Here is a 144,179-nt window from a genome sequence, read left to right as displayed (position 1 = left end):
GTACACTATTTCATTGAAATATTTTAAAATAATTCATCTACTATTATGAAAATAATTCATCTACTATTATGAAAATAATTCATCTACTCCTTCTGTCTCTGTTGGTGGGTCTCTCCAGATATGTTGATGGGCAAACACCAGGTGTCTTCAGGGGATCCATAGTTGTCTGGGTTTGGGAAGCCAAGCTGTGCTGGATTTTTTTTTTTCTTTCTTTCATTTCTACCTCTTGGAACCTAGAAGTGTTTCGGGAGATGCTCCTTGGGTTCGGTGATTTTCTGGGTTGGTTTGCCCTGGGGCTTCCCCCCTCTGTTTTCCGAGGAGCAACAGTGAGGTCATTGTGGCTGGTGGCTGCCTGCGTTCAGCTCTGGATGAGGGGCTTTGAACTGTGGTTTCTTGCTTCTGCTTCTCCCATGGTGATGTTTTATGTTTTAGTTTTTAAACCAATCCCCAAACCTGGATCTTGTACCAGTAAGACTTTAAAGAGGCGCGGTTTTGTGCATTTCTCACCTGTCAATGTCTGAAGCCGCCCTGTGGGGCTTTTAGAGCCTGAGGTTGTGGGGCTCCACATTATGCAGACTCTTTTATTTCTATTCATGACCCCCCTCCCTTCCTCCCCGCCTCTGTATTGTGAGCAGCCGTTCAGAGTCTCCTTCCGCCCCAAGCCTGTCTGGGAGAAGGGAAGAATTCTGAAGCTACAACAGCCATCTTTTAAAACTCAGAAGAAAAGGAAATTTGGAGCAATTTACTCAATAAAACAGAGCAAATTGTTCTTGAAAGGATTAGCTTACCTCAGCGCCTGGACCCAATCCTCCCGTCAACATCCCAGCCCAGGGAACCATCTGCAGGAATCCCCAAAGACACTGTGCAGTTTCTTGTTTGCAGAAGCTAAGAGGATAAAAGAAGCGTCCATTTTTCCCTCTCTCCCCTTCCTGTCTGAGTTTACTAATGCCTAGAACTGGACTTCACAAGTCCAGTTCCGTTTTTCTGTGACACACTAGGATGGCCGTGTTCCTGATGATTTATTGCATATTTTATAAAGAACTAGAAAAGAAGAGTTCAAAAGCTCCCAATACAAAGAAATGGAAAATGTTTAAAAAGGGGAAATGTTAATTACCCTGATTTGATCGTTATACATTTTATATATGTGAATTATCACACAGTACCCCAAAATATGTACAACTATGACTAAGAAAGTTTCACATGGCTTAAGGAAAGATTTTCCCTCCCTAAGTTCCTCATTCACTTGACACCTTTAGTCCTTAGTGGTAATGGTAGCCACGTTTCCCTTTTTTACTTAAGGAGATTAGAATATCCCATTTAATGTGGTTCCTGTGTAGAAATATTTTATTATCTCATTTTTTCCTGATCCCAAATTGATATGCACTAGAATGTTCCCATTTAGGTAGCCAGAGAAAACAGAAAGTGGTTCAAACGATGAGTATCAAAGTCAGTCGCATACTCTAAAATCAAGGTGGGTTGGGTCTGTTTCCGGAAGAAAAATGTCACGGACGGTCAGGCAGGAACGTCATGTGGAATCTGGAAATGCTCTTGTCTCTTTAGCCTCTTGGTGTGCCAAGATTCTGGCTCTTGTCTTTTAGGTTCATAAAGGAGACAGTGGGTCCTGGTTAGTTTAGTCCTAAAATCCCACCCCCATATCTTTTTTCCCCTGAACCTACTAATTTTTTGAAACATTGTGGTTGTGATCCTCGGTCCCTAGCTGAAGTCAGATAGAATCATGTCACTCAATTCCCCCAGAATCAAAGGATCTCTGAAAGGTACTGTCTCCCATGAGTGCCGCCACGTTTATAAGATGCTAAGGAACCTCAACATTTTGGGAATGGCCAGGGTGCTGTGTGGTTTCAAGTTTGAGAGTGGGCATCTAGAAATACGTTATTTTGAAGAGAATCTTTATGGAACAGTTTTTTAAAAATTCAGTTATTTCCCAACTCTTTTTTTTTGGCATTTTTTTTATTGGTTGTTCACAACATTACAAAGCTCTTGACATATCATATTTCATACATTAGATTGAAGTGGGTTATGAACCCCCAATTTTACCCCAAATGCAGATTGCAGAATCACGTCGATTACACATCCACAATATTACAATATTACATAATGTAATTGTTGTATTCTGCTACCTTTCCTATCCCCTACTGTAAGGGTCCGGCGAAGTGTCGGAGAAAGAGACCACACGAGACTAGCTTCATGCAATGGCAAGGGGGACTTATTAGGGATCCGTTCCAGCGCGCTGGGGCTCCGTGCTCACTCAAGAAGGGAGAGCAGCCCAAAGCCCAGAGCAGAGGTCAAGCAGAGCTTAAGTACACTTTTTGGAGAGGGCGGGGGGCTTTGCATACATCAGAACAAATCATCATGAGGCGGGGTAAAATTGAACAACAATTCTGATACATGATTAGTCCATTCATTGGCGGGAACAGTTTGGGCAGGGGTGATTGGTCACTTCTAAACGGGGTACACATTTAAACTGATTGGTTCTGGGGCCTATATGCTTACGTGCCATGCTACCTGGAGCCCTTAGCTATTAAACAACCAGGGAATCAATGGAGATATTTACTGGGCAGTTCCAGCATTGTCCTAACAACTTTACAGAGATTACAGGTTCCGGGGATCGCAGAGGAATTGTAACAATAGACTTTTACCTTTTAGCCCAGGCCTTGTAATCTAGAAGCTTTACAATGCCCGGTCTTTTACACTTTAACTCAGACTTTTGCAGCTTAGAATCAGCTTAGAAATTTTACCTTTACACTACTATCCCCCCTCCCCTCCCCTCCCATCTTCTCTCTCTACCTCATCTACTATAATTCATTTCTCTCCTTGTTTATTTTCCCATTCCCCTCACAACCTCTTATATGTAATTTTGTATAGCAATGAGGGTCTCCCTTCATTTCCATGTAATTTCCCTTTTCTCTCCCTTTCCCTTCCATCTCATGTCTCTGTTTAATGTTAATCTTTTCTTCCTGCTCTTCCTCCCTGCTCTGTTCATAGTTGCTCTCATTATATCAAAGAAGACATTTGGTATTTGTTTTTTAGGGATTGGCTAGCTTCACTAAGCATAATCTGCTCTAGTGCCATCCATTTCCCTGCAAATTCTATGATTTTGTCATTTTTTTATTGCTGCATAGTACTCCATTGTGTATAGATGCCACATTTTTTTTATCCATTCATCTATTGAAGGGCATCTGGGTTGGTTCCACAGTCTAGCTATTGTGAATTGTGCTGCTAGGAACATCGATGTGGCAGTATCCCTGTAGCATGCTCTTTTAAGGTCTTCAGGGAATAGTCCGAGAAGGGCAATAGCAGGGTCAAATGGTGGTTCCATTCCCAGCTTTCCCAGGAATCTCCAAACTGCTTTCCAAATTGGCCACACCAATTTGTAGTCCCACCAGCAATGTACAAGTGTACCCTTTTCTCCACATCCTCTCCAGCACTTGTTGTTGTTTGACTTCATAGTGGCTGCCAATCTTACTGGAGTGAGATGGTATCTTAGGGTGGTTTTGATGTGCATTTCTCTGACTGCTAGAGATGGTGAGCATTTTTTCATGTACTTGTTGATTGATTGTATATCCTCCTCTGAGAAGTGTCTGTTCAGGTCCTTGGCCCATTTGTTGATTGGGTTATTTGTTATCTTATTGTCTAATTTTTTGAGTTCTTTGTATACTCTGGATATTAGGGCTCTATCTGAAGTGTGAGGAGTAAAAATTTGTTCCCAGGATGTAGGCTCCCTATTTACCTCTCTTATTGTTTCTCTTGCTGAGAAAAAAACTTTTTAGTTTAAGTAAGTCCCATTTGTTGATTCTTGTTATTAACTCTTGTGCTATGGGTGTCCTATTAAGGAATTTGGAGCCCGACCCCACAATATGTAGATCGGAGCCAACTTTTTCTTCTATCAGACGCAGAGTCTCTGATTTGATATCAAGCTCCTTGATCCATTTTGAGTTAACTTTTGTGTATGGCGAGAGAAAGAGATTCAGTTACATTTTGTTGCAAATGGATTTCCAGTTTTCCCAACACCATTTGTTGAAGATGCTATCCTTCCTCCATTGCATGCTTTTAGCCCCTTTATCAAATATAAGATAGTTGTAACTTTGTGGATTAGTCTCTGTGTCCTCTATTCTATACCATTGGTCCACCCGCCTGTTTTGGTACCAGTACCATGATGTTTTTGTCACTATTGCTCTGTAATATAGTTTGAAATCTGGTATCGCTATACCGCCTGATTCACACTTCCTGCTTAGAATTGCTTTTGCTATTCTGGGTCTTTTATTCTTCCATATGAATTTCATGATTGCTTTATCTATTTCTACAAGGAATGCCGTTGGGATTTTGATTGGCATTGCATTAAACCTATAGAGAACTTTTGGTAATATCGCCATTTTGATGATGTTAGTTCTGCCTATCCATGAACAGGGTATATTTTTCCATCTTCTAAGATCTTCTTCTACTTCTCTCTTTAGGGTTCTGTAGTTTTCATTGTATAAATCTTTCACCTCTTTTGTTAGGTTGATTCCCAAGTATTTTATTTTTTTTGAGGATATTCTGAATGGAGTGTTTTTCCTCATTTCTGTTTCAGAAGTTTTGTCGCTGATATACAGAAATGCCTTTGATTTATGCGTGTTGATTTTATATCCTGCCAATTTGCTGAATTCATTTATTAGTTCTAGTAGTTTCTTTGTAGACCCTTTTGGGTCTTCTAGGTATAGAATCATGTCATCTGCAAATAGTGATATTTTAAGTTCTTCTTTTCCTATTTTTATGCCTTTAATTTCTTTCGTCTGTCTAATTGCTCTGGTCAGTGTTTCGAGAACTATATTGAATAGAAGTGGTGATAGAGGGCATCCCTGTCTTGTTCCAGATTTTAGAGGGAATGCCTTTAACTTTTGTCCATTCAGAATGATGCTAGCCTGAGGCTTAGCATAGATTCCTTTTACAATGTCAAGATAAGTTCCTGTTATCCCTAGTTCCCTAGTTTTTCTAATGTTTTGAACATAAAGGGATGCTGTACTTTGTAGAATGCTTTCTCTGCGTCTATCGAGATGATCATATGGTTCTTATCTTTAAGTCTATTGATGTGGTGAATAACATTTATTGATTTCCGTATATTGAACCATCCTTGCATTCCAGGGATGAATCCTACTTGATCATGGTGCACAATTTTTTTGATGTGTTTTTGTATTCGATTTGCCAGAATTTTATTGAGGATTTTTGCATCTAGGTTCATTAGAGATATTGGTCTGTAGTTTTCTTTCTTTGAGGTGTCTTTGTCTGGTTTCGGAATCAGGGTGATGTTGGCCTCATAGAATGAATTTGGAAGAGCTCCCTCTTTTTCTATTTCCTGAAATAACTTGAAAAGTATGGGTATTAATTCTTCTTTAAAGGTTTTGTAAAACTCCGCTGTATACCCATCCGGTCCTGGGCTTTTCTTGGTTGGTAGTCTTTTGATGACTTCTTCAATTTCATCCATTGATATTGGTCTGTTCAAATTGTGTGTATCCTCCTGACTCAGTCTGGGCAAATCATATGACTTAAGAAATTTATCGATGTCTTCACTATCTTCTATTTTATTGGAATATAGGTTTTCAAAATAATTTCGAATTGTCTTCTGTATTTCTGTAGCATCTGTTGTGATATTGCCTTTTTCATCCCGTATGTTAGTAATTTGAGTTCTCTCTCTTCTTCTCTTCGTTAGCATGGCTAAAGGTCTGTCAATATTATTTATTTTTTCGAAGAACCAACTTTTAGTTTTGTTAATTTTTTCAATAGTTTCTTTTGTTTCAATTTCATTGATTTCTGCTCTGATTTTAATTATTTCTTGCCTTCTGCTACATTTGCTGTTGTTTTGCTCTTCCTTTTCTAGGGCTTTGAGATGAAGTGTGAGCTCATTTATTTGTTGGTTTTTTCTTTTTTTGAGGAATGACCACCAGGCGATGAATTTTCCTCTTAAAACTGCTTTCATTGTGTCCCATAGATTCCGATATGTTGTGTCTGTATTTTCATTTACCTCTAAGAATTTTTTGATTTCCTCCTTTATGTCTTCTGTAACCCATTGATCATTCAGTAACATATTGTTCATTTTGCATGTGATGTAGGATTTTTCCTTCCTTCTTTTATCATTGATTTCCAGTTTCATTCCATTATGATCAGATAAAATGCATGGTATTATCTCCACCCCTTTATATTTACTGAGGGTTGCCCTATGGCATAATATATGGTCTATTTTTGAGAAGGATCCATGTGCTGCTGAGAAAAAAGTATATCCATTTGATGATGGTTGGTATATTCTATATATGTCAGTTGAGTCTAGGTTATTGATTGTGATATTGAGTTCTATAGTTTCTTTATTCAACTTTTGTTTGGAGGATCTGTCCAATGGTGAGAGAGGTGTGTTGAAGTCACCCATAATTATTGTGTTGTGGTCTATTTGATTCTTGAACTTGAGGAGAATTTGTTTTATGAATGTCGCAGCACCATTATTTGGTGCATAAATATTGATAATTTTTATGTCTTGTTAGTGAATGGTTCCTTTTTGAGTATATAATGTCCTTCTTTATCCCTTTTGGTTAACTTAGTCTTGAAGTCGATTTTATTCGATATGAGGATGGCCACCCCTGCTTGCTTACGAGGACCGTGTGCATGGTATATTTTTTCCCATCCTTTCACCTTCAGCCTGTGTATATCTTTTCCAATCAGATGTGTCTCCTGGAGGCAGCATATTGTTGGATTTGTTTTTTTAATCCATGATACCAGCCTATGTCGCTTTATTGGAGAGTTTAAGCCATTAACATTCAGAGTTACTATTGATATATTGTTTGTACTTCCATCCATGTTTGATTATTTATCCTTTTTTTAACAAATTTAGTTTGTTTCTCCATGATTATCTTTCCCCTCGCCCTCTGTCTTTACCGAGGCACTTCCTACTGATGGTTTTGGTTATTGTTTTTCATTTCTTCCTCGTGTAGTGTTTTGCTCAAAATGCTTTGCAATGCTGGTTTTCTGGCTGCAAATTCTTTTAACTTTTGTTTATCATGAAAGATTTTTATTTCATTGTCATACCTGAAGCTTAATTTTGCTGGATACAGAATTCTTGGTTGGCATCCATTGTCTTTCGGTGTTTGAAATACATTGTTCCATGACCTTCTTGCTTTCAGTGTCTGTGATGAAAAATCCGTTGTTAACCTTATTGGTTTACCCCTGAATGTAATCTGTCTCCTTTCTCTTGTAGCTTTTAATATTTTCTCTTTGTTCTGTATATTGGATATCTTCATAACAATGTGTCTTGGCGTTGGTCTACTGTGATTTTGTGTGCTCGGTGTCCTGTATGCATCTTCAATTTGTATATCTGTTTCCTTTTTTATTTCTGGAAAGTTTTCTGTAATTATTTCATTCAGCAGGTTACTCATTCCCTTGGTTTGAATCTCTGTACCTTCTTCTATCCCGATGACTCGTAAGTTTGGTTTTTTAATGTTATCCCATAACTCTTGGATGTTTTTCTCGTGATTTTTTACCAGCCTTTCTGAGTTGGCTAGACTCTTTTCAAGATGATATATTTTGTCTTCATTATCTGACGTTCTGGCTTCTACTTGCTCCACTCTGTTAGTGATACTCTCAATTGAGTTTTTAATTTGGTTTATAGTTTCCTTCATTTCTAGAATTATTGTTTGATTATTTTTTATAATCTCTATCTCCTGATAAAGATGCTTAACTTCTTCTTTTATCTGTTTATGTAATTCATTCTCAATGTGTTCTTTTGCTGCTTGAATTTGCTGTCTTGTATCCTCTTTAAGGTTCCATTCCATCTGTCTAAGGTGTTCCTTGAGTTCTTTATATGACCATTTTTCTGATGACTCTAAGTCCTCCTGAATATTTAGGCTGTCCTGCATTGTTTGTACTCTTTTCTTCCTTGCTTTTTCAAGCTGCTCATGTTACTTCTTGTTCTGTTTGACTGCTGAGTTACTGTTTACTCCTATAAATTTATTTGATGCTTGGGAGGAAAGGTATTAGAAGGGAAGGGAAGAAGTCACTAAAGAGAATGAGAGTAAGCAGGTAGAATTCAAGGAAGGGGGATAAGATAATTGAAAAGAAATGAAAAGACAAAAGAAGAAAAAAATAGGAAATAAAAAAAGAAAAAAAATTTTAAAAATAATAAAAAAAATTAAAATTAAAATTAGAAGAAAAAATTTTTTTAAAAAAATTGTAAAAAAAAATTAAAAAAACAACAAGAAAGAAAAATGAAAATGAAAGAAAAACCCAAATCAAAAAAAAAGAGAGAGAAAAGAAAAAAAGAAAAAAAGAAAAAAAAAGAGAAAAAAAAAACTAATAAATGCAGTCTTAGAGTTTGATTAACTTCTCTTCCAGTAGGTGGCGCTGTGCCCACCAGTCCAAGTTTCTCCTGTCAATACGCGGGAACCAATCACTGTGCAGCAGCTCCTCCCACACTGGGCGAGTCTCCAATCCTGAGTGCCAAGGGCCTCCTCTTGTGTCTAGTCACTTCCCACTTTTCCTCTAGCCAGGCCCCTCTCACGGGTGTCTGCTCACCACAATACTGGCTACACGCCAGGTCTGCTGCTCCCGGGAGCCCTGTTCTCATGAACGACTGGGCACCCTCTTCCAGTTTGCCATTCCCTCAGACCCTAAGTTTGTAGAGCTTGGGCCTGAGAATCCTCAGCGAATTTTACTTGCCCTCTGGTAGCCACGCCCCCGGTAGCTGGTGCAAGAGACCTCAGCTGTCAGCCTTGGTGGGAGCAGTAGTTCTGAGCCGCGGGTCCTGTGCCACCTCTGATTCCCTCGGGCTGGCTATCGCGCTCACAGGAGAGCTGGGAGGGGCCCTTACGGGAGAGCTGGGAGGGGCCCTTATGGGAGAGCTGGGAGGGGCCCTTAAGGTTTCCCCGATGTGTGGAGAGGAAAGGCTAGGGGATTACACACACCTGTAGCCGCAGGTTTCAATGAAGTTATCTCCTCCGCCGCAGTCTGATGACGTCAGTTCTCTGCCATGGTGGTGTCTCTTGCAAATGGCGACAGTTCGTTTCCCTTTGCCGGGCAACCAATGCAACAGGTGGGTCCTTACTGTCTCTCCCAAGCCCCGTTTCAAACCTGTGGCCACTACCTATGAAGGCTCGGTAGGTATGCATTTACCTCCGTAGGATGAGAAGGGCTGACCAGTTGTTTCAGCCGGATGGATTAGTGCTGAGTCACAGCTGTTTGTCTGCGGGAAGCAGGCGAACGGGAGCTTGAATTCAGCCGATCTGGGCTCAGTGTTCTGAGAGGCCCAGACTGTTCGCCCCAGATCCACGTCAGCTCAGCATTGCCTAGTGATCCTGAGCAAACAGATTTAGGTTATTTACGACTCCCTATGCCTGCACAGCTGAAGAGGTCAGGGACTCGATCTCTCTGCGCCCACCGCCATATTGGAATCTCTATTTCCCTACTCTTTTTAAACCCTGCTTCTTACCTCACTTCCAAAGACAAATGCTTATCTTGTATTCTAAATTCATCGATAGCAGAAAGTCGATAGAAGGTGTGTGCACGCTCCCATCTGGGCTGTACTTGATGATGTTAATGGAGGGCTTCCCAGAGGTCTGTGTGTTGCAGGATGCACTAAGCTCCTCACCAGCAGGAACCACAGCCCTTACTTGGTTGGCATAATAGGTGTCTCCGTTCCAAACCCAAAGGCCCTTAATAGTATTAGATTAGGATGAAATACTCTGACATCAGCTTCGCAGTTGAATGAAGTCAGGCCAGAAGTCTTCCAGAGAACCCCGAGGCGTGTTTGGAGAGAGACTGCTTATCAGGCATAATCGATTCAAGTCACATCTGTCTTGGAAGCAATAAATCCTGCTTAGGAGAATGTCAAAGGCAAACGCATTGCTGTGCTATGAAATTCCGCCTCTGAGGATTATAAAACAGTGCACACCGCGCAAACACATCTCCCAAGCATAATGGGGGTGCCAGAGATGATCGGCAGGCCCGACGATCGGCCTGGAGAAGGGAGTCGCGAAGGCAGCCTCTCAAGTGGGCAGCCCAGAAGGCCTGGGGTCATCTATTCGTTCCCTAAAGATCCCCTTGATGTTTCGAGCGTGGGAGTCCCCAGTGAGGCAGGGCACCTCTTCTGGTTTGAACCCACCTCTGGTCTTCAGGCTCCCTCATATTCATTGAAGGCATTCAGATGGCATTTGAAACCCGATCTTGTGGCTTTTATTCCTGAGAGCGACACCGACACCCAAAATGCCGACTCAGCTTCATAAGCGATTAGATTCATGACACTGGCGAGGCCGTTCTTTCTGGTGGAGATTAATTCTTTGACTCGTGCCGTGTGACTCTGCTAAGAGGGGTTGATTGCAGGAAATTAAATCTCCTATTGGCAGTTCTCTCCCTCGTCCCCCCAAAGACCTCGGATCATTATTTATTAAGCAAATGCTAGAAAGAACAGGAAGGTGGCTTGTTTGCAGCAGAGCCCCCCCCCACCCCACACACACACCCCTTGAATGCTGAGAACGGAAGGGCAGGGAACTTTCCGTGAACCTTGGAGGCTCCTTCCGCTGGCCACAGGACGGAGACTGGTCAAGTAAGGGCCCGGGTTTTATTGATCCATGGCCACGGCCAGGTGACTGCCCTGCCTAGAACTAGGCTTGGGCTGGGGCTTGAAGTGGGGGGTCCTGTTGAGAGGCCGAGTCCCAGGCACACCCCTCTGGGAATGAAGTGAGAAAAGCTTTAGAAATAAAAGTGACCACAGCGGTGACATCTCTGGGCAAGTCAGGGCTCAAGATGGGCGTCGAAGCTGAGGCAGGAAGCAAGGGAGCCTGTGATGGCTCCTCCCCACCCTGTTCTGCCCCCTCTTCTCCTTCCTGTTTGATTCCCTTCCCCTCCCCTTCTCTCTTCTCAACTGTATTTTTCCTTCTCATTTGTGTTGAAAGCTCATTTGCCAAAGCCCCGTGTTTCATGTTTCTCTCACCAAGACAGAGCCACCCGCAGCCACAGGAGGCAGGAGGGGAGGTGACCCGACCGGGGAGGGAGCCGGGACCCTGCCAGGATCTGGGATGGGTGTGGATTGGGTGGCTTCATTTTCTTCTCTCTCTCTCTCTCTCTCTTTTTTCCCCAATGGCCTAGCAGACTCCCTGTGGGTTGTGATTCCTGATTGCTGTCGGGTGAAATCAGACTGAGCTGATATAAGTAGATGAGTTATTGGAGCCGTCTGGAGGCTCCCTCTGGACTGGCCTCAGGGGGCTCAGACTAGAGGATGCCTCAGGTCAGGTTCCTGCCAAATAGCGAGGGAGGGCCAGCTCCTCTCGTCTCGGTCACTGTCACCTGCCTGGAGGAGGACAGGTTGGGAGAGGCGCCCGTCACCCAGACTCTCCTGGTACTGGACTTCCCCTCCCTCAGCCCTTTCTGAAGTCAGTGCCCTGGTCCAGGGGGCACTGCTGCTAATGCAGCCACCGGGCTCTTCTAGCCACTGCGGCTTCGTGGCCACGCCCGGGAATGGGACCATGTGGACAGGCCTAGAGGACATCCAACCTTCATGTGGCAGAAACAGAGTCACCTGAAGAAGGCACCTGTCCTAGGGAGCTCTCCGATGCTGGCTGAGGGGCAAGGAGCCCTTCAAATGGGTTTTCTTGTTACCTTCTGAGATGGGACACCATCAGGGAGAAAGGACCAGAACCAAGTCCTAGGCTGTGGCCAGCGGAGAAGAATGTTAGAACAGGAGCCAACAGGCGGCTCTGTCCTCCCAAGAAAAGAACCCTGGGCTATTGTGAAGTCCACTCACCCCAGGGGATTTCCACCTCTTAAAGGTCATAGGAGAAAGAAAGACCCAAGTCGAAGCTGAAGAATTTAGTTTGCCTCACTAAAAGGCCCGAGGGTAAGCTGATTATTCTAAAGAGTCTCAGCTCACCCCAGGCGTGCCCCCTTCTTGCTCACGATGCCCTGGGCGTCTGTTTGGAGAAGCCACGTGTATTTTCTACCTTCCGATGCCGATCTCTGAGGTCTGCAGGCCTGACGTTTGCAGGGTCTGATGTGACTCTGGCAGTGCACTTCCCATTCTGCCACAGTGATCTCGATCTTTTAAAGCTATTTAAATAAATAAATAAATAAATAAAACTCAGCCTGTAGGCCACGCGGGCTTAGACGCAACCCCATCAGACACAGAGCGCTTCTATAATCACCTTCCTGCTCAGAAGAAATGGAAGGTGACGTGTAATCGTAACGTGGTTCTCTGCGAAGCTCGTGTCTGGGGACTTTTTTTTTTTTTTATTAATAGAGAAACGTAGTCTCTTCTGAGACCTCCGGCACTTTTGTGAAATCCATAAGGTAGAAATTAGGGAAATGCAAAGTCACTTTCAATGTTTATTGTGCAAATATACAGGTGTAGGTGGAAATGAGACTCGGGGGGAAAAGGATGAACTCTTGTCTTCTTGTGTTCTGAAGGAGGAGGGAGTCTTAGGTTGGGAACCTTTGGAACCAAGAAGCCCACCAAACTGGTGTAGCTGCCATGGAACTGGACAGTACTAAGAGGCTACGTGGTGATCATTCTCACACCATATAGGCGGGTTTTTTGTTGGTTTGTTTTGGTACCAGGAGTGGAACCCAGGGGTGCTTAACCCCTGAGCCACACCCCCAGCCCTTTTTACTTTTTACATTTTGAGATAGGGTCTTGGTAAGTTGCTTATGGCCTCACTTGGTTGCTGAGGCTGGCTCTGAATCTGCAATCCTCCTGCCTCAGCCTCCCAAACTGCTGGAATCACAAGCCAATCAGATTTTATGCAGCATTTTTAGATAAGTGATTTTTTATATTAAGTGCTTATTTTAATGATATGCATTTAAATGATAACCAAATAGAATTTATGCTGATACAATAGCTGATGGACCCTGTAACAGTAAAGGGGCTCTGACATAGTAACAAAATCACGGATGGAAGGTTGGGGTGGGGATTCAGCTAGGGCTCTTTGGTTGTCAGCCACAGAGACCAGCTCTGGTTACTAAGTAGGGAGAAGTTTTAATGGAAACATATAGAATGTCTTTTAGAAAAAGTGGAGGGACCCTACCTCAGGCAAATGGGAAACAGGAAAGCCTTGGAGATCTAGGGGTCCAGGGCTCAAGAGCAGCTGCTGCAGAGTGCTGTGATCGGGGTGGATTGGCCCCACCCATGTTCTATCTATATGCCATTTTGATCAAGATTCACATTCCTGGAAGTCTCCAAATGGCCCATCTTAGGTCTTTGAGCCCTCCTCCTCCTTGGGCCTGGGCAGCGTGTGAAAGTATCATGACCGCAAGAAGGAGAAGCAGATTCAGGGCAGATACCGCTGTCGAAGGAGGCAATAAAAAGTCTACCTTGCATCCTGCATGCATGGATGTCATGATGTGCCTAACATTCAGCTTGGCTCTGCACTCAGCTGTAGAGAAAGAACATTACATCACATACGTCCAGGGGTCATGTTAACCTAATTGTGTTACTATCACAAAATATCTGATACTGGGTAATGTATAAAGGAAAAAAAAAAAAGGTTTTTTTGGTTCACAGTTCCGGTGACTAGAAAATCCAGACAGCATGGTGCTGGTGTCTGGCTGGCCCACAATATGGCAGAAGGGGGAAACTGGAGAAGGGGTCAGGCACGTGGTCTAACTTTATAACAATCTGTTCTCAGGGCAACTGATCCATACCTGTGAGGCTGACCCTGTCCTGTGGGACAGCACTAATTCCTTTAGGAAGGTGGAGCCCCTGGGACCAGACTCCCCTTCCAGGAGGCCCCACCCCTTGAACTTTCCACTTCCTCAGGATCATCATAGCGGGGACCAAGCTCTGGCACAGGGACCTCTGGGACACTCACCTGAACCACAGCAGAGCTCGGGATGTAGTGGGGCACGCAGACATGGTCACACTCCATGGTAAATATTGATGAAGACCTGTACAGGGGCCGACAGAGCCTGGAAAAAGACCTAGTGATATTTGCAGATCACTTTCCTATTTATAAAGTGCTTTTCTCAGGATTCTCTCATTGTTTTCCCCCTCTCAGCAATGAGAGGGACAGGAGGTTGGGTATTATTATCTCTATATTGAAAACCAGGTGTCAAGTTTTACCAGAACAGCCCTTTCTCGGTTGTTCTATAAGGAAGCAGGCCTAATTGATTTCCTACCTATAGGTGGTGCCCCTCAGAACATCTGCTTCCTGAAAGGTTATTAAATAGAGAAGGAGTAGGTCATTCTGGGAAAAGAAGATTAAAAACTGGCTTCAAACATAGAATGCCTCACATAACTCTAGATGTTTCGATGATTTTAATGAAGATGCCATACATTCCTAAAGCTAAACTCGACCCTCTCAGATTCCTGGTAGATTGGAGGTTCCAAAAATGCTGCTTTAAGAAAACTTTAAATAGGGACATAAAAATCATTGCAGCTCCTCCCCCAAGTCCCCGTGTCCTCCTGATGTCCGTTCATGTTAGCAAACATTTCGCTGGCTCAATAACACAACTCCCACCGTCACCCTTTAGGTGAGTGGTTCTCAACTAAGAGGAAGGAAGAGAAATTCTGTTCCTTCTGCTCCAGGGGACTCTTGTCCATGTCTGGAGATAGTTTTCCTTGTCCTGCCTGGTAGTTGGGACATAGGATAGTGGTGCTACTGGTATCTGGTGGATAGAGGCCAAGGTTACCGCTAAACTACCCACAGTGCGCAGGGCTGACTCAGCCCCAAAGGTCAGCTGGGTCAGGGTTGAGAAACCTGGCTTTAGATCCAAGGCTGATATTTTAACTTTCTATGGAAACCTTCCAGCTGTAGAATCCCTATCTCGGAAGCCCTCCTGTCCGTCCTAATGGATTTTCAAGGTACTTCTCAGTTCTCCATCCACTCGTCTTCTTCTTTGTTCATTGAGCATCTACTGTGTGCCAGGGCACTGTATTAAGTTGTGGAGAAACAACTACAAAAACAAAAGAAGTGACCCTTGCTCTTAAGTGGTGTAGGGAGGGGACATTGATATAAATAAGAAGAAAACAACAATGAGTTTCAACAGGCGTCTTAAAGACGTGTTAGAACCTAATTTAGGTTAATGTTCAAAGACATTCTGATCAATGAAGTGGAGATGTGAGAAGTAAGCCTGTGTGTGTGTGTGTGTGTGTGTGTGTGTGTGTAGCAGAGAGAGAGCTCCTCTCGTGCTTTATTGCATGAATTTGTACTTTAATTTAGTTGTGTGTGTTTAGTATTACCCCATGAGGTAACTAAAAATAGATCCCTGGAGATGTTGCAAAAGGTCTATGCAAATTATTTATTCTGAAAATTTACATTTAATTTAGGGAATATAAAAATCCCAACGGGTCCCTCAGGAGCAGAACATCTTTTAATCCTTTGTTGATATCCACGGAGGGACCTGGATCTCGATTCTTGTTGGAAGGACTTGGACGTGTGGATTCACCCCCCTGGGGGTGGGGGGGGGAGAACTGCTGCAGACTTTGGAGTCAGACGGATGCTCGGGAAATGAGGGGAGTACAGAGCTATTGGGGGCAGGAAAATGAAGAGGTGAGGGCTGCAGTCACCTCGCTGAAGAGCCGCCTTGCCATCAGCCCCCATTTGAGCACCTACAGACCAGGAGCTTCACAGAGCAGGCTCTCCTGCCCTGGCTGCGTGTCCTCAGGAAACGCAGATTAATGTTAAGCTGAGTAATTAGCAACATAATAAAGATAATTTCATTGCCATAATGGAATCCAGACTTTTTTTTTAAGTGTGGTTATTTGGTATTATTTTTGTGCTGTGGCTTCCATCTGCAGTCAGATAATAGAGAGCTCAATGTCTGCCATATGATTTTAATCCTAAAATAACTTACATTTAGAACACTAATTCTTATACCGAGCTCTTGGGGCCTCCCATTCATTCACATTAAACCCAAACAGTCCCTGCAGAGAAGCCAGGTAAATTGAGGCATGGAGTCGCTAAGTGTTAGCCCTCACATCAGACGTGAGGTCTGGGAGTGGAGCCAGCCCATCTCCCTGGTGCCAATTCAAGCCAGCACTACATGTTCCTTCACTCTCTTGTCTCTGAATAAATCACACTTAAAAGCAGTTTTATAGTGAGATGGTGAAGTTGGATATTTTAAGTGCACTTATTCCTGTGGAACTTGAAGCAAAGTCACTCACTTAGGTCAACTTAGTAGCCCAGATACTTACTTTCAGTATGGATGCTCATGGATTGGATTACTGATCTGAGCCTAATCTCTCTTTTATTTATTTTTTCCTTCCCCAAAAGTATAAAAGAAAAACAAAAGACTCATGGTACAATGGACCATGAAAATCAAGACATGGATTTGTATCGGTTACCTACTGCTGCATAACAAACTACCCCAGAACCTAGTGTTACTTCTTATAAGTCTATGGATGGACCAGGAAAACCTGCTTAATGGGGTCAGGTTTGGCTGATCTTGACTGATTTCAATCATTCATTTGTGGATTATGGCCTGACTGGTCAAGGTAGGCTCAGCTACAGCCATTTACTTCTTCTATACCTCATGCCCCTCTAATAGGCGAACTTTGGATATTTTCATAGTGGGGATGGGGGTCCACACACAAAAAATGTGAACAAAGCTATCCGATTTACAACCTTTTTTTATATCCAGTCTATTTTTGTCCCATCCACCAAAGAAAGTCAGGTCACCAAGCCCAGAGGCAGTATGAGGAGGCAACTCGGAAGCAAGTAGATACAGGGAGGTGTGAACCGGGGGGTCACTAGTGTAACAGATCAACCTCACACTCAGAGCACACCTTCAGAAGTGTCCTAGGATCCCTGTTGTGGTGTGGCGGGTCCCCCAGAGTCTCAGGTGTGGGATTCTTGGTTCCCAGTGGGGCAGTGTGAGGTGGTGAGATGGGTAATAAGTGAGGCCTAGTTGGAGGTCATTGGGAGCAAGTGCACTCTATGAGCAAGACTGCCCCCTCCTGGCCGCCCTGTGATCTCTCCCTCTCCCAAGTACCCTCACCAATGCCATCCACCATGATGGGATGCAGCCAGGTGGGGGGGGGGAGGGGCGGGGCTTGCCAGCGTCAGTACCAAGCTACGGAGACCTTGAGCCTCCAAAACGGAGAGCTCAATAAATCTCTTTTTAAAATGTATCACCCTCAGGAATTTAATATATCAACCGGGAATTTTTATATAGTAATAGAAACAAAACAAATACAAAATTTCTTAACCATTTTTGATCTGTTGGAAATGGGAATCCAAAATGTGCCAATTAGCAAGTTTCCCACACACTGTCTTTTGGAAATCCTGCTCTCCTTGGCTTGTTTAGGATCTGTGAGTTGTGCCCTTCAGCCCCATAGACGTGCACAGAGGACAGATCATGTTTGAACAGCTGGAGGATGTATTTTAAGAGGGCTCCACGTCAAGTCTGAACAGGATGATTGCCAAAAAAGCTACTGACCAAGTGTGAGAAGCCTGGGCCGTTAAAAGACCCATCGATCCAGCTGGTGGGCAGAGCCAGGTGCATGGTTAATTTGTTTGACAAATACTTCCTGAGCTTATAGCAACCGCCTGAAAGTCATGATGATAAAGATTGCAGAGCGTTATGGTTTGGATAGGAGGTGTCCCCCAAAAGCTCATGTGGGAGGCAAGGCAAGAATTTTCACAGCTGAAATGAATAGATTGTGAGAGCTGGAACCTAATTAGTGGATTAATCCTCTGACACAGGTTAACTGGGTATTTTTAACTATAGACAGGTAGGGTGTGGCCGGAGGAGGCAGGTCACAGGGAACCTGCCTTTGGGTTTACATTTTGTCCCTGGTGAGCAGAGCTCGCTCTCTCTCTCTCTCTCTCTCTCTCTCTCTCTCTCTCTCTCTCTCTCTGATTCCTTGATGCCATGTCCTGAGCTGCTTCCCTTCCCATGTCCTTCCGCCATGATATTCTGCCACACCTTGGGCCCCAGAGCAATGGAGTCGCTTATTCGTGGACTAAGACCTCTGAATCCATGAGCCAAAATTGTTCCTCGACATTGTTGTCGTCAGGTCTTTTGGTCTCAGCAACAAAAATCTGACTGAAACCCAGGGAGATGTGAAAACTAGATCTAGTGAAGGAGGATTGAGGATTTTGTGCCAGATACCCTGCTGAGGATGTTACCTCCATTACCTCGTTTGACCAGTGACTATGAGGCGCATGGTATTGTCCCTGTTTTACAGATGAGGAAACCGAGGCCCAGATATGAAACTTACCCAAGGTCACATATCTAGTGAGTGGCTGCGCTAGTTTGGTTGCCAAAGTGACTATAATTCTATACTTTCTCCCTTTGCCAGAGGACTTTGAAGCCTTTTTCATTAATAGATCGGATCTATTTCCCCAACCCTTAAATCTGAGCCGGTCTGTGATTTGCTTGGGCCAAAAGAATATGGTGAAAAGGGTGGATCAGTCCAGAGCCTAGACCTCAAAACGCCTTGCCCACTTCTGCGTTCTGGAAACCTTGCCACTGCTTTGAGAATAGGCCTGGTCCAGCTGGCTGGAGGAGGAGAGATCACCGGGAGCAGATCCCCAGTCTCTCCTAGGCCAGCCGGTGGCAAGCTGGCCTACTGAAGTGGTCGTGAATGGGAAAGCCCGGTGGAAGTCGGAGCAGCAGAGTGTCAAAACCACCATCCCCTTATAGACTCATAAGAATTAACCAATGGTGGTTGTTTTAGACCATCACATTTTAAGGAGTATCTTATTACACAGTGATTGTTAACCATGTAGCGCTGGTCTTGGAAATCAGGTCTCACTTAAAACTCAGCCCTCTAACTGGAAGGGGGCCTGGGGAGGAGGTCTAGGTGTGTTCTCCGGGGAAAGAGAGAATGGATTTGGGGATGCCATCTTCTGGTTTCACATGGGTCCAGCCTGAGAACCGCAGTCGTGGATGGAGGAGCGCGTGACACATCCAAGCAAAAAGAGGACGTGGTTATTTTGGGGCATCTTAACGATGGCTCTGGAGAAGAGTGAAGGGTTCAGACTGAAGACAGGGGAGAGTGTGTCTTGGTAAGAGATGGGAGAGCAGTGAGCTATGACGCAGGGTGATCTAATTAGGTGGGAAGGTGTGTTTTCAGGGAGCATTTGGGAAGTGGGGCTACCCTTATGTGAAACTTGAAGATCAAAGTGAGGGTCAGGACTAGGACCAGTCTCAGATTTGGGTCACTGGGATAATTGGAGCCCCTGAGAAGGAAACAGAAAGGCAGCGGCAGACTTGAGGGAGAATGAAGGGTGTGGTTGAGGCCTGTGATGGCGGAGGCGTCCATGCGCCATCTTGGTGCGTTGACTAGGAGACAGTCATGCATCCGTCTGCACCAACAGGCCTGGGTGTCACTGATATGTGTGTCCTAGAGACTGGAGTCACACATTTCCATCACAGTTCTGAGGAGCAGACAACAGAACCCACTCGAACTGAAATAGAAGGGACGTTCTTTTTTTGCAAAAGAGATTTTGATAGTTTACAGAACCCTCAGGAGCCTGTGACAACTAGGTGTAGGAGCTACAGAGCCAGGAACAAGAGTAGCCAGGAGGAACCAGCCAACTGCCCCCACAACACTGTTAGCAGAAACCGCAGAGCTCCTGGGTCACACAGCACAGGCCTGTGACACTGAGCCGGGGACACCAGACCCCTCCAGAGCTGTCCTGAAGAAGCTCAGGCCTCTGCCTCCAGGAAGGAGCCGATCTCCTCTCTCACTGTGGCTGTTCTTGGCCACCCGTACCTTTCCCAGGCAGGTCACAGGGCACTCCCTTTGCTGCAAGGGAGTCTGGGAGATGTAGTTTCCACTGTCCATTTCCTATAGTTCAGGGAGGAGGGCCGTAGAAGGGTGAATGTGTGTGGAGTGAGCAATTTGTGGTCTCCCCAACATAGAAATACAGGAAACCACGCAGGGAAATTAACAGAAGAAATTCTTCAGAGGAGGCAGCGAAACCCCACCTCTCCTTAGGCTAGATGGAGTTGGGTTTCCGTCACTTGGAACCTGAGCAAATGCCATCTTGTGCATGATTTCGTCCTGTCACCACGACCATGTGTGCCTTTACATGATTATCCCCAGGGCCAGACGAGGGCTCCACCTGAGCAGAACTATCTAGACACTCAGAATTAAGCTTCAGGAGCCTACTGGCTCATAGACACGACCCCGACTTCTAATGGTTCAGATTTTATAATTTTGTGATAGTGGGCGAGCACCCCCAGACAGCCACTGTGCGCATCAATTTCAGCACAGTATTCAGTAAATTGCATGACACAATCAACACTTCATCATAAAAGAGGTTTGTGCTACATAATTTCACCCACCTATAGGCTTTGGATATGCTCTCCGCACATCCAACGTGGGGTAGGCTGAGCTACAATGTTCAGTGGGTTAGATACATTCAATGCATTAGGGGATTATGTTATTTTTGATTGACTATGGGTTTATGGAGATGTGATCCCATCATAAATTGAGGAGCATATGTCCTCTTATGCAGTCATGCACAGGGCTTGAATTCAAAGAAGACCAGGGTAAAGCTACAATCATTTTAAATCATAGCCTACTAAGAAATGTTGGCACATACAAAGAGAGGTGGCACAAGGACTTTTTATTCCTGTGCCTGGAACAGCGCACATTTATTATTCTGGAAGCACAATCTGTACACTGGTGTTCCTAAGTGGTATGTATCACACATGAGTGTATGTGATAACTTTTGAATGTGTTTTGAAATTTGAATCCAGGTTTGCAGAACCTTTGAAACACCTGTATAAAACCCCAGTCATGCAAATAAGATTTGGGTGCCCTGCACTGTTATCTACTCCAGCTTCATCCAAAGGGACCAACTTCTTTGTTATGTGTTAAATTGTGTCCCCCTCAAAGACACGTTGAAGCCCTCATCCTCAGAACCTGGGAATGTGAGCTTATTTGGATATAGGGTCTTTACACAGACAATGGAGTTAACATGAGGTCATTAGAGTAGACTCTAATCCAACATGACTGTTGTTCTTTTTCTAGAAAAAATATTTTATTAGTTGTCGATGGACCTTTATTTACTTATTTGTGGTGCTGAGAATTGAACCCAGTGCCTCATAATGCCAGGCAAGTGCTCTGCCACTGAGCCCCAGCCCCAGCCTGACTGTTGTTCTTATATAAAGGGGAAATGTGGAGACAGTAACAAACCTGCACAGCGGGAAGGCTATGTGAAGACACGGTGGGAGGACACCACGTCAAGACAGATGATCGAGATGGTGCATCTGTAAGACAAGGAGCACCTGGGGCTACCGGAAGTAAGAGAGAGACCAGAGCACCTTCTCACCTAGAGTCTTCAGAAGGGACCAACCCTGATGCCATCCTGAGTGTGGATTTTCTGCCTTCAGGACTGTGATCCTCTAAATTGTCACTGCTATTACCTTTCTCCGTATTTTGAAACAGGAGTCATAGGAAACTGGTATATCTATGCTGATAATGACAAACTAGAAAAGAATGTGGTGTGATGACTAGACCAGGTACAACCCGGTTCAGTAATACGTATTTCTTTCTTTCTCCCTTTCTTTTTTCTTAGTTTAATGGAATTTAAACAATTGCTGCTGGAGGCCAACAGGCATGTTGCCTTGATCTCTCAGGGTAACATCCTGGGATGCTGGAACCTACAGTTTGCATTTCATCAGCAGAAGTTAAGGGTTCCTTGAGAGTCCAGGAGTGACCTTGTAGGTGGCCATGTTTTAGCAGCGTTTGCTGGAGGTGGTGGCATGTCTGTCTCTGATGCTCCTACCGACATCGTGCATGATTTGTTGGTTCCCTCGGGCTGGTTCTCTGTGTGATGGGAAGTTGTCACCTGGCTGTTGCTTTCTTCTCATCCTCATTACGGCCTCCGCTCTGACATCCTTCCAACTCTGCCTCAAAGGGGAGCAGGTCCTCTCTCATCTGGGAAGGATTCCAGATGCATATTATCAGAATGGAGGAGCACTTGACATTTCAGATCGTCATTAGGGCTTCTTAATCAGTCGCAGCCAAACCTTGGTACTTTAATGGGCCTGCGGGGGCAAACAAACAAGTGGATGGAGATTCGGCAAGGCTTGCTGGCAGCTGTTGCCTTGTGCAGCTCACAGTGCTACCCTCTGGGGCCGGGCCAAGTCTCCCGGGGTCCAGCCTTTGGCTCACTGTGGCAAATCTGGTTGTCATCCTTCCTCTGCTATGTCCTGCCTTTGGAGGTCTTGTGGAATGAATCAAATCCTTCTCCCAGGACGATTCTGCTTCCCCAGACTGCCACTCCTTCTCTGTTGGGTCCCTGACTTACTCTCTGTTTTGTGGGTACAACCCGCTCAGTCAGGCTTGCCCACGCCACATCCTTTTCTGGGTCCCCACCCCCAGACCCATGTGTGGGAATGTGATTTTGCATTTTTGCAAGGGGCAGGCTCAGGGGAGGTGTGGGTCTTTCCCGAGGGTTTGGCCTGCCCACTGTGCAGTGCCCTCTCTTTGTAGTTCTGCGGAGCAGTGTGAAGAATTACCTGGAGAGAGAAGCATACGTGCCCAGGATAGCAGTGGGCATCCATCCCAGCGGCTGAGGGGAAGGGACAGGAGGGGCCAGTACCCAGGGGGATAACCTGGAGTGCTCTGTGCAGTATGAAAGTCCACTGAGGATAGAGACTTGGGGTTGGTAACGCTCCACCTGTTCAGGGGCTGCCCTCTTGTCCTACCCTGGGAGAACCTGCCGATCTTGTGCCAACCCCTCTTCAGACTTTGTTGGAGTATCTGACTTCAGTTCTTATTTTTTTAATTCACACGGGCACCACTAAACCCTCAGCTCAGCTGGCTGGAAGTTATTGATCAATGGGGTCAGCCTCTGGGGAGAGGATCAATATGTAGAATATTCCTCGAAAAACAACCTAATATAGAAGAAAAATCATTCTACAGGCACATCTGAATTTAGCTTTTGATTAATGAAGTGATTCTATTCATTGATAAGGCTGGTCCTCATTGATGCGTGTATTGACAGGTTTACTCTTCCAGAGCCGGGTGAGTGGACAGAGGTGTCCTTTGTCCCTCCACACTCTCCTCTCTGGTCTGGGGACCTTCCACACCTGATTTTAACCCTGTGTTGTTGATACTTCCTCCTCTAACCCCAGGTCCTCCTTGGAATCCAGTCCCAGAATCCCAGAGAGGGATGGGGGAAAGAGACAGAAGGGGCTGTCCAGAGTGGCCACTGAACTGGGCCGTCTCGGGTCTGTGGAGGGACTCGTAGTCAGTCCTGCCAGCCGTTCTCTACCCAACACTACCCTTCCTTATCCTGCTGGGAACAGCACTAGTGAAATGTGGGGAAGCCAGGGCCACGGTGGCACCCACACCACAGCTTTGTGTCACGGGCACCACAGAGGGCAGGGGCTGGTGTTAATGTGCTGGGGAGCTTTCCTTGGGTGACGAATGTCCTATGTAGTCTTGTTTTCTTGCTATTTTGAAGCTTATCTCTTGCTCACAACAGTGAAAAAATGGGAATCCCAATTTAAAAAGTTGGTAGTATTTGATTGGGTAAATGAATTTTGACTCATCCCTAGAATGGAATATTCTAGAGCCATTAAACACAATTAGGTAGATCTATGCTTATTGACATGAAAACCTGTCTGTGTTAAATCGGTAAATAAAAAGTAAAAAAAAAAAATGCCTAGAAGAAATTACACAGAGATATTAACAGAAGTGATCTATGAGCAGGGAGATAATAGATTTTATTTTCTTCCTTCTTTTTGTTCTCTGAATTTCTGCAGTGAACATGTATTACTTTTATGACGAGTAGGGGAAAGCTTTTCACAACATGGAAAAATTCAAAAAGCAGGCTTCGGAGAAAAATATTTCGCGCTAATATTTATTTTTTTTATGGCACTTTACCCTGGCCTTCTAAGAGGACAGAGGATTAAGAATAAGCCCCATTTATCTTTGTATATGCATATGTACGTCATAATATAGTCTTTGCAATATATTTGTGACACACATATACAAATGCAAAACCCAGACTATTAGAGTAAATAATATGGCACAAAATTCACAAAGTGCATGCTCACGTATAATTTCTGTGCACATGTACTGTAGCCTGTCCTGTGCTCAGTGGATTTTTCACAGTCCTTTCCCAATACTTAATGCACATCCTATTTGGAAAATCAGTTCATATTCTAATCCTCCCTGTTCTGGAAGGGAATGGCCATCGATGACCTTGGTTCCTCTGTTTTAAAAAGAGACATTATTGGAAGACAAAGTTCACGTCTGGCTCACCCCACCCAGGATGGTGGGGCTCCTGGCAGCATCATTAGTGGACCCTCAGTGTGTCCCCGGCACACCTGTGCTGCTTCATTTGATTGGTGCATGGCCTCCCCCAGCTCAGTCTGTCCTGGGGGCAGGGGGCGTGTTGGGTTAGATACTGAAGGAGGAGCAAGAGGCCCGCAGAGCTCTGCCTTTGCATCTTGGCTGATAATCCATTCTTGCTCCCAAATGCCTGCGGTAGACTTTCCCTTTCAGCCATATTGTCTTTGTTTCTAGGTAAATCTCTCGTCTTCTTCCCTTCCTTTCTCCTTCCCTCTCCCTCTCTCCAACTCGATTTCCAAGTCTCTTTTCCTCTCTCTCTTCAGGGAGTTGATGGGTCACCTTTTGGATGACATTAGTAGTTGGGAACCTCCAGGGAGCCGTTGATAGAGCCAGCTCTGGAGTTGCAGGGGCCTTGGAAAGTCCCAGTGTCACAGACAGGATGGCCTGCTGGCATCCACGGGCCTGGCCGTACTTCCGCAGGTCAGGCAGCTCCCCCCAAATCAGCAGCTACCCTGCCAGCCTGGCCTGTCCTGAAAGCGGCCTCTGGACAGACAAGGCCCCCAAAGAAGACGGTCCCAGAGTTCGCTCCCTTGGACACCAGCTCGTGTGGTCTAAGAAAGCCCAGGGGAGCCTCCTTGTGCCTTTATTCTTCTTTTGCCCTATCGAGTGATTTTATTTCCACCAACATGGAGTGCTCCTTCAGTGCCGGGCTCCGTTCCAGTCACTGTAATTGGTCTGATCCTCTTAACAACACAGTATTCACGTTTTTCCAAAATTAAAATAGAGAGAGGTCAGCAAAGCCCAGGAGCGAATCCTGGAGGCCAGAGGAGAGGCACAGTGTTGCCTGAGGAGCCCCTTTATCTCACCTGCACGTGACGTCCCCGCCCCTTTGGCCTGGCTGGAACTGGGGGGACGTGGGTGCCCTCTGCCGCAGCGACCTTGCCGTCACCCTGTTTCCAGGAGTTTTTCCTGAAAATGTGTGACTTGTCCCACCCAGCATGCCGTGGGGAGCGGGGAGCCCCTGGTGACAGGCTTGTTCAGAGGGACGTTTCTCCCCTCTTGCTGAGGAGCTCTGTGGCACCCCAGCCATGGGGGCCCCGTGCAGTGAAGGCTGCTGGGGCTGGTCTGGGAGACAGCTCGGGTCTGCTACAAACACTCATCTGCCAGGGCACTTTTGAAAATGTTCTGAGGCCAGTGTTTGGGTCTGCAAGATGGGAAAGCCACTGTTTTAGCTCAAGAGAGTTCTGAAGGAGAGAGCTAATCTGTGAAGGACACTCCTTGCAGTGTGCCAGTCACTGGGCTGAGTACTTGCAATAACCATGTGAAGATAAAAAAAATCACAATCATAATGGGAACATATTTTATAAAATTAGGTGTTTTGCAAATAGAAGAGTTTATGATATAAACATGTTGCAGTACACTAAAAGACAAAATAACAGTTGGCCTATAACAGACACATGTTAAGTGGTTGTGGGCTGCTTCCCAAAAAAAAGATAGTAAACAGAGGAATTGAATGCTATATAATGCACAAAACACTTCTTCTTGGTAGATTATAGTACAAGAGGAAGTTTCTGCACCTAGTAGGAGCTCAAGAAGTACTTTGTGAGAAGGGGATAATTGAGAACTGCTTTTGTTCTTCGCTACACTACGTCAGAAGACCTTGTCCAAGTGAGTGTATATTTAGGACTGAAGTTTCCGTCCCCCCCACCGTGACCCTGCAATTATCTGTCTTCATTTACTTTATCCTTTTCCTTGAGTCTTATTTGAATTCACTTCTAGAATCAGTTTGGGATGGTTAAGAACATGTTTACAAGATTCAGAAATGAAGGTATTTCGAGCAGAAGAATGAGATGGGAACTTTAGGCCAAAGCAGAGATCCATGTTCCTGGGTTGAACAGAGGAGTAATTGACTCGAGTCCAGGGCCTCTGGAAAGATGGGCTTCACTAAAACCAAAACGCTGTCCTATAACCCCATAAACGTAGGTTCAATTCGATATGCACTGAAGTAATTTTAGAAACTGTCATTCCATTTCAGAGGTGAACGCTGCTCCGTGTGGTATGAATTCTCCATTAAGATGATGTGGTGGGGAGAAGGAAGGGATCGTTTGGAGCAATCAATTTATTTTAGTGTCCCAAATGTTCATAGCAACAGGAGCAAAAACGTGGTTGCAGCTGCCATTGTGGTCAGCCTCCTGTCACAGAGGAAAACGGATGGCCTCTCCTTAGCCACCAACCTGCACTGTCTCCATGACAGAGGATCCATCAATTTTCTCCAGAGAGCAGAGGAGAAGCCACATTTGGTTGGGTTGAAAATTAAACTTTTAATAGAAAACTAAAGAAAGAAGCTATGCTCATTTATATTATGGGTTGTTGCCTTTGAAGAAGGAGGAAGGTCAAGAATGGGATCGAGGAGGTGAGACCAGGTGAGACATTCTTTGGAAACGATCCTTGTGAAACATTTGCATGTTTTATTAAACTCGAAGTCTCTTTGACATTCCTCCCTGGCTTCCTCTTTATACTCCCAAACAATCACCAGAAACTACTTCCAGACTTTATTCTTTCTTCTCACAAGTGAGTAACACACCTTTGATCCATACCTTGTCTAGGATGTGTCGGGATTTATGTGTCATTCTTGTCCTCTGGAAAAGAAATCCAGTACCAGGGAAATGGACAGAGCAGGTGACCACTCCTTCCAAGAACATTCCAATTATATGGCTCTTAACCTACTAATGTCTTCACTTTAAAATAGAAAACAGGACTATTAAATAGCCTATTAAATATCAGGCAAGATCATTTGATTTCTTTTTCTTGTTCCATCAAAAGAAACAAAAATTTGTCTTGTTTTCCTTTAATCTTCCCCTTTGTCTGCTGTACCCTATTTCTGTATATGAAAAAAAACCTCAAACAAACAATGAGTATCCTAGTCATGTGGCCTTAGAATTATTGAAAAGTGATAAATGTGAAGCTTGGTTCAACTTTGGAAATTAAAGCATGCTCATTTACACATATAGAATTAATCCCATCATTACAGACTTAGCAAAGCTTGAGCTAATTGTTGCCAAGGCATGCAAAGTAGCAAGTTTAGGACATTTTTAAGCTGCCACAGCTCATGTGATGAATAAAACCCAGTTGGAAACGTATAAGAGCACAATTTTATGAGCTTATTGAAGACCCACAGAATGGAGAAGAGGGAGGGTATCAGGAGATGCTAACTGCTGTAACAACTAAACCCCAAGATCTCAACAACATGAAGGATATGTGCTGACTTCCTGCAGCCATGAAGTCCAAAAGAGGCATTTCTGATTTCTCAGAAGTCCAGTCACGGTGTGGCCCTCTATATGGCCACTGAGGGACCACCCTGCAGTCAGCCAGTAGGTAGAGAGGAGGCTGAGGACTCAATGTGGGGGATTTGTTTGAACCGTGCCTGAGCACTTGTCACTCATAATGACATGTAATTGATCAGTAATTAATGACATGAAAACCGCACGGGAGCTTGGAAAACAGGCCGGCTGTGTTCTGGAGAGCAGGAAGAAATGGGTTTGCTCGTCAGCTAGCTTCATCCCTGGCACAGGAAGCAAAGTTCTTGAGGCATAGGGATGGGAAATCAGAGTTTGAAAGAGGATCCAAGAGTTGGCTCAAGCTGTCAAGAGGAAACGAGAAGGTTACCTGTGTCATGCACAAATGTGTGGCCACGCCCACGGAACCCAGCCCCAGCCAGCATCTGTATTCTTTCTGAACAAATCTCCCACTTATTTCAAAGCTTTTTTAATGGAAGCGATACACTGTGGTGGGGAAGCAGGATTTCCTCTCTAGCCAACATTGCTTCAACACATTATCCTACCGGGAAATCTGCCTCAACCTAAAGTGCCACCCAAGGTGACGCGGCCACCACTCTGTGGGCCGTACACATTCATTGCTAGAGTTAATGAATCTATTCAGTGGAATGCCCAGAGAACCGAGTTTCTCTTCAACTCCATTTCCATTTCTCCAGCAAGGTAACTAAATAAAAGGATATTTAGAAACTATTAACAGCTAATACGTTATCCTGCCTACTCTAGTCCACGGGTCAGTGTTGTTATTTCTTTTCTTGTTTGAAAAGCGCGTACCTGCAGGCAGTGCAGTCACATTTACATTTTTAGTCAATAACGGGAGATGAGGTGGTTGTAGTTCTCCTGCTTGGAATTCATTGCGATAACTTCACCGTCCGGGTAGAGGCAAGAAAATCCGGGGGAAACTGGACTAATCCCAAGTGGACTACTTGGGGATTTGCTGCAGGCCCCTCTCTCTGAACCTAATGATAACCACTGTAGAGTCTGCAGTGACTGGGCAGCCTCTTCTTCATCTTAGCAAGAGCAGGCGTGCTTGAGATCTTTTTAAAAGTGCAGGATCTTTTAGTTTTTATAACTATTAAATTCAGAATTTTTAATTTCTTTCACATAAATAATTTTGAATGCTCCCTAAAGGCCTTTGTGTTAAAGGCCTGGTGCCCCAGGGAGGCGGTAGGACCGTGAAGATGTGGGAGGTTCTTAGCTCATGGCAAGGGTGCTCTTGAAGGGGATTGTGGAATCCCTGGCCCAAAGCAATGGGGCCACTTTCTTATGGTCTGAAACCTGGAAATATATGAACCCAAATAAGTCTTTTCTCTTTATAAGTTGATTATCTCAGGCATTTTATTATGGTCACGGAAAACTGATTAACACATATAATAGGTGCTATCCTTTTCTAAGTGAAATTTTAGTCACATAATAGGCCATCGTATGACTATGCTAGTCTTCAATAAACCATTCCCTTATAGCTGGACACTAGGTTGTTCTTATTGCTCTAAATAACATTCTGATAAATGTCATAAGAAGTACATCTTTGTATGCAATTCTAGATCTTTCCTTACCATAAATCACCTGATATTAGGAGGTCAAAGGGAATGAACACTTCTAAAGGATTTCATTGCTAATTGCTGACTGACACTACATTGAACACATTTGCTTTGCGGATGGTGCTTGTGAATGTCCCCTGTAAACCCAAGCATCATGTTTTTAAACCTTTGCCATCATGACCAAATATCAACAATTGATATAAAGACAGGCTCCATCCTACACCTGTCTAAGGCTCTTGAGTTAAAGGCTTTGTTGCCAGTCTTTTGTGCCATTGGGAGGTGGTGGGACCTTTAAGAGATGAGGCCCAAGAGGACAAAGTTAAGTCATTGGGCCAGGGCCCTTGAAGGGGGTATTGGGGGCCCTTGAAGAGGGTATCGGGCCCTTCCTCTTCCTCTTTGCTTGATGGCCACCATGAGGTGAGCAGTTTGCTTGGCTAAATTCTTGCCCTGATGAACTCAAAGCAATGGGCCGTGGACTGAGACCTCCCCATGAGTCAGAATAACCCTTCTCTCTTGTAAGTGTTATTACCTCAAGTGTTTTCTTACAGTGACAGAAGTTGATGGACGTCCTACCCTCACCCTCTTACATCCTGTCTGTATTTCAAATTTTGATATTTCATACATTGTGGATTTTTTTTTTGCATTTGTCTTGATTTTTAAAATTATTTTGCATCACAATGGTTTTGATCTTGATTTTCTGAGATTTTGTGCCTGAGGTGTCTCTTTCATCTCATCCTAATCCTGTCCCTGCTGATTGGGGACATTCTAGACATTCTGGAATCCTGGTGATTTGGAGCATTCTAGAATGCCCAGCAACATCCTAATAACTGAAAAAATCCACTGTAGTGCCCAGATTACGAAGCTGATGAAAGATCAAGGGCCATCAAGTACTAGAGGGCCACCGAGGCCTGCTGTGGGGTGGCTAGTTTACTCTAAATGGCTGAAAGTGGACGGGCCAAGGGGGGGCACATGCTGGCTGATGGCTGATAATGGAGGTATCAGAGCTGGCTTTGAAGCTTTAGCAAGAAGCCATTCTGCCCTCCTGATGCAGACGTTCTGCCAAGATTCCTCCCGAGACCCCCATTCCCCTCCCATCAGTTAAAAACATCGTTTACTGGAGCATGTGCCCTATTAGTTTCGGCTTTGATCTTTCTGAGTCTAATCACAGACTCTAAGAGCTGTTTCTGCTGATTTTTCACTAAAGCAAACAAGGATTATTTCCTGTATCCACAATGATACTTCTCCGTCTCTGGCATGGAGGGCACAGAGACTAATGGCCAGTGAGAGGTGGTAACTGGGTACAGGACACCTAGAAACCAAGAGCTCACTTGAATGATGGGGGTGTCTCTCATACCCACGGTTGTCAGGGCTGTAAAAAAGTAACTCTTACAAAATTATCAGTTAAGGTGATTTTCACAACACTAAATAGTAACTCCTGCTCCTTGACTCATTCATTCTGAATTGACAGAACACGTGTTCTGGGCCAGGATCTTTGGCTTTTAGAAAGGGACCGTCAAAACAACTGCTGGGGGCTGCCCTCTTAGAGTTGACAGTGGGGTGGGAGGGGGGGGAATAGATGAACAAAATCATCCCCCTGTGATTCGGAGGGTGGTGAGCTTTGGCCCCAGGTAAAATTTGGAATGTCTGGCTCTCTGCACACTGAGCGCTGTCTGTTCATCCTCAGAATAATGTAGCGAAGTGGGTGTGATTTTCTGTATTTAACTGACGGGAACGTAAGGAATGGTGAGGACCAACAGCCTGCCCAGGGGCTCTGGGGTGGGTTAAAATAGAGATGGGGTCACAACCCAGGGCCAAACCAAACCCACCATCTTGTCTTTCCCTCCTTCATCTCTTAGAAACGCCATCCACCCCATGGTCCCATCCACCCCTGGGGTTCTAAAGCTCCACAAGTGGCATCCCTGCCCCCTTATCTTCATTTGGGAACTGTGATGAGCATGGATCACAGGGGAACTGAACCCGGGGTGCCCTTTGGGTGCAGCTCTCTGGCTTTGCTACATGGATGAAATGTTGGATGACACTCCCCGGCCCCTCATCACCACCCCCTCTAGAACATGAGGCAGGACAACCAAGGGGGACTGGGATCCATGGGGCACCAGTATCCCTGCCTCCAGCCAGCCCAGCCCACGAGGGAAGAAGAGGGGGCCCACCTGGAATACCTACAGACTTCTCTAGATCGGCCCTGCCCAGTGAGGAGCAGGAGCCAGGACCGCTGGCTGTCCCTCCCTGGTTAGGTGACAGGCTCACTGTTCCTCGGTTCAGCGGGAAAGAAGCTGGCCCTAGAGGCCCGGAGGTCCCTTCCCTAGAAATACAAGGACTGGAGATTTTTTTTTTCCAGAAAACCCTATTTCCCTCCATCCCTTTCTATAAGTTGCGTTGCCTTCTGAGCAATTATGACTTTTGGAAGTGTCTGCCTGCCCTTCACACCAGCTTCTGAAATCCAACCATATTTTCTTTTAGAGAGATAAGGACGATAATAAATGAAGGCATAAGCCTCTGTTTAAATGGACAGATGATTACTGTAGATAACTGTGTAACCCTAATGTATTTCTTACTAGGAATTTCTTATCTACAGAACTAGAACCAAGTTCCAATTTTGTAGACAGGTGGATATCAAGATAACGGCTTGCGTATCTCGAGCTGGTAACTAGAATTATTTGTATAGCTGCTGATACTGGTTATGAATATGCATGGGGTCATGAATACCCCTGCACAGGAAGCCTATGCAGAGATGCTGAGTTGTCAGTAATGACCACCTGGACACCAGGAGAGGCCAATTCTATTGATAGCCACCCAGGGCTTCCCTTCCAAATGAGCTGTCACCGTTTATGGAGTCTTTAAAAAAAAAAAATTGGTGTTTTTGTCAACGTTTTTCACCACCAAAAGACCTGATGAGAACAACGTAGAAGAGGAAAAGTCTGTTGAGGTTCATGGTTTCAGAGGCTCAGTCCAGGGTCAGCTGACTCTGCAGCCCTTGTCCTGGGCTGAAGCAGAACATGATGGCGGAATGGTGTGACTGAGGAAAAGCAGGTCAGCACTGGCAACCAGGAAACAGAGCCACCTCTGCTCACCAAGGACAAAATATGAACCCCAAGACACTCCCCAGGGACCCACCTCCTCCAGCCACACCCTACCTGCCCGCAGTTACCGCCCACGAATCCATATCAGTGGATGAATCCACTGATTGGGTCACAACTCACATAATGTAACCATTTCACTGAATGTTCTTGTGCCATCTCACCCATGAACTTGGGGACACCCCGTATCTAAGCCATAGCGATGAGATTCTTACCTCTGCTCCTACCAATCATCTGCTTCAATATCCCATTAGGGCACATCATGTCGCCTCTGGGAAATCCTACTGTACACACACGGGAGAATGAGACTGAAAAGCCACTTGTCATCTTGGGATGATTCTAAAAGTCCTTCTGACCTCACAGGCAGAGGCTTTGGGGGACACACGGGGGTTCCCAGCTGGCACTTTGAGAACCCCTGTTGTGTGACTGTCTATCGCAAAAGTCCCTTTACTGAATGTCCTTGTACATCCAAGTGAGGAGAATTCTTTAAAATTGAGTCACACATGTTGAACACTTTATCAAATATTCAAATCATTATTTGTGATTTTCATTTCCAGGTCGGGGAACACATCAGACAATAAACCCATGGCTGGGAACTAGAGTCAGTGACGCTCTGGGGTTGACTTCTGTGAGTCTGAGAGATGATGATTGAAGGGGAAGGGGTTTCGCCCACTGCTGAAGTATGAGTAGCCTGAAATCGGCCACAGAAGGAGCATCCACACAGGGACATTGGCAAATGCTCGGAATCAGGGCTATCTATTTGTCACACAGTGGATTTGTCTTGGATTTATCTTGTTTTGCTTTTATTGTTTTAATCTGAAGTAGGCCAGCTCCATACTTCCACAGCCCCCTCACCCTGTGTCCCTTGGGACCTAACCCCCAGCCTGGTTCCCACATTCCCACAGTCGCCTCTGCCCCAGGCCTGGACCTCGGTCATCCCCGTTCATCCTCCTGCTGTGGAGATGGGAAGGCCTCTTCTGACAGGTCCGTGGCTTGCTCCCCTGGGGATGCTGTAGGATCTGCCTGCCACTCGTGTCTTGGTGAAGTAGCTTAAGAACAGAGTCCCTCATTTGGTGACTCCAAAGCCGCCCAGGGCCTGGCACGGGTTATGCAGATGCTTGACGTTACCTGCTGCTAGCATGTGCTATTATTTGGAAATTAACGAGGGCTCCGTGTTTTGGGGGCATGGCGGGGAGCTGTGATTCATGACCTCGCTTCTCACCATCTGTTCCCCGGATTCAAGGTGCCGCTCTTCACAGCCTTAGAATGTGAGAGAAATGATGTCAAATGATCACAAATTTCCTTTAAAGTTTCATTTTAAAGAAAAACAACAGAAAGCTTTTAAAGAAGACAATTAGCTCCTTTTTTTTTTTTTTTGGAGGTCAATATACCAACAGATTACAAATCAGGAGGAAAAAGGCAAAAATGCAGTTTTTGTTTGGTTTTGTTTTTAATTAAGACCCCAATAGTGACTCTTTTAGAGTGGAATGGAAAGTGACACCAGCTTTGAGATGCATTTGATCAATTTTGCAGTATCGCTGCCCCCAGAGGGGAAATGAGAGCAGGTGGGGCAGCCAGAGGAAAGTCTTTGACAGATGCCAGCACCAGCCCAAGGCGGGAAATCTTACTGTTGCTAGCTTCCCGCCTCCAGAAATGAAGCAAATTATATTTGCCCGTCCCATCTAGTAGAAAATTTAACAAATCTTGTTCTTAGGGGCTTTGCAAAAACCCGTGCTCCTCCGAGCCAATTCTCGGGCCCATATCCCTGGATTTTATGTAATGCAAATAAATGAAAATCCAGTTTTATGCATGAAGTTAAAAGAAGATACTGATGACTTGCTTTATACCAGGGCTTTTACAGGATTTCTTCAAGTAATAAACGCCTATAATAAATTCGAAATGACATCTGGTGTTCAGAAATTAAACGCATACCCCACTCTCCAGGGTCGTCTATTTTAGGCAGTAGAATGCATACCTGTATCTGGCAACCTGTCCTTGGGAAGATTTTCTTACATGTACATTTTCTGTATTGACTTAAAGGCTATTTTAGCAGACCATTTCTTAAGTAGATAGAGAAAGTCAAAACCCTCGTGTCTTCTTTTCTTTTAGGAACATAGGTGCGCAAAGTGGAGTTTGTCAAACTCCTTGATTTCTGACTCCATGTCATTGCTGGTGCACTTGGGTTCCTTCCTCATACTACTGTGGTCTCTTGGCCTTCAGTTCTCTTCTGCCTAAATAGGAACGTGGTCCTACCTCAGGGCCTTTGCACTTACTGTTCCCTCTGCCTGTAACACTGTTTCTTTAATGTTGCAGTTTACGTCCACCTTCATTCAGATTTGAGCTTAATTGTCATCCCTCGGCAGTCTTCTTTGGCTTTGTTATCTGGAAGGCAGTCCCCCCATCCCTCACCTCACTCTGGATTTATTTATTTTTTTCTTCTGAGTGTCTGTTATTACTGACATGATAATATAGTGTATCTACTTACTTATTCATCATCTGTCTCCCTCAGTTCAAGGTCATATCATCCTAGAAGGGACTGTGTTGGTTTTGTATACCGCTTTACCCAGCCAGCACTGGAAGTGTCTGACACAGAATATGGTCAATAAATACTTGTTGAATTCATGAGTCAGCAAATCCCCAAGCAGCTCCACAGGCTCAGCAACAATCCCAATCATATCCCTCTATTCCTTCCAGGAACTACTTATGAGGCATGAATAATAAGGATCCAGACACATGATTTCCCCCACAAATATGGGTTTTTTTAAAACCAGCTTTCTCAATCCCTTCACCGAAGCACACACACACACACACAAAATAGCAGAACTGATAAGCACAAGCACGAGAACCCTGTGATAAGAACTAGACATGCAGAGTTGAATAAGATAAAGTCCCTCTCCTTAACCACCCTCAGGTGGGACAGGATAAAGACAGCTCGGGTCATGTGTTAAGTTGGCTGACGCTGGAAAAGCTCAATCAGGCAAAGAGAAAATTTAAAATACCTCGAGGCAACGGTTAGGTGCATGGGAAGAGAGATGGGCCTGCATTCCTCTCACCAAGTCACCTCTCCTGTTTCTAATGAAGCTTGGAGGAATGTGGACGTGAGGCATTCCTGAGAAAGGCAGCTTCTAGTGTTGGAAGCGATGAAATAGACCAAGTCTGGATTTGGAGTGACACAGCCCTTCAGAAAGATTATCCAAAGAATTCTTTGTGTTCGACACCGATTCATTAGGACAATATAAGGTGGAGAGAATTCGAGCTCTGCCACTGTTGCTGGGTGGGTTTCCTTTCAAGGTTGTGTCAGCAGATGACCCAAAATATGATACTGCAGGATTGACTCTGCCAAAGTGAGAATATCGTTGGTCACCCAATTCCTCCTGGGTGGACAGGCTTGGTAGGAATCTGTGAAGGACCTCTCGCTCTGTGCCTTGATACTACCATTCCTTAAGAATTTCCACTTATTCTAGCCAGTGTCTTCTGATGTTCTGACGCCACAGCTTAGTAGTATCCCGTCGGAGGGCATCTTTACTATTTCATTCTAAGTTACATTTAATTGGTTCTTTTCGGCTAAGGTTTTCTTCTGAAGATAAGGAAAACCGCGGCAGGTAAAGTGCTTTTCTTTATAAGGATATTATCATTTCTACCTCTCAGATAAGGAAACTGAGATGAGCTTACGAAGGCCACACAGACCATCAATAAGTGGCTGAGCCTGATGTGAACTTGATGGGCTCCCACCTGTGCCTGTGAAGTCATCCTGACTCCCTCAAGACGTGTAGCACCCCAGAACCAGAGAGAAGCCAGGGCAGGTAGTTTCAGCTTCCTCTCATTAAAGAGATGTCCACCCAACTTCTACACGGAAACGTCTGTTAGTGAATTTCTTTTATTTTTCCACCCAAAACATACCATATATTTCAATCCGATTACTCTATCGATGACTTACACTTGTGTAAATATCCTGAAATATTGTGTCAGTGGCAGCAGAGTCTTTGAATCTCCTGAATTCGCCCCCAAAAATAGAGCACAGAGATCGCAAAGCCCAAGCATATGAGCATCACCAACAAATGAAGCCAAGTGTTGATTGGTGTGGGGGGACCTTCAGCAGTAACAGGGAGCTTCGTGGTGTCAGCAGTGGTTTAGCAGGAAGAAGCCAAGAGAAGAAACAAGACGGTGACGTATCTGAGTCCCCAAAGTGGCCACCAGGGGATCACTGGACAGAGCACAAACTGGGAGAGGTTGGGAGTCCACCACTGGTCTGACCTAAAGGAGCCGGGAGAGTCTGGGCTCCTCGGACTCCTAAGACTTCCTTCCAGGTCAGCCACTCACCAAGAACAAGTGGCCAAGAGCAGAACCCAACGAAGGCTCAGCTAAGGGTGGGAGAAGGGCACTGTGGTGACAGACCCCAGAGAACCAGCTGCCATATGCCATGACAGCTATATGGAAAGGGAAGAGGCTGTTCAAAGACTAAAGTTAGAAAGTGACTACAACTGTCCTGGACAACCCCTTGTAAAAGCTCATGTTGCAGAAAAAGCACAACAGGGAAGAATCAAGGTTGCATTGGCTTGAGTGTTTGTCCCTCCAAAACTCACGTGGCGATTTTGTTAATTTAAGCGCCATTGTAGCAGTATCAGTGGTGAGACCTCTAGAGGCTCTGTATGCGGGTGGGACCGAGGCCATTGTAAGAGGGGGAGTTGGGCTTTCTTCCTCTGTCTTTCTTTGTCTTCCACCAGGTGATGGCTTCTTCCCTGGTAGGATGGGCAAGAAGTCCCCAGCCAGATGCTGCAGCTTGAAGGTGGGTTTCTCAGTCTCTGAATTGAGAGCTGATAGGGTTCTGTTCATTTTAAATTCTGAATTAGCCTGTGTTACCCTGAGACAGCAGCACAAAATGTCAACATGGACTAGGTCAAGAGTAAAATCCCCTACAAAGTTACTACCGAACTATAAAGAGGAAAATAACCCCACACACAGCGAAGGAATACTAGAAAGAGACGGGCTCACCCCCTTCAAATAATGTGATTTACATCCTGCCATTTCTAACAAACTTAGACACATTAAAAAAAAATGATGTAAGATGCTAAAGAAGACACACAAATCAGAATTAGCGAGACTCATAAATAAGGTCATATTTCTCAGGCAAGTTTAAAAAAAAAAACAAAAGGAGAAAGTTTTAAAGAGGATTTTAGAGGACAAATTCAGAAGACAAAGAAGATCCAATGTACGTATAACAACGGGTTCCAAAGAAGAAAATCCCAACAAGGGAACAAAAGAAATATTGCGACCTGCAATTAAAAACATCTTCAAGAAGAATTTTTGAAATTCTATATTCAAATGTAGACCCTATACCTGAGAAAACCATAATCACCAGTACTGTGATTAAAAATTCATAAAAGTATTGAATTTTCTAAAAAAAAAAATGAAAACGTTAGGCATCCAGCAAGAATACCAAATCAGGTCTAGAGAGAAAACCAAGCTCCCACCGGATCTTGTTCCAACTGTGCTTGATGTTAGAACGAAATGGAATAACATGTTTAAGATACTTAAGGAAAGCAATGTGAGCTAAGATTTCTACATCCCTCTAAATTGGCACCAAGTAAAAGCCCTGGGCCAGCTGTGCAGTCATCTCAGTGACTTGGTGAACGCTTTTCCCACGAGTTTTTACGGAGAAAATTCCAATCATCCCAAAATAACTAGAAACCCATTAACATATGGTTTGATAATAAGCACTAAAAATATATTTTCTGGTGCAACTAAAACCACATCGAGAGTCAGAAAGGAAAAAGGATAGTGTGTGATGTCTATACGCTCTTACCATGTAGATACGTGAAAACTGGTAAAAATGTAAAAAACAAGACATATCAGATGTAAAAAGACAGGCTTCAAGCACCGTATTTATGGTAGAGGAATGGCTGTATTTAACCAGGATGATTTCAGACACAATGTGAGCTAAGGCACGTGGACAGGGAGGTGATGAGAATTCGAGTTCTCCAGTCCCTGGCGTCCTGAAGACTGAGCCTTCTAGATACAGGGGGAAGCGGATGTGTCAGGCAGAGGAGGGTAGCAGAAACCCTGTGGCACAGAGCTCGCATTAGAAGGATCTTCTACCTCCTGAGCTCCTACTGCTGTGTCCTGAAAAGGCTTAGAAACAAGAAGCAACCCAGCAGCCATGACCTCACGAGGGCCAGATGGTGGCCTTGAAATGCTGTTTTCCATTGAAAGAAGCCAGAGAGAGTCTTGGGAAAATGGAAGATGCTGGTTGAGGTAGAACAGGTGCAAGATGAGCCTAGGAACTTGTCTCCTGCTAGTTGACAAGTACCACAAACAACCAAAAAAAAAAAAAAAAAAAAAAACCAGACACAGAAACCAACTTGAAGAAGTTCCCACTCTACAAAGTTTGGACAGTATGTGTTCAAAAAAGATAATATTCAGTGGGTTGAAGCTCAAGAACTATGCTTAAAATCATGAATTCATAAGGACGTACAAAACTAATTGGTTATCCCTGGAGAACAATAAAGAACCACTCATTATAAAAACTGGTAAGTAATGGGGGCCAAAAGTCACTTACTGTGCCTTTCTTAGATGGACAATAATGCTCTGATAGCTAAATAGTAGATGAGTTTCTCTTTATAGAAATGTTTTTAAAATAAGTTAAGGAAAAATGAGTGAATTTGAATGTTACTGATTGACTACTCCAGTGAAGGAGCGCCTCTAGGCATCTCTCATCATGGCTGCTAACGAGGGCTGCGGGGGAGGGATGGGGAGAGGGCCGCCATATGTCACATGGCTCCCGATAGAAGAACATGGCACCATCTATGTTGTTGTTTTGCCAAAAATTAAGTCTGATGATCCATCCAGTAGATCTGTAAAGATGCAACCAGCAAAGTCCAGATATTGGGACACTTTATAGGATAACTTATTTTCCTAACAAGGAACATGAAAAGATTTTGGATTAATAGGGACGTATGGGAACAACAGGCAAACTAAAGAGCTGAGGGACACGTAGTCAGGTTAGGAAGCCACAGAGGACAGCCCAGAAGGGATTGCCATCAAGGTCAGGACCGAGTTTGCTTTGAAGGAGATTTTTGGTTAGGATGGGCCTAGAGGGGGCTTATGAGATGACTGGCAAATTCCTATTTCTTGACCTCAGTCTCGGTTATAAAGTGTTGGCCTTATAGTAGTAGATTCAGCTAAGAATTTATTTTTTGAATCTTTAGTATCTGGTTTGTTTTATAATGAAGGTTTTTTTAAAAAAAATCAATATAATTGACTTTTTAATTCATTTCTCCCGTTGTACAGGTAGAACTGTAAACAAGTAGGTTTTGATTCATTGATTCCACAAATATTTCTGACGCTTTGAACGACGGACTCTTTGGGTAGGCATGGGGGGGGGCACTCCTCCCGGGCGAGGAATTACACTAGAAAGCAAAAGGTGGTGGGTGCTTCATAAACAGAACAGCAGCCGAGCACAGAGGAATGGGAGGGATTTTTTTTTTCTTACAGGGAGATTAGCCAAAAACCTGCCAGGGCAGGGGTAGCTGGCAATGATTTTCTCCCATTCTGTAGGGTCCCTCCTTCCTGGTCCTAACTGTGTCCTTTGCTGGGCAGGGGCTTTTTAATTAGTGCTGCCCCACCTATAGATTCTTGGTTCCATCTCATTAGGAAGTCAAATCCTGCCCCAGGGTGTTGGAGCGTTGCCTCTGTGGTCTTCTAAGAGTTTCACCGTTTCTGGTTTAATGTGTAGGTCTTGGATCCACTTTGAGTTGATTTGGGGGCAGGATGAGAGAGAGAGGGGTTTAGTTTCATTCTTCTACATAAGAGTACCCAGTTTTTCCAGCACAATTTGATAAAAAGGCTGTCTTTCTCCAAGGTCTGTACTGGACACCTTTGTGAAGGGTCACATGACTATTTATGGGGATTTAGCTCTTCCTTCTAGTCTGTTCCATTGCTGTTTTTAATGCCAATATCGTGCCGTTTTTTGATTAATGACCGGAATATATAAAGAATTCAAAAACTTAACACCAGTTACTAGGGAGGTGGCTCAGAGTTAGAGAGAGAGCTTGCCTAGCAGGCACAAGCTCCAGAGTTCAATCCTCACCACTACTAAAAACAAAAACAAACAAAAAAAACTCCAACAACACAAAAAAAAATCACCCCCAAATTAACCCACTCAAAAAACAGGCAAATAGATACTTATCAAGTAAAAAAATACAAGTAGTCAACAAATATATGAAAAAGCATTTAACATCTGTTTTAGTCAACTTCTCCCCTGCTATGAGCAAATGGTCTGACAAGAACAATAAGAGGAGGAGAAGTTTATTTGGGGGCTGATCGTTTCAGAGGTCTTAGTTCAATGGGGGCGGGGGGTAACTCCAGAGCTCTGAGCCAGAGGTGAAGAAAAACGGAAGGGCATGGCACAGGAAAGAAGCTCAGGACATCACACCAGGAAGGGGACAGAGGGACAGACAGACAGACAGACTAAGACTGACTCTCCTCTCAATGGACAATATATATACCCCACTGGCACACTACCAATGACCTGCCTCCTGCAGCCAATCCTACCTGCTTACAGTCACCATCAGTTAATCCCATCAGGGGATTAATGCACTCATTGGGTTAAGACTCTCATAACCCAATCATTTCACCTCTAAACCTTCTTGCACAGTCTCACCCATGAGCTTTTGGGAGACACCTCACACCAACCCACAACAACATCTTTAGCAATCAAAGAGACGCATATCAAAGCGACCCTAGGATTTCATTCCCCTGCGGTTAGAATGTCAAATCATTAAGAATAAAAATAACAGCAATTGCTATAGGATGTGGGGGAGGGGAAAGGCACACTTATACATGGTTGGTGTAACTGCAAAAAATTAGTACAACCACTTTGGAAATCAGTCCGGAGAGTCCTTAAAAGTCTAGGAATAGAACCACCACATGACCCAGTGTCCTACTTCTGGGTATTTATCCACAAGATACAAAATCAGCAGATGACAGTGGTAAATGCATACCAATGTCCGTAGCAGCCCAATCCCAATACCTAAGTATGGAACCAGCCCAGGTACCCATCAATAAAGAAAATGTGTGTGTATGTGTGTGTGGGGGGAGGGGAGGGTATACACACACACACACACACACACACACACACACAAAATGGAGTTCTACTGAGCCATAAAGAAGAATGAAATTTTGTCATTTGGTGGAAAATGGATGCACCTGGAGACCATCCTGCTAAATGAAATATACCAGACTCAGAAAGTCAAGGGTAGAATATCTTATCTCACATGCAGAAGCTAAAGAGAAAAAAAAATAAAGAGATAAAAACAGAGAGGTCTTGTAAAAATAGAAGGGAGAGTGGCAGAGCAGAAGCCGGGACCCAACGGTGAGGGAAGTGGAGAGGGAAGGGGAAGAGCAGGAACGGAACTGGCCCAGTCATCCTGGGAACACGTAAAACACATTGCGAGGCGCGCCACCTTCCTACCCAGCTGTAATGTCTCACTTAAAAGTAAACTCAGAACGGAAGGAAGAGCAAGGGCACAGGACCCTGTGTCATACGCATTTATGAATATGTCAAAAAGAACCCCGCGATCGTTTGTGACTGTAATGCACCAAACAATGCTTAAACCCCCATCAGGGCAACGGCGTTTTAGCTGGATCTTCTAAGATGAAGAAAAATCCATCTATCCATGAGAGGAATATTGACCACCCATGGCCTCACCACTACTCGCTCTAACCCTAGTGGTCACTATCATCTCTTAGTGACCCTCGTCCCCCATAAACTCGGCCCACTTCACCATTATTTGAGTCCAGCCTTCCGGAAGCTCTGCTCATTTTCCTCTGCACGGTCAGGCTACCTGCCCCCTCCTGCCCTCCGCTGTCCCTTGGTGCCCTTTGGTTGACCTCTGTGGTCAGGCCTTCTGCCTCTCTCTGCTCCCTTATGTGGTGTCACCTCCCACTCTAGGCCGGTAACGCCATGGTGTCTACCCGACTCTCTCTGTGGGAGCCCCGTCCGTGCGTCTCTGACTTGCTGCTCCTCATTTCTTTCTGGATGCCCATCTGTCACAGGCCCAAACTCAACCCATTTTCTTCCCTGAACCCAATCCTTCTCCTGATTGGGCCACTTTGATTCGGGGCTTCCTCCTCCTCCTCGCTGCCCTGGGGTGTGGTTATTTTCCCAGACTTGAGCAACCTTTGCTCCATGTCGAGATGGACTTCTGTTCTCTCTGGATCTTCCCTGGGCTCCAGGCTTTAAATGGACATGATCCAAACCCAAGGAGCAGGTGCCCCGTGGTGGCTCCATTGGCCAGGGCCACCCTGCTCTCCACGGACCTCGCCTTGTCTGCATCTCACTTGCCAACAGACTCTCAGGCTGCAGACGGATACAAGTCCTTTATCCCACTAGCGTAGGTGGTGAGTGTTAGAGTGAATGTGGCCTCCAACACTGTCCAACTAGGCTTACCAGGAACCGAGTCCAAATGCTGCTCCTGTGGTGGCAGGGGCTTCTAGCCCTCTGCCACACCCACCCTCTGAGCTGCTCCTCCTGACCATACTTCTACTTGTCAGGTTGTGTTTTTTTTTTTCCCACTGAAGAAATGGCCTTAATTTGCATTGATTTTAAGAGGAAAAATGATTTATTACAGGCAGAGAGAGCATCCGCTGTTCATGCCCGGAGGTAAATGTCTAGGTTGACGCGGTCTCACCCATTCATCCATCCATTTATTCATTCAACAAGCATTGCTGAAAGCAGACTTTGGTGCTGGAACCTGTCAATCAGATGAGGACTGTGGTTCCTGTCCCCCAAGGAATGGACTGTCCAGGCGGAGGTGAAACTATGGCTGTCTTCTTGATTCCTGTCGATGGGTGGCTGTGGTCGCTCAACCATCCATCCTTCCATCCATCATCCATTTTCTTTACAGTCTCTCCCTCTCCCTTACCACACCCTTTGAAGATGCTTCTCTCAGTTTCAGACTCATTGCTGGAACTTTGCAACTACATTCAAAGACAGGTATTGATTGAGTTCCCGACACAATACAGGTGCTGTGCCAGACGCTGGGAACACAGTAGTCAACCGATACCCCGCGGAGCCTCGGCTAGCATCACCCACGTTTCCACACTGTCCTGCCTTCTGCAGATTCAAGTTCTGGAATCACAATGACTGTGATCATGATTGGTCTACAATCATTTTAGTTTTCTTCTTTTCTTTTCTTCTTCTTTTTTTTTTTTTTTTCCTGCAGAGATAGAGTCGCTGCCAAGAAGGAAAATAGTAAGTTTCATCAAAACTCTTCTTAAAAACAGGAGTTTGGAGTGCGGTTTCTATGGGGAAATCACGGCACAGCTTGCCAGCTAGGATGATTTTTCTGGCTAGACCCAGTCCCAATGCTGGTCAACATCGTCACAAGAGCGTTGTCAACAATGCCGTTACACAAACAAGGCAGCAATCAACTGTCGCTGAATGCCGTATAATTTCTCTACCTTTAAAGAGCTGTAGAAAAGGGGGGTGGGGCGAGGAGAAGATAAGAGGGAATTTTTTAAGCACTGTGGATAATCAAGAGCCGCTTTTTAAAAGTACCTCTTAAATATACGCTCATGTCCCCTAAATCTGTCAGGATAAAACATCTCATTTTAGTTGATGTATGACAAGGAAGCAATCATCATTAATCAGAATGACACATTTCCATTTACTCTGTGGAAGAGAAGATAGAGGAAGGTCATGAATAAGAAAACAAAGCGCCTGGCGATTCGTGATGTTGGGGTTTCTTTTGGAATTCATTTCCTCGGGAAGTTCATGATCCATCGTTTTCTGCTCTCTGCATCATTCGTCCAAATTGCCAGAAGTCCTTGTCGGTGAAGATGGAAATATTTTGTCTTCTCTCCTGGGTAGACAAATAGGTTAATTTGTTCTGGATACTGACAAATTTGGGTCTTCGGAGTATAAAATCTTAGAAGTTCTGGCTCTGGGTAACTTTTCAGGGGTACCAATTCTGTCTTCTGTGGTTTGGAGGTGAGGTGTCCCCCGAAAGCTCACAGGTGAGACAATGCAAGAAAGTTTGGAGGAGAAATGATTGGGTTGTAGCCTCAGCCTAATCAGTGAATCAGTCCCTGCTGGGATTAACTGAAGAGGTGGGGTGTGGCTGGACAGGGTGGGAATTGGGGCGTGGCTTCGGGTATATATTTGTATCTGGAGAGTGGAGTCTCTCTGCTTCCTGATGTGAGCTGCTTCCACTGCCACACTCTCCCGCCATGATGGTCAGCCTCACCTTGAGCCCCAAGGAATGGAGCTGTCCTTTTAGGGACTAAGACCTCTGAAACCTTGAGCCCCCAAATAAACTTTCCTCCTTACAGTTGGTCTGGTCAGATCCTCTAGGCACAGCAGCGAAAAAGCTGTCTAAAACACTCTGGGAGATAAGATGGTGCTGGGGAATCGAAGGTCCCGGCTATTCCCCGCCAAACTGGGAGGAAAACAGGGCCAGAAGTCTAGTCCTTCATTTTTTTTTTCTTTTTTTTTTTTTTTTAAAGAGAGAGTGAGAGAGGAGAGAGAGAGAGAGAGAATTTTTAATATTTATTTTTTAGTTCTCGGTGGACACAACATCTTTTGTTGGTATGTGGTGCTGAGGATCGAACCCGGGCCGCACGCATGCCAGGCGAGCGCGCTACCGCTTGAGCCACATCCCCAGCCCAAGTCTAGTCCTTCATTAGAAGCAGAATTCACAAACCTGTTTCTATTCGTCCCTTTCTGTCTTATGTTAGAACCTGGAACTATCTAGACGTCTGGCAACAGCTAGGAGGTGGTTAGAGCTCTGGATATCACTTTCTAAGGCAGCTCATGTTCCTGCTTTTGGTCTGTGGCTGGAGTGGAGGGAGTGTTTGTAAACCACAGCTCAAGTCTAGCTTCAGGGCCATTAGATCTGAATTATGCCCAAGTCATGGTGGAAGCTTCCAGAAGTCAGTGCCATACTCCATTTGCACCAGAGAATATCATCAGTGGGTTGAGATAGTCCCTATCCCCAAAACTAAAATATAATTTGTGAATACATGAGGACTTTTGACATTCAGAAATGCAACACAAATCTCTCCAGGGGAACGTAAGGCAATTTGTTCTGAAATTCAACCATGACGCTCTTCCACGGATAGGTTTGATCTTTGAGTCTACAAAGGTCACGATGCTTCTGTGGATGTTTTGAATCTGCAAATATCACGATGCCTAGTTATCCCAGGAGACTCTCGTGACTTAGTATTTAGTTGGTCCAAAGCCCTTTTTTTTTATATCGTCATTATTATCATCATTTCAACTGGAGAATCTAAAATAAAGAATCATTAAGCTATGGTTAGAGAGTAACTGTCGGTTTATAAAGAGACTGCGCGGTCCTCTAGGGCTGAGGGATGGTGCCCGAGGAAAGGCAGACATGGAAGGTGATTGCACCCCGGCTGGGGTTCAGGCCTCTTTGCAGCAGGTGTATTGTAGCCATTGAGTGGTGGAGGAATTTTCTGGGTTTCCAAGGACAGATCTGGTCTACAGACACAAGACAAGCAAAAAACCAACCCTCGGGGACACAGAACACCTGTCATCTTATAATCTAACAAAAACAAATATGGCAGCCTGGAATGGTTGCTTAGCAGCAGCATATTGTATTGAATATGCTTCCTTTCCTAAGCTTTGCAAAAATCAAACCGGAGCAGGCTTTTTTTTTTTTTTCCTGGCATAAGCTGTGCGCTCAGTGCCAAGGCCTGAGGAACTCATGTGCTGGCTATTTTGGGTCTGTGCAAAGCCAAGCTTCACAAACCCTGTCATCAGCAAGCCACTTGAGAGAGACCTCACTTGGTACTACTTGATACTGGCTTGCTCGTGACAGGCACTTCCTGCCCTCGCTCCTTTTGGTGTGGGAGATCGTTGGAACCTATCATTATAATTTTCCTTTTGTGGATTTCTCTCCCTTGGGTTCTTTGGTCAATCAATCAATCTCTCTCATTCTTTTTCCTTCCTAAGGGGGAAAAAAAAACCCAAAATGTGAATGTTCTCCCAAATTTCTATTCTTTTTTTTTCCAAACAGTAGGCCAAATTTGACAGGAAATCCTGCTTCAATTACTTTTAAACTTCCTTGTGCTGATTTTTAGATAATATAAGAAACTTGACCATGAAACTGGCTCAAAGGGAAAAAAACCTGGATTAGTTAAGATTGTCTGCACATGAGGGAAATCTCTTCGATTTGCCTTCAGGGCCCAAAAGGCAGAGGCAGATGTATCAAGTGTCTAATGGGACGTGAGAGAAAGGGACTGCTGAGCCTTGGTCAGGCACTAAAACCAAGAACTCAAAGGCACCAGGGCCATCTATCTGTCTCTTCTGTGTGCTTCTTGGAAAATGGCTTATTATTCTTCTCCTGAAGAAAAGATGCCTCAGTCCCACAGTGTTTGAATATATATTCAAGGCACACACACACACACACACACACACACACACACACACACACACACGCGCACACACACACACACACACACACACATATTTTAAGCTCATATAATCTGCCCAGACTGCATTAAAATCTTGTTGACTTTGCAGTTCCAGTTTTAAATGCACTCAAGAAAGAGCCTCAATGGTTCAGCTTAGTCATTTGTCCCCCTGGGTGCAATCTGCGAGGGCCAGAGGGCCAGGGTCCTGTGTGTTACAGAGAAGGCAGTGGGGAGCCCACATCAATGAGCAGAGAACATAATCAACATGAGCTTGGAAGAACCTCCAAGAACGTCTTCAGCAAACTCTGGGGGAATGCCTTGTGTCATTTGAGTCTGTGACAGTTGGAGCCCAGGGAACGGGCCTTTGTGCAGTAAGACCTACAACCTTCTTGTGGTTTAGAAAGTCTAATTTAAAAAAAAATATATATATGCAGTTATGTCACTTGACAATGGGGACATGTTCTGAGACATTCATCATTGGGTGACTTTGTCATTGTGTGGACAGCCTAGAGTGCACTTCCGCAGACCTGGGTGACGGAGGTTGATCACTCCCTGTGGCCTCCAGATGCCCCCAAGAGACCCTGTGAACACGACCTGTCAGTGGCTGCTGCTGGCATAACACAGCTTCTGCCACACAGCGAACATTTTACGACTAGAAGGAGGACTTTCTAAAATAATGTTGACGATTGTGAAGTAAGTACATAAACCAGGAACACTTGTTCATTTTGATCAAATGTGATGTACTGCACATAATTGCAGAGCCGAGAGTGTTTACCTAACATCGCCACAAATGCACGTGCACCGTGAGCACCGCCGTGGCACAGGCAAGAGGAGTTGTTTTTAGCCCTGCTGCACTCTGACGGGGCTGTCCATTGTTGACTGAAATGTGGCCGTGGAGTGCGAGACCACGCCACCATGGGGAGATTTTTAATGACTCCAGAGGTGAACGGCAGTCAAAACCGAATTTCTACTCTGCAGGGTTTTGATGTAAAATTCAAAAGGCATCTTTGTGCAGCACCCGGGATGTGTACAGTAAATAAAGATGGAAGCTGCCGGGCACCCATCCCAGGGTGAGCACAAACCTGGGATGGAAGGAAAGAAGGCAGACCAAAGCGGAGAAGGAAGAGCAGGGCTAAGAGGAGCCAGAAGAAATGTTGGTTGGGTTTTCAGGCTTAGACCAAAGCTAACACCAAAAGAAAATAAAAAACCTTGGGATGCTACAAGAAGCCCGGGGAAGCATTGCTTGGCCTTTGATGGTCATACCGAACAAGAAGGGGGAAAGGAAGAGTCTGCCTGCCTCTCGGCTCAGAGCATGCCCCAGGCCTGAGAAACCCACCCTTCTGTCAAGGAGAGAGCGTTGCCCATGGAGGTCAAGTTTCTTGGATTCCAAGAACCTATGAACTAAGAAAAAATAGCAGTGAGGTGGGGATGTCACAGGATGCCCCAGAAATCTCATGGGACTGGAGGAGCAGAAACCAAGAACTGCCAAACCTCAGGAGAACCAGAAAGATGCTGACCAACCCTGGTCTAGGGCGGGAGAAGCATGCCTGGCACAGTGGCCTTCGCCTACGGGTTCACCTCTTCTGTTTTATAACACATAGTTGACAACATTCCTTCTGCTACCTTAAGATGAACTGTGTAGCTAACATGGCCTACCCAAACCCTTTACTTCACAATAAGATTAATGTAGTGCCCTAACTAAAATATAAAGGAGGACTACGAGGAGAGTGGTGTGTCTTAAACTGAAAGTAAGATGTAGTTTGAAATAGATGTTGGATATAGAGGATGGAGATAGAGCTCAGTGGTAGAGTGCTTACCTAGTATGTGTAAGACCCTGGCTTCAATTACCAGCAATCACCCTCCCCTGCCAAAAAAAAAAAAAAAGCTCAGACAGAAGAATTAGTAAAATATTTATGCCCAAATACCATATTCAAGGTTGAATCACCGTAAATATGGCAACTTCAAATGTAGACTGATAAATTCTGATTGTATTGGCAATGTGATATCCCAAAATGGCGAATCTTCTAGTTATCTGTTTCTGGGTCACAACCAACAACAAGAGGCCCCAAATTGTCATTTAAGTGTGCTTACAAATCCTGTGGTTTAGGAATTCAGAAGGAATGTGGTGAGAATGGCTTGTGCCTGTTCTGTGCTTTTGGGGCCTCAGCCGGGTTGACTCCCATGGCTGGCTCTGGAGCAGGGAAGGCTAAAGAATTCACTTCCAAGATGGCGCCCCTTCATTCACCTGGCCCCTGGGCCAGGAACTTAGACTTGACTGCTTCCCTGTGGCCTTATGGGATGGTGGTCTCAAGGGGTTCAGACTTTTCTCACAAGGAGTCAAGGTGTAAAGGTCAAGTGTCTCAGCATGGCCACCTACGACTTACCTTCAGAAAATCACATGGTGTCCTTTGTGTGAAACCAGTCATCTGGGGTGGGAGGCAGGGAGGTTCTGAGTATATAGGTCCCACCTCTTGAGCAAAAGAATGTCAAAGAATTTGCACCCATGTCTGAAACCACCTCAGTGGCTGGCTCTTGGCAAATTTCCAATGAAAACTAAGGTCTTTATTTGAATCACACAGTATTTGCATATCTAGAAAATTTACTGCATATTCAAACCTAGTAAACTTTGTTACATTCATATGCAATGTGAAGTTGCCCAACAGGATTTTTTTTTTTAAAGTTGTGTGGGATACAGAATGGCTTTGTGTATAATACATCTGTGCATTACAGAATGCTTCATGTCCCTTGGTCTGTGCCCACTAAATGCCAGTGCCTCCCCGACCCTTGTCATTGATCTCTCTCTCCTGTAGACCAGATCCCTTTGCTTACTCTGCATATTGCTTATAGATGAAAATAGCATCTGCAAACTGGAATCTATGAACCTTTCACCTGTCCTTCCCTCTCCATTGGGTTTGACAGTTACAGTGATAAGGATGGTGATTGATGACAGTGATACTGATTTTGGTGATATTGGTGATGATGATAATGTTGGTCCTTGTGACGATGATACTGATACTGTGGTGATGATATTGACATTGGTGACGATGATGTTGATATTGGTGGTAGTAATGATGATTTTTGACATTGGTGATGGTGACAATGTTGATACTGGTGACAATAGGAATAATGATGATGCGGCTGTCATAACCGAGTGCTTCCCAAACCTGAGGTCTAGATGGCTTAAATCACCTATGCAAGATCACACCCCCAGCCCTACTTTGTATTTTATTAGAGACAGGGTCTCGCCGAGTTGCATAGTGCCTCGCCATTGCTGAGGCTCTTCTTGGGTTTTCTTTTTAAACAAAAAAATTTATAATAGAAGTGCTTTTTAGGCACATAATGTATCCTGCTTTAACATAGCTTATCTGTACTACAAAAGCATGTTTATGAAAGCCTTTGAGTGCTTCTTGGAAATATAACAACATTTTTAGAAAGAAGTGTTATTGAGGTGTTATTCTCTGAATTTAAAAAGTCTGAACGTGACATATTTTGTACCCACATACCATATTTTATACAAAAATATGGTCAGATTGGTGGGACGAAATGCAAAAGATGAACAGATGTAAAGAAAATTCATGTTCTTGTTTGCTTTCGGATCATTAATCTGTGGGAAACAGTGTCTCTCGTGCTTTATTTTTTCCTGAATACTATTATCATAGAAAGTAGCAAAATCTGATTTGTCTGCGGGCCGTCTGCTGGCAGCCTTAAACTCAGGATGGCAGTCGTTTGGACCATTTCAGGGCCCCGATCCTTGAGAGGCATTAAGTACTTGGGGAACAGCCCCAGTTTCTGGGTTTCTTGCTCTGGGGAAGCTGCTGTCATTATTGTAAAATCATCCACATGAAAAGATGTTGAAAAATGGTGTCCAAGAAGCATTGGCTTCTCCTGGGTGAGAAGATCTTCATGGCCATCTGGTCTACCTGCCTGCCTCCTACAGCTGGGTGGAGGCAGCCCCTCGAAGACACAGACTCTGTTCTTCCTCTTGACCCACATTATCCAGCAGACCCTTCCACAATGGTGGAAATATCTGACATCTGCTCTGTCCGGCACAGTAGCCACTAGTGTCATGTGGCTATTGGTGTGACTGAAGAGCTGATATTTACAAAACTAATTACACTTGAAATAAGCCATACCACATACTGCACACCGTCTAAGAGCCAGGCAAGGTGTGTTGGATGGGGTTAGCCGTAATATTTTATCTTATTACTTCATTCAACCTTTACAACATTCTTTTCCTTAAGGGATGGGTACCAGGGATTGATCTCAGGGCACTCAGCCACGAAGCCATATCCCCAGCCCTCTTTTGTATTTTATTTAGAGACAGGGTCTCCTTGGTTGCCTAGCACCTCGCTTTTGCTGAGGCTGGCTTTGAACTCACAATCCTCTTGCCTCAGCCTCCAGAGCCACTGGGATTACAGGCGTGCACCACTGTGCCTGGCGCTCATAACATTCTTATGAGGGCCGTCTTTCTTATTCTCCACTTGTTTTTGTTTGCAGATGAGAAAAATGTGGATTAGAAAGATTAAGGACCACAGCTTGCTCTTGGCAGAGGAAAGCTTTGAACTTGGGACTAAATCCAACACCTACATATAGTGTTTCACATTCATTTTTATTGTTACTTTAACTATTTTATTGGTGTTTTGTAATGTACATGATAGCGTGATTCATTAGGCCATGCTCCCGTCATTTGATCAATCTCATTCCAGGCAGCCCACCTGCCCCTCCCCGTTCCTTCCCGCAACTGCTGGCTCTACTGATTTCCCTTCTATTATTGTTACTGTTATTTTAATTACTGCATTACATACATAGAATCCTATATATGAATTTAATGTAATCATATATGTGAGTAAACCAAATTAGAATTTTATGCATATGATTAGGTTAAAATCAGAAATATATATATATATATATATATGAATTATTATGGTATATTTGTAAATGGGCATAGCATTATTTGGTAGATTTCATTCCCAAGTATTACTCCATCCCTTCCCTCCTCCATCCCTCTCAATCTGCTCCCTATACTCTATTAGTATTAGTCTTCCTTTGATTTTTGTGAGATCTCCCCACACTTTCTTATTCCTTCTTTCTCTCTTTCTCCCTCCCTTTCCCTCTCCTCCTCTAGCTTCCACATATGAGAGAAAAGACCCTTGGCTCTCTGAGTCTGGCTTACTTCACTTAGCGGGATGCTCTACAGTTCCATCCATTTACCCGCAAATGACATAATTTTATTTTTCTTTATGGCTCAGTACAACCCATTTTGTGTGTATACTACACTTTCTTTGTCCATTGGTCTGTTGATGGACACTTAGGCTGGTTCCATACTTGGCTATTGTGAAATGCGCTACTATAAATATCGTAAGTGTGTATCACTATAGTATGCTGAGTTTCAATCATTTGGATAAATACCAAGACATGGGATAGCTGGGTCATATGTTGGTTCCATTCCTAGTCTTTAGAGGAATCTCCATACTGGTTGTACTTTAGAGGATTTCCAAAGTGGTTGTAGTAATTTGCAATCTGACCAGTAATTATTATTTATATCCTTGATGATTTCCATTCTAAATGGAGTGAGATGTAATCTCAGTGGAGTTTTGCTTTGCATCTCCCTGATTGCTAAGGAGGTGCATCTTTTGCCCATTTATTGATTTGGTTTATTAGTTTTTCTTTTCTTTTCATGTTAAGTTTTTTTAGTTCCTTATATAGTCTAGATATCACTCCTCTATTGGAAGGGCAGCTGGCAAAGATTTTCTCCCATTCTGCAGGCTCTCTCTTCATGCTCTTAACTGTTTCCTGTGTTGTGCAGAAGCTTTTTAATTTGATGCTATTTCACTTATTGATTATTGGTTTTATTTCTTGACCTTTGGGAACCTCATTAAGGAAGTCAGTGCCTGCATCAATACGTTGGAGTGTTGCTTCTGTTTTCTTCTAACAGTTTCGGTGTTTCTGGTCTAGTTTGTAGGTCTTTGATCCACTTTGAGTTGATTTTTGAGCAGGGTCAGAGGAATCTAGTTTCATTCCGCATATGGATTTCCAGTTTTCCCAGCACCATTTGTTGAAAAGGCTGTCAGTTCTCCAAAGTGTGTCTCTGGCACCTTTGTAAGAGACCCGATGGCTGTGTCTACGTGGATCAGTCTCTGAGTCTTATAGTATATTTCATTGTCTTTATGCCAATCCCATGCTGCTTTTCTTTCTAGAGCTCTGTAGTATAATTTAAGACCAAGTATTGTGATACCTTCAGCCTGGCTCTTATTACTCAGGATTGCTTTGGCTACTCTGGGTCTTTTATTCTTCATAATGAACTTTGGGACTCTAATTCTGTGAAGAATGTAATTGGCATTTTGATGGGGATTGCATTGAATCAGTAGATTCTTTTAGTTATGTGGCTATTTTGACAATATTAATTCTGCATATCCAAGAACGTGGGGTGGGGGCCTTTCCATCTTCTAAGGTCTTCTTTAATTTCTTTCTTCAGTGTATTATAATAGTCATTGTAGAGGTCTTTCACCTCCTTAGTTAGATTCATTCCCAAGATTTGATTTTATTTTTAAGGCTCTGGTGAATGGAACAGTTTTCTTGATTTCTTTCTCAGAAGATCCATTTTTAGAGTAGAGGAAAGCAATTGATTTTTTTGTGTGTGTTGTTTCACATCTTGCAACGTTGCTGAATTTGTTTATCAAATCTAGAAATCTTCTGGTGAAGTTTTTCTGGGAGTCTTCTAAGTATAGGATCATGTCATCAGCAAACAGAAATAGTTCAACCTCTTTCCTTTCCCTATTTCTATCTCTTTAATTTCCTCCTCTTGCCTGATTGCTCTGACTAGAGACTCGAGAACTGTATTGAATTGGAGTGGTAAGAGTGGGCATCCTGTTCTGTTTTCCTCTGTTCAACATGATGTTGACTTTGGGTTTTATATAGTTTTATTATGTTGAGATAAGTTCCTTCTATCCCTATTTTCTTAAGTGTTTTTAACATGAATGGGTGCTAGATTTTGTCAAAGATTTTTTTTCTGCATCAATTGAGCTGATCCCGTGATTTTTGTCCTTACTGAAGTTCACTTATTGACTCATGTATATTGAGCCAAACTTCAAGTGGGAGGAATCCAACCTGATCATGGTCTACAATCTTCTAATGTGTTTATGATTTAAGAAAGACATCCTTAATATGATATGAAGGATTTTTGCATCTGTGTTCATCAGGGATATTAGTGCATAGTTCTCTTTACTTAATGTGTCTTTATTTGGTTTGGATATTAGGGAGATATTGGCTTCATAGAGTGAATTTGGGAGATTTCCTTCACTTTCTATTTCACAGAATAATTTGAGGAGGACTGTTACTATCTCGTCCTTCAACGTCTGGTAGAACTTGTCTAAGAAGCCACTTGGTCCTAGGCTTCTCTTTTGTTGGAAGGCTTTTTATTACTTCTTTAATCTCATTGCTTGATGTTGGTCTTTTTTTTTTATTCCTTGGTTCAATTTGGGTAGCTTATGTGTCCAGGAATTTGTCAGTATCTTCTAGATTTTCCAATTTTTTTTGGAGTATTAAGTTTTCAGACTGTTCCTAATGATCCTCTGGATTTCACAAGTGTCTGTGGTTATAATTCCTTTTTCCTCTCTAATTTTGTTTATTTGGGTCTTCTCTCCCTTTCTTTTGTTTAGTTTGGCTAAGGATTTGTCAATCTTGTTTTAACTTTTTAGAGAACCAACTCCTTGTTACATTGGTTCTTTGCATTCTCGATTTCATTAAACTCTAATCTTAATTATTTTCTATCTTCTACAGGTTTTGGGACGAGTTTTTTTGTGTATCTTAAATAGATACTGGAAACTTTGTATTTCCTTCCAACCAGAGGTTTAGAAGGCCCTGCTTAAAGAATGGCCAATGGCTTCTTACTGGAAAGTTCTCTCCCCTTGTATAACTTCCCTATAAGATTATAGCTCTGCCCCACAGGGAGACTCTCAACATTGAACTTGTGAGTTTCTAAATTGTCTACCATCCCCCTTGGCAGCCCCATTTTTCTAGTAAGTAGGTTATAAAAATGATTTGTGTCCTCTACGATGTGCTAGAAAACATTGCATCTGCATTTAATGTAGCTACAAGAGAGTCTAGTTCAGTGTTAGAATCGCCGATGATGGTCTCAGAGAGGTGTAAGGTCTCTGGTGGGCATTAAGTAGCTTCGGACAGGTTACCACATCCTATAATTGGAGGGTGATACAAGTTCCTTCTTTCTGAGCATCAACGAATGAATGCGTTTGAGGTACTTAGCATGGTGCTTTTATACAGCAAGTGCTTAATAAAAATTAGAGGCCATAATTATTACAGTAGTTCCCTCTTATCCACAGGGACTATGTCCATTCCAAGGCATTCTCTGGACACCTAACCCACAGACAGTAATGAATCCTATATATACTGTGCTTTCTTTTTTATATATACATACCTATGATAAAGTTGCTTCTATAACTTAGGTACAGTAAGAAATCAACAACAGCAATAATAAAATGGATCAATCACAACAATATACAGAAATGAAAGTTAGCAGAAAACTTACGAAATAAATGGTTCATTTCTGGAATTTTCCATTTAGTAGTTTTAGGCTGTGATTTTCCTTGGGTAACTGAAACTGTGAAACGCAGAACCACAGGTAAGGGGTCCTGCTGTATTCCTGTATGCCCACTTCAGCTCATGCCCACGGGGCTCATTGTCAATGTTTCACCTGATTCTTACAGTAAGGAAAACAGACAATGACGATAAAGCCACGTAGACTCAGAGATCAAAGCTAATGAGATGAATGTTGTCAAGTGACTTTTCCTCTCTCCTGAGATATCAATGCAACTAAAGGAGTCCCTGAATAGCTGGTCTGTACATAGTAGGAAAAAAAAAACCCGAGACCTTGCTCTCTTCCCCTCCCTTGGTGATGGGCAACATATAGAAAGAAGAGGAGACTCGGAGGTCTTCCCACAAGGCTATCTCAGTTCTCTTGAGTATTTCTGCCACAATTTCTTCCTTGATTTTCCCCTATTTATCACTACTATTTTATTCACAGTTCCTATAACTTTAAGAAAATGCGGGGCATTTAAAAAAATTTACCATCAGCTGCAGTAGCCCCCTCCCCCGGAGGAGCTTCTTACCTGCAAAAGGCCTTGGGGACTGTCCTCAGGTCAGGGGGTCTGAGCTGGTGCTGGGACCACACTGCTCAGCAAGAAGGAGCAAGCTGTGGAGACGTAGCACCTGCTATACCAGGAGGATGAAGATTTAAGGAAACTTGCAGAGAATGAACAAACTTGGTGTCAAAAAGGAACAACTCCACTGAGGTATTGGGTTATCTTATTTTGGGTTCCTTCAGAAGGCACTGATAGAAAATGGTTTGATCCTGGGGGCAGCCCGGGACATGCATCTGCCAACCATGGGGGTTCAGAAGTCAATGAGCACGTGACTTTCAGAGGAGATGTGCCTGGGGTACAAGGAGTGCCACAGACCGAGACACAAGACCGCATTCAGGTTAGCAGCATGGCGTGTTGCCAACCACTGGGGTCCCTCTGGTGATCTGTCCTGGAGATCTGAGAGCTGAGAGCCCGTGGAGCCGGGGGCAGTGCTGCCCAGAGGGTTCATCTTCCAACAGGTGTGCCTCCCAGTGCCCACGAGAGATCTCAACGGAAGGACAAAGAGATGGTGACGTGTGAATCTGTGCAGCAAGTATCTAGAATAACACAGAAGCTGAGAAGGAAGAGCCAGGGAGATGCAGAGTGGAACCGCAGGAAGGGCAGAGGGAATAAGGACACGGCACTTTCAATCGAGCAGGGTCCAGATCACAGAGTGAACCAGTCCCTGCGTGATCCTGAAATTATATGCAGAGAGATTATCTACCAGATGAACTTGGACAGCCATTGAAGGACTAGACTGATTATGAAGCTTTACTAGAAATTATTCCCCACGTTAAAGCCTGTCGCAGCTTAGGAAAAGTCTGCCACAGCCAATCACCTGGTGTGTAAATCACATGGTGTGAAAATTTACGTGAAATGTCCAAGACAGAGAGTTCCCTAGAGACTGAAAATTGACGAGTGCTTGTCAGGGGATTGGGGAGAGGGGCATGGGGAGTGACTACTAATATAGTTAAGGAGTTTCTTTGGGGGTTGATAAAAATATTCTAAAATCTGATACTGTTGATGGTTTGCAAACTCTGTGAATACATTCTTGAAAAACATGAGCCAACCCAGTTGGAAGCGATGTGCATATTCTTAACACATTGATGCACTGCACAAAGCTCTCTCAATCTATCTCTGAAAGACATACAATATAATCATGATTTAAAAAAAAAAATAAAAGACAACTGACTTTACCAATTTCTCAGTTGTAAGAAGACTCCAGGTGACAAAACAATAATATCACAGGCAAATGTGACAACCTTTGGGGGAATAAAGAACTTTTATAAAAGATCATAGAGGAAAGGATGAAACTTTTTCTAATATTTGAAGTATTTAGATTTTTCTATCATTTGGATGGTGTTGCTTGATTTTGGAATGCCCACAGGCACCCAGTGGCATGGGGAAACGGAGAGCCCAATTTCGGGGTCACATTGTGTTCTCCAACACTACTTCTCTGCCCCTTCATAGTCTCATGTAAAGTGACAAGAATGACACTTGGTTGTGATTCTCATTGACTGCTTTGATGACTTTGGTGAATGGCAAAGTGTCCATGCAGAGTGCCCGCATATGGTTGGTATCTAGGACCAGGAGCTCCTTCATCCGTCTTCCAGCAGGTGGAATAGCAGACCCAGCCTGGTGAACTCTCACCTCCCAAGGTTCTGCATTCTCCATAGACCACCCAGAGGCAGGGACCTCTGTCTAGCAGCCTTCTTCTTCTTTTTTTTTTTCCTAAAGAGAGAGTGAGAGAGAGGGGGACAGAGAGCTAGAGAGAGAGAGAATTTTTTAATATTTATTTATTTTTTCTTAGTTCTCGGCGGACACAACATCTTTGTCGGTATGTGGTGCTGAGGATTGAACCCGGGCCGCGCGCATGCCAGGCGAGCGTGCTACCGCTTGAGCCACATCCCCAGCCCAAGCAGCCTTCTTAATTACGCAAATGCAGCAAAATGTACCCAACCTGCATCCATTTAAAATGACTGGTTAGAAAGCCTTTGCTGAGTGTCTTGTAAGCAGAGGCCCTCGCTGTTAGTTCTGCCCAAAGAGAGCACAGATCCAAGACATGGTGCCTGACATTAAGGGTCTTGAAAAGCACACACAGCTGAAGGGTGTTTGAGAAAATTCCAAAGCAAGTTTCAAATTGAACCGGAAAATCTGGACGGGGCATGGGATAGTTGAGGGTGATGGTAGATGGTACACAGAAAGTAGAATTAAAAACAACTTTGGGATAAATCCTCCAGGACCAAATGAAATGTAAGCTAAATCTGTGATAGACATGAATTGAGGACACCAAAGGAGAGCTGTCCAAAAAAAAAAAAAAAAAAATGACCTGTGATAATTATTGGCAAAGCAGGTTGGCATGTGTTTCAAGAGGTTTTAAAATATGCATACACTTGGAATCTAGGATTCCCCTGCTACTGATCTGTTCTGTGGAAGCCATCCTCAAACAGGGAAGGCTCTGCTGCTGGTGGAGTTAGAAAGTGGTGCAGTCACTTTGGAAAGTAGTTTGGCAAAATGCTAACATTCTTCAAAACGTTAAAAAGCTAGTGGCATGACCCAGCAGGTCCCAACAGAGATAAATATACCCGAGAGAACTGAAAGCATATATCTACAGACAAACGTGGGCAACTATGCTCAGAGCATTACTAGTAAAGAGTCACAAGGTGGAAGCATAAAAATGATCATTGACTTGATAAGTAACTAAAATTTGATGTATCCATGCAATGAAATATTATTCAACCATGAAAAGGAATAAAGTACCTTGTCACAAAGGAACTTTGAAACTATCATGCCAAGTAAAAGAAGCCATTTATATGAAATGTCCAAGATAGATAAATCCATAGAGAAAGAAAGTAGATTAGTGGTTGTCAAGGGATGGGGGAGGGGCCCATGGGGGATGACTCTCGTGTGTTAGTGGTTTCTTGAGGGTTAGCAAAACATTTCTAATATTTGATAACTGCCGCAGTCTGGCTGGGCACAATTCAGGAGCCACTTGTCAAGCAGAAACGAACTTTATTTTTAGAACACACACCCGCACCACAGGAGCTCTTCAGGAATTCCCTCAGAGCCCAACTGCCACCACCGGCTTCCCACGAGCCTCTCAGCCCCCCCACTCCTCCTGCTCTTGAGGCCAATTGGCTGGGTTGCGTGGGTGGAGCCAAAAGAGTCCCCCAATGAGCAGCTCTGTGGTCTGAAAGGGCCGGGAACAGCCCAATGAGCATCACCGCAGAGGAGCCAATCAGCTAGATGTTGCTGGGGCCGCTGTGAGCCAATCATCAGCCGGCAGCTGGAAGTTTGCTGGCAGCTGGAAGTTTGCTGGGGCCCCTTCGGCTGTGGCTCTCAACAGATAATGCTGATGATGACACAACTCAGTAAATATACTAAAAACCTCGGAATTGGTTAAAGGGTGAGTTTTATGATGTAGGAATTACGTCTCAGAAAAAGTTATAAAAAATAGAAAAGTTTTCAGCGTAAAAATTACATAATGACATTTATTTTCCAAGAGTGAAAAAATGGAAACCACCTAAATGTCAATCACAGAAAAGTGAGAAAACGCTGTGGCTGGAGATAGACGTTTCAGAGTGGCCCAGCGTTTCTGAGCGGCTCACATGGACCCAAAAACTGAGACTGGGGTTTGGGTTAGCTCTGGTTTCCCCCTGCACAGGTGTGAGACTGCTTTTGGATGGGCCAGGGTCATCGCGGTCACCATTCTTTCTTGGGAGAGAAACTTCTTGTCTAATACTCGCAGAACATTCCAACTTCCCAAAACAGTGCAAAGAAAAAAAAAAAACCCACTTAAAGATCTTCTCCTGAGACTTAGAGATGGGAAGAAGGCACGCTCTGAGGGTGATGGGCACCCTCTCCCTGGGCCAGGCCGCACTGGTGTTTTTAGGCCCCCTTCTGGCTTGACTTCCCGTGATTTGACTTGTGGGAGGGAGAGTCTGAAGTCCCCTCTGGTCTTTCTGTGACTGGGAACAGTGGCCCAACTGCCTTTGCTAGTCCCTGGTTGGCTCCCTGAGTCTTCTTGGGTCGTGGAGAGACCTTTCAGAAGAGGGCATGGCCGTGTCTGCCCTGGGGATGTTTCAACAAACGCAGGTGACTTCGTGCCTGCCATGAAGACCAGACCAGAGCCACTCTGGGCTCAGCTTCCCCCAGCCCCTTGAAGTTACTTTCCATGGAGGACTATTTGGGGCTAGTCTCAGTCACTGTCATATTTTATAATTCATGGAAGTGTGACTGAAATACTGTGTGGGAAACAAAATCAGCAATCACAGATTCACACCAAAGCGCTGGAACCTCAGGGGCACAGGTCTTTGTTGGATACATCAAAAGATTATAGATGCAAATCAAAACTATAACGAGAACAGAATCCTACAAGGAGAGATCATCACGGTTGGAATAGGGAGCCTCAGATCAACAACAGTAACCAGATAAGGGCAAGACAACGGAGCAAACGATCTCAGACACGGTTGGCAGAAAGTTCAGGATTAGCACAACCGTCATGGAGAACAGGTGGAGGGTCCTCGAGAAACTCAGAGTAGAACTCCCCTGCTGTGTGGAAGGCCCAAAATGGCTGTAGTCAGGCTCCCTGCCAAGACTCTGGCCAGCTCTTTCTAGTATGTACCCAAGGTCATAAGCATCTGCCTGGGAACATGAGCTTGCTTAGGTAACCTGTTGGCACTGCACCTTCTCTGTTTGGCCTGTGGAAAGGGGACTGGGCGTGGCTATTCCCAGCTGTGTCCTGTGCTTCTTTTGTGTGCTGGGATCTTGAATCTATTTCCCAGAGTCTGAACCCCTGCAGAACATCTGTGATCCAGCTTTCTCACTTCTTCCTTGGCTGCTGTCTGAAAGGAAATGGGATCAACACACTAAAAAGTCACGCTGTTCACCATAGCTAAGATGTGGAATAACCAAGGGGTATATCAAAGGATAAGAAAGAAAATATATCCTGCTATAAATACCTGAGGGAATATTATTTAGTCATGAAGAAGAACAGAATCCTACCATTTGCAGCAAATGGATGGACCCAAAGGGTATTTTATTCAGTGAAATAAGCCAGCAATGGAGACAAGGATTGCATATTCTCTAAAAGGTGTAAGTTAAAAAAGGAAAAGTTGTCCTGCATATAGAATATTGATTACTAGAGGTTGGGAAGGAGGTTGGGCTGAATTCGATGGACACGTGCTATGTGCATGTATTAAAATATCACACTAAACCCTATCCATGTCTAAATTAATACATGTTAATCAAAAATAAAATTTTACAAAGATTGTAAAAAATACCTTTTTCTGCTTTGCAATATTGTCCTCACTGAGTCAGCACGGGGTGGGATCATTCCAAAGGTTGGTCTCTTCACAAGAGGAGCCTGTGGAGTGTGGGAAAGTTTGAGGAGGGTGGGAGACCCTTCAGCCTCTCACTCAGGGATCTCGGGGAGTTGTCCTTACTCCTGAGGAGGAAGCTGCATGCCCTCGACAAGAGCACAGGAAAGAAAACGCTAGTGCATCTCGGGTGCCGGGGACAGCAGGCTGGCTGCTTCCCTGCTGATGTGATCGTTAACTGCAGAGGAGAAGGCCAGGCCCAGGGAGCCCCTGAGCACCAATCGCTTGGGACACTAATTGCAAAGAGCCGTGACCTTTTCCTTTAAATCATTTCATGCATTTCTTGGTCCTTGGCTTCTCTTGTTCCCAAGCGCATCTGGAGACCTCTGTTTGCAGGAACTTCTCTCTGAGCATCTTTGATTTAGTGATGTTCTCTCCCTGGCCGTGAGAGAGAATGCCCTCTTACGACGCAGGATAAATCACCCCTGAGAGCGGCTGGAACTGATTATTATAGGATGGATGACTGTAATCAATATAATAAAATAACTCAAGCAGATTAACAGTAACAAACGAACATTAAGTGCCTTCTGTGTACAAATCCATGGGGTCTATAGAGATGGAGGGGTACCAGAGCTTCAGGGTAGCCCACTCTGGGTTGTTGAGCGTGGAGACTGCAGACGGTGGAGTGTCCTGAGAACATCTATGGTGAGGCCAGGGAACCTGGCTGTGCTGTGTGCCAGCTTCGTGATACTGACAGTGGGAACACATTCTGCCTTGTTTATTTTTCCAACTTGTAAATTAAGCCCGTTAATTTTCTTTTCTTTTTTTGCAGGGGGTGGGTATGGGGGATTGAATCAGAGGCCCTCAACCACTGAGCCACACCCCCAGCCCTATTTTGTATTTTATTAGAGACAGGGTCTCACTGAGTTGCTTAGCACGTCGCTAAATTGCTGAGGCTGGCTTTGAACTCACAATCCTCCTGTCTCAGCCTCCCAAGCCGATGGAATTATAGGCATGCACCGCCGTGCCCAGCAAGCCCATTAATCTTCAACTTCTTTTTTCTTTACTAGTTTGCAAAGACTACATGATTTCTCTCTAGTAGCCTCCAAACTTAATATAAAATTTTTAACATTTTCATGGACACATAATTCATAGGGGGTTCCATGACATCATTTAAGGTCAATAATGACATGAAGTATCTTTGCAGAAATTGGGAGCCATCGTCACCATTCATGGTGCCTGAGCTGCCAGGTGCCTCTTCTGTTTTGAAGATTAAATGAGCTGAGGTGTGGAAAGCCACGGAGCCAGTGCTGAGCGCTTAGTGGGCGGTTTTCTTCTGGTACCTATTGTTCTTGCTGTGGCGGCGACTGGCATCCAGGAGGCTCAGAGGAATGGGGTGACCGGGCAGAAGGAGAGGGGAGGGACACAAGAGACCCATGGGGTGCCCTCTCCAGATGGAGTGACAGACTGCGTTCTCAGCATGGAACCCTCTTCCAGCCCCCACGTCAAGCCAACTGAACGGAGTCCATCGGGCCTCTGGGGACCGGTTGGGGGAGTAAATTCAGAACTGAATATGAACCAACAACAAGCCTTCACACATTTCTGAAATGAAAAGTAGCCAAACTAAATTTAGCTCCTCTTCCCCGTTAGGGTTACGTCCCCAGGAGAGACCAGACCTCTCTCCGGATGTTAAAGCGGCGCAGCTGGGTCGCCCGGGGCACGTGGCCAGGCGTGGCCCTGGCGGTTCATACCAAAGGGGCTCCTCCTCGTTGGGGTGTTGCAATCCTGACGGGGGAAGATCTAGACTCCCAGCTTCAGCAGCGTCCTGGCATCCTTCATGGAGCGTTTGTGCATCAGAATCACAGACGCGGCTCTTCCGTTTGTCGCCCTGGGGTGGGAGGGTGGCACAATCAAGCCCGACCGCCTGCTTCTGAATAGCCGACCAGCTCTCGAGCTGTCACCTCTGCGTGCACCCAGGTAGCTGAGAACGTGGCTTCCTTTGTGCTAGGGCTGTGATTGCTTTTCATGCTGCGTGACAACTTGGCTGCAATTTCATTGATTCTCTTGGAATTTCAAATTAATGGTTCTCCCTTTCTGGCACTCAATTGCCGAACCGCATGTTCTCCCATCAGAAAAACACAATCAGCTAAAGCCAAAAAACCTCCCCTCGTTGTGCAGGAAACCATGCTTTTGTTTCAACAGGGCGTCCATTGTGTGCTGGGGACGAGGGCGTGCGGAGATGGCGCCTGGGCTCCGGCCTTCTGCAGGGAATCAACAATCTTCAGTTGTCCTTGATGTCTGGGCTGCCACTCCAGAAATCTTCCCGGGGGTCAGCCACAGCCTTTGTCTCTGGTTTTGCTGTGAACTCTCTGGGCTCAGGAGCTTGGAAACAAGAAAGGAAACAGACAGTCTGGGCTGATGGTTTCCCCTGGCAGTGAATTAGGAACTGCGGTTGGAGTTTCTTTAGGCCATTCTTTGGATGAGCAGGGTGTGATCTTTGCCCCCCAAGGACCTTGGCTTGGACACATTTTAGGTGATCATGACCAATGTAAATTGGGGGGTGGGGCAGAGGCCAGGGGATGCTGCTAAATATGATGTGGTGCAGCAAGCAGTGACCGTCCCCTCCCGGCACAAAGAGTTCTCTGGTCCCAGACGTCGGTACTGCCGAGGTCTAGACTAGATACCATGGGGATTTAGGTGGACGACTCCGATTGTCAAGTTGCCATCCTTTGTCTCAGAACCTCGGCTTGATGACACGTATGATCAGGAACAGGCAGTGCGGTCCAGTGGTCAGAGCAGGGGCCTGAGTCTGAGTGGCCTGGGCTTGGATTCCAGGAGGTCAGGGTGAGACTCGTGGGTCCCTCTAAGTTCTATGCACAAACTGCCTCCACAGCCAGAAGGAAACGACAGGGGGGACGTCCGGGCCAGGACAGCTCCATGGAACTTGGAACCTCCCATGCCCGTGGGCACAGCTGTTTGTTGGGGTGCCCATACAGCAATGTGGGCAGTGCAAGACACCATCCTGAGGGCAAATGTAGCGCCCCTGAGGGGCACCGTCGAGGCAGGACACCGGGCGGACTTTGGTCCCCTGCTTCCATTTCTATCTGAGGTGGCCCTACTGGTTTCTCTTTCTGCTCCTGGTAGGGACGCACCAGGGAGGGCTGGTGACTCCACCCAGGATGAAACGCCTGCCTGGCCCAGGAGCAGGGCCGGGGAGCAGGGCGGCCGGGGAGCAGGCACTCGGCCCCCCACTCTGCTCAAGAACCAGTCATGGCATCTTCAGACAGCCCCAGGCAAGACGTCATTCTGCTGCTTGGAAAACTAGGTCCCTTGGGCCTACTCCCCAAATCTGGGGTCTCAAATGCTTGGGGGGCATAGCTCTGCCCTTCTCTTGTCTGAGCCTCTATCAGATGTTGTGCAATCTCCTTTTATTGGGACCATATTTGTGGGATGCAAGGATGCTCCATTTCCATGAATTGAAGGGACTTCTGTGGCCAGAAATGGGGTCAGGGGTCCCATAGACTCATACTTTCTGGGTTCAAATCCCACCCCACCCCCCTGAACCATGGTTGTGACCTACAGCAAGATTGTGTTTTGTTTCAACTTAAAAATAAAATACCTCTTGGAGCCTTCTCTGTGCCGTCTGTCAAGAGGGGACGGCAGTGCCACCCCTTCCCAAGGTGGGTGTGGAAGTGAAATGAAGTTAGAAAGAAGCTCGCTGAAGCTCTGGCTGGGGGACATTGCACTGGGTCACAGCATACCTCCCCCATCTTGTTGGAGATGGTCCCAGCGACCTGGGTACAGCAGCCTCATCGTGCCCTCTGGAAGGTACAGGGGGCAGCACCAGAGGGTCACATGTTCAGGAAGTGGAAGAACCAGGGTCAGAGCCCAGGAGCCCAGATCCTCGCAGCTCGGGTCTCCACTGCACGGCTCTGCTACTTCTCTGAGGATGATGTTGCAGAGGGTGGTGGGTGGCCAGTCCATCCATTGGCTTCCAGGGCTGTCTCCCCCCTTCTCCAGCCCAGAGGGTCTCTCTTCCACCCGCCCCGAAAGGCTCACGTTAGGATACCGAGTGCAATTCCGAAGTGCACATTCTATTTGGAAACAGGTTGAATTATTTTAAAGTTTTATTAATGATAAGAAGAAAAGGGTCAGCATTGTCCCCTTCTCCAACCTTTGCTCCTTCCAGTCCCTGGGGATGAGACAGCTTTTTTGTTCTTCCCATTTTTTAGATGAGGCCAGAAGGGCTCAGAGAGGAGCTTGACCAAGGCCACAGTGGAGAGGGTGTACTCTCCAAGCACAGAGGGATTCACTTGGTCTTCAGACGGAACTTTGAACTCCCAGCACGTGTCGACAAACACAACTTGCTTCTCGTAATATCTGACTTTTCAAAATATCCCAGCTTTTGGGAAGCATGCCGTGTTTAGTCTTTAATATCCGTCTCCTCCTTCCCCCATCCCCTCCAAAGTGTGCCAACCCCCTGGTTGGTGGAAACCGTCTGCAGAGAAGCCCTGGAACCGTTTGCAGGAATCGTTTGGCTCATTTGCCCCCCCCCCCCCGCCCTGTCTTACAACCTGTTGCTACAGGATGTCTCGTCCTGAGTGCTTCAGGAAAGGCCTGCTGAGTCCACATTCTCCTTTGGCCAGAAGACACTGATGGTGAAGATATGTCACACTCCTACACTTAAAATGTATTTTGAATAGTGGAGTAGGAAATGAATCCAAAGGTTGTAAACTGTCCCAGCAAGAGAATTAACAAAGAGGTGGATGGTATGTTGGTTCCTAGATGCCGGTTGGGAAATCATATGGAAAACATGAAATTTTCACCATGTGAAGGAAGCCAGAGAGGAAACTCGGAGAGGTGGTCTGAGGCTTCCTTGAGAGGAAGGACCTGTGCAAGAATGAGCTTCCAGCAAGTGTGATCGTCATCATTCAAGGTGGGAGAGAAAGAAAAAAACTCTGAAAAAATTTCCTAGAATTTAAGCAAAAGGCGAGTCCCCATCCTGTGTCAACTAGGACTATAGCGGTAAACAAAACAGACCAAGTCCCTGCCCTTGTGTGGCTAATATTTGGGTGGAGGGATGTAATAGTTAGCTTTCAGTTACTATAATGAAGTACCTGACACAGGCTACTTATAAAGTAAAGAGAGTTTTTTTTAGCTAACAGTTATAGAGATTCGAAGTCAAGATCCTGGGCCATTTGATTTGGCTTTTAGTGAGGGTGGGAGATGGTGGGACTTAAGGAACATGTAGGAGCAAAAAGTCACATCTAGAACTGGGGAAGAGAGACAGAAACCAGGGTCCCCTAATCCCCTAGAGAATGGCATCTCCAGTGATCCGAGGACCTGAAAGGTCACCACACCTCCCAATTAGTATCACTATTGGGGACCAATCCTTTGCACATGGATCTTTGTGGGGACACTGTCCACAAACCAGGCAAAAGACGAGGAGGAAATAAAGCATGCTGACTCAGAGGGTGACTCGTAATAGAAGGAAAACCATCAGTCCCTAGATCTGTATCTCAGGCATACCAGGTGTTGGCTAATGACAAGGCTGGCTTGAACGGTGACCTGTACCTGTTGAGTTCCTGTTTCCCAGCCCCAGCTCTGTCAGGAGTTCTGCCTCCTGGAACCAGTAGCTCACAGTCCAACACACCGTCCTGTAGCAGATCCACAGAGTGAAGAATAGTGTATTCGTCAGGGTTTGTTGCTATAACAAGCACTGAGAAAAGCAACTCAGAAGAGGGAGGGTTTATTTTAGCTCGTGGTTTGAGTCCATTGCCGGCTGGCTCCCTTGCTTGGGCCTGAGGGGATGTCATGGTGGAAGGGCTCTCATGACCCAGTCACTTCCTGAAAGCACCACCTCTGGACACGGCGGCCCTGGGACCAAGCCTTCAACGCAGAGTCCTGGGGGGACACTTCATATCTGCACCATAATAGGCCCTTTTCCTTGATCTCCCCAAAGAAATGAGTATAAAGCCACCCAGGTACACAAGCGAGCACACGGCCACCAACAGCTCCACGCAAGGCGTTGGTGGGTAAACAACATCTCTGGTGATTTGAAGTGATGTCAAGGTGGTCACAGAGGCTCCTGGCTGATGACCCCACATTGGACCTCAGACTATCAGAAGTCCTTCAATCACAACGCCCATGGCCGGCCGCCATATTGTTCAAATCCCCTCTCCCCACACTGGATCCTCTGTAACTAAGTCTCCTCTTGGGCCAGAAACTCAGCCTCTTACCCTTTCCTCGGGGAAGGAGCTTGTCCCTCGAGACACCGCCCAGGCACTGGGTGCTGGCCCCGGGGCTTCTCACCAGGCTCTTCCCTTGACCACAGGAAGAAGGTGAATGTGTACCTTTATCTTTCCTCCACCAGTCTCTGGAGGTAGAGAGAAGAACAGAGTGATTTATGGTAACGGTGACATGTCAATTATGCCCCTTCATTTAGAACGTCAAAGCAGCTATGTCTGGTTTTGGTCTCAGGCGCATCTCCATCTTGCTCTGTCCTCCACTCAGGGAGCCAGCCACATGGGGCTGGGGAGGAAGAAGCCATGGAGCTGTGGAGGCGTTTCCACATAGTCCCCAGGGCTGAGGGTGCACTTTAAATTTTGAGAAGGGGACGGCCTCATGTTAAGTGTTCTTACCAAACAAACAAATGATGGAATAATCCACTTCCTCCACGGAAGCTTTGTCTGAAGCTGTTGCTAGGGCAACCTTGTTTATCTCCATGTAGATTTAAGGCGGGGTTTGTGCTTCTAGGCGAAAAGAAGCCGGTTCCTCCTCTCCCTCCCTCCCACATCATCCTGCGCGTTTCAGACTCGGGAGGGAGAGTCATCCACTCACCCGGCACCACAAACCACAGAGCTGCACAGGGGCTCAGGAAATCCCTGGCTCAACTGAAGGCGGTGGACTCAACACAGACACGCACACTTGAGCTTCTCCATCTCATACTCAGTCCATGTTTGTTGATCAAGTCAAAGAAATGACAAACAGAGAAAAAATCATTATGTTTGATTACGCCACCATATTGGCATGGTGGGAAGGAGGATGACGCTTGAGGTTCATCTTTGTTCAGTTCCATGAACAATTTTGGGTTCTCTCTCTCTCTCTCTCTCTCTCTCTCTCTCTCTCTCTCGTCCTGCTCTTTCTGTTCCTTCCACCTTCAATACTTTTGCTCCAGGACGTCGAGTGCCTAGCTGCTGCTTCTCATTCAGATCTTGCCACGGTGCCAAGCGTTGGAGAAGCCATCTCTGGCCACTTTAGAAGGAAGTGACGTACCTGCCTGGTCCCCAGGGGAATCCACACTCCACCACACCACACCACACATTTCATTGTGCAAAATTGTCTTTATTTGTTCAGTAATTTAGTCATTCCATAAGTGTTTATTGAGGGCCTACTATGTGCCAAACACCCTTCGGGGTTCTGCGGATACATCAGGAAACAAAGCAAGCAAAAACGTTTGCTCTGAAGGAGTTGAGGTCCTAACAGCAGGCGATGGGTGAAGAGCCCAAGTTCCCTGTGGACCACACAGAGGGTGGGAAGTAAGTGGGAGAGAGGAACACTGGGAAGGGGTGCTCACTAACAGCCTCCGTGGGCAGGTGGTGTGGGGGCGAGGAGGAGGGAGCACTCCAGGCAGAGAGAGGGGCAAGTAGAAAGGGACCAACGCAGGGGCACACGGGGAGAGGGGACTGATGGAGGGTGGGGAGCCACCGAGGCTGGGGCGGGGTGTGCAGGTGGGAGGCGCTGCCAGCTCACTTTGACCACGGGAGCCAGGAGTGAGTGCAGTAACACGGGACAGTGACCGCACTCTGAGCAGGGGAGTGGCTGGATCCAGTCTGGGTTTTTAAAGGGTGGTTCCAACAGTTGCAGGACAGCAAGTGCCAAAGAGTGTTTGGGAGGCTCTGGCCTTCACTCGGCACAGGCAGGGATCAGCTTGGTAGTGTCCCTGCATGTGCATGCACACACACACTCGCACACGCACGCACACCCATTCACAACCGAGTGCATCTGAGTTCCCATTCTTCTGTCCCATGACGGGTCTGCTTACCTAATGATGTGTCCTCTGCGTCCTTCCACATCCCTAAAGACGGAGTTACGTCGTCATTCTAACAGGCCTTATTACCCCTGTGTATGGATGCGCCACCGTTTATCTGCCAGTCCTGGACTCAACACTTGAGCGGTTTCCCCTTCTTCACTGTGACAAACAATCCTGCAGTGGCTTGTCCAGGTTGCTCTCTGAGATACGGTCCTGGGGAGAGAATGGTTGGGTCAAAGGCTATAAATAAGGAGTGCTCTCGGGGTGTGCCTCACTGCCTGGGTGTGTGCAGAGTGTGCTGCCCCCACTGCACCCGGCTCCTGGTCCAGCTTCAGGTATCAACACTATTTTTATTCTCTGCTGATCTGATAGAGTAAAGCTATAGTATTTTTGGTTTTCACTGCATGGATTTGCCCGTGTTTTATTTGGGCCATTAGCTTTAGTCTTATTGATTTTTAAGAGCACCTAATATATTAGAGACACTCTGTTGTAAATGTTTAAGGATTTTCCCATATAATCTTTATATTTTTTTAGTTTGAAAATGATGAAATATACACACTTTAAGAATATGCAATATACTCATGAAATGTATAAGAAATAAAATAAAATAAATAGCCAAGTGTCCATCACCCAGGTCAGGGTGTAGAGCACTCCAATACCCCAACTCTGCTCCCCTCGCTCCCCCAAATGGACCACTCTTCTGAATTTGATAGTGATGATTCCTTGCTGTTCCTTATAGTTTTACCTGATGCATCAATTTTCCTAAGTCTAGCATGGATTTGCTTTTTCAGGGTCTGAAATGTTATGGGAGTGAAATTATACGGCATGGGTTTGTCCAAGATTTGCTTTCTTCCCGGGGACACTTGTGAGTGTCTTCCATGCGGAAATGTCCGGGTGGCTCACCGTCTCTGGCAGAGTAACTGCAGAAATGCCTCCCCTTCAGAAGTGCAATTTCCCAGTGCCGAGAAATGCATGTTTTAAAACATCCTAGCTCCTGCCACACGATTTTCCAAAGAGGCTTTTACTACTCTGTAGTCCAACAAGCAGTACGTGAAGTTTCTGAACCATCTACATCCTGGTGGACACATGTCTGTCAGGCTTGACATTTTTTCCCCAACCAGTGCATATGAAAAGGGACCAGAAACTGGATAGTTTTATTAAAGAAATGAGCAAGCACTTAGAACAGAGGTGGCTAGATTTTTTTTTAATGTGGCTTTTAAAATATTTATTTGTTTTACTGGTCCTAGTAAATTCTCTGGAGGTAGACTGACCCTTGTCTTTGATTAGGTACAAGTTGAGCAGAACTTCAATTAAGAAATTGAGATGATTTTAAGGCCGGGGGCGGGGGCGAAAAATGAGCAATTTGGGGAACAATTTGCAGGAAGGGATGGTTGCCTTTCGGAAAAGCTGAATATGCTCCTGTTTGGGGTTTGTAGATGTGCTCGGCGTTAGAATGCACTCTCAGAAAGGCAAAAGGGATTGCTGAACTAATTTCTCTCTAGTCCAACATTTAAAAACAGTCAATTCACTTTGGTACAAGAAAATAAATAGGTAGATCAATAAGTAAAGAAAAGGGATTTCTCATGTTCTAGGAACTGCTTGGTGATCAATACGAATCAAGCAGGACCACTGGGGCTGTGTGTTGCCTACAGCTGGTTTAGATTCCTCCTATGTGGATTTCTCTGTTGGCGTCTGTGCATCTGTGACTGGTTCATGGAGAGTGGGAGATGATGCTCTTCCGCCGCCCTTCAGAACAACTGCTCCCCTCTCTCTTCCAGCTTCTTTCTGGCGGGAATCCCTGTACCCATGGACATGCCAACATCTGGCCCCTGTGTGCAGAAGCCAGCTGTGCTTGTCCAGCGCGTCTTAGCTGGGAGACCCTGAGCTTGATGACAAGATGCATAACCTAATTAGGCGTGAACTCCGGAGACACTGGTGCTTGTTTCTGAAAATGTAAAATGCTGCTTTCAATCTATCGTGTTTTCTTCCCAGGAGTGCTGTGTGCTTGCGTGTGCATGTGTGTGTGTGTGTGTATACACACACATATACACAGGCCTGTGCATGTACACATATGAAAGCATCGTGAATTAGTAAATTTGGAAAGCCAGAGATTGTGCAAGCAGAAGTTGCCTGCACAGATGTTAGAGTCTGTAAACAAGTCTGGATGGCGCCTGGCATATTGCCAGAGGGAGTGGTTTGTGAAGTAGCGCCAGCGAGCTATTAAGTGTGGAGATTTCTTATTGGCTGACTGCTGTATCTAGTTTATGTTAATTAAGATAAGCTGTGTGGAATGTATAAATACCGCTCCTGTCCTACCGTAAACGGCTCCCTCTCCTGCTGTATCAATCTACACAAGTTGTTCGTCACCCCCCAGTTATTTTGCTGCAGTCGGACTGCGGCACACAGAGGTGCCGGGGTTCATGCCCTCCACACGCAAACCCTTGTGAGCACCACTCTGGGCTTCCTGTTTATGGTGGTGCCATGGGAGTAACATGGGCATTCCAGGCAGGAGTCACGTGTTCCAAACTCCTACGTGTGAGTCACGTGGCTGTAAACAATGTGCTTCAGTTCCCAGGATGGTGCTTTCCTGTCTACTAAATACACACAGTGTAGCACCTGCTATGTGCCAGGAGTGAAGATCATGATTATAATAGAAAGTGTGGTCTCTGCTCCTCAGGATGTCCGTAATTTGTAGGCCAGTATGGCAAGACCAGCAGAAGGACTGGGTGCACAGAGCAGAGTGACCCCTTGCCCAGGTCAAAAGCTAAGGGGTGCCTGTCAAAGGCACTGTGGCTATGGAGCCGTGGAGGATGAAGACGGGGTGGTTAGGAAGACAGGGTTGGGAACAGCGGTATCTGGGGGAAGAAGTATGCACAATAACAGGGAAGTGTGAGGGAAATAAACACCACATGCATCTTATCATAAGAGGCCTGTGGTGCTTCAAAAACAGGCTCCCAAACTCTTTGACACTTGTCCCACAGACAAGCTCAGTTCTGAGTCCTTTCCCTGGAATCAGGGCAGGCGTGTAAGCATGATGGAAGTGATACTATGTGAAGTTAGGTCATAAAAGTTCAGGCGGCTTCCACCTTGTTGCCAAGGACACACACCCCTGAAGCCCTGAGAAATCCAGCTAGCCACAGCTTCCATCTTGTGAGGAAGCTCAAGCATCCTTGGGGAGAGGCCACAGGGAGGAGCTCTGTTTGCAAATCCCAGTGGAGCCCGGCCTTTGTATTATCCCTGGCCAGGCACCAGACCCTTGTATGGTTCACATCTTGCTGCTGAGACTTCTGACATTGTCCCCTTACTGAACTTCTGACCTGCAGGATCTAAGAACATCAGAGCAAGGCTGTTGTTTTATACCATTACATTTTGGGGTCATTTGTTTTGCAGCAATAAAGAATGGAAATGTGTCTCTTTGACTCTAAAACGAGGTTATTTTGAAAACCCAAAAGCCAAATCCTGTTCTACAAAATGAAAGCCCGGACTCCTGAACTTCTGACTTAAAGAAAAATAGTTCCAAGAACATGAAGATGGATACCAGATTTGTCAGAGAAATGATAGTAAGTAAGCCCAAACTGATTTAAGTTGTGAAAGAAAGTGTTAATCCACATAACCAGGAGGTTTGAAGAGTAAGTGCCATGCAGCAGGACCCGACATTCAAGGGATGAGCAGAATCTGATTCTCTTCAGTTCGGGGCTCTGCTGTGCTCCAGGAGGTCTCCAGGGTCAGGCAGGTGCTCCCTCAGTTGCGAGGTGGCTGAGAACAGCCTCTACCATGGCACCTGGCAGAAGGAGAGAGCTCTTTCTCTATCATTCCAGCACGTCTCCCAGGGCTGACTAGTGCTCACAGACCCAGACTGAAGTAGCTCCAATTAGATACCCACCTTCCATCCCGTAACTGTGGCCATGGGAAGCTGTCCCCCTATTGGCCAGGCAGGGCCATGTTTCTACCTTTTGAATTAGAAGACAAGATGGCGTCTCTTAAGTCCCTGGCAGTGAAAGAAATGAGGTTCTCGCTTCTGGTTTTACCAGAACCAGAAATAGATGCTAACAAGTGAAGCAAAGAGATATCCCCTAGACATACAGGATGACTTAATACCACGCGGCTTCAGGGAACTATCCCTTTTACATAAAGGTCCAATTAACACCAAAGTCACAAAGCAGTTGTGCCTCCAATACGGGACCCAGAAAAAATTTTCCTCGATAGAGTTCTGGTGATTCCTAATATTTTAACCATCCCTTATGCCATTCTTGTTTGTTGTTAACAAACATCTGTGAATTTTAGCTTAGGTTCCTGTACACACAGTCAGAGGTAAAACAAAGAAATAGCACATCCAGATTTTCTTGAAGATAAGTCAATTGATATAAAGCAGAAAAATATTTAGCTTCACGGATCTTATTCAATTATCATGTCTTATTTAAAGAATTTACCCTAAGCCCCCAGGCTCTATATGCACATTCCTGCTCCACTTTTCTTTTGCTTCAAAGTCTCTAATACTGGATCTCACTGTCACCTCAGGATCCCAAAACGTGTGAGCATGAGATGTAGGACTTTATCTTGGGGCCAATGAATAACACAGAGCATAAAGAGAATGGGAATCAGCAAGGCATTGAGAAGATACCTGATACATTATGGATGAAAGGTGGACAAGAATCCAAAGTCTAAAGAGGGAGAAAGACAACTGGTATCTCAGAAACAATATCATCAGCATTAAAAAAAAAAAAAAAACCTGTATTTCCCTTCTACCCTCCCCCAGAGTGAACCCACATTGCTAGCCATTACGAAGGAGCCTAGCCCTGTGATCTGTGTGTGTGTGACTCTTTGGAATAATTCTGGGAACTTCTTTACTGTGAGTTCTCAGGATCCCAGCACAGCACAGGACACACCGGCACGGCCACCCAACGGGCCATCGGCCGATCTGCATGGCCCCGTCACTTCCATCACAATTGCAAGAGGCTCTTGCTGTCTTTCAGGATGACGGGGTTGATGGAGACCGACGTTCCTCCGTCTTGGAAAGCTTCCAGTTGCTCCCTGTGCTGGGTGGCCTGGCCCCCGCCATCACCTGCAGGAAGGCCAGCTCTCTTCTTCTTGGGTTGTGTCTTGTCTGTCATGTTGTTAACTCTGCCATCGATGGAGAGGAGGGAGAAGGTTCGACGTTGCTGTCGAGTTGCTCAGACTCCCTGTGAAACGTCCTGGGAGGAGGGAACAGAGAGGTCAGTGCCTTCCTGGGCACTTCCTTCAGTGACCATCAGGGAAAGCTCAGAAGGCCATTTGATCTGGTTGGTCCCTGAGAGCCCCAAGCAGGGCTTGAAATCCTTCCTGGACCTAGGGCAGGTTGTGAAGGCAAAGTTCACAACTCTCAAGTTATTGGACAGTGGTCAGGAAAGGACACCAGCTCAGACTGGCAGAGAAGCCCAGGCCTCAGCAGAGGTCAGCAGTGAGAAGGCGTCACGGCCCCTCCTTTGTGTCGGGCTGTGTCTGTGCTAGAGCTTGCTGCACCGTGATTTTATCTGTGAGTGTGAGTTTCAGGCCAGAAATTATTTTATAACGTTCCAGATGTTCTAAAGGAGGGCCCTGCCCATCTGTTTTTTGTTTTATCCACAAGGACGGCCCTGGGCTTCTTTTACAGCCTACTCAGGTCTGTCACCTCAGTGGTAACAAGCCGACAGATGAGCCCCAGTCCCACTACCTCACGTGATTTGTCTACAACAGAATCTGTCACCAGGGCTTTAATTACAGGCCGAACACGAGGGGTGGAGAATTTTCCCAAGATCTTACTCCTGGAATAAGAGCAGGGAGCCTTCACCTAGAGCACTGTACCGCCCCCGTTGCTCGCCTCCTCTCTGGCATTGGGTTCCTGCACACACAGGAAACATTTCAAACAGTTCACAGCCTCTCCCGCCCCGGGGCCCTTGTTCACATGGTTCCCTCCACGTGACCAGCCCCCCAGAAACTTGGGGGATACCTGCTCATCCTTCATTTGTTCACTCCAGGGCTCCTGCTCTGGTCTCTGTCGGCGTAAACTGCCCACTGGTCCTGGTGGCTCCCTGACGTCCTCCATTTATTTCCTTTGTAACTTGTACCTGCAGGCACGGCCGTCGTGTTGCCTGGAGGGCCTGCTTTCTGCTCCTTCCACACCTACTTGCAGGGCCACCCGAGACAAGGTATGTGTCCCCTGTGGCTCACTACTGTGTCCCCCGTATCTGGTGCTTGGTATGCAGTGGGTGCTCAATAGATGTACATCAAGTGCATGGAGGAAGGCCGAGGCAAGGACCCCAGAGCAAAGGATTTTGTGAGTGGGGCCAGTGGGGTCAAGGGTAGGTCAATATTTGGGTCAAGGTCGAAGCCCTTGGCTTCACGGAGCACAGTGTGAGCCGTGGGCCACGTCTCTGGTGGCCTTTGGTTAAAGCCCTTTGTGTACAAACGGGGACCGGGGAGCACAGATGGCAGGGTGTGTCACCAGCTCCGCACCCTCCTCTCTCATAAAAACGACTCCTAGAGAAGGGGTTGGCAGGTCCGGAGGTGCAGATGGACAGGAGGAAGGGCTCGTTGTGTACCAGTGGATGGCGGATAGTTCTGTATTTCAAAATAGCCAGCAGAGAGGATTTGAATGTATGTCCCCAACAAAAGAAATGATCACTGTCTGAGGTCGCGGGTATGCCAAGGACTCTGATACCATCCGTACACGTGACGTACACGTACTGAAATATCATGCGGTACCCCATAAATAGGTATAGAACTATCATGTATTGATTATTTTTTTTAAAAAAATACATGACATCTAGACATCCAGGAAGGGACTGGTGTCTATTTAGGATCTACCAAGAGCTCTGTCCCGAGTCGAGCCATGAACACTCATCTCACTTAATTCCCACCAGCACCCGATGAGACTGAGTGTCTTCGTCCTCACGCTTCAGGTCTTGACACGGAAGCTTAGGGTGGGGCGTCTAGGCTGGAGGCACATCATCAGGGATGTGCGAGGCCTTGGATGGCCCAGGATGGTCCCCGTGGTTCCCCGATCCCCTCCACTGTCTTTGTCCACATTGGCTCCGGAGCCGCCTCAGTAGAACCTCCGTAAGCACACAGACTTTGCTCTCAGTAGCTCCTGTCTCGGCTTTGACACTTTCCCTTCCCCTCTGTGCCAGAGTTTCCATCACTGTCTGCTCTTGGCTGCGACTCAAGTCTCCCTGAGCTTGAGTTTCCTCACCTGTAAAACGGGGGTAGCCGCAGTATCTATTCTATGTGGTTGTTGGGAAGACTCCAACGCTTCAGTCTTTCGACACATCCTCGAAGGACAGGGCTCTAAAAATCATTAGTGTCTGAGTCAACATGAGTGCTGTTAGTTGCTTCAACAGATAACGCAGGCTTAGCCTGACCTCAAATCCAGTGCTGGCCAAGGGAGGGAGCCATTCGGCTCAGGAAACAGGTGCTCCAGGCCCCTCCCTTGGTACAGCACTATCATCTTCTGGGGACCCGGAATCTACCAGTGAGTTGTTTGTATCAGCAGTAGGTTGGGGAAAAAGAGGGTAGAAAATCATGCAAAAGGTTTTATGGGCTGGCCTGGAGGAAGTGGTCATCCTTCTTCCCCAGGATTACCTGGCCTCACCTCATTACCTGACACAGGATTATGTCGTCTATGCGCATGCACCCCAGGAAGAGACAGAATGCTGGTACACGCTAAGATTTCCTGTCACGCTCTTAAAATTACAGCCATTTCTCAGTCTCCATGAGGGAGCGTTCCCAGGACCCAAATCCTCAGATGTTCAAATCCATTTATACGAAATGGAATGGTATTTGCATATTACCTACACACATCCTCCTATGTACGTTATATATCACCTCTAGATTATTTACAATGACTCATACGATATAAATGCCGTGTAAATAGCGATTGCACTGTATTGTTTAGGGAATAATGACGGGGGGGAAAAAAAAGTCTTACACATTCAGCGCAGATGCAGTTGTTTTTCCAAATATTTTCCATCCACGGTGAATTGAAATCTGTGAGCGTATTACCCAGGGATGCAGAGGGCCAGCTGTGTCGTAGTCATTCCCAACACTTTCTTCCATTTTAGCAAGACACCTAAAAAGGATCCTGCCTTCCCCTCGGTCCCTTCCTTCCCCTCAACACTCCTCTTCCCAGGGCCATATTTCTATAGAATTTGAGAGCCAAGATGGCGGAGTCATTGGATCTGGGTGAATGGCCAGCAGTCGGTTAAAGTGTACTCCGTTGGTGGGATTATTGGAATACGTTGAGATAAGACACAGAGTAGTGGAGGGGCCTCATCCCTCGGGCAGTCTGGACACTCTGGAGCCAGTGTCTCTTTCTCCCTCCCAGGTGTCATGGGGACTTCGAGTGGGGAAGGCTACTCCCTGCCTCTGTGCTCAGGGCTTTCCAGTAGGCCACTGTCCCCTGATCCATCTTCCTCTGGACTGCCAAGAGCCGGACTCGGGCTGTCTCAGCACTGTTCACCTCGGGGAGCTCTCACTGACCATTCCCCACACTGCAGGCATGTGAGGTGCTACAGTGGCTGTCAATCACTGAGCCCTCAACCAGTGCTCCATGAGCGGTTGCTATGAGTAGTGGAATCTTGTTCCTGCAATGGTGGAGGGCGGGCATACTTTTAGGAGATTTCAGTTGGGGAGGTTACAGATTGTCTCAATGGGCAAGTCACTCAAAAAAAAAAAAAAAAGTTCCCCACCAAAATAACCTGAAATCTGTCCTCCTATCTGATCTGCCTGGTTTTCTAATTAGGGGGAAAGAAGAGGAAGTCTTATTCCCATACCCATCAGAGCATGTGACCATGTTTCAATTATATTTTTCTTTGGGCTGGATAAGGGTAATGAATAGATCTTTATCAAATAATTTGATAGACTTTGCTTTACCCAGCAACTCATGCTCATAAGATACGTTTGGAATCTCCTCTGTGTTTGAAGTTTGCACTAACATCTGCAGAAAGTCGGAGAGGGGCTTCCGAGGTCAGCCCTGTGTTTATGATCTGCATATTTGTGCTGTTCTGCAGAGATTGAAACTGTATGTGAGCATTCCTTTGGTTGGTAACTGAAGCCAATGGCCCCAAATGATCTGCTCTCTGAAGGAGCAACAGAAGCTCCGATACCATAGGGTTAGGTTCGGGAATCGAATGGTTGAAATACAGTCTTTTTACATTGCCAATCAAGTACATGGTGATCTCCCCCCAGATTTGGAGCGGATCACCCTTTTATGCCTGAGCAACCAGGAAAATGGTGGGAGACTAGTTTCATGAATTTTTACACCTTTCTCTCTGTGTCTATGCAAATAGTCAAACATACTCAGTCCCACGAGATAGAGAACAGCATATTCAATGCTGCCATCTTGAATCATGGTGTGTATGTTGGATGGAACGGGGGAAGAAGGGCTTGTACTAGTCAGAATGTTCTATGCTTCTGTCTGTCTGCGTCATGTTGGTACAGCTGAGTCACCAGTAAATGACCATGGTGTGACTTTCACTATGATCACTTACAGAATATTTGTGTTGTGTCTGACATTGGGGTCCACCCTCTACAAGGGTGATATCATTTCACCTTCCCAAGAACCCCATGAGTTAGGTAGTAGTATTATGTTATTCTATGGATAAGGATATTAAATCACTAGGGATAAAATAATTTGCTCAAGTAAGTGGTGAGTGAAATAATAATCTGTACCAAGATTTGGCTGACTCCAAGGTGCATGCCTGTGGTTAACTGCCCGGTCGGTCATCACCGGTGACCCACTCTAAGCAAGACACTGGTTAGAACTGAAGAAAGGAAGCTTGTTTTTTCTTGCTGGTGTGAATTAGAATCACCCTGAACCCATAAGTGTCTTCACTGAGCAGATCCTAAAGCAAATACTTATTATGCTTTAGATTGTCTCTAGTTTCTCTCTCCCTGATACCGAAACTCGGGATGGATGAAGTGGCCAATCCTATATTTACTGGCTGTCCTGAGTTGCTGAGACTTTTGCAGTGAATGTAATTACAGCTCACTTGCAGCTTTTTGTATTCCCAAAGATGAGACAAGTGGCTTTGACCCACACTGAATATTTAATATGTGCACTGACTTCAGAAAAGAGGCACCCTGTTCCTACCCACTGCGGACTTCTAAATGACAGAGTAGCAGTCTTCTCCTGAAATTAAAAGGAAGGGAGGGACAGTGGGAGGGGATAAGGGGGTGAGAAGGAAAAGAAAGAATGTCCACCTGCCCCCAGATCATACTAGAACAAAATGGCGGAAGGAGTGGCATTGGCTCTGTGATGGGTCTTCTCAGAGTTGGCCCTGTTTTTTTGCCTTGTGACCCACATGACTCATTTAAGTCTCCCGAGCCTCAGCTTCATCACCTGGTGGTGAAAATAATGACAGGCACCTCATGGAATTGTTGGGAGAATGAAATAGAGTAGCATAGTTGATGGATATGGCCAAGAAATTTCATTTTTTCTCTCCTTGAAAGGCTTCACAGCTTTCCTGTTCGTGCCTGTTGTGAATTCAGTTGCAAGACCTATAAAGAAAGACATAGACGGTCCTTCTTTTTCTTTAGAAACTCCTCCTCTCCCCACCCCTGGCCCAAAGGGTACAACCAGTACCTTGCTTCAGTCCCATGACGTGACAAAATCAGTATTTCACACGCTGATTCTCTGCTCGGATGTCACGTCAATGCTTAATTACCCTTTTGATGAGAAAGCTCATCATTATGTCTTAGGTTCCTTCTGCTATAATGTATTCTTACTTTCCCTTGTTGAGTCCTGACTGTATCATTGAAAAGAAGCCCAGAGGGTAGGAGGAAAAACAGGTTAGACGAACCGATGGACGCCTAGACATTTCTAGAAGTGTCAGAGGCTGGAAAGATGGAAATGAGTGAGGCTTGAGAGCCTGCAGTCTCTCACAATGAGCCATCCACAGTCCTACAATTATATTTTTGAGGAACATTTCAAGATTATTACCCTTTTAAGGACAGGGTTCAACTGTAATTCTGGGAAAGGGACTACTTGTGCCATCTGTTTAATGGAGAATCTACACCCAGAGAGCCAAGTGCATCTGGCAGTTGAGCCGCTTTGCTTCCGAATATTAAATGCATCACTCACGTGCTTGAGCTGGTGGTAGTGGGTGCTTTTAGTTGGGCCAGGCTGGTTGCACTCCTTGTTCTGCCACTTGGTGGCTATGAAGCCTCATGCAAGTTGCTTTTGTTCTTGGAATCTCACCTGGAGTGCGGGCTATAACCCTTTCACAGGAATATGGAGGATTTAATGATCCATCTTCAGGGTAAATGGTCACCTAACGTCTATTGTAGTGGAGTTGAGATTTTGACAGCAAAACTCGGAGTGGCTGTAAATGCAGGGAGAGGGAGGGAGGAGAGGTAATAGCAGAGACCAGCAAAGGTGGGGAGACCCCAAGTTCTCGGGGTAATTGACATGTCAGATGAGCCGCGGAGCCGCTGAGTGACAGGCACACCCACAACTCAGATGCACCAGAAGCCACAAATCACATGGTTTGTGCTCAGAAAGGAATGAAAGGCCCCCACAGCCCCGTGCATCCGGGACCCCCCGGCTACACTCGTCAGCTCCTGGGGGAGCCTGTGAGCCCCGTGAAGCCCCCACAGGACGGTTTGTTCCAGATGAGCACAGCTGCGAGCCTCGAGGGCCGGGGCCTGGCTCTCTGGGAGGCACATTGTGCTCTCTTCCCTCCCCACGGGTGCTGACCGAGCCCCGCACAGACCTCCACTGTGCTGAGCTGGGACAGCGGCCACAGTGTGGTGACGGGCACATGATGTCCTGGGTGCCCCTTTAAACCACCCGTCCCTCTGGGATGCTCTCCCCTTTCAGGCTTAGGAACATCCCAGCCCCCTTCCTCAAGGGGCCTGGCTCCCGTTCAGGAACCATGTGGAAGATGGCGTTCACTGCATTACTGTGGGAGTTCATCAGCTCTCCAGAGGGGCCTCAGAAACCCCGGCCAGGTCACCACGGCTTCCTCCGGTGCCTCCTCCCCTCTGGTTAAGGCACTGCAGAGGCGCACAAGGAAGCTTTGCTACAAGGCAAGACACTCAGCAGCTCCTGGGCCTCAGGAAGGCTCTGGAAAAACTAGCTCTTCCCAGCGACTTCACCCCACTCTGCCTTGCACCAGTGACTTTGGGTGACCCCCAGCCTTTGGACAGGGTCCAGGAGACACGCGGGCTGTTGAGATCTGTCACTCTCCTTGAGCACATAAGAGTGCTGTTACTGAGCTCTGAGGCTTATGGAGGCACAAAGCCAGTGGACTTTTCTTTTGAAAATGGAAGGGTGCTGCCCTCCTGTCGTCTGTCCTTCTACCCTCCGGGCTTGCTGTCGTCACTGTTTCTATTCTCCCGGAGCCGGTGCTTCTTGGGTCTTAAGGAAAGTTTCAGGACACGGTCCCTTTGTTTGTCTCCCTATTGTTTTATTCATCCTATAAATATTTACAGAGGTCTGTGATATTCCTGGCACTTCTCTAAACCAGGATGCTCATCCTTGTGGAACTGTGCAAGAGTCAGACACCAAAGGGAACAAGGAATTCAACATGCAGAGTCAGACAGGGTGAGTGTATGGAGAATGTGAGCAGCACAGGGAGGGAAGGTGGTCCAGGCATTCGAGCAGCAGCTGGAAGCAGTGAATGAGCCCTCCTTCACTCCAGGCAGATAGGGTGCAAGTGCAAATGTCCTGAGGCAGGACCATTCGGGTGTGTTGAAGCATCAGCCAGATGACCAGGTGCAGCTGGGGCAGAATGAACCATGGGAAACAATGGGAGAGGCCAGGAGAGGCATGTAGAATTGGGGCCAAGTTTCTAGCTGGGTGGAGATGCCTTTTGCTATGATCCTGGAAGAGGGCCTACCTGGGAATAGCTCTAGTCTTCATGAGCAGTGCCATTGAGTTAAGGACACAGGTGTGGCTGGCAGTTATCAGGATGCCATGCACATGCCCGTGTTTTCCAGGCACCGTCCCTACGCTGTGTATAGAGTAACTACATGAACCTTCACCGTGCACTGGCACAATGAGCTCTGCTGTGGCCCCATCTTACAGATGAGCCTCAAAGAGGTTAAGCCACCCATCACAAGTCACACAGCTGGTACAGGGGGAAGCTGGAGTTCAAATCCAGCTGACTCACTATCTCCAGGGTGCATGCTCCTACCTGCCCCCATGCCTACGGGAGAAGGTGATGACAATAATAAGCGCTCATTATGTGTCACCCACGTGGGCTGTGGTCCCCAGTTTTAATAACATGAGCAGGGAAAGAGGAACCTAAGATAACCATCTTTAAGAAGTGTTGAGGGCCACAGCCGAGTCGGGATGACGCATGGCATTTTTGCCAGAAGTAGTGGTTGAGAGGTGACGCCAGCTGGCCATTAAGATGATGACTTTTGAGTTCTCGCGGAGTTCCCGTTGAGTTCCGGTTGAGCTCTTGCGGGGATTCCTGAAGAGTTCGCATTGGTTGGGGAAGTGCCGGAGGAGGGATTTCCGGTTGGTGGTTCCTGGAGGAGCCGCTTGGCGTTTGGGAGTGTTCCCGGGAAGTGTGTGTGGAGTGCCGGTGAGAGTTCAGGAATAAAGGTTGCTGTTTGAACCTACAAGGCTGTGTGGTGGCTCGGTTATTTTGTGCCCAGCCAGACTGCGGCAAAGAAGTCATGACCCCATTCAATGGGTGGGCCCCCAGCCTGTCTAAGAAAGCAGGGTGGGGAGTGGACTTCATGTGTTCAAATCCCAGATCTTCCACTTACTGATGCATGACCCTGACAAGTGACGCTGCCATTCTGTGACCCAGTTTCTACCACAACAGAACAAGGACAGCACCAGCGTGTGCCTCCTAAGAATGTGTTTTGGGTGAAAGAGAGAAGGTAGTTCAATTCCTGCCCCATGATCGTGCATCAGAAAATCTCGGCTCCGACCACCGGATCCCGCATTACCTTATCATCCAAGTTCAGTGTCCAGGACTCGGATTAAGATGCCCTGGGTCCTCAGGATGGAAGCTGGACAGTCCCCATGGACAGGATTGGATTTGGGGTCCTGAGTCTGTTTTCCCAGCTCCTTATTTGCTGTGTGACTTTCCGACAGATCACCTCACTGTCCCTGTGCCCCTTCTCCACTGCTCAGCCCCCAACCCCTCCAGAAGGACTAGAGGAGGTGAGGTCATCATTGGTAAAACCACGCTGACCTTCCGGGGTGGGAGGTGCCGTGTGCCTGAGGTGGAACGTCTTCCTTCCGCTCAGTCTCCAGGTGCACGCGGAGCTCTTCTTCAAAAGGCCACTCTCTTGGCGAAAGAGTCCCCAGGACATTCTAGTTCTGTCTAGGGCTGTGCAGCCTCCCTGTCTCCCCCCTTGCTGGAGAAGTTCTAGGATTCTCTAGGAAGGATCTCAAGGGCTGCCACTCAACGGGACTCACTTCCTGCTGTGAAGCTGCACGAGGTCATCCGAGACTCACCGGCATCCCCAAGTGGAGACCAGCCTGAGACCGCTGGCACACGTCATGCTTTGGGAGGACGTGAGGAAAAACACCACGATCTTAATAGCTGTGTATTTATTTATTATGCATCAGAAAAAGTATAACAAGCACATCAAACCCATAGGCAAGGTTTTAGAATCAAATTTGTATAAGGGAAAAGAAAAAGCAAAGTTGCTTTTAATAATTATTGGTACATGATTGGGCAAAAACCATCCTTGTGGTTCTCACCTGACTAAAATGTGTAAAAACACTTTCCCTAGATGACCCGTCTGGATATGGCGCCCTGCATGGTACAGCTTTGGCGATTATTGCTTTTAAAGGCTTAGAATCTTCTACACGCTCCTCGTGCTTTTCCGCCACCCCACCTCCACTTACTTTGCTGGCTAAATTTGACCCCAGAGCCTTGTAACACTCTCCTTTTATGCAGGAGAATCCAGGGGCTTCAGATGGGTCACCTGCCTTGGCCACTGGCCAATGTCATTTAATACTGGAAGGACCCCCATGATAAAACCACTTTAAATCTCCGTTCCACAACCTTGTTAAGCCTTCCGTTCAAATTTATTGTTTGAAACTGTTCTGTACTAAGAAATACAGGCCTTTCTGAGAGCCGTTTCTCAAGCTATCTCTTGTAAGGCAGTTTGTACGCGCTGTAAATCGTTCCTTCTCTGTTACAAGAAGTCATAATGAAATCTCTGGCAACACCCGGCTTGTAGCTAGAGCTGAGAATAGCCATTGAGAGGGCTGTCTTTCATCCCTCTTTAAAATCAGAGTGGAAATTTACCACCCACTGCACAAGCTCCGTGGAACACTCTGGAAACCATAAAATACCCACCGTGTGACCCGGGAGTTTTATTTCTACGTCAGATCAGGTGACTTGCATGTGTGTGTGCCTCTGTCTGGGATCTCAACTCTCTGAGCTGATGCAAAAACCTGGTGGACGTCAATGACTTTTCTTATCTTATTCTGAGACTGGAGGGGAAACCTACTTTAAGCATCTCTGAGCATTGTACCGAGACTGTGAAGGTGCTTAGACCTGGACTCTGCCACCCAGGGTTCCTTCAAGCCATGTCTCCAATTCCCCTCCAGGTCTATTGTACGTTGAGCCAGGAAGATGAACCAGTGTAATACAAATGACAGCTAATTACAAAAATCAGTCCTTGTAACGACTCAAAGAGGATCTGGGTTTAAATGAGGTAAACAAGCAGGGTTGTGTGTTCCTCGCTTTCAGATGGCAAACTGAAACGTTCCAAGGCTGTCAGCTCCTAATCTAATTAGACAGGATAATTGCGCGGGCTGGGCTTGATGACAGTTGACAAACATATTAGGCTCCTTGCGTTGGCTCTGGCACGACTCCGGTGACATCAAGCTTCTCTGAGACCTTGGCATCCGGGGAGGCCGCAGAAGTGGAAGACCAAATCTGGTTTGACTCCACAGATGGTCTCTGGATCCAGAGAGTCTTCCTAACGGGGGTTGGGAGAGTGGCGAGACGCGAGGGCCACCTAAGCTCTACAGGCAAATTGATGGAAAGGACCGAGTTTGATTTAATAGAGGAAGCTGGACTGCTGGTCATCGAAACGTGTGACCTTTGTGACCTTTGAGGATGTGCAGGGATCGCAGCTCATGTCCATGAGACGCTTCCTTTGGAGGCCCCTTGGCATGAAGGACTAAGAATGAGTTTTTAAGTTAAGCAGGTTCCCTCATCCAAAATCTGAAGCTTTTTGAGTACAGATGTGATGCCACAGGGAGGAAAATTTCACACCTTAAACTTTGTTTTCCATGCACAAAATTATTTAAAATATTGCACAAAATTACCTTTGGCCCTGGGTGTATAATGTGTATATGTTTTGTATTTAAACTTGGGACTTACTCCCAGGATATTTTATTCTTTATATGCAAATATCCCCCACCCCCGCTCCAAAATCCAGGCATTTCAGATAAGGGATACTTAGTGTATGTCACATCTCTTAAGTTATTTACCCTGGAGGCTGATGTCCGCCAGGGATGCCCTGGTCACTCTTTGGGCCATTCTGACTGGGAAACTGTTATTTCCTGGGTCACGTTGACTATTGAGTCTTTTTAAGATATTATTTTTAAATATTTTTAATCTTTCTATAGCTACTGCTGCAAACTACCACAAGTCCTGTGACTTAAAGTGGCACACGCTGGCCGTCTTGTGGATACATAGGTCAGAGGCGGGGTACGGCGGCACAGCTGGATGTTCTGTGTGTCAGCTCCTGAAGGGGCAGAGCCACCGCACTGCAGGTTCGCACCTGCACCTGCCTCCATGCTGGTTCACGTCGTTGGGGAGTTCGGTCACCTGCAGTCATGCAGCTGCAGCCTCCATTTCTTTGGTGACCGTCAGCCTGGGGGCCACTCTGCTCCTGGACTCTGTCTGCAGTCCCCCTTGTACCTTCCACATGCCCTCTTCCACCCATGGTAGGTCAAGTGCCTTTCATGCTGCAGATCTTTCCGTCTTCCTCTTTTGCCCCCGTCTCTGACTCCAGCTGAAGAAAGTTCCAAGGTGCATGTAAGTACTTTGGGACGATTCAGGTTAATCTCCCTATTTTAGGGTCCAGAGCCTTAGTTATGTCTCCAGAGTCCCTTTTGCCACAACAGGACACAGTCACAAGATCCAGGGATTAGGACCTAGATCTTTGGGACAGAAGGGGATCAATGGGGTGATTTCCAGATCATTGTGCTACATTAAAGTATTTTATCTTCATAGAGTTTAAATGCTCCCCCAGGTCTTAGTTCCATTGATAATTTTAGTTTAGCAAATGCTTTCGTTCCCATGAATACTACAAAGTGGGATATTGCTCCTGACAGTATCCCAGCCACCATTCATTATTTCAAATTATTGGGTTCAAAATAACGAAGTTATGCAAAGAGAAAGACAAGGTCCAGCGTTATGACAGCTGAAGGGCTCCGCCTGGCCTCTTATAAAGTCTCAGTCTTGTAGGCACAAAGATGCTAACCCATTGGGGCTCTGGGCATTGGTTCAATGAATTGCACATGGTAACTTGGTTGGAGAAAAAGGCTCCAAGATTGTCACATCACTTTCACGTCATCACAACTATAGCAGGTATGGCCAGGGACCCACAGACTCAGGGGTGGGGGAGCTCCCCCAGGCTGGCTGCTGGCTGCTGGCTGAAGCATTCAACAGGAAAAGTAGTGGCCTGGGGCAGCCACCTCAGGGGACGCTCAAGCAGCCACGAGTGTCTCCTGGCCTGGTCAGCAGGATGAGTCCCTACAGCAGGTCTTGGTGCCAGCAGGATGGAGAGGCAATTGTCCCCCCGTCGTCCCTGCCAGAGAATCAGAAATGTAATTCTCAGTGTGGACGTTGAGTGCCTTTCCCCACCAAAATACAATTTTATTTCACACATCTCTGCAGCATCTGTGTAGAGCAGGAGGGAGCGACACAGAGAATGATTAAGTGGTGAAGTGAGGACGATAACGTGGCAGAAAGAGGGCCAGGCTTATTATATACAGTGGGGGAGGCTCGCCAGGCAGAGTTGCCGGCAGGCAGAGGCCTGCCCTTTTCCATGACTTCTATTTCCATCTCTTAGGGAACCAATCCAGAAGTTAGGAGCCTGGCATGACTCTGTGAAGGGAATCTCAGGACCAACAGTTTCAGATTTCCTCCCCCCAACCCTGGGGTGCTGTTTCTTTTAAACCAAAGATGACAAATTTAATCATGCCCTTAAATGATGCAGATAGTTTCCTTTTCCTCAGCGCCCAAGATCTGTCACTGTGGGTGTAGGGTGGGTGGATGGATGGATTGGTGGATAGATGGATGGGTGAATGTATGATGGGTGAATGGATGGATGGGTTGGTGGATGGATGGGTAAATGGATAAGTGGATGAAAAGATAAATGGATGATGGATGGGTGGGTGAATGGATGGATGGATGGGTGAATGGATGGATGGGTAGATGGATAAATGGATGGATGAACGTATGATGGGTGAGTGGATGAATGGATGGTGGATAGATGGATGGATGGATAGATAAGTTGATGGATGCATGGTGGATGGGTAGATGGATGGATGGGTAGATGGATGGATGGATAGATGGATAAGTGGATGGAAGGATGGATGGATGGTGGGTGGTTAGATGGATGAGTGGATAGATGGATAAGGTGATGGATGGTGGGTGGGTGGATGGATGGATTGGTGGATGGATGGGTAAGTGAATGAGTGGGTAGATGCATGGATAGATAGATAAGTGGATAGATGGGTGGGTGGATGGAGAGAATGATGGACAGATAGATGGATATAGTAGATAGTTATAATCTGGTGTATTTTTACTTATGTATGCTTAGGATGTTAAGCTTAACCAGGCTTACCACGTGGGAAGCCCTGGATTTGATCCTCAGCACCACCTACAATTCTCATTTTAGAAAATGAAAAGAAACTTAAGCAGGCAGTCAAGATGCAGTCACTTCAAAACTCCTGGCATTGTATTACACTGTAAAGACACAAGTTAAAAGAATGAGCAGGACATTTGTTTTAGGGGAAAAAATAGAGCCAGATTTTATATAGAATTTTATCTATCTCTATGATTAAAAGAACAGAAGATATTACACCAAGAAAAGCTATAATGTAGGCAAATTGTCTCTTCGGTACCACTGTATACCAACATGCATACACACTCATGGTGTGACTGGGAATGTGCTGTTTCACTATATTCGTGACATTTAGCCTGTGTCTGTTTAAAATGTCAAGTGGCCACTTCATTGGGCTCTGGTGAAAGAGGAAAGGGAAAATGAGTTCTAATGTGTAAAGATGATTTTTAAAGCTGCTGGTTAAGAGGCCGAGCTCACTTCTTGCCCTGGTGTTTCTCCACACCATTTCCTTTCCACATGAGAGCCACTCTTTTGCAACTCCTCCTTCTCAGGGGCTTGCTCAGGGCCTGACTCGTGCCCTCCTGATTAACAAAGGTGCTAAGAGCCACCATTCAGGAACAGCCGAGGTGTCTCCGACGGTGCCACTTGATAGTCATGTGTGTGCACTGTGAATCCTTTGCAAAGGTACTGCCGATCATACACGGTCATCGATCATCGCAACGACCTTTCAAGCAGAAGTTACCGTCCTCACTTTTCAGAGGAGAACACCAAGCCTAGGTTCTAAAGTAAGTGGGAACCCACTCAAGTGCCACACCCTTGCGGAAACCTTGGACCCTCTGGCGTGGGTCCCTTGCTCATTTCTTGGTGGTGTCTTATCCCAGCTGGCCCTCGTCCTGACAGCACTGGACTGATGAACATCTGGCAGTGTGTCATTCCTAAACCAGAGGTGGACGGTAAAGCACCGTGTCCCTGAATGCCCCTTTCTGTTCCCCAAACACCTAAGGGAACAGTGAGAGCAAGCCTGGCCCGAAAGGTCCAGACACAGATCATCTTGAAGGACACTGGCTCCTCTTGGGCACGCTGGGGGCCAGGGCGAGTCGGGGTTCTCTGTGGAGAGCTCCGTCCTTGCTTGTGCACCGGGACAGGTGCTCCTCGGGGTGCTGGTCACACTAGAGAAAAGGCAAGACTGTGCTGACAGCATGACTGCGTCTTCAGCCCACGATATGAAACCCTCTCTGAGTGGGGACAGGTGCCCAACTGAGGGCACTGTGAAGAGGCACGGGGTCATTGATCCAACCAGCTACCACTGGACAAAACCCTGAGAGAGAGGGGGTCGTGCTTGGTGAAGCACCTTGAGGGACAAGGCCTGCCACCTTGGACCACTTCTTGGAGAAGTCATTGATCTCTTATGAGCCTTTCCCAACAAGTCATGTCTCCATGTATCTCTGGGCTCCTTCTTTGGCCTGTCGGCACTTCTCTGGAACAACTGGGCTGAGGACGGGACAGACACCCATGCCCCAGTCTCCAAAGACACACAGTGCTTCGCACACATCAGTCATGCAGGAACTTCTTACTGAATGAATAAATGGAACTTAAAAGGACCACAAACCTGAATTTCAAGGGCTTTTCCACCATTGAAGTCAGAGGGAGAAAGATTCCTCCCTAGCGAGGAAGAACCCAAATCTGTACGCACTCTTTTGCTCACACTCATTTTTCCTGTCTGCTCGCCTCAAAATAATGTCGATCTTTCCTCGTGTACTTTCATATATTTTATCTCACGTGAATAACCCTTAGAGATGGTAGGATATTTTTAAGAATATATCAATCACGTACCATAACCAACATGAAGTTAAAAATAGCATGCCAAGGTTCCTAGTGGCCCCCAGTTACTCCTCATTGCTGCATCCTGAGCGGAGGCTTCTGTTCCAGTTTGGAGCCTGCACCACCAGCCGTCCTCATTCTCTCCACGGCTCATGACTACTTCTGTGTGTCCGGGTAGCGAGGATCTCAGGTACCGTGATGGCAGCATAGTCTCAGACCTGCCCACCCAGAGCTGAGCGTCAGTCTGGTAGAAGCAGGAAGGACTCCTCCAGTGGCTTATGGGGCCCAGTGCACAAAGCAGCCTCAGGTGGAGGAGACAGGTGCACATCCATAATCGCGGTCGTGCTAGGAGAGGTCAGTGAGAAGCTCCTGGATCCCCCACTGAGCCAACATTGTGTCTGGCACAGAGTAGATGCTCAAGAAAAGTCTAATGAATTGGTGGCTTTAAGGACCCTGGCATGACAGACCAGGGGCTGCCACGGGAGGCGTGGTGGATTCTTGGACTAACAATATCTAAACTCCTATGGCTACGTGACTGAGCCAGATACTGCACACAGCCCTTCTGGTGTCTGCGTCCTTGAAGCACCAGATGTCCTGTTTCAGGAATGTTGTCCTTCTTTGAGAGATCGAGGACTTGCCCGGGGCACCTGGCTGGTCAGTGATGAACCTAGAAGCCGCTGTCATCTAAGCTGGGCTCTCAGGCTCTGCTGCATCTCCTCAGGGTCTAAGGCAAAAGTTTAGCCTCCTCTCCTCACACTGAGCCATGCCTCAGCTTTGAGAGGGTCTCTAGTTTACTCTTTTGATTCAGGTTAAATTGGATGGACATGTATAGAGCCCAGAGTTGGCCCGTGAAGGCACTGGGAACCCTCCGGGTCCTTGCAGCTGAGCAGGCCATCCGGGCTCGTTTCACCACGCAACAAACACATACCTTGAAGCTGGCGGCTAGCTCTGGTTTATCATCGGAGGTGGTAAGGGTTAACGAAGTTAGCACAGGTTGAGCATCTCTAACATAAAAATCCTTAATCTCCAAAATGTGAAATATTTTCAAAACCCATGTGATCTGAGGGCAGAAAATCCCACACCCGACCTTACATAGGGATGGCAATCAAAACACAGGTGCACTAAAAACATTAAATAAAATGACCTCAGACCATGCGTCCCTGTGAAACATAGGTAAGTTCTGTGTTCAGATTTTGGGTTCATCTCCAAGATACCTCATTCCGTCTATGCAACTGTTCCAAAAATCTGAAGGAAAAAAAAATCCGAAAACACTTCTGGTCCCAAGCATTTTGGATATGGGGCACTCAACCCACATGTCCACGTGAAGCGGTTTGCAGGGCACCTGGCTTGCAGAGCTGTGCCAGAACTGAGGGTGCTGTGGGTGCTATGTTCTTTGTCTCCAAGGCCCGCCACAGAGTTAGCGCCCAGGGAGACCAGCTGCAGCCCCAGTGAATGGACCAAAGCCAGCCAGGTGGCAGAAGGCCACAGACATTATTGCATAATATAGTTTGAAAACAACAGGATTTTTTCGTGGGAGGAGAAGAATGGCCACACAGTAATGGAGCTGCCGGCCTGCAGGGAAGGAGGAAGAAATTAAGTGGCGCATGTTGCGAGGAAGGAGTTAACGGAGCGGGGCCAGGAGGGGGAAGGAGAAAATCTCCCACTCTGCCCTCACCTCTGTTTTCAAAGGTGATGCATTACCTGTGTGTGATTATTCCCCTCTCCCGTTGGCTTTCAACTTGAAGTTTAATAGGATGATGATATATATGTATATATAAGACCATGAAACCAGAATTTGACCTGCTAGGTTAATAAACACTAGCAGTTACTGTAACTCACAAATTACAGGTCCCAATTTTCACAGCCGGGTTGCCGGCATTAATTAAAACCAGTGTTGCAAATCACAGCATTTCGGAATGCCTGCAATGTTTAAATTATCAATGGTGTTGCCACCTTAATTTAAAAAAAAAAAAAAGCCGCTTCCATCATTTTTCAAAGAAGAGTACAGTGAGCTGGAATCCGTCTATCCCTCATTAATGTGCGGGGAGCAAGCCAAAGTTTTTAATGTCTTTCAGTCTGTTGCGGTACCACTGACCCGACTTGCTGCTGGAGCTGCTCTGCCCATTATGAATACAGAGTCATCAAGGAGACGTTATTATCAGTAAATCTTTGGTTTGGCTGGAGATATTCTCTCTCTCTCTCTCTCTCTCTCTCTCTCTCTCTCTCTCTCTCTCTCTCCTTCTCTAATATACATTCTCAACAGGGGCACTGCTGCCTCCATGGGAGTGAAAACGGGTTCTTGGGGAGGAGGAATCTTAGATATTACAATTGCACGGCCCTCCGAGGGTCCCCAGTAGGTCAACAGACACGTCGTGTATCTAGGGGATTAACACCTGGGTTGGGTCAGAGAAAGTTCTGGGGCGAGGGAAATGTATTGAGAACACCCTGAGAGAGGGGTTATGGGAAATGACGTGTGGTTACAACAGGAAACTGAGGAAAGACCACATCAGGGCGGACGATAGATTGGGGAGTTCATGGATGGATGTCACCCGACCCTGAGGTGAGGCAGGCACCGGAGTACTCCAGGAGTATCTCCTCCTGGGACCAGTACTCTAGGGAAGGGCAGGTGGCCAATGGAAAAGGCATCGGCTCTGAAACCTCTTGGATTTTTCCAAAGGGTTAGTGGTACTGCTAAGGCAACCAACTTGAACCAAGTGTTCACGCCTCATCATCACCCTGGCCGTGATGGACAGCTGTGCAGCCAGGCCCACTCAGACCAGGGAGGAAGTTGGAGGAAGGGGGGCATCTCCAAGGAAAACAAGGATGTGTTATTTAAAAAAAGAAGAAACCGTGGATACCGGGAGGTATGGCGAGTGTCTAACCGAGCTGTGTTCCGTCCCCACTTGGGAATCCTGGCTCCTGGGGCCAAACACCTCACAGCTCGGATCCTGGGTCCCGTCTGTGACAGTGTTGCTGTGAACGCTGGCAGAACCTTCTCCACGGGACTCCTGTGAGGAGGACTGAGGTCCCCGGGCTGGTGGTCAGTGCTCAGTAAGTGTGGGTCCTCTTCCTCCCTCCCCAGGAGCCCCACCAGCATGATCTATGTTGTTGAGTGTGTCCACAATCAGCAATTGATGGAAGAGAGTCCGTGATGGAATTCATCATTTGTTAATTGTGGGCCTTCAATGAGCTTGTTAACTCACTAATTCCACACAGGGTTATTCTTTTCTCTCTCTCAATATCCCTCTCTTTTCTGGACCATATAGGGTATGAATATATTCTCATCTTTCCTTCAAGGCTTCCTTGATTTTGCTCTGATTTTAAAAAAAAAATTTTTTTTTCCTTTACCATCTTTAATTGAATAGTGCGTGGTAATGGCACAGTTTGCCAAGAAAATAGGGTACAGCCTTTAAGGACCAAAAAAAGCATCCTCACAGTGCAATAAGAGAGGGTGAGCCACTGAATTTGTTTGCCAGGCTCCCCAACAAAGCACCTCAGACACGGGGCTGCAGCGACAGAGAGGTCTTATCTCCCTGTCTGGAGGCTGCACGTCTGGCAGGGTGGGACTCTTCTGAGGCTCTGTCCTGAGTCTGCAGATGACATCTTCCCCAGGTGTCTTCACACAGTGCCCCTCTGTGTGTGCCTGTGTCCTAGTCACTTCAGATAAGGACACCAGTCATGTGGAATCACGGTCCACCCTAATGACCTCATTTTACCTCTTTAAAAACCGTCTCTAAATACAGGGACGTGCCCAGGGGACCAGGGTGAGGACTTCAGTGCGTGGGCCTTTTCTGGGGCGGAGGAGCACAGTTCAGCCCATGACCAAGGCTTTTAAGCCACGGCTCTGATCATTCAGTTGTGGTTACAGGTCTGGGAGCAAGGAACTGAAGCCCACGGAGCCAACCCAAGGGAAAGGACAGTCCCCTGAGGAGCTGTGAGGGTCAGCCCTGAGACAGAGCTGAAGTCCACCTGTCCAGCTGGGACCCCCACCCCTGCCTCTGCCTCTCAGCCCTGGCAACATGGCTCTCCTGTGCATTGTATTATAGAGTCACTGTCTCTTCCCCTCTCTCTTTTTCTACTTAAACACTGTCCCATAACACAACTAATCCCAAGTCAATAGGGCCCCTCACCATTAAAACATCTTAAATTCTCAGTAGAGACCATCTGGCCATTGGCCAGCCCTGATTGGTTGATCTTCATTGGCCAGCCCTGATTGGTTGATCTTCTTTGGCCAGCCCTGATTGGTTGATCTTCATTGGCCAGCCCTGATTGGTTGATCTTCATTGGCCAGCCCTGATTGGTTGATCTTGAGTCAGGCGCCCTTTGCTGGTCCAATCAACAACATGTGAGCCACAGGGAGCAGGGACTCCCAGACCCATCCATTGCATAAGATATCCCAGAATGTGTCTACAGCAGGGGCATCACAGAAGTAAGAAGAAAGCTTTAGCATTCTCATTTATGATACAGACACAATGATATATGTACTTTATAGTCTTTCTAATGAACAAGCGGAATAAGGAACTGATTCATTGATGACCTAAAGTACATACCATTTTTGTAGGATGGAATAAGAATTTACTATTTCTATATCCCTGTGTTTTTCTGTTGTCTCTATTAGTTTTGATGCAAAATGGCTATATAACAGTCATCCCAAACCTAATGACTTAAAACAACAATCATTTGTTGCCATGGATCTGGGATTATCTGATGTTGGCTGGTCGAGGCTGGGCTCTGTTGGGGTCACTTTGCCCCAGATTTCTCTTATCCCCTCCTGGGATCAACAGATTAGGTAGTATAGATCCTCCTATGGTGATGGCGGAAGTTCAAGAACTCTGCTGGAGCAGCATATGCTCAGCAATATGGGTTTAGGTTTTTTATTTTTATTTTTTTAATATTATACTGTCCTAGGACTGGGCCACAGCTTAATAAATGTTACATATGTGACCAATCATTTCTCCTCTCATGGTCAAAAGTAAAATATATTCAAATTTATATTTGAATCCATGTTAATGCCTGGTTTTCATAAGGGCTCTTTGCTCAAAAAAAAAACAAAAAAAAAAACGGCACATAAAACTCAACATTCCTGCGAATTTGATCAAATATTTCTATTTCATTATGGGTTTTTTGTTTTGTTTCGTACCAGAGATTGTACTCAGGGGCACTCAACCACTGAGCCACATCCCCAAACCTATTTTGTATTTTATTTTAGAGTCAGTCTCATTGAGTTGCTTAGTACCTTGCCTTGCTGAAGCTGGCTTTGAACTTGCAATCCTCCTGCCTCAGCCTCCAGAACCTCTGGTATTATAGGTGTGCATCACCGTGCCCAGCTCTATTATGTTTTAATTGAACCCTTTATTTAAACAAGAAATTAATTTTTTTCACAAGTCAGGGAGACTGAACCTGGAGAAGATGGGATGATTCACCCAAAGCCTCAAAACAAAGTTCCATAAACATTTATGATTGGGACAAATTTATTCTACCTGTAAATCCTGTGGCTACCAGGGAATCACAGACTAACCTTAATATTTTGCTTGCTTGCTTTGTTGTGTTTTTGGATCAGACCTAACTTGGTTTAGCCTAAGCTGTTACTCATTGCTTCTCAGATCCCATCTAGAAATCCAGAAGTTAAGCAGAAAGGGGTTTTCCAGCAGGGGAGGAATGCAGAGACGTGGCTGTTGAATTGCTACATTGAAAAGACCATTTTAAATTGAGCATGGTGGTGGTGGTGCACGCCTGTAATCTGTAGCTTAAGAGGCTGAGGCAGGAGGATCACAAGTTTGAGGCCAGCCTCAGCAACTTAGGCCTTAAGCAAGTTATTTGTCTCAAAATTAAAAAAAAAAAAAAAACAACCTGGGGATGTGGCTCAGTGGTTAATTACACCTGGGTTCAATCCCTGGTACCAAGAGTCAAAAGAAGATAAGGTCATTTTATTCCTGCTCTCCAGCTGGCCCTATAATTCTTTATAACCAAGAATACATGTATATGGACCTCTAATTTTTGAATTTTTTGTGTGCATATCTTGGTTTGGAATCTGCTTATTAATCATGAGGGAACTTTTGGTAGAGGAATCAGGAGGGTAAAATATTAGGCAGCCATTAGCTTAAAAATAGATACAGTTTATATTCAAAGCTCACCACAGGACTAAAGGTAAGAAACACACTACTAAGGCTACAGAAAGGCCAAAGGAATTTCCAATGTCCCCTGTCTCAGAAAGCAGCCATGAGGAGTCTCCTGGACCCTGAGAGCCCGGCTCCTCTTCCCTTCCTCCGTCCATCTTCTCTTGATCTTTCTGGTAGCCAAGATGATCTTTCTGAACACAGTGCTGTCTCACATCCTGAAGCATTCTTGTTGTGCTCTCTGGTGAAAAGGAAGCACCCAGGGGGCCCACTTGGGTGAAGGTGCAGATGATGGCACCCTTACCCTGCAGCCCCATGGGAAGCCAGGCTCCTGCTGCTCTCAGGGGAGCCCGCCCACCCCCTGTGGGAGGGCCGCAGGTTTGCTTTCCTGTTGGTGCATTCCATTCCCGGGTGCCCTGCGCCGGGGCACACAGGCTGCAGCACCCAACGTGATCTGGAAGGCTTTGTTGTTTGCTTTTGAACATTGCAAATGGACGTGGGTTTCGAGCTACAAACATGCCTCAGGGTTAATATTTTCGTAAATGAAAAGCGTGATGAAATAGATGTTTGCATATCTCTAATTATTACAACCCTTTTAAGTAGAAGCGCTTTGTTGTATGAGATGAGAAAAATAGCTCTCGTGGACGCTGCCACTGTCTTAGGGCTCCATGTGTCTAGGCTACTGGCTGCTGTCACTGAGGATATTCCCCCACACGGCTCCACCCTGACTCCAGTCCCCAGCATGTGTACACGCGTGAAAAAGGGATTCAGTGGGAGCTTCCGAGGTCCCTGGGGATGTGTCCTTGGACGGCACTCACTCAGTTCTTGTGGGATCCCATTCTCTCTCTGACTTCCCGTCTTGCCATGGGCCACATCTCACGTGCGTTCCATTGTGAGACCATCCCCTCAAGGTCCTCAGCAGAGCTGAGCTGATGCTGGCACCTTCCTCTGTATCTCCAGAATTGTATGATTTTCTTTATACAATACCTGCCTCGGGTAGTTTGTTACAGTAACAGAAAACCAACCAATACGGTGACTGAAAGCAGACTCCCAGCCGCTCAACCTGGGCTGGAAATCCAGCTCCGTCACATGTGAACCCTGACGTCTGGAACAAGTGTCTGGTCACTTGGTTCTGCACTTTCCCTGTCTGTGAGGCAGGGTGATGAGAGACTGCAGCAGTACTGTAAAGCTCAGGAGAGAATTCTGGGATATCTGGATCGAGTCTGGGAAATGTTCCTTTTCTCTGTTTTTGTCCCTAATTTTGGGGGGTCAGGCTTCAGTATTTCTTAAAGCTAGGCCAGATGTCTCTGACTCACTTCTTATTGAAAGAGATGATTAAACAAAGAAAAGCTGGCAGAAATAGAAGGGTCATGTGGGATCCTTTGGGGTTTCATTCAGTTTTTCAGTAGATTATGTGTGGAAGAGTGTGCGTGCCATGCACTCCTGTGTTTTAAGAAAGAATTTTTAAAAGACATCTGTGCCAAATAGACATATGGGCCCCCCACCCAGTTCGATAGGATATCACCAGTACCTTTAAAACACTTTCCTAATGGCTCCTCTCTGCCCCCACTGGGGCGGCCAATCTCCAGAATTTAGCATTTTTCATTCCCACGCATTGTTGTAAAGCAGAATATGATCTCTGGAGCAGCTGCTTTTTAGAAACTACAGACTCTGATTGAGTAGAGAGAAGGGAGGGGAGGGGAGGGGAAGGGAGGGGGGAAAGGAAGGACAGCAGAATAAAATAGACATTATTATTGTTGTATGTATATACGTGACTGCATGACCAATGGGATTCTGCAACCTGTACACTCAGAAAAATGAGAAATCATACCCCATCTGATATCAAATGTATGATATGTCAAGATCATTGTACTGTCATGTGTAACTAATTAAGACAAATTTTAAAAATTATATTAAAAAAAGAAACTACAGATTCTTGGGCCCCACTCTCAGACCTACTGAGTCAGAAACCCTCAGGGAGAGATCAAGAGTCTGGGTGGCAAAAAGCCCTCCTGGAGATCCTGGTGCACATTGAAAATCAGAACCTTATGGTAAATACTGTGTGTGTGTGTGTGTGTGTGTGTGTGTGTGTGTGGTCCTAGACCACATGGTATCCAGTTCTACCTGACTTTGAAGTTTTTATCAATGAACTCTGTACTCTACGAAGTCCTTTTCTAGTGTTTTCCTCCACATTATGTATTTGAGATTCATTCATATTCACATACAGGCTCATGAGGCCATTCATCTCCCAGCTATTTAGTATTCGTTGTTGAATGCGAGACGATTTATTTATACATTTTAGAGCCAATAGACATTTGGGTTTTTCCAATGTTTTGCTACTTGGAGCAGCGCTGCTGTGCACGTTCTTGATTATTTAATCCTGCACCTGTGCAGTAGCATGTCTCTGGAGAAGTGCTTCCCAGCCTTTCTCCTGTCACGGTGAAGGTGGAAGGTGGGGATGTTTGTAAACAAGAGAACAGGCGACTCAGGGGATATGCAGGGTTCTTGGGCTTGGCTCTCTGACTTGCTATCCAACCATTCTTCCATATAAAGAGGTGGGAAATGTTTTAAAAAGATCCCCAAGACTGACTTGAAGCTGGGTTTCCAGGGGCAGGTGAGATTTTGCTAGTTAGATGCACAAACCCAAGAAGGTGATGGGCAAAAAGGCCAAAGCCATCCTCTGGCTGCTGCCACCAGACTCCCTGAGGAGCCTCGTGGTGCCCACCCCCAGGGAGCAAGTGTTGGCTGTGAGGCCTCCTGTTGGTAGAGCCACCTCATCAAGGTGAGAGAAGCCCCTCTCTTCCTGGTTTGCTGAAGGCTGTTCCTTCATCAGCTGCAGTACCACTGTCCCCAAGGGTCACTGCGTTCCAGGAGCTGGTTTTCCAGCACCTGTGGGGTAGCCACGTGCTCTCCATTCCTTTATTAACATGATAAATTGCTGCATTGCTTCACCTCCAGGGACTGCCTTAACCAAGCACCATAAACTGAGATGAAGGGGTCTTAAATGACAAAAATATGTTGTCTCAGGTTCTGGAGCTGGAAGTCAGGAATTGAGGGGTGGGCAAGGTTGCTTCCTTTGAGAACAGAGAGGGGGAATCTTTCTCATGCCTCTTCCAGATTCTGGGAGCCAGGATAGATGGCCAGCTGCTTTCTGTGTCTGTGTCTCTCTCTGTGTCCACATTACCTCTTTTTATAAGGATAACAGTCATATTGGCCTGGGACTTAATTTAATGATCTTACCTTCATCTGATCAACCGCAAAGAACTCATTTCCAAACACATCCACGTTCGCAGGTGGTGGGCTTGGGACTCCAATATCGTTGGAAGAGACAGAAGTAAGTCATTTGTAACCTACACCAAATTTGAAGGTCAAACCAACCTTGCATTCCTTTTGCCATATTGTATTTTGTAAGCACTGTTGAACTTAATTTTCTAATATTTTACTTATATTTATATTTTAGGACTTCAGCTTATACATACATTAGAGAGATTGGTATGTAATTTTCCTTACTGGACAGTCTTTGTCTGACTTGAATATCAAAGCTTCGTAAAATGAGTTTTAGGAAGTAGCTCCTCTTTTTCTTTTTTTCACTTAACTTTTTTATCATGAAAGATTTTAAACATGAAAAGCAGCGATGATGATGTAAAGAACCCCTGTTCGCCCTTTACACAGTTTTGAAAATTAACAATATAGCCAATTGGGCTGGGGATGTGGCTCAAGTGGTAGCGCGCTCGCCTGGCATGCGTGTGGCCCGGGTTCGATCCTCAGCACCACATACCAACAAAGATGTTGTGTCCGCCGAGAACTAAGAAATAAATATTAAAAATTCTCTCTCTCTCTCTCTCTCTCTCTCTCTCTCTCTCTCTCTCCTCTCTCACCCTCTCTTAAAAAAAACAATATAGCCAATTTTGTCTATTATACACCCAATTCTGAAACATTATAAAGCAGATTTCATACATCATATCATTTCATCTACAAATACATCAATATTTATAAAACATAAGACTTATTTTTAAAAAAATAACCACAATGCCCCTTCTAACACCAAAATTATTTTTCAAACACATGAAGTTAGAAAAAATTATATAATGGATTTCCATGTACCCTATTCCTCAGCTTTAATAATTATTAATTCATGGTCAATTTTGTTTTATGTCAATTCACACACACCGCCCACTCCAAGTTATTTTGAAGCAATTCCCAGACATGATGTAATTCTAATTTTAAATGTTTCAACATGTATAAATTCACCCACTGCAGTAGGAATGGAGAGGGGTGAGGGTGTTTTTAAACCAGCGATCCTTCTCTGGAAAAACATGAAATCCCAGGAATGAGGTCCCTGGCCTCCCACTTTGGATTTAGACCCCTGGGCAGTTGCACATGGAGCCATGTTTCAAACACAGGGATGACGGGACATTCTCAGTTGGAGATTCATGAAGGGGACTTGGTGTCTGTTGGGCAGACACCTGCTGTTCATTCAGTAGTGTCAGGGTCTGGAATGTTCCAGAAAACCCACAGCTATATACGGGCAGTACCTTGGTCTGAGAATAAGCAAATGCATTTTCTTATCAAAGAAACAAAACAAAACAAAAACCCACAAAACCCTAATGTGGTAATGATGCCCACGTCCCAGACTTATTTAGGGATTAAATGAAACGGCACATCCACTGACTCAGTAAGTGTTTTCGGGGTCTGTGGTGTGCAGGGAAGTGTCCTAGGCACGGGGTGGGTGGGGAGGTAGGTGACAGGAGAGGCCCTCCAGGAGGGAGCTGGGCCTGAACCAGCAGGAAGAGCACACAGCACGAGAGCCACCCAACGCAGGAGCAGGTCTACGAGGGACGGGAATGCTGACCTTCCCGTGTCTCCTTGCTGCAGCAAAACCTCACCCCCAGGTCTAGAGGGTGAGTCACCTTATGGGTGGGATCATGTCCCCCAAATTCAGAGGTCCCTAGTATTTCAGAATGTGACCTTATTTGGAAATAAGTTCATGGCAACTGTCTTAGGTAATCCGAGGCCATCTGTCAGGCCCAAGCTCCAAACCTGCTTGATCCCACCTGACCGCAGACACTGAGTTTATCCAAAGGCACACGAAGCCAATTCTACTGGATGTTTCTGGACCGATTTCTGACCGTTTGCATCTGGCTCTCTGCCACATCAAGAGGCCTCCTGGTGTGTGATTTCCTGAGATGCAGTGAGTAAAATAAAAAATCCAGGAGCCACCCCGGTCCAGCTCAATTTCCCCGAAACTGAGTTTGTCTCTGAATGTGAAGATCCCCTCAGCCTGGCGGCTTCTCGGCCGAGTCTGCACAGGGAAGGCACTTGAGATGCTCATATATATCTTTGGCCAGCAGCAATTTCAGGGACAGTTCCTGCAGACATAATGCCACAAGTCAGTTGCAAGGTACAATGCAGCCCTCTGTCTGTGAAGGGACTTTGGTGGCACTGAGCAGAAAGGGAATCCCAGGGTTGCCAGCACCTGACAATCCAGGACCCCAGTGTCCTGGCTGACAGCCCTGGGCAGCAGCAGGGTGTCGGAGGCAAGTCCACGGGGCTGGGAGGATGGAACATCTGACATGCTCAGAGGGTGGTAATGAAGGTTGAGCACCTTTTGGGGTTCGTTTGTGATGCACAGAAGTATGCACCCTGTAATGACAAGATGGGGGTGCTAGAGGCAGACGCACCTGCTTTATCATGCCAGCTCCGATGCCAAGCTCACTGTCCTAGGTCTAGGTCCTACCTGGTGGACTTCCAGAAGTAATGCACGAGAAGCTTCTGTCTGGGGATCTGGAACATTCTGGAAGGCTGGTAGATGTACGATTCCTTTCTCTTTTCTCTCCTTGGCATTTCCTTGATGCCAGTGGTTTTGAAAGTACACTCTGGAGGCCTCCGTGTCATTTCAATTCAAGTGATTTATTCAACACCTTCCATAGCAAAGCTCAGAGCTTGGCACAGGAAATCAAGACATAAGCGAGAGATTTGGTTCCTACCATCATGTGCTTACTGGAACCCCAGAGGGCCCAGGGGAAGCCATGGGGGACTGGTCCTGTGAGCAATCTCCCTGAGGGCACCTAATTGTCCCAGTGTGCCTGGGACATGGGACCTTTGGTGGAAATCTAGAAGGAGCTGGTCAACCTAGTTCCAATATTCCAGGTCCCCCACCCCCACCACAAATGCTTTAATCAGCTTAAATCTGCTTTTATCTCTTACCATGAATCTCCAAGGAAGATTTTTATCTGGATAGAAAAATATTCTTGTTACCTTAAAAAAAAAATTCCAGTTCCGTTCACCCCCTTGCTGTATCCTGCAGGTGGTTTCTTTTAGAGATGATCTGCTCTGGCCATGCACCAGACGTGATTCAACTGCTGGGCAGGACAGGTGAAGAACATCTCTGAGTGTGCCACGGAGGTGGCAGTGCCGGTTTGGAATTCCCACTGAGGAAGAGCAACAAATTCAAGCCTGAAATTCACCCTGTCATTACAACTCCAAACCGAAACAGGTGGCTTAGGCCAGGAAATCCCATCTGACCTGTGTGCTCCAGGGAGTCATTAACCTTGTATCAGCGTCTGCAGAAGCCACGGTCTGCCCTCCAGACCCGTGCCACCCAAGTCTTTCAAACATGTGCCCAGCAAGCCTATTAGCATGAACCGTTCTCGTTTGGGGATTCGGGCCTGTGATTCTCATGAAAGGAAGATCTAATTCCTTCCACGACATCAATGTCCCTCTCTGCAAAAGCACAGAGGCCCTCAGGCTCTGCACATTCTCACCTGCTTGGAGATCTTCTTCTGCAGGAAACAGGAGCTCTGCATAGGGCACCTCCAGCTCCTGGGACTTATTTCACCATAAAAGACAGGCCAGCCTGCAGCGACCCTCAAATCTTCCCTGCAGGTTTCTTTTCGGGCTTCTTCAGGAGCTCAGCCTTCCTTAACGGTTGGTGAGGTTGCCTTGACACCGGCAACCACCTAGGGACACTGCGTGCCCTTTAGGGAAAAATTCAGCCAAGAAGATAATAGATGCTAATGTCAGAGGGGGATCCCTGGGGGATGGAGACGGAGGGAATCACCTTCAAGAAGCGGAGGAGTTTTGTTTCTGGAATTTCCCCCTGGAATTTGGATCTGCCTTCTTGAGGATCTAGGTTAGACAGATGAGTTTATTTGCTCTCTGGGGCGACTGACAGGATGGAAGGGTGTGCGATGGCAAGCCACGATTAGCAATGTCACCCAGGACCTGGCGCTCCAAGATCTTTTTGTTTCTTCTTTCATAGAATATTAATTGGGCTGCAGCTTCCTCAGACAAAACAGTTCCCCGGAGTCTGAATCTCCCCTTCTGGATCTTCAGACTCTATCAAGGCTTTCTGTCAAGTCCCCAGATTTTAAATTTCTTTTCTTTTCTTTTTTTTTTTTTTTTTTTTTTTGAGGCCGATCTCCTGCTTGTCATAGAAAAAAAAAAAGTGCTCTCAATTCTAACAGGAAAAGCCCCATTTTCTAGGGGCTTTTGATGGTTATTATGAAGAGCGCTGCAGAATGTTGTTGATGGCAGAAGCTACTGGCCTCAGGAGGAATCAGCACCAACCACCTGGGAAATGGGCAGGAGGCAGGGTGTAGCACAGTAGTAGATTGTGCAAGGCCCTGGGTTCAATCCCTGGCACCGAAAAGGAAAAAACCAAAATGAAACAAAACACAGGCGAAGGCTGGGAATAGAGATTTCTCCAGAGGAAACGCTCAAAGGGGTCAAGAAGCAGATGAGAAGATGCTCAGCGTCATGAGCCATCAGTGCCTGTCAAAGTCAGATGAGCTGTCGTTACACAAGCACCGGCTCGGGCCACAACTAAAGAGTAGGCAGATGCTGTCCAGGAAGTGGGGGCCTGGGCATCCTCACACTGTGCTGGCGAGAGTGTAAATGACACAGTGTGAACGGCAGTGGCTCAAAAGGTCACATACACATAGAACTACCAAGTGACCCAGAAATTCCACACGTAGGTCTTTCTGGGAAAATTGAAAACGCACATCCACATAAAGACCTGTGTGTCAATGTTCATGGCAGCATTCTTCATAAAGCCAGAAAGTGGAAGCAGCCCGTATGTCCATCCGCGGAAGCAGAATGTGGTCAATCCATACAATGGAATATTGTTCAGTAATGAAAAGGAATGAGTGCTGATACTTAGTACCGCATGGAGAACCTCCACAGCAGGATGCTAAGTGAAAGAAACCAGACACAAAAGTCCACACGTGTGATTCTGTTTATACAAAATGTCCAGAATAGTCAGATCAAAGTGAGGGCAGGTTGGTTTGTTCTGAGGCTCTGTCCTTGGCCAGTGGAAGGTTGCTGCCTCTGTGTCCACACACTGCCCCTGTGGGTATCTGCAGCTTTGTCTTACAGGGACGCCTGTGATATCACATTAGGACCCACCTAAGATCTCATTCAACTTAACCGCCTCTCAGGACCCTGCTCCAAATACAGTCATGTTCTTGAGGCACTAGGGGTTGGTACGTCAACATGAGTGGCAATAAGAACAGGTAAGAGGAGAGCTTTGGGATCCTGCTTAGGGCCTTTCACACCTGTAGGATGAAGGTACTTTCTAGGACTACTGTCTGGAATAAATCAGATAATCCTTGTCAAGGAATTAGCCTCATAGCCCTGGATGAATAATAGCACCTCCCGCGGCTAGACCCATTCATTCCGTCTTGGAATTATGGATGAATAAATCCCTCAAAAGCTATGCAGCTTCCAGGAAAAAGTTTTAATCCTACTTAGTAGATGGATTCAGGTCCTGCAGATTAGCATCCCAAGAGAACTCAAATCCTGGTTTAAACACAGGATTTACTGGGCCTTCTTTCGGTGGGGGTGCTTGGGACTTCTCTTAATGTTTAGTCTTCAGTATTGTAGCCAGTGGGTATTTTCATCATCTTGCTGTACATATTTCTGCCAACGGTGGAAATGAACTTTTTAACTTCTCTTTTAGAGGAATCTACCCCTCCTAAGGAGTAGATGGAGGGAAATGGAGGGAAAATTGAATTCAATGACATTAATTGGAATATGATTGAATCTTGTATATGCTAATATTTTTATTAGTGTTTGCAAATCCAGCTAATGACTTCAAAAGTGAGTGGGATTCCATGCTCTCTGGATTAGCCTAAGATAACGGGAATGGAGATCCACTGACCCCGGGAACTTTCAGAGAGATTTGGTTTCGTGACCTTGACACGGGTTAATGACAGATGTTATAGGTTTGTTCCACCCAACCCCCACGGCCATTCGTGAGTCCCCACACAATTGCCTTTCTTGACACTTATTTATTTTCTTATTCTACTTTGCAGGGAAAGGCAGTCATGTGACACCATTCTGACCAATGAGGCATAAGCTTGCTGGGGGATGATGGTTCTAGAAAATATTTTCATTTCTGGATAAAAAGAAATAGAAACTTCTAATACCACCTGTCCTCCTTTCAACCTTTACCTTTATACTTGAATGCAGATGTTATATCTTGGGCTACAGCAGTCATCTTGAGGCCATGAGGCAATAGATTGACGTGCTGATGGTGGCAGCATAGGAAGACCAAAGAGACTGAGCCCTGAGCCGTTGAGCCAACAGAACCAACTGTTTAGCTCTGAATACCCTGACATGCAAGGAACAGAAACCCAGGTCTGTTTAAGCCATGACTCGTGCATTTTCTGAACCCAGTCATCACGTGCATTCTTAAAAGATGTGCAGTTCAACAGGAATTTGAAGCCTTCAGGAATACTTGGGAGAAACCGCTGGACTAGGGTTTGCATGGTGACTTGCACAGAGAGCTGAGTGTCCCTGGCCTGAACAGAAGCCGCTGTGCTTCCATGATGAGAGAACAACAGGAGAAAGCCCAGGTCTGGGATACAGATGAGGGGGAGGGTTGGGCAACTGCAAAAATAACATCTGTCTTGGGCGAGAGTCTCAGCTGCAGAGAAATAGGAGGCAGGTCTCTGCCCGTGGCCTTGAATGCATGCACGGTCTTCTCTGCTGGCCTTGCTCGGGGCTGTGTCACAGCACAGGAGCAGTCAAGAGAAGCAACGTGTACTCTTCACCTGCCTTTGCCCAGGTCTTTTGTCTTCTGATCCAGCTGTTCCGGGTCCTAGCTGTGAGGGGGAGGGGCCGAGGGAGGAGGGGGATGAGCAGGAAGCTGGGTGGTCCCCGCAGGAGGGGGTCTGGAAGAGCTGTCCATGGCTGAGGCCTCCTCTGCTCGGAGGCCCTTCCCATGCTTTGGTTCTGTAATCACGCTGGCTGGGCCGGGGAGGAGCCGCCAGATGAAGGGATGGCGGGGTCCTCTGGGGCAGAGGCGGGCTGGCAGGGAATGATGGATGTCCCGTCAGTGGAGGCTGGAGCAGAGCTGATGTGCGGCGTCCCTGTGGGCATCCGAGGCACCTGAAGCTGCCTGCCAGCTGGCCCTGCCTCCCCGCCCCTGCAGAGGAGCTGAGGCTGGGCATGCTGCACCTAGTCATCAGGCTCAGGGTGATAAATGGGCCCCTGCCTCTCCACCTCTGCTCTGTCCCCTGTGAGTCTGTGGCGGGGGTGGGGCACCATCCCTCCTGTTGACCACAGGCTCCTCTGATGGATGATCGGTGGAGAGCTGCTGCCTCCGTACACCTGTCCCCTCCACCCCTGGTTGACACTGCAGCCCCGGCTCTGCCTCCTGGAAATGGGAAAGCGCTTGCTGGGGAGCCGAGCCAGGACAGAGGAACCGCGTGGGGCTTGCCAATAAATACCATTAGACAGGCCTGAGGGACCCTGGAGGGCACAGAGCATGCCGGGAGAGCCGACTGACCGCAGGCAAAGGCAGGGCTGATGCCCTGGAGGAGCCCTGAGCAGTGGGTGGTCTTCTTTAAGATTCACAGGACCCTGGAGCTTTGTTCCTGTTCTGCACACGAGGAGGAAACTCTCAGGCTGATCATGTCCCTGATCTGAGATTACCCAGCTGTCGAGTGGAGCCCCGGTTTCTCCGGCCTTGAAAAGGACTGAGACTCAAGCTACACGTCCATGATATCCCCCCTGGATCTGAGATTCAAGGGCCACCATGGAGGATGTGGAAGGAAAACCCTAAACCATCTGGTGATGTGGCCATCTCCCCTTAGCACCACGCACGCCATCTCCCCTTCCCCACTTCCTCCTCCGCCTGCTCCTTTTTCCTGGGATTCATTATCATCTCTTCCTCCTCCTTCCTCCGAGGAAGTTCAGCGTTTCCATCAGTCAAGCTTGAAGCCCTTCCTGCCCTCTGCTTGTCCAGGACCATGTCTCTGTCTAGGTCACCCTAGTGCCCTGGTCTTGGCCCATGCTTCACACTGGGGTCTCCTGTCTCCCCTTCAATTGTTGTGACCCTGTTCAATGCATCCAGGGAACATCAAAGGTGATTGGAGAAAAATGGTCCCAGATTAAACCACCCCCGAAGCTGCCCTCTCTCTGAATATGGCATCTTCTCCGGAGGCAGCCTCCGATTCCCCAGGTGGTCAGGCTTCAGGTTGAGGACAGGCTCAAGTGTGTCCTCGGCCTCTGCCTGCATGGGCTGTCCCCCTCAGATCTCCTTCAGTGGATCCACAAAACAACAACAGAAGTTACACCGCACACTCACTGGGTACCCGGCAGGGCTCTACGTGTGCTGCCTGAATTAGCTCATCGTCTTCACCGTCAACAGAAGAGCGAGTTCTACCGTCATCCCCATTTACAGATGAGGAGTCCAGGGCTCAGAGTGGTGAGATAAGTTGGCTAGAGGCACACGGCTCATAGGTAGGAGGGCCAAAAGAACCGGCAGTCTGAGCCCAGAGCCCATTTGCTTTATTAAGCACTGTGCAGATTTGAGTCAGTGTGACATCGGGGCATCTTAGGAGCAGAAGCAGCCACCCCCGTAGACCCCTGTGCCTTGTGAGGGTGTGTGCAGCTGCCTGCCTTTCCCCACGTCTTTTATAAGGGTCTTGGGCTCGGGGTTTTCTAAGGAGATGAGACCCACTTAAGGGCCTACCACGATCACAGCAAAACTGATGGCTTCGGCCGTGTGCCAGGCACAGGGATAGGCTTTACAGATATTTGTTTCATTTAAAGGTCACAGAGTTTTGTAAGCTGCTATTCCCCCATTTTCCAGGTGAGGCCACTGAGGGTCTGAGAGTTTTCATGCCTTAGCCAAGGTCAGGAAGCTGGTAAGGAAGGACCTGGAATTTACCCCAGTTCATCCAACTGCGTCTGAGGTGGGACGGGTTCTCCAGGCACGTGTTCTGAATTTCTGGAAAACCAGGCCAAGCAGGTTCCAATGACATCAGTGGCAAATGTGTCAAACCACCCACTTTCCCTCCGAGTGCATTCAGAGGTGCTGTCTGTGGGCAGAACTCCTCTGTGCCAGCCCCACATGCCCAGATCACAGCCATCCTCCAGGACGTAGCTCCTTGGCCAGCCGCCTTCCGCTCTTCCTCTACCTGCCCTGACACTCAGGTTGGCAGGGGTGTGGCCATGTGTGACATAGAGGCCCTGGAGTGGGACCTGTCCTCACCCCCAGCTTCAGCCAGCTTCTAGCTGTGTGTCCTTAGGCAAGTTATGTAGCCTCTCTGGATCTGGTTCCTCGTCCATCAAATGAGCATAATGGTACTCCACTTGCCTGGTTAAGGAGGTCAAGAAAATGTTTATTTGGTGGCTTTTCTTTGCTCCGAGGCCCATAGCCCAGATCCTTATTGTGACCAAAATGTTATGCGTCTTCCTTTCTTCTCCAGGCTCAGGCCACTCTGACCGTCAGTAACTCCTGCTCACTCAGTGTACAGTCGTTGCCCCTTGAAGAGCTTTGCAATACCGCCTCCCCTTCCCACATGCTGCCACGGCACCTGCTCTCTCAGCGTCTCCCCTACACACATGTCCCTGCACACATGGACTCAGAGGGACCCCTGTGCAGAGAAACCCTTGGAGGGAAAGACACATGCACACACACACACACACACAAACACACACTCAAGTCAGGCATGTCCTACAGAGAGACAAGATACTTATATAGATGTGCAGAAAGGACCAGAGAAAGCTGCACACACACACAGACACGCAGATGCCACTTGTGTGTTCATATGCCATGCTCCGTGGTCAAACCCTACCTGCTCTCCCCCACACCCCAGGGATTGAACCCAAGGGTGCTTAACCCCTGAGCCACATCCCCATTCCTTTTATATTTTTTATGTTGAAACAAAGTCTTGCTGAGTTGCTCAAGGCCTTGCTAAGTTGATGAGGCTGTTTGACCTGGTGATCCTCCTGCCTCAGCCTCCTGAGCTGCTGGGATTACAGGCGTGGCCAGAGCGCCTGGCCCCGGCCCACTCTGAATGTGACTTTCCCCTACAGATTCTTGAGATCAGCTCACTTTGGAGGGTACTCTCTCCTGAGCTCATATTCCTTGCCCAGACAATTGGGAAGAGACATATTCCCTTCTTCCATGTGCTTGTTTTGGTTTAAATTCACGCACTCCGTAGCTGGACTGTGGGCTCCGTCTGACCCTTCTCGAGGTTGACAGCTGGCCCCAGCTAGGAGCCTGTCTGTGTTTGCTCATCACTGCAGATTGCTCGGTTTAGAATCCTTACCTCACAACTTTCTAGCACGGTAACCCTGGGGCAAGTTCATGTCTCCATGCCTCGGTGTCCCCGTGTGCAAGGTGTAAAATGATAGCACATGCCTCAGAGGGAGACTGTGAGCATTAAAGGAGTTTGTACGGTGACAGCACTTAAAATAGAACTGAGGTACTGAGTTTAGAGGGAATGTCAGAATTATTTGATGAATGAATTTGATGAGTGGATGGATGGGTGGATTGGTGGATGGATGGATGAGTAGATGATGGATGGGTGCATGGGTGGGCGGGTGGATGGATAGATAGATGAATGGATGATGAGTGGGTGGAGGGATGGATGGAGGGATGGATGGATGGATGAATGGATGATGAGTGGGTGGAGGGATGGATGGAGGGATGGATGGAGGGATGGATGGAGGGATGATGGAGGGATGTCTGACATAGGGAAGACACTCAGTAAATGGTAGCCAGGCTTATTATGGTGACGACATTCCCTGCACAACTGCTTGCGTAGATGCTGAGGTTACTTCCCCTTCACTCCCCGTTAGGGATGCGGTGCCGCATGGTTATTTGAGCTCCGTGGTCAGAGGTGGGGTCCTCTCGAGTGGGTAAGAAGCTCAGCTTCCCCATCAGCCTGTCTCCATCAGCCCCACACCCACACTTGCTAGGTGTGCACCAGGTGAGTTCGCCCCGGCAAGCTTGGGCACATTTCTCCTGGGCTGGTTGTGAGTTCTCCAAGTTCGGTACCCATACTGTGACCAACCCGGCTCCCAGAGAGCCCAACGCTCCCGGAACACGAGCTCCCCTCGTTGATAATGTCCAAGCGCTGTGACCTTTATCCTGACAGAACCCATCAAACATACACCTCTTCATAATAAAGTGGAGCTGAGTTCTTGGTTTTCAGTCTTACAGAGGATTCGTGTGATTGTTAACGCTCTAAGAGCGGGACAGTCGTGTGTGTGCACGTGCATGTGCGTGGTGTGCCATGCACGTGTTGGAATCAGGCTGAGTCGTGCATCAGTGCAATGCACTCAGCTGCAAGAAAAGTCCACTGACCGGGAGTCCACGGGGCCTCCTTTCCTCTCCCTAGGAAGGAGTTGGAAGGCGGGTCATTTTCCCTGGGCTCCGTGCTGTGTCCACATCAGTCCAACATCCTGTGCTTCTCTGGATCCTCCCCTGAGGGTTGCTTTAGTGAAACCAAGTGCCATGCTCTGGTGCCTCAAGTTTACACAAGCCAGGGAAGGGGCAGGCGGGTAGTCTGACTTCTCTTATCAGAAAAGCAAAGGTGACATCCGTGTGCTCACGTCTGTGTCTCTGCATCGCCTGGCCACACCCTGGCTGAATTTGAACCCTCACCTTTGCACCTGCAGCCTCTGGGAGAGAGGTGGGCGGGGGCAGGAGGGCCAGCCCCTCCCCAGTCTACCCTCCACGCACGGCCCTTCCCTTCCTCCCACCCCCTTGGTGACTGGTGACAGATGCTGTCCCCGTGCACCATCTACCCCGTGGGGCCCACTTGTTGATGCACCGACGTTAGTCACATCCTTACTCATTAGAAGATAAAGAAGAAGAAATAGCCTTGAATCGGCTCAAATTGACAGTAAGAACGTTAAGTGTTGTACAAACCTAGGACTCCATGACTAGTGAGGAATGAAGACGCTGTGACGGGCCATGACATCCATTCTGGGGACTCTCCTATGCGAGGAGTTAAAACGGCCCACCTGGGGTAGGATAGGTACAAAATTGGTCCAACTGGTTCTGTCTTAAAGGGGCCATTTAAAGTAGATTCTTTGTATACACAATCCAGAAGTCAGCCCAGTCACCACTGCGCCTGTGTCACTAATGGGCTCACCCTGTGCCCTTCTTTGTCTCCTCCCCTGATGAAACTTATGATGGGTTTTGCATAAACACTCCTCAGTCCAGAAGGAAGATAGGAGTTATTCATTTGACCCTCGTGTTTAAGACGAGGCAGGTTTTTTTTTTTTTTCCTGAATGTGTTGAGATTTGTGAGCAGTATCCTCCTTTACACACACACACACACATGCACACACGCACTCTAATGTTCTTTTGGTATATACCTCCGCATGGTCTCCATTTCTCTTACTGTTGACTTAATCATTCCATGCATTATTTTAAGTTTGCAGACTAAAATTTTGGAAAGGGATAACAGTGTATCTGGCCCACGAAGCGTCTCTCTGCACATACACCCCTCTGAACCTTCAGGAGCAGGTGGAAGTGGGAGTCAGGATGGCCCCTGGCTCTATTCAACTTGAACAGCAGCTCTCGTCCCTGCTCTAGTGTGTATCATGGGTTGACAGTCACAGCATTCACGGGATTTAATAAACCAGAGTGCCTTCAAGATTTTCCCTACTTTAATTGTACTCTCGGTCGCTGACATTTCAGCGTGCTCTCTCTAGAGGGAGGGCCTGGGTACTGATCTGGCCTGTGAGCAGGGCCTTAAGCGCAGGCAAAGACATGTCTTCCCTGTGCTGATAGGAGATGGAGTGGCTATCGACAGCCAAGGAGTCCTCTACAAAGGACGCACCCATTGCCACAACTGTTTATTGAGCTACTACTTTGCCCTCAGTTCTGGGGCAGAGAAAACGCCAACATGATTCGTGCTTTCATCGAGGTTACAACCTGGTGAGGGAAACAGACAAGAAATGAGTCAAAATAACTGGACCGTGTTAAACCACTGCTTCCATCAGCCACTGCGGGAGGAACACTGCCCAGCAGACCCTGCCAAAGGCAGAAGTTCACTCACACCTGCGGCTGTTGACTTCTCACTCCCGGGAGAATGAGCAGCTGCGCTTCAGCCTGGCTCAGCTGGACTTGGCCTCCGGCTGCGGGTCTCCCTCACGTCACACATCACGTCTCTCATCCTCCCTGGCCTGGCGACACCTGAACATGTTGTGCTCATGGCCAGTGGGAGTTCAGGCCGGCAAACCCATTCACCTGGACATGGCTAAAACTGCTGCTCAGATCACGTTGGCTGAAGTCCAGGAGCCGAACAAGTCACACGGCTAAGCCCAGGTGGGCAGGACAGGACGTGTGCAGGGAGAGAACAGGTACCTGCCCAGCATTAGGAAGGCAGGTGGGGGGGCAGGGAGGCTGCTTTGCACAACCTGTTAGGAGCGACCTTTTTCTGGCAGGTGGGTGGGCTCAGGGGGGATAATGGACCTGAGAAGAAATCACCCACAAATGCAAAGGTGCTGGGGCAGGAGTCACCCTGCAGGGTACCAAGGCTTGACACCCATGAGGGAGGAGAAGGGAGTTGGAAATGGAGAAGCCCAGGACGGTGCTGGGGTTTCAGTGTTCCCCCAAAGGAGGGTAATTAGGGTTAAATGGGGAGATGAGAGTGGGGCCCCATCATGGTATTAGTGGCCCTAAAGGAGAGGAAGAGAGGCCCAAGTGAGCCGGCACCCGCTTGATATTTGCCTTCCCAGCCCTCAGGACCAGGAGCCAAACACGCTGTTCTTCATAAACTGTTCCGTCTCAGGTGTTTTGTTATAGCAAGAAAAAATTGATGAAAGCCACACACAGGAAGCTGTAGGGCCTCTGGGGCTTGTTAGGATTTGGGTTGTTTTCAAGTTCAGAGGCAGCCACAGATGGATTTTAGTAGGCAGTGGAGTGAACTCATCTGATTTGTATTGTCACAAGGCCCCTCCTAGCTGCACGGAGGAACACGAGTTAGGCAGGTACAGAAGGACACAGAGACAGACCAGGAAGCATCATGCAACGAGGATGGTGACGGCCTCGACCCAGCTGGTGCCTGACTCCCTGGAGAGGAGCAGGCAGGCCGGCCTCGTGTGCAGAAGGCTCAGCACCAGCTTTGGCCGCATCTCTTCCCGAGAAACCACGGGTCTCTCACCTACAAATTTCTTTGGCATTTCACAATACTGAGCACATCCCTGGAATGTCCCATCTGTGACCATGCACTGTCCCACGACTCGGGCAGTGGGAGGGGTGGATGTGGAAGTGAGTACCTACCCTGAATCCTGTGACTCTCAGAGCCTTGGGAAAGAAACCCCGTGTGTGTCCATGTCAAGCTTGACCTTGGGCAGCGTCGATAAGATCCACGTATTGAAACAATGACGCCTGAACCAAAAGAATCCATGGGAATGCCTTGGATGGGCAGCTCCGTCGTCTTGCAGCCCAGGGACCCCAGCAGGTCACACACTCGAATCACAAGCCACTCACAAAGCGGGGCTGAGGTTCCACTGGGGACTCTAATAGTGGTCTAGAGCTCACTCCTCAGAATCTGCCTGCAGGGTCACATTCGCTGTCTCAGGAGAGAGACGCGTGGTTGCATTTTCTGGGCTGTGAGGAGAAAAGAGGTGACAACAGAGCCCACAGGCCAAAGTCCATGGAAGACCCTGAGTGTCCCTGGCCCCAAGGCCACGTACGGCTGTGGCTCTCTCTTAAACCTGCTGACTTCCCACCTGGAGCTCCGGAGACTGGCAAAAACACCTCCAGGTTTCAGCACACGACGGATTCTGTTCCCCAAGCCAGGCCCCTGGCCTAGTGTGGACACAGCCCTTCTGAGCGTGCCCCGGCCTGCCCCTGCAAGGAGCTGTCCCATCCCGCGATTCCCATCACGCTCTGTGCAACCCCTTGACTCTGACAAGGCAGCTCTGCCTGTCGGGAAACTTGGCTTGAAGCTTCCCAGGCCTGTCAGCCAAGCAGGCAGACACGGGCCTCAGCAGGAAACAGACAGTCGGCTCAGTAACCTTTCAGATCCTGCTCGCACAGGCCTGTTCTCCACAGAGGACGCTTGGCAGGCGTTCGCGGGAGCTGTGTGCAAGACAGTCCTCTCTTCCCACGGCTGGCCTCTTGTCTTCCTGGTCTCAATCTGTCTCCCAACAGAACCCCTGATTGCTTTCGATAACACCACCTCGTTTTCCCTTCATAGCACTTAGAATAATCTTCTCTGCATACTCATTTAAAATCCGCCTTTCCCAGTTCCACTCCAAACCCCCAGAGGACTGAGACCACCGTCTTCACTGTGCTGCTACCTAGTGCAGGTGCTGCCGCTCAGACCCGGGTGGGCGCCTGCTCACATGAATAAAGACGGGAGGGGCACAGAGAGAAGCAAGGACCATTTCTTATCGATGGTATCTTTCCCTGTTTCGGAACTGACAGGCTTCCCCTGAAACCTTTCCAACCAAATGCTGTGGTTGTAATAAATGACAAGTTTGGGAGCCGAAGTCCCTTGAGTCATAGCAAAGAGCTGGAGCGAGCAGACAGGTCTATAATGAAGTTGTCACTTATTCTCGAATCAATGCAGACCCTAACGTGGAAGCGAGTATGGCATCTCCCATCTTGCACCAGGAAGGACTTGAGAAAGCGAGATGAGCTGAGCAGACCAGGGGACACTTCCAATGGAGGAGGCTTGTGACCATTTCCTCAGAAGACGGTCACCACAGAACCTCAAAGGAAAGTCGAGATGTGCAGTGATGACACTGGCAGAGCCACATGCCTCCAGAAGTTGAGCACATGATATTGTCAACACCGAGGAAACCCTAGGATAAAGGTTGGACTCTGGGGTCTCACAAGGCAGTCTGAGTTGATCATCCTGTTGGACTCCAGGGAACTGCAGGCTAGAGAGCACGCCCAGGTCCACACGCAGATATCTGGAGAGAGGATCATAAGTTTCATCATATTCTCAAAAGAGCCTATGACCTCCAGCAAAGGTCAGAGATAGCCACTCACAGGCACCCGAGGAGGGAGGTCATGTAGATGCTACTCCACAGAAGTTAACAGTGAACATTCATCTTGTTCTGCATCACCAACCTTCACCTCCGCCTGGGCTGGCCTTCTCCCGGTGAGCAGCCTGGGTTGGAAGGAGGGTGGTCTGGTGGGGTCACACGGGTGGTGGCTGTGGTGAGGTAGAGAAGGTGGAAGAAGACGTGGCTCGTGGTGTTACAGTGTGTCTTGATCCTCCGTACCCTGTCCTGGCTTTGCTCCTCCTGGTCCATTTCACTCCAAGTTACGACGCAGGAGTCTTAGGACGCTCTCTCCGCTTGGTGTTTTTACTGATTCAATGGAGAAGCCAAAAGGAAGGAGGTGTCAGTACTTTACCAGGTGGTCCATCGCCTACCTGCATCAGAATTCTCTGGTTACTTGGTAGAGCCCTGAGCCCGAGCCCAGACCACACGACCAGTCTACAGGGGGAAGGAACTAGACTTTCAGCAGTCCCTGCAGAACATGGCTCTGATGCCCAATGTTTGCACCTCCACCCTGAGGGACGCTCTCAGGGGCTCTCTGGGTCGTCTCCGGCATGATCACAGCCTGACTTTGCTTCCTTCTTCCCCTTCCTAGTTAGGCTTACCCCCATTCCACTCATTTTCAGATCTTAACAGCTTGCATTGGCTGTTTTCCATCCCCGTGAATCCAGCACCCAGCAGTCTTGCCTGATTCTCTTCCCATTTATGCAGTTCTGGTCCCTTCCCTTCAATGATGAGCAGCGAACCCCTCGGGGACTGCCTGGTCCTCCCTCCAGCGCTCATTTATCCCCAGAGACCAGCAGAAAGTTCCTTCTGGCCCTAGCAGCCCTTCCTCCGGAGCATTTCTGACTCTCGAAACGTTGGACAGCTGCTTTGGGGCTCTGCCAACCACAAGCCAAGTAGCGCGTGCCTCACCACCTGCACATTGTTGATGGGGGGGTGTCTTACCTGGAGATCCAGCCTCCGTCTGCTCTTTCTCTGGGTTTTCCAAGGCTTTTCTTCCTATGGATATGTCCTTGGGAAGTGGTCGGAGATGGGCCCAGAATCTGGATGATATTCTTTGGTCCGGGGAGTTCACGCGAGGAGCTGGCTGGCCATAGTTTGCTAAGAGCACACAGAGCGTCACCTTCCAGTGCTCAGCTTTGATCCCGTACCAACAGGGCACTCTTCTTCAAGGTCTGCCATGGTGTGGATCTTGATCATCTCTCAAAAGGCCCATGTGCTAAAGGCTGGCTTCCTCTCCTAGGGTGCCATCAGGAAGTGGCATGGAGCCTTCAGGAAGTGAGGCCTAGCAGAAGAAAGGGAGATCACAGTAGGTGTGCCTTGAGAGGGATACGGGCCGCTTCCTGTCTCTCTCTTTGCATCCCTGCTGCCATGAGGTGAGAGGCCTGTTCCACCACCTACTTCCATATCATGGTGTACGAGGCCACCAGAGGCCCAAAGAATAGGGCCACATGACCATGGACGGAAACCATGAGCCAAAATAAACCTTCCTCCTCTTAAGTTGTGATCTCAGGTATTTTGTCACAGTAATGAAAAAAACTGAATAACACAAGGTTCAAAGACTTCAAAGTTTGAAGCTCAGCGTCTGTCTCCCTAAGAACCTAATCAGGGCCTTGAGGCAAGGGCCGACCACGCGAGGTCCGTCCATTTGGCTTAGGCCAAAATGTGCACATCTGCATGCTGCTCAGTCTGAGTTTCCATCCCAGGAGGCGCAGATATCTTGGATAAGCTTCAGTGAGCATCTGGAGTTTGGAAAGCTTGCTAAAATCAATTCCATTCTGAGCAAGTTTGGTTCATGCCTCAACCCCCTGTCAAACATCGCGATGATCCTTTCAGAAGTCATCCAGTAGGAACTGGACAATGAACACATTTCAATGCTTTTCCAATGATCCAGCACAGACTGAGACAAGTGGGCTTTAAATGCCCCCCCCACCCCGCCCCGGGTGCATCACTATGACCACTCAGAGCCTCTCGGAATCACCGAACCACAGTCTCCAGGCGTGACACAATTGAGTTTTGCATTTTCCCTTCATTCTCGAACAGTTCGCCTGAGCTCCTGGAACTCATAACAGAGATGTCAACTGTGGAAGCTGATGAAGCCCGAGGACTGGGTCATCTTTCATCAGAACATTCTTTTTAGAAACTTTAAGAAGCACAAATGTTCTGCAGCCAAAGCTGGTTCTTTTCAAATGAGAAGATGGATCTACGGGCCTTTGAAAAAAAAGGATTCGCATTTTAAAAATTAATAATGCACCCAACCTGGCTCTTCTCCTTTTTTTACATATTTGCCCAACCCTACATTTTTAGCCAGGATATAAATGCTGCATTTCTGCCTGCCTGTTTCAGCTAAGGTTTTGCAACTTGGATTGAATCGAGCACCTCCTCAGTGGGAGACAGCCAGCTGACCACAGTCCTCTCTGCCACAATGTACAATCCAGGCCAGTTCATGCTGGAAGCAAACTCTGCTTCCACGGTTTGGGGAACAGACTACAAATCATGATATGACATGGTATGTGTCTTGGAGCTTAGGGATATTTTAAAGGATCAGACAACTCCCTGATATTGAATGCAAAAGAAATTTGGCTGTGTATAGAGTAGTTCTTTTGCCATAATTATTGCTATAACTAAACGCCTGAAACTGGCTGATTTGGAAATAAAAGAGTTTTCTTTGGCTCACCGTTTTGGAGGCTGAAGGTCAAGATGGGGCAGGCCCATTTGTTTAGCCTCTGGTGAGGCCTCAGAGCAGATGGCATCATGCGGGAGCACTGCAGCAGTGGGGGGAGGGGGTCACATGGAAAGAGAGGAAGCCGGAGAGCCTCTGGCAGGAGTCTGGCTTGCTCTTTAATAACAACCCTCTGTGAGAACTCACTCCCTCCACAAGACCAGCTGTAATCCCTTCCAGGGCAGAGCCCCCAGTGACCTAATTACTGCCTACGAGGCTGCAATTCTTCAAAGCCCCGGCACCTTCCAAGAGCAGCACACCAAGCTTCCAAGTCTATCCTTTGGGGACAAACCATGTCCAAACCGTGGCTGCCTTCGAGGTTGACGTTCCTGGAGAAAAGGTCCTCGGCTCTCGGCAGATTTCCAAGGGGGATCGTGATCCAGACAACATGGGAAAGGCAGACCAGCACCATCCTCCATTCAAGACCCAGCGCCCCTGTTTGCAGAGCCAAGATGCAAGTTGTATCCTCTGTCAAAATGGCACTAACTGTGGAGACAGGGGAGGAAAGTACCCGACATCAAGATTATCCCAGATAACGGGGGACACTCACAGTGGCGTGAACCCTGGAGAATCACACAAGTGATAGGAGTCTGTCACTTTTTTTTTTTTAATTCATGAAACTTTCACTGAACATTGAGTGACAGGGTCTCTGCTAGGAAGGAGAACTACAGACATCAAAGGACCTCAGCCCGGTATTCAGGGGACTCCCAATCCAACTAATAGAGTCGGCATTCCCCTTCGCTTCTCAATGCGGGGCCCACGTGTCTGTGCTCCACAGACCGATCCCTGAGATCGGCTCCACAGAGGTGCCCGGCAGTGGGCAGCCAGGAGCTGCACCGTTCATGGAAGTCCCTCCAGAGTTCAGCAAATGTGAGCCCGCTCCCTCCTGCTGGAACGCGATCGTCCGGTCTGCCCGATCACCACGCCTTCCCCACATTAGCAGAGGCAACATAACGATTTCTGATTCCAGATATTAAATTGCTTGGCTGACTGTCGTGGCCCTGGGTGGGAAGAAGGCAGACGTCGGTAATGGAATGTGTTGCTGCACATTTTGGTGGATAGTTTCAAAAAGTACTTAACTAGAAAACATTAGCACAGCTTGGGCAACAACAGTGCTTTGTGGAGAAATTAGATCCGCATATTTCTCCATCTCCTTCGACAACTGCTCCCCAGACACCGTGTTTTAAAGGGGGCGTTGGCCAAGTCCAGCACGTTTGGGCTGGCTGGGAGGGCTCACGTTCAGACGCAATGGGCGATGGCTTTGTGGTCCTCACCAGTCCTAATCCGGCTCCCAGCCTCTCCCCAGGTCTCCAGAAATGATGCAGAAGGACGGTTCGGTGGAGAGGCGGTGACCTCGAGTGGAGAGGGCTTGGCTCTCAGCTTTTCATTGCTGAGATCAAAAGACCTGACAAGAACCACAGGAGAAGGAATGGTTTATTTTGGCTCTTGGTTTCAGAGGTTCAATCCATGGTCAGCTGACTCCACTGCTCTGGGCCCAGGGGAGGCAGAGCATCATGGTGGAGGGCATGGCTACCAGGAAGGAGAGAGAGAGAGGAGAGAGAGAGAGAGAGAGAGAGAGAGAGAGAGAGAGAGAGAGAGAGAGAGCTCTGCTTGCCAGGGACCAAATATAAACCCCAAAGGCACACCCCCAGTGACTCCTTCCTCCACCTACACCCTGCCTACAGTTACCACCCATTAATCCATTAGAATCATTAATTCATCAAGTGGATTAATCTACCCATCAGGTTACAGCTCTCATCATGGAATCATGTCAGCTCTGGACATTCCTGCATTCCCTCACACATGAGTTTTGGGGGTACACCAGAACACTTTCCCTCCTTTTCCCCTTCTTATTCTAACCTATTGGGGCCTGGACATTCACAAGACCTTGCCTGGTCCTTGCTGCACAGACAAGTGGTCCTGGGCTACTTCTTGACCTGGCCCCACCCCGGGGAGAAACTAAGGCAGGCTTCGTGACGCAAGAGCAGCCAATCCAGACTGAGATGGTGAGTGAGCTGCTGGGATCAGCTCTGCCCAGGGACTAGGTGGTGCCATATTTAGCTCCAAACCAACAGCATCTAAAACGTCCTGGCTCTACCTACAAACACACCTTCATCACCAAACTTCCTTTCTCTGGGCAGAGGAGAGGTTTGGCTTATCTTCAGCAATTGGCCCCCATGGAAGGCCTAGGAGCAAAGTTAGCAAAACCTAACACCCATGCCCCCGGTTCTTTTTTTTTTTTTTAATTTATTTTAACTTGTTATATATGACAGCAGAATGCATTTCAATTCATATTACACATATACAGCACAATTTTTTCATATCTCTGGCTGCACACAACACAGTCACACCATTTGTGTCTTCATACATGGACTTAGGGTAATGATTTCCATCTCATTCCACTGTCTTTCCAACCCCCTGACCCCCTCCCTCCCCGTCCCTCTCCTTTTACCCTATCTTGAGTTTGTCTATTTCTTCCATGTTTGCACCCCCATTCCCATTATGAATCAGCATCCTTATATCAGAGAAAACATTTGGAATTTGTTTTGGGGGGGGGGATTGGCTAACTTCACTTAGCATGATATTCTCCACCTCCACCCATTTACCTGCAAATGCCAAGATTTTATTTTCCTTTAATGCTGAGTAATATTCCATAGTGTATAAAGGCACAGCAGAAGGCAGAGGACACAGGGGGATGGAATGGATCCTACATGTTCATGTGCCACCACATCCTTTGTGACATCCTCCTGGACCCCCTGCTGAAGTGAGTCACTTCTCTCCCACACCTGCCGCCCTCTGCACCTGTCACGGAACAACCCACACTGCAAAGTCATGGCTTATTCACCCCTAAGTCTCCCTCTCTGCTTCCTCCCGTGCCAGGCTAGACTCTCTGTAACTGGCACAAACTTTTTGGTTAGTTATAAAGGGTTCCTGGAACTCATGTTCTGAACTGCTTCTCCCTTCCATGATAACCACACAGCTGTTGCTTACACTGGTTTTGTCCACATTCTCTGTTTTATATATATGTATATGTCTTATATGTATGTGTGTGTACATAAATATGTTTATACACACACATATCTTCTTATCATCATCCTCCTTTACAGATAAAAAAAACTGACTTAGGGCTGGGGCTGCGGCTCAGTGGCAGAGTGCTTGCTTAGACTGGGTTGGATCCTCAGCACCATATAAATAAACAAATAAAACAAAGGCATTCTGTCCATCTACAACTACAAAAAAAAAATTAAAGAAAACTGACTCAAAGAGGTTAAGGGACTCCCCCGAAGACCATTAGCTATGCTTGGGCCAGAACTTGAACTCCAGTCTGTTGAACTCCAGCGACTGCTCCTGCTTCCCCAGGGACACTGCCGAGTCTCGGGTGCCTGGGACAGCCTGTGTGGGCATCAACTCTCACCCCATGTTGGAAAGCAAACCCTACACACACACAGGCTTTGACCTGCAGGGGCTCACGACCAGTAGACGCTAAAAAGAATGGGTGAATGTTGGAGGGGAAGTATGATGAGTGTAAAGTCCCCGAGGGTCTCCCCACAAATTATTCATTAACTACAAAGGGAGACAGAATCCTACCTGGTGATCAAAGCCAGCTTCTCACTGTAGGGACAAAACAGCTTCTCCTGAATACTAGTGTGACGCACTGAGAAGGGCGGATCGTCCCTCTAACCCTCCTGGGCACGTGCACACCTGGAACCCAGTTGTGAGGAAGCATCCGCTTTGATGCCTTCTCTGCTGGAAACTATTTCTGGGCAGTGTCTCCCGGTGCTGAAGTTTCATGGGCACAAAGTCCCCAGTTACCCAGGTGGCTCAGGAAACCAAAATGCATATGTCCATAAAATCTAAAGAAAGGATAAAAAAGCAGGTGGACAAAATGGGACCCATGGGTGGACCCGGAAAAAAATTAAAAAGGAGTTTCATAAATAACTCTTTGAACTCCTCTGGAGTTTCAAAATTAAAGCGTGTAAAATGTCTTCGAGTACTAGATGAAAGTACAGCACTGGAGTTGGGAAACGGCCATGTGTCACTGAACAATGGAGTACTTTCTGAGAAGGGCGTCCCTAGGGGATGTCGTCCATGCTTGTGAACTCCGTAGAGTGCTTTTGCAAAACTTGATGTTCTCTAGAGGAACAGAATCAACAGGAAGTAGAATTATAACAGGAGGACTTATTAGGTTGGTTTATGTGACCAGAAGCTGGATAGTCCACAGTGGCCATCTGCAGGCTGGAGAGCGGGAAGACCCAGTACCTGCGCAGTCCAAGAGGCTGCAGCCTCAGAACGAGGGATCAGTGGTGCTACCCTAATCCAAGACCAAAGGCTTCTGGATCATCTGCTTTGGAAGAGTGAAGAAGTGAGAGTCTGATATCCTCAGACAATGGCAGCAGCAATCAAGAGCCCCTTAAAGAAGAATGGAGCTGGCATCTGCTGCGGCTTCCTGTTCTTCCAAATTTTATTCCATCCAAGCCGTCATCCTATTGGACGGTGCTGCCCTCACTTAGGGAGGGTCTCCATTTCAGTTGGCTATCCCACATGCCAATCACCCCCAGACACATCCTCACCAACACACCCACAATCCCCTTAATCCAATCAAGTTGACAATTCAAATTAACCAGTACCAGGTCTGTCACTGTCTGATGCAATGAAGGGACAAGGTCAACAAGAAATGGAAGAGGCTGCTGCAGGCAGGACAGAGTATAGCATTTCACAGAAAAACTTTTATATGTAAGTAGAATTACACACTAATGAAATTATTTAAAATATAGTGAATACACAGTCCAGTAACGGACATGTATTACTGTTCTCAAGTATGAGGTACTTACACAACCGTATGTGCCATACTTTTACAGGACTGGCGAGGCGATGCAGTGTGTTTGTATCTACATCGGTGCAAGCATGGGCAATGTGTTGTGCTCTGACGTCACCAAATGCAATGTCACTAGATGCTAGGGATTCTCCAGCTCCATTATAAACTTAAGGGACCACACCATTGTGTGGTCTACACCACTGTGTATGTGGACAGTTGTTAAATGAAGCCTCGTTAGGCCGTGCATGACTATACTTGGTCTTAAATGCTGGATCTTCCAAGTGCCAGCTGTGTATGGCCCTGGGCAACTCACCCAACCTTAGTTTACTTGCCTGAAAAGCAGAACTAATGGAGCACCCACCCACTGGGATTTCTGATAACTGAGTGAACAAATTCACGTGGATGATGGGAGCTCAATGCCTCTAAGCCCCACTAAGCATTGACTGGGGTTATCAGTAAGTGTACAGATCAATGGTGCCCATGGTCCCTGTGCCTGTTTTGTACGGTTTCCCAGTTTGTTGGATTATCTCTGGGGGTTCAGGTCTAAAGATGAACAAATTGTTATTAGATTTGGAGGCCGTTTCATCCAACACCTGCTGCCCTCGAAGGGCTCGAATGCATTTAGCAAGAATTAATGAAAAATTGGCAGACTGATATTTTTGGCCCCGTCAAATGTGCAGAGGCTCATTGCTAATTATGTCTCCCCATTTATCCCCCAGCAATGCCACCTGTAGGTTGCCTGATGTCCATATCTACTTTTCCAAATGGCAGCTCCTTGAAAGTTTCAGGAACCTCGGAACCACAACGAGGATCCAGGCTAAAGCAAGGAATTCTTTCTTCTTTTAAATGCACAGGAAGCAAATGGTGGTTAGAGTCTTGTCAGGTGCCATCCACGTGTCCAGAACTCCAGGGTTATCTATCGATGGATAAGGACTGATTTATATTTAGTAGGCAGAAGCTACTGGACTGGGCACTTTTAGGACCTGGATGTAAATCTGAGTGTAAGGTTTGGATCTGCTCTCAACTCCCCACTGCAGAGGACCTCAGTGTGCAGAGAAAGTGGCCAGAGGGAGACGGTGGAGGGGGTGAGGTCAAAGCAGTGGCCAGGAGCAGATTTGGGGGCCTTGGAGGCCACATGAAGGAATGTGGATTTGATCCTAAATGCCACAGGAATCCACCAAAGGGCAGTCGGCCCAGGGGCAGTGTCCATTGATTCATATTTTGAAAAGGTAAAAATTTGTTCTGCCCGTGATGTGGGCCAGGTCCAAAGCAGGAATACCAGGGAGGAAGCCGTCACAGTCTGGCAAGAGCTGATGGCCTTGGACAAGGGGGGGGGGGACAGGATGGGGAGAGAATATGATTTTGGAGGCGGAGCCATCAGGACTTGCCAGTGAGACTGGCTTGGGTTGGAGTGGGCGGAGGTGAGGTAGACGGGAGCCAGGATGGGTCCTGGTGGCCGTAGGAAGGCAGATGCTGTAGGTGGAACAGTAGGAGAAGAAATAAGAGGAGAAGATGGAGCCTGTATCCAGGGAAGAAGTGGCCCCTGGGAGCTTTCCACAGCATGAATACAGAGAGGAAAGGCATGGAGGACGGAACTGGCTCCCGAGTAGGAAATGTCAGACACAGCAAATGGATTTCTTTCCATAGGCAATATGGAGCCACCATAGGGCTTTGAGCAGACTAGAGAACTCCGAGCAGGACCCTGGCACTTAGAAAGCATCTCCCACCTTCTAACGGCCCATTCTGGCACTCCATGACATTAAAGAGTCTTTTGCATCCAGCATAAATCTCCCCATGGGTTCTACGGAAAGCACACCCCGTCCGTATTGCCCACCTCACTGAGTTTTAAAACGGTTTCAATTCCCTTTTAAGGCTGTTGGTGGGCCGACGTATTTACCAGACGATCGGCAATTTCACACATTCAAATTACCATCTCCAGCTTCTGCAAATAAAAGATCTTTATGTCCCCCGGTTGTGAAGTTTACTCGCAGTTTCTATGCAGAGCTTGTGTCTGTGCTTGCAGTCAGAGGCTCGACGGACACATCTGCTCAGTGCCACCTTTGAGAATTCCCGAGGAAGCGGGGATGTCGTTGTGGAAGTCCTGAAGGCCCCGTTCCTTTCCAAAGGAGGCTTCAGATGCCCTGTTTGGAGTGAAATGGTCACACCCCTGATGGTGTAGCCGACTATTTGGAGAAACCCATCATGAAAGGAAACCTAGAATGAGGAGCTATGGTGGTTTGGTGACAAGGGATGGCCTTTTAAAGGCTTGGGGACAGGTCCATGTGGGTTTTTGTCTTGCCAATGGAATGACCTTCTTGAAACGTCGGAGTCTTCGTGTCACTCAGAAAGTATTAGAGGTAGTAGATGTGAAAGTGTCCTTTGTGGAAATTAAAGATTAGTTGCTATTCTCGTCCTTGGGTGGCAGGACTGGCCCTTTCTACTGGACCATAAGGGAAAGGGAGGACTGTCAAGGAGGTTAGAGCAAGCAAGGACTTGAGTGTCAGATACACCTGAGTTTGAGTCTTAGCTAGGAGACACTTAACTTGACCCTCTTGAGTCTTAGTTTCTTGTACAATGGCATAATAAAAATCCCTTTGCCGAGTTGTTGGGATCATTCACCAAGATGATGTCTACTATGCTTATAATAAGTTCCCAGTAAAACCTTTCAAATCTCCTTATTATATAACCACATTGAAGGCAATTTTCTACATTGAGCCATTAAATTGATCAGGAGCTCCAGGGCTGTAGGAGATTAGACGAGATGCGTTGGCATGGCAGAATAACAGGAAGGCATCATGGAGGTCAGAACTGAGCCACAGGCAGGGTGTCAACTCTCTTCTGCAGAGTTCCACACACTGAGTTCTAATTGAGAGATGGCTGGACTTGAAGGACACAGGCCAGGCCTGATTCTTGCATTGGTTCTGGTCCTTAGCACAGGAAAGGCTGAAAGCACCCAGAAACAGGCTGATCAATATTGGAGGGATGGATACCTAGATGGTCGGACAGATGAGTAAACAATGGGTGGATGGATAAATAGGAGGATGGATGGATTAAAGAGACAAAGGGAATAACATTCTAGCAAAGGGGCAAGTCAATACAAATGTTGGGAGGTGGACTGTGACTGTATTATGGATAGTGAGCTTCTGATGCTTGGGGCAGGAGTTTGCCACAAACTTCAGGAAGGCAAGCACTGAGGTAGAACCAAATTCAAGGCCCTCTGTAGTCTGGGCAGAAGATGTGCACCATGGGAAATTGGTTGGGCATCTTTCCATAGAGAGTACCAGGAGAAGAAAGATGGAAGGAGAGTTGGTCTGACAACAGTGTGGAGAAAAAACGAGAGAGGACAGAAATAAGAAGGAAGCCATCAGAGGCTGCAATAAGGAAGCAGGAGTGTAGGAAGAAGAAATGACCTTGGGTCAGTAGAACCAGGCTCAACCATGTGGCATTTGACAAGTTACCTAACCCTGGAGTCTGCTGCCTCCAAATGAGTGATGTGGGGTTCTGTTTCCACCTCCTTGCAATAAAAATACCCTGTAATACCTTTCAGTGACTATAATGACCCTTGATGCAGCGTATTTCCTCAGGAGTGGGTCCTGTCCTGGGCCTTTTCAGACACTTCCTGCTTTCCCTGAGTAGATACTTCTAGAAGAAGGTGATGATACTACTTCCACCTAGTAAGTGAAGACAGGGATTTAAGGCAGTTTAATGTCTCGAGAGACCTCTTAGCTGGCAGGTGAAGCAGGATTTAAACTCAACTCAGCCCGATGCCTGGGCCTGTACTCATTGTTTTATAATCAATCAGTGTTTTTATTATAGTGCAGTCTGTACAGCGTGTGGCCTCCTCAGTGGCTCCCAGGGATTCCTTCCTCCCGTTGTCCACGCCTCGTGTAATCCCTTCTTTGGGGGTTTGGAGAAGATCCAGCGACTTGCTTCTAACAAGTAGAATCTAACAAATGATGATCAGACCCTGGGAAACAGATCTGGGATCCCAGCAGGTGGAAGAAGATGCAAGACACAGTTGGGACATTCTTTATTGAGGTTCAGCAGCAGCCTCCGGCTGGTCATTTACATTCCAGCTCCAGGCCCAGCCCCCGCCAGGTCCATAGGCCTTTTTTAGATGCAGGCCAGTCAGAGAGGGCACATGCCAACAGGTTACATAAATGGATGCATGCCCCCCAGCAAGTGTTTATGACCTTGAGTCCAGACGCTGAGTCCGGGTGTTCATGACCTTGGTACGTACTAAAAACATAGCCTGCTGGAAGTCTGGGCAAGAGCGTCTAACTGCAGCCCTTTGGGGCCTGCGCAACACCTGCCCACAACCACATTAGCTCACTTGCAAGTGGCTCCTTTCTCCGTTGAACTTTGAGATAACACTGCAGCACTTGCACCTCTTTATGAAGGAAACCGTGAGACAGAGGACCCAGTGAAGTCCTGCCTGTATTCCTGACCTGCCAAGACCACAAGGGAATTAATGTTGTCTCCAGGGACCACACTGGGGGATTATTTGTTGTGCAGCATTGAATGACTAATTGCACACAGCTGGAGGAATTCGCACCAAGCAAGCACAGCAGTGTATTCATCCATCCGTTAATCAATGTAATCAAGAGACAGAAGATGACCAGCACCCCCAGAACCATGCTCTGTACCTCCCAATCCCTGCACCTCGCTAACCTAAAGAAAACTTCTCTCCTAACATCTAACGCCCCAGATTGCTTTTGCCTGGGATGGTATGTGGAGTGCTCCCTCTGTCTGACTTCACTCCTTCAGTCTGTCCTCCGGATTGCTCTCTTTACTTCCTCATCTGTGGCAAGAGTCGACTTCATGATTAATCGTATCTCACTGTCAACTTCATCCACCCCAGAGAGCTAGTTTGGGTATTGATGTGTTTAGCTTTTCCTGTCCACGAAGATGTAAGGCTTATAGTTTTCTACGTCCTTTATAGAAACTGAACTACCTGAAAGGGACCCTTTGAGGTAGTTTTGTGGACACCAGGAGGAAGGAATCCCTGTCCTTTGCCTCCTTAAAATCACTAGGAGCTTCTGTGGAAGTCACTTTCTTTCTTGGCCAAGGTCTCTTGGAGTATAAAATTAGAGAGCTTAATCTAGTCTTGAGTTCCATCTGTGGAGTCTTAAACATGTAAGAGGAATTTCTAATCCGAATCATCATGGCCCCATGAGGTCACCCCTTTGGTAAGGTGCATTGACTAATTGAAGTAATTTTCCAAAATCGAGTTTAATTTTAACTCGTGCCAAAGACACATGAGATCTACCACTTGGGACGGGCACATATTATGAAAGGAAATAAATAATAACTAGGGTCTGAATTCCAAAATGGTTGGGAATCATAGGCCTGGGGAAAAAATGATAGCTTAGTTGCTTCAAGTGGAAAATGAGGCCAATAACGACAAATTACAGTGATAATTGCTTAGTTCTAATCAGTGGCGAATTATGGGTAGTGGGTACCTGGGAAGTTAGTCTCAGAAAAGGCCTTTTTCTCTGCCATATTAGCTGCACATATGAAAACGTAGCCTTGGATGAAGGTTTTTTCACCCCCATAGTCTACTTCCTTCCACCCTGTACGTGTGAATTTCTTCTGTTGGTTTTGCACAGACTGTGAGCCACGTGTGACTGTACCTATGCCACCCAGAAATTGCCACCTTATAGGAAAGGGGAGCAAGCTCTCGGGCGTTCTCTTTGGCTGGAACCTGTGCTATCTACTGTGGTCATTTGTGGTCACTGGAGTTGTTTGTAATTTCTACAATAGCTTTCTACTTGGAGCTGATCACATTTCAAACCACCACATTTCCACAATGTATTTACCCAAATCATTTTTCATTCGAGTAAATGAAAAGAAACATTATCCAGACTCCATTACTCTGCCGTGCTTGCTCTGACCTTGCTCATCTGTATCATCCTGGCATCCACCACGCATGCTGGCTGGTACCATGGGATTCTTGTGGGTTCTCAGGTGTAGACAGGACATTACACCTGGTGCTTGCAGGTCTTCTTGGCACCTGATGGAGCTCACAGCTCCACTTCATTAGCTTCTCCTGTTCTCCCTAACCAGGTGAGCGGTTCCCGTTCTTCTCTATACACATTTTATAAGGACTTATCATCATTCTTGAATCCCTTTTCTTATTTTTGTTTAAAACTAAAACTTGTATTATGATATAACTCACATACCATAAAATTCACTCATTTAAAGTGTACAATTCAGTGGTTTCTACTACAGTTAGCCCTCTGTATCTGCAGATACAACCAACTGCAGATCAAATATATTTGGGGATCCCAGTGACTCAGGAGGCTGAGACAGGAGGATGGTGAGTTCAAAGCCAACCTCCAATGGCGAGGCACTAAGCAACTCAGGGAGACCCTGCCTCTCAATAAAATACAAAATAGGGCTGGGGATATGGCCCCATGATGGAAAGCCATTGAGTTCAATCCCCAGTAACACTATGTGTGTGTGTGTGTGTGTGTGTGTGTGTGTGTGTGTGTGTGTGTGTATGGGAAAAAGTTGCATCTGCATGTGCAGACTTTTCTTTTTACCATTACCACAACAATGTAGTGTAACAACTCTCTACATAGCATGAACATTGTACCAGGTATTTCATGAAATCTAGAGATGATTTAATGTATACCAGTGGATTATATGCAAACATCATACTATTCTATAGGAGGGATTTGAGCATCCTTGGATTTTGGTGTCTGTGGAGAGGCATGGAGTCATCACCCCCAAGGATACCAAGGGGTGATATATAGTCACAAGGTCATGAATACTAATCATCATCTAATTCCAAAACATTTTCATCACCTGAAAATAAATCTGATCCCCAGTTCCAGCCACTCCTGATTCTTCCTTCCCTGGAAAACAGTAAGCTACTTTCTGTATCTATGGATACAGTTCTGCACATTTTACATAAAATGAATCATGCAGCAGGAGACCTTGTTATCTGGCACCTTCCGCTCATCATGATGTCTTTAAGTTCATTGATGCTACAGCCTAGTTCAGAATCTCACTCCCTACTGCAGTCGAAACATACCATTGTATGAATTCGCCATGTTCTGTTCATCCATTTACCAGTTGAAGGGCCACTGTGGGTACCCCACACTTTTTGACCATTATGAATAAGGTTGTTATGAACATAGATGTACTGATTCCTGTATGACAATCTTTTTTTTTTTTAAATTTAACTAACTTGTTCTGTATCTATCTCTCCAACCACAATGAAATCACCTGAGGGCAAGTTTCTCATCTGTCTCATTAACCACTGCTCCCCATGAGCTCAGTGCCTGGCAGGTAAGCATTGGGAACGGAAATACATGCAGAACCAAACAGCGGGCAGATGGTGTCATAGAATTCATTTGTCAATCAACTTTATTGTTGTCGAAGATAACAGTTGCATATAACAGATCCAATGCATATAACATGTACATATTTGAGGGGTTTTAGAAATACCTGTATGGCTGATACTACAGTCAAGATGAGAAACACTAATATTATCTTAACATAGCTCTTGTGGCCTTTCTAGTTTATATTCAATCCCCAAGCCCAGCCAAACATTGATCTGCATTCTAGCTCTAAAGTCTAGATTTTTCTGTGCCAGAATTTCCTACCAGTGGAATCAGAGTGTGTGACCTCTGTATCTAGAGTCTTTGGCTTAGCACGTTCTGAGCTGTTTCCCTGTTTTTGCATGTGTACTTTGGTGTGTGCTGCATTGATTTCAATAGTGATGAATGTTAAGAGTTGAGTCTGGTTGGGGGCTTTCTATGAATGAGGATTCTACGCCCATTCATGCTCAAGTCTTTGTGTGCATACATTTTGGGGTTACGTTGCACAAGTCAAGTCATGGGTCTGATGGCAAATGTCAAAGCAGCTGCCTCGTTTCTGCCCAAGGTAGTCTCACTATTTTTTTTTTTACATTTCCACCGTGATGTATGGACCTTCCAGTAGATCTACATCCTCATCGAACTTCACATGACCAATCTCTAAATTTTAGTTATCTGTACAGATAGCGGTGGCTGCGGTTTCCATCTGAATTACTTGGATGCCTGAGCATCTTTGCCTGCGCTCTCTAGACATGGGTATACCTTCTTGGGTGAAGTGTCTGTTTAGATATTTTGCCTGCTTTTATTTGTTCGGCTGTAAGAGTTCTTTATATTCTGTTTCTGGGCTTCACTTTGTTTCTTTGTGTCTTTCAAGGAATTGGTCTGTTTCAATTAAGTCACTGAATGCACTGTCAGGAAGTTATTCACAAGGTTTCCTTAACATCCTTTTAAAGCCTCTAGGATCTCTAGATTCTTTGCATCCATGTCTCCTATTTTGCTTCTTGATCAATCTAGCTAATGGTCTATGAATTTTGTTGATTTTTTTAAACTTGGGTTTAATTGCTTCTTCTCTTTTTGCCGATTTTCTATTTTATTGATGTCTGTTGCTATCTTTATGATTTTTCTTCTCTGCATCCTGGGTTTAATTTGCTCTTCTTTATTAAGCTTTTTTTTTTTGTGGGGGGGGGAGTAGAGGGGATTGAACTCAGGGGCACTTGCCCACTGAGCCACATCCCCAGCCCTATTTTGTGCTTTATTTAGAGACAGAGTCTCACTAAGTTGCTTAGCTTATTTTACTTTACCGCATTAAAAGCTATAAGCTTCTAAATTTCATGGGTTTTTTTTTATTTTTACTTAGATCAGTTTTCTAATCTCTCATGTGATTTGTTTCTCGACTCATGGATTATTTAGAAGTGTGTTGTTTGATTTCCAATGATCTGGGGGATTTTCCAGACATTTTCTATTGTTGGTTTCTAGTTTAATTCTATGATGCTGAAAAAAAAATGAAGAAATTTTTTTTAAAAAATCAGTCTGAACGATTTTAAGCCTGTTTCAATTTATTGGCAGGCTTGTTTGGGGCCCCACCACACGATCACCCTGGTGAATGTTATACATGCGCTTGAAATGAGTGAATCTCTGTTGTCCGTCGGAGTAGTCTCTGAATGTCACTGGGGTCAGATTGGTGAGGAGTTGCTGATGGTGTTTTCTGTATATTTACTGATTTTTCTGTCTGCGTCTTCTATTGATTTCAAGAGAAGATGCTGGAAGGTTGCAGTCTGTATGGGCTCATGGCTTTCTCCTTGCACGTCTTAGCTTTGTTTGGAAGCTCCGTTACTTCGGATTGTTGTGGCTTCTTGATGGATGGGTCCCTGTGAGAGTGCTCCTGGTCCCTGTTGACATTCGTGCGTCTGAAGTCTATTGTGTTGGTGTCAACAGAGCCGCTGCGACTCCCTTATGATTAATTGCTCACCTAGCACAACATTTCCCTGCCTTCAAGTTTTTAAAACTGCGTCTGTTTGTGCTTTATAGTTATGCATAGCGTTGGGGTTCATCTTGACATAATCACACATGCGTGGAAGGTAATTTGCTCCTCTGTTCTCTCTTCCTCCTCCCTCCCCCTACTTCCCTCCCTCCACTGGTCTTCCTTCTGGTTATTGTTGTTTAAATTGGTGCTTCATAGAGACACGTAGAGGTGGAATCCACCGTGGTCTGTTTATACATGTTCACGGTGTGATTCTGTCAGATTCATGCTGTGATCACCCCCTTTCCCGGTCCCTCCACCCTCCCCCTCCATCTCCTTCCCCTACTCCACTGATCCGCCCTCTGTTTTCATAAGATCCAACTCCTCTTTTCCCCCTGACTTTGCTCTAACTTCCACGTAGGAGAGAAGACCTTTGACCCTGGACCCTTGACCCTTGACCTTCTGAGAGTCCTGTTGCATTTAGCATGATGGTCTCCAGTTCCGTCCATTTACACACAGATGCCATGATTTTATTCTTCTTTATGTCTGAGTAAAACTATTTGTGTGTATGTATGTTTATTTATAGATAAAAATACAGATATAGATACAGATATAGACATATCATGTTTTCAAAATCCATCCATCTGTTCATGGGCACCTAGACCGGCTTCACAACTTTCTATTGTGAATTGTGCTCCTGTACACATTGATGTGCCCGTCTCGCTATAGTATGAGGATCTTAGATTTTTTTGGAAAAATGCTGTGGAGTAGGATAGCTGGGTCATATGGTGGTTCTATTTCTAATCTTTGGAGGGATGTCCAGACTGCTTTCCAAAGTGGTTGTACTAATTTGCAGTCCCACCCACAATGTATGAGTGTACCTTTCCCCCCACATCCTGACCAGCATTTATTATTGTTTGTATTCTTGATGGCTGCTATTCTAGTGGAGGAAGATGGAATCTCAATGTACTTTTGATTTGCATTTCTCCGATTTCCAGGGATGTTGAACATTTTTTCATATATTTGTTGTCCACTTGTATTTCTTTTGAGAAATGTCTGTTTAGTTCTTTCTGCCTGTTTATTGATTGGGTTATATATTTTTGTGTGTGTTAAGTTCCTTTTTTTTTTTTTAGTTCTTTATGTATTCTGGATATTCATGGATATCCATTCCCTGTCAGAGGAGTAGCAGGCAAAGATTTTCTCCCATTCTGTAGGCTCTCTATGCTCTGAATCATTTCCTTTGCTGTGAAGAAACTTGTAGATTTGATTCCATCCCCCTTATTGATTCTTGCTTTAATTTCCTAAACTTTAGGGGTCTTGTTAAGGAGGTCAGTGTCTGTACCAACATATTGGAGTCTTGACCATGTCTCCTTATAGCAATTACAAAGTTTCTGGTCTAATTCCTAAGTGTTTGATCCACTTTGATTTGACACTTAGTTTCACTCTTCTACGTAGGGATATTCAGTTTTCCCAGCACCATTTGTTAAAAATATTATCTTTTCTCCAATATATATATTTTGGCACCTTTATCAGGTATCAGATGACTGTAACTATGTGGGTTTGCCTCTGTGTCTTCTATTCAATTCCATTTATCCTTATGTTTATTCTGATGCCAATACCATGCTGGTTTTGTTACTGTAGCTCTGTAGTATAGCTTGAGGTCCAGTACAGTGATACTTCCAGCCTCTCTCTTCTTGCTCAGGTTCGCTTTGGCTATTCTGGGTCTTCTATTCTTCTGAATGAATTTTACAGTTTTATTAAGATGTCATTGGTATTTTGATGAGGATTGCATTGAATCTATAGGTCGTTTTTGGTAGTGTCGCCATTTTGTCAATAGTAAATTCTGCTTATCTCAGAACACGGGCAGTCTTTCCATCTTCTAAGGTCTTCTTCAATTTCTTTCTTTGGTGTTCTGTAGTTTTCACGGTAGAGATTTTTCACCTACTTGGTTAGATTTACTCCCAAGTATTTTATTTTATTTATTTTTAAGGTTACAGTGAATAGGGTAGTTTTCCTGATTTCTTTCTCAGCAGATTCATTATTGGAATATAGGGAAGCTGTTGACTTATGAATGCTGATCTTGCATCCTGCGACTTTGCTGAATTTGTTTGTCAGTTAACTCTAGGAGCCTTTGTCGGGTCTTCTAGATGTAGGATTATGTCATCAGCAAACAGATAATTCAACTTCTTCTTTTCCTGTTTGCATCTCTTTAATTTCCATCTCTTGCCTGACTGCTCTGGTTAGAGTTTCTGAAACTGTACTGAACAGGAGTGGTAAGAGGGTACATCCTTTTCTTGTATGATGTTCTGCCTTTGACTTAACTTGTTGTGGCTTCACATTTAAAGTAGGACTTGTACATGACACATAGGTGGACCTTGCTTTGAGGTAGGGGAACCTCTATCCTGAAAGTCTCTGCCATTTAGTTACAGTATCTAGTTCACTTACATTTGAAGTGTTGATCACACGTGTATGCTTAACTCTAGCATCTTACTGTGTATTTTTGTGTGTCTCATCTCTTTGCTCCCCCCCTTTCTTTGGGATCATTTGAGTATTTTTAAAGGTTCCATTTTTTTTCCCTTCATTCCCATATGTTGGTTGTACAAAGGTTTTGGAGGGTTACTCTGTGGCTTGCCATAGGCATCTTTTGATGATCACAGCCTCACTTCAAATGGCACATTGTCACCTCATGTGCAGCATGAGACCCTCACAACAAAATACTTGATCACTTTCCCCATCTTTTGTGCTCTCGTGATCAAAGATTCCAGTTCTGCATATGTTACATACCTCCTGATGCCTTGGAATTGTTTTTTGCTTGAGACGTAACTGCCTTTTAAAGGAATTTTAAAATAAAAAATGATTTGTTTTCTATTTACCTGCCTGTGTATCCCTCCCTCTGTTCCTTATTCATGGGTAAAGATCCTTCCGCTCCAGGATGTCTCCTAATGTCTCTCATCGTACAAGTCTTTTGGGGGCAACTTCTCTCAACTTTTGTACGTCTGAAATCTTTACATTACCTTCATTTTGCTGGCTCTAGAACTCTGTGTGAGCCATCTATTTTTCTTTCAGCCACTTAAAAAATGTCATTTTATTTTCTTCTGGGTCACATAGTTTTTGACAAGGAGATTCTTATCGTATTTATCTTTATTCCTCTGAATTTAACGTATGGGTTTTTCCTCTTCTGTAGGTGAGGTTTTCTCCTTTGGTACTGATTTCCAATCGTTTGATTACAATGTTCCTTGATATAGTTATACTGTTTATTCTCGGTGACATCCATTGAATTTCCTGGACTTTACAAGTGTTTTTTTCAAATTTGGAAGCTTTTTGGCTCTGTTGCTTTAATATTTTTCCCTTTTCTTAAACTGCAGGGTGTGTACATTCGACTGCTAGATCTCCTGCCATCAGTGAGATTCTCTTCTTTTCTCCTTCTGTTCTTCATTTTGAATAGACTTTACAGTTACCTCTTCAAGTTCACTTTTTCTCTGTGTTTAATTTGGTAGGTTCACTCACATCCAGTGAATTTTAATTTCCGCTACTTTACTTTCTGTCTCTAGAAATTCCGCTCCTACTTTATAATAAAGCTTCACTTTCTCGTTATGTTCAGGTTTTCCTTTAAATATTTGAAAGTAGTTGAAGTAACTTTTTAAACCTCTTCTGTTGACTTTTAGGCTTGTTTTTAGTAACCATTTATTCTTTTTTTTTTTTTTTTGCTAGTTATGGGGTTCTGTTTTCCTGTTTCTTGGCCATCAGATGATTTTTTTTAAATGGATGCTGGACATCGTGTATTGTACAATTAGGATTTAGATTTTGTTGCCTTCCTTTAGAGAGGGTTGGGCTCTATTCTGGGATGGGGGCAGGAGATAGTGACTTTACCAGTGACTTTTGTCCATGCAGGCTGACTTTTAAGATTTTTTGCGGGGAAGGGGATACCAGGGATTGAACTCAGGGGCACTCAACCACTGAGCCATATCCCCAGCCCTGTTTTATGTTTTATTTAGAGACAGGGGCTCAATTGAGTTGCTTAGCACCTCGCTGTTGCTGAGGCTGGCTTTGAACTCGCAATCCTCCTGCCTCTGGGATTCCAGGAGTGCGCCACTGGGCCTGGTTTGTTTTTAGGATTGTCAGAGTGGCTCTAGAGTTCACCTTTGCCGCACACTGTCAGCTGAAGACCCAGCCACTGAACCACACTGTAACTGGCTGGCGTCGGGCAGCTCCCAAGCTCCCTGCTCTCTGGTGGGTCCTGGCCTGTCGGGGAGGTTCATCTTTCATGTGCATGTCTCTGTCCTCAGCAAAGACTCCGGGGGTGGGGGGCTGATGCAGATTTCCAAAGCTCTCTTCCTACAAAGCTCCACGCCCCCAGAATTCAGCCCTCAGATGCTGAACCCCTGTTTCTGTCTCCTCACCTCCGTGAGTCCCTGGTGAACTCCACAGGGCCCTCCTCCCTCCTCCACCTGCTGCAGAGCGAGGCTGGGCAGCAAATCAGGGCGCTCAACGGGCTCCTCTGATTTGCTTTTCCTCTCTGGAATCCCAGATCTGATCTGCCTGTTGTCTAATGTCTGAAAACTCTTGTTTTATATATTTTATTTAATTTTCGAGTTATTAAATGCAAGAGGGCAAATCGGCATTCTGTTTTCCTGTTTTGATCGGACACAGAAGACCTCCAGAGAATACACATCTCTACAGAGTCCAATCGGATTATTTGATCCCTAATCCTGACCCGTGAATGATTTGTTTCAATTGTATTCTTATATACAGATTCGACCAGTTATTATCACTGTTGTTTTGATTAAGGTCCTAAAAGAAGACTAACGATTGATTATGAAATGTTTATTATTTATCAGTCGTGGCGCTAAGCACGTTACAGTTATCCTTTTATTAGGTCTGTTTTAAGGAAATTGAGGTTATAGGATGCGAAAGGCAGAGTTAGGACTCAAGCCACAGTACTAGTCTTTGGGAACCCACCCCAACATGTCTCAAACCTTTGATCAAATGAGGAAGGGGAAGGGTGACATGGAGACAGGATTTCTTCCTCAGTGCTCTACAAATTGGAGCAGGGGAAAAGAAGGCTTGGGTTTTATTTCAAAATCATAATTTCTGAGGAATAAGAAGTGGTGCTAGGGAGGGAACCCGGGGCCTCACACATGACAGACCAGTGCTCTACCAGTGAGCCACATCCCAATCTTTCTTATTTTTTTATTTATTTTTAATTTTGAGACAGGTTTTTACTAAATTGCTGAGGCTGGCCTCAAACCTGAGATCCTCCTGCCTCAGCCTCCTGAGTGGCTGGGATCACAGGCGTGTGCCACCTAAACCAACTGGAATTATGCCTATAATTGACATTATTTAGGATCTTAGTAGATTCTTATACACAAATACATTTCAGAGTCACCACCCTGGATTAACTGGGGATTTATCCTCTTCTCTGACTTTATTCTTCTAACTGCTTCCAAATGAGCACAGATTAGTTCTCCCCTACTCCAGACACCTGTGGACCTTCCCCTGTTCCACGGTTCCACCATCTGCTACTGGAACCCCGAGATGGCCGGCATCCTGCATCTGACCAAATCAGAACCATGAAAGGGAATTTCAGCCATAACATCTTTCCCTGCTGAAACACCAAAAAGCAGCCTTGACTGAATGTTTTCAGGTAGTTACCTGCCACTCTCCTCTGTCATTTGCATTTAAATGTGGTAACTTTTTTGTTGTTGGAAAAACACTCAACAGGCAGCAAGCTTTCCATTAGCCTCTGATACAACCTGCTTTGAATCATAAAGCCTTCAACTGCGCAGCCCTGCAGCCCTGCCGTTATCAAAACATAATGCTTTCAACTTTGGGTCCAGCCACTCTCCGTTCTGTAGACCTGGCTTCTGAGGCTTCCCAATGAAAGGATGAGAAATCTAAAGTCCCTTCTCAGTCTGTGGCATTATTATTTAAAATACAAGGTTTGTTTTAATTAGCGAGAGTGTTGTCAGTGTTTTTGCTTTATCTTTAAGCTATTTGAAAGGAAATTTACTTTCAAAAACTGTTCTCTGAAATTTCAACCAAGTCACAGGAAATGGGCCTTTCCTGCTGACCCAATGGCAAACGTCCACCGCGTGATGCGCCTGATGATGTGCCTTCAGGTTCTCTGATGCGTTCATCATGGCTTTCAAAATTTGGTTGGTCAAGGTGAAGAAGATGCATTGATCCAGGTGTAGGCAGACAATCAAAGGAAATGCTGAGTTGCTGTCTTAAAAAAAAAAAATCCATCTCAAAGTCAAAGCCAACCAGAACATTTTGTATTGAGAATAGCCCAAGCAAGGAAAACAGAGAGATTTTTATCTGTTCTCAGAAGTGACTTGGCCCAGTCTCCTTTTTATTCAAGTGGGAGTCTTTGGGTTATAAAATACTATTAATTGCTGGGCAGCTCTCATTTAAAAGTGGAGCATAGAGGATATTTAATTCCAGGGGGACAGGCAGCATTTTTGAAGCCTAAACCTAGATCTGATTACCCAGGAAGTAAAAGACAGTAACAGAACTTGGTATTTATAATTTTGTTCCTGGCTCACCAGGCAGTTCTAGCCAGCTGCACAGTCAAAGTTATTTGCATTTATTTGATCAGAAAATGATCATTGTGTACTATAAAAGCATCATTCATTCCCTATTACCATGGATCCCCAGAGAGCTTCACTCGGAACTTGCCAGGAATTTCAAACGGCAGGTGGTGGGGCTAGATTTTTCTAGGATTAATCATAAAGTCCAAATTCAGTGATTACAACTCATTAAAGAGAGCAGATTCCCTATTAATGAACACCTCCTACCACAATCCAACACTCAAAAGTCATAGATCTAGAAATAAGGTGGCCGTGGAATTCCCCAAAGGAGTTCCCAGCCAGGGCTGCCCTTGAGAAGCTAACTCTTGTTGGGCTCCTTTCCGCACATTCTAGAACATACCCTTCCAAGGCAGGTCCTCTTCTGGACTGGACAGTTCACATTCTGTCCACTCTAAGGGCTCCATAGGCAAATGCGACTGTGAAGACTGTCTTACCTACCTTGTGCTCCATGCTAGCAAACCTGTGGGCTGCTGGGCTCACACAGTGCAGATGCAGTCGGCACGCTAAGGGTCACTTAAGTCTAGAATAGTCACGTCCTCTTTTAGTCTCAGCAAATGCATCTTCTATTGTGACAAATTGCCCCCAAACACTGAGCTTGTCACCTTCCTGATTCCAGCCAATCATGGGACAACAGCTCACCCACTACTCCTTCTGAGACCCCGCCCTCCCTTTCACTGCCTGCTCTGCTTCCTCACCGCCTCCCTCTCTCTCTCTCTCTCTCTCTCTCTCTCTCTCTCTCTCTCTCTCTCTCTCTTCTTCTACTTCCTCTACTGCACCTGGAACCTCTCAGGCATTCATAGGAGAATCGCATCCTTGTTTTCTTTTCCCTTGAGATATTTGGCACAATTGTCAAGATTTGCTGGGCCACAGCCTGGCCGGGTCTTGACTTGAGACACTTTAATTCATTAAAAGGTATTTTTTTTTTTAACAATGGGTATGACGGCTACACCGTACCTTTTAGTCCACCCTGGCCACAAATTGAGTTTTAATGGGCTCTTAGTTGCTCGTCAGTGTTTGGAGTTGAGATGAAGTCGCTTCTTCCAAACTTAAAAGTACTTGAATTCAGGAGCCACCCCCTTCTCCCATGTCCTTTCCTTTCCTGTTTGTAAACTGGCCAACTTTTCTCTGAGTTTGCCTCATATCACACCTTGCCAAACGCAGTCCACGGCAACCTGCTCACCCTAATCGATACTCTTTTCAGCCTGTTCCCTATAGCATGTTCGTGGGAGATCTACTGTGTCTTCCAACAGAACCACCAGTGACAATGTGCCAGGTGTTTTCCACTCTGGAACACGGGTCACCCTCTTCCCAGCCCCCAACCACTGCTTCCTTCCTGCATGCCACTTTTTGAGCCAATGCCGTGTATTTTAGGTTTGACTTATGAAAACACCTCACTCTAAGAAGTCCATCTCTCTATTAGTGAGGATGGGCTCTGTGTGCTGCAGTAACAAGGATCCCTAAAGTTGCACTAGCTTCAGACAACAGATGCTTATTTCCTCCTCACAACACATGCTTCTTGGGGTCAGCAGAGGTTCCTGCCTTCAGAGTTATGAAGCTTCTGTCAGCTGAAGTGGCTCCAATACTCATGCAGGGAACAAGAAGACAGCAAATGCTACATTGGATCTGGAGAATTTCTTCATGGAAATGGCCATGCCTCACTTCTACTCATATTTCTTTAGCCCAGACCAGATTCATGGCCTTACCTGACTTGGAGGGTGCGTGGAGTTCCGTCCTACCGAGTTTCTGCCAAGGGAGAAGAACCTTGAAATATCGCTCTCGACCACACCTCTGCTATTCCCTAAGCTCCTCCCAAGGCCTCCATGTTTTAGAAGATGATTTTCACCAGCCAAACCACATTTGTTGTGCAACAATTTCTCTACTTAAAAATGTTCTAAGACTTCCAGCTGCAAATGCAGATGTTATTCTTAACACAATCACTAGATATTAAATATCAAAACTACCTGTGTAACCTCACTGAAAATTGATGTGCAATTTCCATTAGGCTGCCTAAAATTATGCAGATAGCTCAGAAACCCACATAATTACTTTCGTAACCCTGGAAATACAGGTGCCCCAGGAAGGTGGCCTTTATTAGGTCTTTATCAAGTAACTTCTATGCACACAATCCTCTAGGAAGAAGGGAAATAATTGAAAGAAGGAGAAAAGAGAGCTAAGAGATAAGTCTTATAATTTTACAATTTTGCCTGGTCTCTGTCTCCAACCCCCATCGGCTCAGTTGAATTTCTTCTTCTGTGGGTATCCCCCCTGCCCCGCCTCCGATGTTCTTCATGGAAATTTAAAGCCAAACCAAAAAGGCACCATCACTGAGCATTAAAACCAGGCGGCTGCAGTATCAGATATTCAATGCCAACCTGAATGTGCTGCTGCTTTGCTTTATTCCGTGTTTAGAATATTTCCAAGAAAATGTCAGGGATCAGTGAGTCAAATCAGTGAGCATCCCTCAACAGGGCTGATCACCCCAACTTCATGCAGCGCCCATCACGTGGCTCCAGGTGACAGTTCACTTCCCTCCAGCCACACCGCCCACCCTGCATCTCCTTAGCTCATCTCTTTGCATTCCCTTCACCTCTGAGTGGAGGAGTCCCCAGGCTCCAGTCCAGGGGACGCCTGTCAATCTGTACCCGCTCCACAGGTGAATGTAACCATCTCCTAACTTTAAAAGCAATCATTTTCTCCATATTCTTTTCTTTTTAAAAAAAATGATGAGTGCATTATAATCATGCATAACGATGGGATTCCTTGTTACATATTCATATGAGCACACACAACGCGGCTTCATCCACCTCATCCCCCTGTGCCCCTCCTTTCCCTTCCCCTGTCCCTCCTCCTGGCCCCCTAAAGCATGTTACGGGAGATCTACGTCCTCCATCCCACTGGTCCCCCTTCTTTCTAAAAACCGCCTCTCCCCCAAGGACACCTGAACCTCTGCCTCAAGCCAGACTTCTGCTGTGGAGTCCAGATTCTGGGGTCAGGCTGGTGGCTGGACATCTGCACTAGTTCACTTCAAGTTCACCAGCTGAAGTCTGGCTTCCTCCCTTGAGTCTTCCTGCTGAGTCACCAGCAGCAGCAGTGCCACATCTTAGCAAGAGACCACGGACTCCCTCTCGTTGTTGCTCAAGCTGCACATCTCCAAGCCGTGCAGCGTGTCTCTTTCCTTCTTATGTCACATATGATAACACATTTGGAAATTTTAGTAGCTCTGTGCTCCTCAGAGCATATCACACATCCAAACTCCACCTCCGCCTCCCTGGTCCAGGCCACCGTCTCTCACTGGGGCGACCCTGTGGCTTCCTGACAGATCTCCCGGTGCCTGTCATTGACCTCTGTGCTCTGTTCTCCACAGGACAGGTGCCAGAATGGCCTTTGCTAAATGGATTCAGATCAAGTCAACCTCTGCTCAAAACCCTCCAGTGCCTCCCCTTCTCTTGACAAATAAAACTCCAAATCCTTGCCCTAGCTCCCCTGCTGCTTCTCCTGTCTCTCCTCTTTCCTCTCTGCCCCCACTGTGCTGAGCCACTCTGGACCCCTGTGTGGGAGGCCAACCTTACGGGTGACTGAGTTACACTCCCCAGCTGGGTGCTGAGGCGCTCAGTCACAGAAATGGGTGTGTCTTGCTACAGCCCCATGGGTGAAGCTACGCTCACCTCTTCCTTTGTAATATAACCCCTTGCCCTGTTTAGGATAGAATCTTCCATGGAAGTGCCTTGTGTGTGTCCCCTCCTCTTACTGTGCCCTGGGGTGTGGCCTACCCAGGTGTCAGTCAACCTGCTGACAGTGGACATCATGAAGATACTCAGCCCCCTGAAACTTGACCCCTGGCCTCATTTGAATAGCTTCTCCTCAATAAAAGGGGTCAGCACGTGCTCTTGCTCTCTCTCTTTCTGCAGACCCTTAAGGTCAGAGGAGCTGTCACAGCGACCCCAAAGAAAAAGGTATTTGTGTCTCTTGGTGGTTATTTCGTGCAGCCCAGTTAGCCCAGTTTAACTAGAGTGACCCCTGAGCCTTTTAGTCGCGGGAACAGAAACCGGGCACCCCTGAACATTTCTATTATAGTTCATGTCTGGAATGTCCCCCAAAGTGTCATGAGTTGAAGGCGTGGCTTCAGCTGGAGTCTCTATAGGGAGGCGGTGGAAACTGTAAGAGGTGGGTCACACTTAGAGAAAGTGGCTCACTGTGGGTGGGTCCTGGAAGGATTATTTTGTCCCTGGCCCTTCCCCTCTGCCCTCCTTCCTGGCTGCCATAGGGTAAGAAACTTCACTCCACCACATACCCCCATCATGATGCTGTGCCTCATCACAAGCCTAAAGCAATGAGGCCAGCTGCTGTGGATGGAAACCTCTGAAACCATGAGCTACAATAAAACCTTTCTTCTGTTAGATTGATTTTCTCAGGTATTTTGTTATAGCAGCAAGAACCTGACCTGACGGACACCGTTGCTCAATCACACTCAGCACGCTCCTACTTCAGAGTTTTGCACTTGCTCTTCCACCAGTCTCTGCACCCCGAGCAATCTTTGTAACTCAGCGTCATCCCATATCCAGTCATAATCCCCTCTTGCTGCCTCGCCGGCCCCCTTGCTCCATCTCACTGTCTCAACAGCACCTGGTTGACTATAGATCTGTCTGTCTTGAGTTGTCTATGAACATGAGCTGGGTAAGGGGCAAGGCTTTGCTCTGTTTTATTCACACATCTCCAGGCCTCAGAGCAGCCAGTGCTTAATACATGCTCACTGGGAGACGAGGTATATCCTAAGGTGCAAAATAATTGTATAGAATAGTGGGTTCCATTGTGGCATATTTAAACTTTCATATTACATAATCTGTTCAATTCCACACCCAAGACCTTCCCTTCTCTCTCCCCTTAGTACCTTTCTCTACCCTAATAGTCTCACTGATTAATGTTTTGTCCTTCATGTTTTTTTTTAAATCTCAAACCCACCCCCTGCCCCCAGCTTCCACACATCAGAGAAGATATTTGATTCTCATCTTTCTGAGTCTAGCTTATTTCACTTAACATGATACTCTCCAGACCCATTTATTTTCCTGAAAATGGTATAATTTCATTCTCCTTTATCGGTGAATAGGACACCATCGTGTGCATATGTCATACTACCATGATCCACTCACCTATTGAGGGACACCTCGGGTGATTCCATAACTTAGCTCATGTGAGTTGAGCTGTGATAAATGTGGCTGTGAATTTATCACTAAAATATACTGATGTTAATTCTTCTTCTTCTTTTTTAATGTTTTGTTTTGGTTTGGTTTTTTGGTACTGAGGATTGAACCTGGAGTGCTTAGCAGCTGAGCCATAGCCACAGCCCTTTTTCATATTTTATTTAGAGACAGGGTCTCGCTGAGTTGCTGAGTCTGGCTTTGAATTCATGATCTTCCTGCCTCAGTCTCCCAAGCCACTGGGATTATGGGCATGCGCCACTGCACTGGGCCTCATTTTAATTCTTTTGGCTAAGTAGTGAGGAGTGGCATAGCTGGACTATATGGTAGTTCTATTTTCGGTTTTAGGGGAACCTCTGGACTGATTTCCATAGTGGCTGTACTAGTTTGCATCCACACCAACAGCACAAGTGAGTTTCATTCCCCCCACATTCTTGCCAACATTTT

Source organism: Spermophilus citellus, assembly GCF_964194105.1.
Source record: "Spermophilus citellus genome assembly, chromosome: 12".
Lineage (NCBI taxonomy): Eukaryota > Metazoa > Chordata > Mammalia > Rodentia > Sciuridae > Spermophilus > Spermophilus citellus.
This window is presented reverse-complemented; position numbering follows the sequence as displayed.